Source organism: Scomber scombrus, chromosome 1 (genome assembly GCF_963691925.1).
Source record: "Scomber scombrus chromosome 1, fScoSco1.1, whole genome shotgun sequence".
In the NCBI taxonomy this organism is placed as follows: Eukaryota; Metazoa; Chordata; class Actinopteri; order Scombriformes; family Scombridae; genus Scomber; species Scomber scombrus.
In genome coordinates this window covers 11,651,842-11,796,020 of record NC_084970.1, presented here as the reverse complement: position 1 = coordinate 11,796,020, position 144,179 = coordinate 11,651,842, and the positions used below count along the sequence as shown (strand labels likewise).

The following is a 144,179-nucleotide window of genomic DNA, read 5'->3' as shown; positions in this document are numbered from 1 at the left end:
TGCTCGTGTGGGAATGTTGGGTTTCTTTAAAATTAAAACATGAACAGTATGGTTTAGAACCTGCTCTATGTGTAAAGTGCCTTGAGATGAATTTGTTGTGATTTGGCGCTATACAAATAAAGATTGATTGATTGATTGATTGATTGATTGATTGATTGATTGATTGATTGATTGATTGATTGAATATAATATACTAATCATAATAAAATCAGTCTGTACTGAGCTAAAGTATCCATTATCTAAATCTACAAAACCCTACCTAAATGTACACAGCAACTCCTGAGTTACAGAGTAGTAAGAGAGTACAGAGTAGTGGGGCTACCTTCCTTAAGGTCCGTCTAACTCTTAGGATACATTTTAAATGCAATAAAAATCTGTTTATTTAATCATGCAAATAGTGTAAATAGCTTTTCTTGTGGTGTTGGCAGCATGTATTCAAACTGCAAATACAAATGTATTAATTATTTAAGAAGAAACTACTTTTTTTTTTAATTACTAAAAATGTGAAACAATAAATATGATAAAGTTGACTGCACACAGACATACTATACAAGCAGAAATCACACCGCACATAGTACATGAAAAAAAGCACTTATGCCCTAATTGTCCTTCAGCTTTGCACTTATCATTAAGACTGCACTGTAATGTGGGACTTGTGGCTTAGTCCTATTCAAGCAGGTGTGACTTGTTAAAATGTGATCATCTCTAAGAGTGTCTGTTTTCAGAAGCACACAGAACATGTAAGAAGATACCTAAGATGTGATGAATTTTTATATAATCTTTGCATTAAGACGCTTGTAGATAATATCGCCTTGTACTATGGACTTAATGAAAAACACCATTAAAGGGGTTCAGAGCTGCATAGCTGAGCATTATTTGGGTGTGTGCTAGAACAAACAAAAGATTTTCCTGCTTAACTTAATATGATGGAAAAATAAGGAACCAACTAGCCTTGCATTAATCAATCTGAGGGTGTTTTCACATCTGCCTTGTTTCGTCTGATATGAATCGAACTCTAGTGCATTTTCCCCCATTGGTGCGGTTTGTTTGGGCAGGTGTGAAAGCAACAATTGCACTTGGGTGCGGACCAAAACAACTGGACTAAAGCTGTTTAGAAATGAACCCTGGTAGGGTTTGTTTGTGGAATGAATGATCCGATCCATCTGCAGGAAATATTGTGCATTTTGGACTAAACCAGCTCTTGTAGCCAGCTGCCCTATGCATTATGCCGGGGTGAGGAAGAGCTTTGTATTGTAAACATGAACTGAGGGTTGACCTCGAGCTACGATGAAATACGTTGCCTTCTCCTCGTCAGCCAACTGAAGGCAGCACATCTTCACATAATGCGAACCAATACATTGTTTGAGAGACGTTGCCTTGAAGTGCATGCAAATGTCTCATTTTGTTTACATCATATATATTAGTATATGGCCCAAGTGATGACTACAACTATACAGATATGCCAATTCTGTCAGTCCATTTTGGAAAGATACCTTGCAGGACCAAACCAAACTGACTCAAAGGCAAAATACAACAAGTAGCAACTCATCCGCTGATTTGGGCCAAAGCAAACTGCTCAAGACATGGAATGTGATATTGAAACTTCATATATTTTACAGTACACTGTAAACACACACTCATGCCTTCATGGGGGATGATAGAACGCGTTGACTGTATAGACAATTATGAAGGGTAATGCCAGAGTTTCAAATTGAGGGCCATGTTATAATAAATTGAGCTAAACATAGCTGACAAGAAAAAACTATTGAGTTATTTGATGAATTTAGACATCCTTTTAACTCCTGACCTTTCCTGGCAGGGAAAAGTACTGGCTTTATAAGATATACACCTGCTTTAATTCCAAACAAATCACAAAATGCTGTTTGTGTTCATGAAGATCCCACAGAACTTCTAATGAGATGAGAGAGTGCTGCTTCTTTAAGACAGTTTCAAATCGATGCTCAGACAATAATTCAGTTCCAGCTCTTCTCTGCAGTCGAGGGGCTGCATAAGGAAATCATGGTAAGATAGATGGTCCATTTTACTGAGATCATTGCTTTTCCTATTGATTGCCCAATGCAGGTCTAGCCTGAGTCCAGACATGGTGCTGAAGAGTTATATACATAGCAGCAGAGGAACATAACATGCACTCACTGCCCCGAGCTCTCCCACACAAACAGATGTTGATATAATGGGTGGTTTCAACTAAGTGAGCTGATGGGTCAGAGATGCAATTCAACTGAACTAATTCCCATTAAGATTGCCTAGCTACTCTTTACTACTTACTCAGGAGCTAGTTAGCAATCTGTCTTATTTTCTGTTTATTTTTCTTTGTTAGACAGCATCCATGTTTTTCTCTTCACAACCACAATACAGATGGCAACCTTTTTTGCTGTGATAATCAGTACACAAGCTATGCAAATGGTACGAGGCACGGCCTTCTCTGGACACTGTCTCATACAGGAGTGTTTGCTTTTGTTGTCCTTTTTTGTTCTGTCTGGAGGAAACTTTCTGCTACAGTGCCCACACAGTATTGAGTAAGCATCTGGAATGAGTCATAGCCCCTCTAATGGAAATCCATTTAGCTTGGTCTGAAGTATAAGACTGCGCAGGGAAGCATATCGTCACGCTGAACTGAACCCCGGGCTATCTTTCAGCACAGGCAGAACAAGCAAGTAACATTCAAGGTAAAAGCCATCCTAAACAATCAACAAAAAAAAGGTATTATTTGGTCATCTTGAGACCAAACATAGAGGAAGAGTAGATGTGTCTGCAGCTGATGCAGCTTGATTAGACAACTTTTTAGTTTTTACAGCTCTCTCACTTCATACCAATATGACATAGAACGTTTGAAGGAACTAATTATGTATTCTTTAAAAGGCACCTAGTCTTGTGTGATTGAAAACTGGGGGAAAATATCCAAAGTGTCCTCACTGAAAGACTTATCTGATTTGAATGAAAAGACCCATGAAGGCTGCAGAATATGGAGCAAAATGCAGATGCATGGATCATTAATATTTACATATACTTCAAGCCAGGGAGAATTGGATTTTGAGGCTGGCCTTTTAGTGTAATGTATGCCTTCTGGCTCTTGATTGTGATGTCGCTGCAGCCTGAGAGGCAAACTGCAAATACATTTGAAGTGAATCTTTTAATGGAGACATGAAAGAGGGCCTGTGAAGGTCAGTCACTCAGTGGTGCTGCAAGCAATTGTGTTCTCCTAAAAATGTTTGGGTTACTCGAAATTAAATAAGACTGGTTTCGCTTTCAAAGTGGTATTGAGTGCCTTGTGCAGTCTTCTCTTTTACCAGTGAAAATATGAAGCTTAATGTTTTCCCTGAGCCAGATGATCATAAACATTGCTGCTGGTGGATAAAAGCAGTGAATCACTAAAATGTCTTTTCAGGAATAAAAAAAGCACTGCATCTCATAAGATTGAACCCTTTTCATGATTTCAGTAACCTAGATTCATTAAACTGTTTCTGCAACATATAAAAACAAGTAAAACACCAAAATGGAAGTTACACGGTCATGCACATTATTTCCTGGTTATCTTGATGCTCAGTGTTTTCCAATGGAAGAGGTCTTAGCGTCCATATTAAAATGACACACGTGCTGAATGAGTAATGAGATCCATCACTTTTTTGTCTTTTTGCTCGTTCCCTTTTTCAAGTTTTACCATTTGTCTTTCTGTGTGTGTGTGTGTGTGTGTGTGTGTGTGTGTGTGTGTGTGTGTGTCCAAAAGATTTTGATTCATTTACAATTCTGCGCCTCATCACCGGCTCCAATTTATTTTCAAGTCCTTCAAGGTAAATCTGCCACTGACTGGTGATGAGCATTGACATACTCCCTTCCAAGGACACACCCAGAGACAATTAGGTAGATGAAAAACACAGACAGGACTATTAGACCACCAATTTGAACTATGTTCATTTTTCTTCATTCAATTCAAACATAATGTGGTTATTTAGAAAACACCATAACCTCAGACCTAAATTCCAAAATGTTATTTGCTCTTAGTGCGTAATGAATGAATGCCATGTTGTGTTCCAACAACAACAAGATGTGAGCTGTGGAGGTTTTTATGGCAGTATAATAACAGTGTCTGTGGGGATGACACCTGTCTTATTGCTCTCCAGATGCTCTGCTCTAACATCAGGTCATTCAGAGTCACAGTGGGATTGCGTCTTCAGCCCATGATTGTGCCATGTCTTTCAAAGCCAGACGTCATTACTGCAGCTCTGTGCCTGTGTTCTCAATTTACTCTAACAAGGCTCACACAGACCACTGTACAAGTGTTGCTTGTCTGTTAATATCAGGAAGCACCTGCTGTCTGTAAAAGCCTCTGGTTTGGTTCCCTTACTACTGCACTGTTTAATGCATCTTCAGGACACTGGCCGGAGAAGCTGGCAACAGATTACATTAATTAAATGAAACTGAAAAGGAGATAACTACAGGCTCTTGCAATTAGTTAACTACTAATGAGACACCATACTGTAGCTGTTTCCTTACTGCAAGCAATGCTCAATGAGGTGAGAAAGCATTTGATTGCAAGATAATGAATATAATTTACATGTAGGCTATATCATATTAGACAGTTAAAATAATGTTTGACTACAGCCAGGAAACAATTATTCTCTCCTTTATGCTCATTATTGTTAGATGGATCCAACATTGGTGGTTTAGGATTTTGAGCTTCTTTTAACACAGTTCACTTCACTTTCTTGACTGGAGTTTGATGAAAAGATTGATATAGTAGCTGGAGCCAGTAGCTGGCTAGCTTAGCTTAGCACTAAGATTTGGAAAAAGTAATTAGCAGCTAACCTGATTCTGTGCAATGCTAACACAGCAAATTGTTCTATTTTTACACTTTTTATATACATTAAACAAACAGGATATAACATATTGATTTGTGAGTCTGTATTCTGAGAGCAAATATGCCCATCTCTCAAAATGTCAAACTATTACTTCACATTTACATTTATTTCTTTGGCAGACACTTTTGTCCAAAGGGACGTACACATAAATTACAATCCAAGACACTATAGACCAAGAGGAAGCCTTCAAGATTAAGTGCATCAGCAACACTCCTGCCTCCTGCCTGAAAAAAGTGCCACAAGCCTGGCTTGTTCTTTTGAGAAAGAACAAGAGAAGGATCAAGCAATAGAGAAAGCGCATATAAGTACTCTCGGAAGAAGTGGGTATCCAAGCAATTTTTGCAGAAAGAAAGGGATTCTGCTGATCAAATCAAGTTTGGTAACATTCACCACAAAGGGACCACACAGGAGGAGAATTAGAACTGAGATTTCCTGCCTCACAGTGACAATAGTCTTTGTTCATTTGCAGATCTTAGTGGACAAGAAGGCACATGTAAGGGTTGTAGGTGGGTGCTGTGCAAATGGCCACTCTGTGGGCAAGCTTTAGTGACTTGAACTTGTGAGCAGCAACAGGAAATTCAATCTGAATCTGGGGTTACACTTGAGCATGGTATGTTACCGATGGGAGGCAACGCAGAGAAAGTCAAGCTCTGATGGACGCAGCCGTTATGCTGCAGGCTATCAGTCAACTCCTGCTGGTTCTGAATGCAGGCCACCATGTGCTTTGCTCTGGCCCAGGATGAGAGGAGGGATGAAAAGTCAGCTATTTCTTGCTGTCTCAGTGTGGGCGCTAGCACGTTAATCACAGAGATGCACAGTCTCTTTCCTCCGGGCCGAGAGCCTTGTCAGTCTCCTCACTGTGTTGCGTCTGAGGAGCACGACAGGCTGGACAAACCAACTGGCTGAAACTGGATAATGAGGCCTGCTCCTCTTGAGCAAAGAGGCCAATCGGCCAAACTCACACATAAACAAAAATAAAAACTGCTGCAATAATAGGCAATTAGCCTTCTGTTTACGAAATACTGAGTTCTCGTTTTCCTCCTTCTTACTACATTCTGGCCTTTTCATCCGGGTTTGCAATCATCCTCACACAGATAAGTGGTGTGGTTTGTTTGGTTTATTTATAGTTGTTGTGGTTGCTCAATGAACTGAATATGCAAGTCCACTTTTTTAAAGATGGCTGCTGTTGATCTTTAAGAGAACACATTTGCATGTGATTCAGAAATGCCATCATGAACATAAAAAGGCAAGAAAAGAGCTGGATAGGAATGGAAGACACTATGAATAACATGGTTTGAGTGATTTCTAATATCCATAACTATCCAGGCTGCAACATGATCGACCACACACTCAATAGAGGGCAGGTCATCTTTCCATCTACTTGCTCTCCTGTTCCTCATAAGAACTGATAGGCATTGATTCTGCTATTTATCACAGTGCTAACGTCTATGAGAGCATTTTACTGTAACAATTTCTGATGAGAGAATATGAGCCGTTCATATCATAGGGTATCCTGTCAATACCACTCTTACCACTTAAACAGATGACCTTATTAGTCATTCATTCAACCTTGAAGGAAATAAGCCACATAGATAAGAGCAGGAATGAGTGTTATAACGGAGCACCGACTGCTGATGTTACAAGAGGACAGAGTCACAGTACTTGAATGCCACCAGTGAGTTACAAGAGTGCTCCAGTACCATCTAGTGGTGGCTTCTAGGACACACAACCATTACAATACAAAGCCTATGAAACTTCCAACATGTTGCAGAGAAAGATGAAATCTATTATTACAAATACTAGGCATGCAAATCTGCTTACCACACTCGCTCTGCACCACTTTTCTCAGCCACTACAAGGTTCTATAAATCACCGCTCCCCAAAACATTAACTCCAAGTTTAGCCCATCCACTGCCCTCTGACTGAACTGCACAAGCTGTAACTCTTGTTTTGCATGTGTAATATGTTTCCACTTACCTGTGATGTCGCTGAACTAATTGAATTGAATTAAATTAAATTAAATCTAATATTAAGCCACAGTCCACACTTTTGATTTCAGTTATTGTACTTGAAATGCAAACCTGGGCGTTGGATGATTATCCAATAGTGGTTAGTATAATTTTAACAATGTAGGCTCCAATATGTAGTTTTTGTCAAAAAGGGTGAAAGTCAGTGTGTTTAATATAAATTGCACCTTTATAGATAAAACGTCACAAAGTGCTTCACAACAAAGGCCAAAAGTAAGACATAAAATACTACCTCTCTTTCAAACATCACGATTGCCTGAATCTTTTTGCCATGAACTCCATGTACTGGAAGGCACAAGAAATATATTACCTGCAAGGCCAAGATGCATTTGGAGTAGGGTGTAGCTCTGGTTCTAAGGTGGGTTGTTGATTGTAGCTAAAGTTGGTGTTCTTTCCCAGTCTATCAATATTATCAAGTATTCCTGTGTACTGGTATATACAACTTCATCCAATACCAGGCAGATTTTGCATAGGTTCCACATAGCAAATATTGTACTTTCACATTGGCTTTTGACAGGTTTTATTAAAATGAACAGCATGGAGATATTTCATAAAATTCTTTATTCATAAACTTGATGCAAGTTTACAAATTACTTTACATGGTCAAAATCACCCTTGCAATGGAAAAAAAGAAACCAAACCAAAAGCATGCTAACAGTGCATAACTTTATAACCCGGCCACCGCAGTTAATGAAGCAAGGAACCCAGAATCAGGCTAGTTCAGACCTCAGATCAATATGGCGCTTGCCAAAGCAGAAAAGGTTTTTGTTAGTCAGACAACTTGTGTTGATTTAAGAGAAGCTGTTATTCAGTGCACAAACATCTTGGGTACACTGTTATTCAATAATGTCAGGTTAAAGATATAGGCTCACAATTGTTCTGATGGCACACAAATCTAAACTGCTACTTTTTATTGGGAAACCTGGCATCTTCAAAGGTAATCCGAACATGTAGTACATGTGTCTCCTATAATATCTGACCTGTTTCAATAAGCAACGCACATGGAAAATTGACCGTGTGCTCTGAAAGGAAACCACTAGTTGAGTAAACAATTAATGCAAAAAATGGATACATCTAATCTTTTAACCACCCCAACCAACCACACTTTGCCTTCAGTAGCTTAGGGAAAAACACCCATTGATATATTGACATGCAAAATACAGCAATATCAAAGAAACAGGGTTGACATGTTCTTAACCCCTCATAAAGCACAGGATGATATGAAGGTGGGATCAAATCCCTGCTCCCGATATCTGATCATTCCAAAAACTTTCTTGGTAATTATTTATCAACCTTAATGGTACTCAGAAAATCTTAATCAAGTGTGTGCAATACGACAGCAAAACACACTGCAAAGCCTATTGGTGAGACGAGGGCATCATTTTTAAATGGCACCCCGAAAAATGATTGACACATTCAATCTCGCACTTTATGACGATATTCTGAAGCAATCCTTCGCAAAGTCAAGTGAGCAGTATGTATTCCTGAGTTTGCTTCTCCAGAGAATGCAGGGGTGAGCTCGACAATGTGACCAGAATGAAGTGATTAGTACTTTACCAATGGCATCACAACAGCTAACAACCATGCCAATGATCCGTAAGTCATGTTAAAGTTTTACTTGTGGTAAAACATGAAGGGAGTGTGACTCTTGTCATATCCTTAACAAATGTCAGACATGTGCTGGACATGAAACAAGCTGTTTTGTACCCATCTCTACCTGTTTAGAAGATATTGGTAATGTGACTGAGGTTAGTATTACTGAGAAAATTCTAAATGAACGCAAAAATGAGGAATGGCTGTATGAATTAGCATAACTAAGCTTTCTATGCTGGTTTTCAGGACAATATACTTAAAACAATGCAAATAACCACACAATAGAACACCCACAACAAACGTGTAACTGCATTAATTGGAATGCTCCACACAGTTTTCTGCATATTATTCACATTACATCAAAGATTCGGCGCGTGAGGGGTACAGCAGTGCTGAGAGTGGTTATGAATAGTAACCAGAGAGGTGGTAATGGGAAGAGCTGGGTCCTTCCTGTAGCAAATCTGAACAAATATTTATCAAACCTGAACAAATATTCTGGAAATGGAACAGACTCCAGTCGATCTTCCCAGGTGCGAAGCCAGTAGGTATGTGGTCGAGACTATTGCTGTGAATTTGAAACTCTGGCTGCTTTTTTAAACAGCCATGAGGTCAAGGAAAAGTCAGAAGGTAAAGGTCACTTTTTTTTCCCCAGACTATTACGACTGCAGGATTGGCAAAGTGGTCAGGATGTGAACCAGCTACAAGAACTAAGCAGATGATTACACTGTTAAGACTACTTTTCTTCAGTACAACAAAAGTCCACAAGACTGTGTCTTCACTGCATAGCCTTACTGAGGTTCATCCGGTTTGAGTGATTAGATATGAATAGCCGAACCTCTGGGAATGCCAGAAACAGTTGCGTCTACGCCATAATTGTTACGGCCATTTTAGTTAAGAGGTGCCATCAAATAAGGGGAATGGTACTGTCATTGTTGCCAATAACACAAGGATTACAAATCAATATATAAAAAAATGAACAAAACCGCAGTAGTCATTAAGCTTACATAAGAACATGGTGTACTTTTGTTTCCTTCTGCAAGAGTACCCATGAAGCAACTCTTTCTTATTCTAAATGGGTCTTGAGAAGTTGCAGTTGCCCCTGCTGTTAATAGTCAAGGGTATATACTAATACAGTCTCTGCCCAGCCAAAGACCCAGACAAGGTTACATTATAAACAATTAAATCCTTTTGCAGAAATACAAATTTACATGTTTACATGTGGAGTTAAAATCAACTACATTACAGTGTGAGCCAATCCCAACACACCCCTACTTTGCCTGGTCATGTTCCTTTTGTTTCCAGCCTCGCCACACACTAATCCTCCCCTTGCAGGGAGTGGTCCAGTAGCTGGTTGTGATGATGATGATGATGACAGTGGTCTCCAACTTTGGAGCTAAGAAGGATGCTGTTCATTATTATGGGCTGTCCCACCCAGGTCTGCAAAGGTCTCTTTATCTTCCTCCCAACCTCAGGGCTTGAAGCTTTAAAATATATGAGGTTTGAAAGCGAGCTAGCCTCAGAAGCATGTTATTCCAGAGGAGGGATCTTGGCATTACAAAGATAATACATGAGCACAATATTACAGAGGCTGTCCATGGAGAGACAGGTGGTGGTGGTGGTTCCTCCCACCACCCAGCATTTATATCTCCGTTCCAGCCACCACTGCATCATATCCGGGAATGTCGCATGCCATTCTCAGATCCAGTATGTGGCCACACAGGCAGTGTGCAGCGCCGGGAGCGTCAGACTGCCACTGCTTGAGGATAAAATCATGCTGCACCTTTCAACTTACAGCCAGTAAGTAACCTTGGCATGCTCGCTGCCAAAACCAAATGGGGACTTTGCAGAACGTTCGAGTCCACTGTTCTCCTGGAGTATGGGATGAATGTCGCAATGGTAAAATGAGATTGTTTCAGACAATAGATGTACAGAGAGATAAATATCTGAAGAGAGGAAAACCTTGCGAGCAGCTGATGGGCTTGGATGTAAATTTCAGGTGTGTGTGTGTGTGTGTGTTCATGTGCTAGTTTGTGGGTGGTCACTGAGGAATTTGGTTTGGAGTTCAAACTCTCATGTAGAGAACAAAATGGTTTGTACGATTAAAAAAAAAAGAAAAAAGAAAAAAAAGAATTGGTCGCAAGGAAAAGGGAAAAACAAAAATCTAAGACATATGGTCCCAGTGCAGGAAAGGCAAGAGTCTGTTTTAGCCATCCTCCTTTGGGGGTGTGTACCAGCCTTGAGGAAAAAGCACAACAACAGAAAATGACGATACATTAGGAAAAAAAGAAAACAATACACTGTTGCCAAACTCATCACCAACAGTATTGCAGGCAGTTACATATTCATACATTCACATGCACAATACTCTTTAGTGTAGGGGTGGGTAGAAATATCGATTCATCAATGCATTGCAATATATTTTTTCCCAATTCAATATCGATTCATTAAATCCTCTGAATCGATTCAAGCCCCTGGCCAGTGGGGGCGCAGTGAGCAACACCTTTGTGTGATTAGCGTTGTACTCGACCAAACAACAACATGGCAACCGAAGCAAACTTGTTGACGGAATACAGTCTACGTGACGGAGTCAATAAATGAATGGGGATTAACGGAGAAAGTACCAGCAATTGTCACCGACAATGCCGCCAACATCAGACATCCCAACTCTCCGGGAGTCTCCCGCATATTGATAGCGGCTCCCTGACGCCCGCAAATGAGACGTAATCTCCCGGAATCTGGAGTAAACGAGCAAGAGTGCGCACTAGAGACTGACTGCGTGTGTGAGTGTATGTGTGACTATAAATGCAGCGTGTGTGAGAGCAAAGCGTCCTCCTTATAGTGATTGCCCCCCCCAAAAAAAAAAAAGTTATTTCACAATTGCCAAGAGAAAAGAAATATAATTTAAGTTTACATGCACTTAACTTCAGTGTTAATACAGTATTGCCATATTTGTTTATTTTTGTACTCCGTTTTCAATATTATTGTGCTAATGCTTTATTTTCAGATGTTTTATTGCTCATAAATGTTATGAGTTATACCATGGCTGTTCATATGGGCATGAAAATAAATAATTATTTTAAAATTACCAACAGGTACTTTAATGAATTATTTGTGTATTTCTACTTATTACTGAATCGATATCGAAGCATTTAAATTAGGGATGCACCGAAAATTCGACCACCGGAAATATTCGTCCGAAAATGGCCCAAAAGCGCATTTTCGGTTTTCGGCCGAAATACTTTTATCACCGAAACAACACGGCCGAAACAGCTAACTAAAGAGATCAGCTCCTCTGATGCATCTGTAGCAGACGTTATTCCTTTAATTGCAGCACTAAAGTGTAGTACACTCTTAGAGTCTGTGAGCACACGTTTCACTGAGATCTAGTTGTATCCTCTGCACTTCATTGCGACTGTACTTGATCCGCGTTATAAAGATCATTACTTGGATGTGGGATTAAAGCAGCGCGCACGAGAAATGATCCGGGCCGCGATGGATGCAGAGAACCCGCTTAGAGACGGAGAAGCGCACAGCACAGTAGAAGGTGTGTGTGTTTGTGTGACTATAAATGCAGCGCGTGTGAGAGTAAAGCGTGCTTATAGCTCTGTGTTGCTGCTTATTAGACCGATACCGATTGCACCCCTCCACCAAGTGTAACACTAAGTGTTATTTTTAACTTAATTTAATTTTATATTGTGCATTGTTGTATTGTCATTGCTAAATAAATATTTTCATACTTTTGTAATTGATTTATTCTTTGAATTGCAATGCCTTTATTTTAGTGAGGTTAGTACGCAGTCATAGCCATAAATGCAATGGTACTAATAATTGGCATAATAATTTCTTTCGGTGTTGCGGTTTTCGGCCTTGGTTTCCTCATTTTCGGTTTTCGGTTTCGGCCAAGAATTTTCCTTTCGGTGCATCCCTAATTTAAATCAATATCGAATTTAATCGATATCGAATTGGGACCTAAAGAATCGAAATCGAATCGTGAGATTCTTAACAATACCCAGCCCTACTTTATTGATTGCAGTAAAACATCTTGTCATTGTGAATTGGTTTTAGTGATTATTGATAGAGACTTCCCCATTGACTGTTATAGATAGGGGTTTGATACATTGCTCATGTAAACACAAGGGTTGCATTACAACTTAAATTGAAAAGACAGGATTGGAACCTGGATTTAATCCTAAAATCTGACCCCTTTAATACAATTAATGGTTTCTGATACTGTTTGGTAGTGCTGTATTAGTCATGTCGCAAACAGCAATAGAGTGGGCCAATACTTTAAATCATGATCAGTTGACAGAAAACGCAATTGTCACATGAATTACTCAAAGTGAAGCTCTCATTTTTATATTCTTTTTATGTTTGATACAATTAAATATAGCTCAATAGAGTAGCCCAATTTACATACTCTCACCTGCACTTAAATGTAGTGTTGGCTGTTGTTCCACCTATTACATGCTTACACCAAATAGTTGTCCAAACTATTATTTAGCACATATACCTTCCATAATCGAACAAACACTTAAAAACACTAGCTGGTGTGCTTCTGTTGTGTTGGTAAAATATTTGACCTTCAGTGTAAACTATGATACATGTGAGGAATTAAATTGTGTTGTCAGTAACAAACAATAAACAGTTGTGGTGACTGCACAAGTGTGGATTTAGATCGGCTGGTGTGAAATCAGAAGTAATTGAGTGCAATAGTGACTACATACATGTAAATGTTATCCGTGTTTGGTACAAACACACCAGTGTAAGCACTCATTTCCCTGCGCTTTGATGCATGGGAGGGATTTGGTTTCAGTAAACAAGGTCAGAATTACACTCTGTATGAAACTTGAGACAAAAACACTCACCGTTCTTTTCGTGGATCTGAACCAGGGATTTGTAGGACTGCTGTGCTCTGGCAAGATTGTACTGGTTCTGCATTCAAAGATGAAAATCAAGTCAACTTTAGAGTGTGCACTGCGTTTATGATGACAGTACAGAACAGGAAAAAGCACTGACAGCTGTTTTCTACAAGCAAAAAAAAAAAAGCTTATCGCACAATCTCCCATTTCAAAAAGAGAACTGTCTGTATGGTGCAGTTCAATGAACACACAGTCTCCCCTTGTTTGGTTATTCCTACCAGGTGGCTTTGACACACACACACGCCTGGTTATTATAACCAGTCACATAAGACCTGGCTCTGCACCTGCACTTCAGCACACATCACTGCTAAACAACAGAACTACAAAAGACATTATGAAAATAGTGATATACTTTTCATACTTCATAACTTAATGTCACAACTTCCATTCTACAATCATATGTATTTATGGATCTTTACAATTACAAACAATGCTAACAGTATTTACAGTAAGAAACTGCAGAAATACTATAATGACCATACAGTAACTATGGATATTGAAGAAACCCCTTTTAAAGTGTTACACCCCATTCACCCTAGATCAGTCAGACTATCTTTAAGTTGTATAAGGGATAATGCTCTTCATGGCGGTTGTTTTCCAGTACTGAAAGACCTTTCATACAACTGTCAGTAAGTGGATGCAACATCTCACTCAACCTTTACATGCTGTCATTGAAAAACGTGCACTCGCAAAACAAGCTAGGGTGAAAACTATTCTAATTTTAGGATAGAAGGGTTAAAAGATCAAATTATAGGGAAAATAACTTCGCATATTCATTATAATGCGAACATTATGCAATAAGAGCTTAAAAATAAACAGTGCTCCATTTGCCCTTGATCCCCAAAGAGAAAAACTATTTCAGTAACTTTTGTTAAAGGCATCCAGTCGGCTTAAAATAGCTCCTACAATGAAATGACGCAGAGATTTAAATGTAAGGAAAAAACATGTACTTTTTCCAAATAATCTTGATCAAATTTGCCTGTTACACTTGACTACTATCTGAGAGGGGAAAGGAAAAAGAGAAAAGGATGAAATGAAACAGTGATATCAACCTATTACAGGACATTTCCTGACTTGAAATGAACCTTTGCTGCTGCTTCCTCACTTACTTTATTGGCTCCAAACTGCACTCTGGCTTTTCCTTTGACTAAAGTGGCATTGATCTGCATGATGACAGACTCAATGGAATAGGCACTGCTCCAACCCTGCAATCAGGAAGCACAGTGTCAATAAGAGTAAACAGATGTAAGTACAATGCATTGAAACACATAAAGCAATGCAAATTGACTTTCATTTTATTTTGAAAAAAATACATTTGACATACCTGTTTGGTGAGAAGTTCCATGCACAGGGCGCCTCCTCCGAGAACGTAACTAAAGCAAAGATAAAATAAATGAGCAGAGGAAGCTTTTTCAGAACAGCGAAAGAAAGCCCTCTTCCTGTTTGTATGTCTGCACTTTTTAATCCCCCCCGGTTTTAATCCTATAAACTCTGCTTCAACTTGAAAACGGACTATGGGGATGGAAGAAACTATTAAGTGTGCATGCTAAAGGAACTCACCCTCCAGAAAGCACAGGCGAAACTACCCGGACAAACGGTGGATCAAAGGGGAAATTATCCTGTAGACACAACCGGCAAAAATTGTTCATTTAAAGACTTCAAAGACTCCTGAATGCTTAAATATTTAATTTTCAATAAGTCAGTTTTACTCACTTTATATGAGAAGTTTAGTAAAATGTAATCCATTCCTTCCTTTTCCTTTAAGACTTGTAAATCACTGTGTAAGGGGCTATCTGGATCCACTCTGTTGGCATTAAATTATGTTCGTAAGTCAGTGTTTACGCTGACACAGAAAAAACAAAACAAAAAACATGATTTTTTTCGTGGATCTAAGGTACTTACGTCCTTAGTTTGACGTGCCATTCATACAGGCTGTCGTTAACAAGCTCGACTGAATAGATACCTGCAAGAGAAATAGATTAAATAATAGTCTTTAGACATCTCTCATTGCAAGACCTAGTAACAACTGTAATAATTGAATCTCCCTTTTCATTCTATAAACTAAACAGTAATGTAATTTAACAGGTACCTCCAGTCTCATACCACTGTCAGCTAATTCTGCATCAGTTCTTTTGTTGAAAATTTATCAAAATGGTTGGTATATCTGCATAATAAGACTTCAAAATGGGTTTCTGCCTACCGCATAAAAATTTGGTATTCATATTTCAAAGAACACATTTTTCTTTGCCTATAGCCATTACTAAAGCACACGAGTTGTTTGCAAATAACAGTGAGCGTGGGGTTGACCTCATACAAACAAGATGTAAAAGGGACTTTTTGAATTCTAATACTCATATGCTTTGCTCAATACATCATACCTCTTGTGTTGCAATGTTTATATTTACCAATACACATCTATCATATTAAGAGAATATAACGGATGGTGACTGTTTGTAGGTCTGGATCTGTGTAGTTTTCTTTTTTGCGATTTTTCTTTTCATTCACATCTGCTCCAAAGTACAGACCTCTGTGTGGTGAGCATTACCTGTCTTGTAACTCTGAGACCTGTAGATCTCTCTAAGCTCCTTCATCAGGCGATCAGAGGCTTGCACTGAACCAGACACTGCTCCCTGCAATAATAATAACAATAATAATAATAATAATAATAATCATTAAACAAAAAAAATAAATAACAGGTGTAACAATGCAGACAAAGAACACCATGAGGGTAAACCTGTCATCTGTACTCAATGCAGGCCAACATCAAAGAGAAAGCACTATCCTGCAAGATGTCACTATTTATTTCTCTATAACCCTTGAGACTATTTCACCAATCTACAAAATATTATATATATATGTATATATACACACACAAAATAAGTGCATGAAAAGCTTGGATCATTGGCTCCTTAGTTAGGACTTAACTGTATTTTTGATACATTGCAGATACAAGGACAGGCACATAGTTGAGCCACTGAACAGAATGATGAGCAAGCTGAGAGCCAGAACAAAAACAAATAATTGCATACGTTTATGCTGCCTTGAAAGGCAAACACTGAAATAAACCTGTACATTTGCTGTATATACTTATAGTTAATAAGCAGGTCACATTCCCCACTGTCAGATAAATTAATGACATATCTTATAACTGCCTTATTTTTCAGCTTTTATTCTTCTAAAACGTTCCCATTTGTCATTCAATTATTTAAGCGGATGCCCTAAAAAGAACTGACAAAACAATTAGCATACATATATTTTATATACAGACATCAATCAAAAATGGTATCTACCACAAAGGACATACATTCAAGTGGTCCTGCCTCTGGTTCTTTCGTATCTTCTCCAAGATGGCCAGATTCTCCTTCTCGATGCCATCATCCTCTGATTTTTTCCCATCGACAGGCTCCTCCTCTTTCATTTCATAGTGGTCCAGATCCTCTATGTCCTGGGTTATATTTGATATGTCAGGCATTCTTACAGCACAGTATACTTTACTAAATGTATCATGACAGCATGCAATTTGAACAGCGTTGCTCTTAAGAACATGTCTGACAATGATGGGAGGAAAATACAGCAGTATTGTCAATAGGGATTTTGGGGGGGGGGGGGGGGGGGGTTTGATTCTGAGGTGGATCTCCATGCAGACGTGGAAGACTCCACTACGAGAACAGTGCAGCCCCCAGTAGTCTATCTTATCATTCATCTTCAAAAAAGGCAGCAGTTGCGGGTATTTTTTGATTCTATGATAATAAATAATTTTAGCTTTTGAGGGAAATCTTTACGTTACTTAATGTTGTTAATTAATTGTTAATGTTCTTAGACCAACTGTGAGGTGAGGAAAATAACTCGGTGCTCACTCTGTTTCACCTCAAACACCCTGCACCTGCTCAGTGTCTTGTACAGCGATGTGTTTCCCTGGAGCTAACAGTGCAGCAGAGAGGCTGCTCTCCACTGCTGCAGACATGATGTTAATAATAACACAGTGGAGCACTCCACCTCCCCTCATTTTGTTATTCTCATAAGACTGTAAGACGTTTTAGACTTAATTAATTAATGCAATTACCTCTTTAAAATAAAAAGGCTGCGGTCAATTTATCTTAATTGCCAGTTATGTTTCATATTTTATTTCAGTGGCGTGAGGACACCTTTGGCACACAGTATACTGGAGCAAGATATCATCATCATCCAGATCATTCGATGGATAATCAGTTTTGAATCGAGAATCAATTCTAAATCAAATCAGACACTAAGGAATCAGAATCAAATCATGAGATTCCTAAAGATTCCCATTCATAATCTGCACCACGCACCTAGCACAGTATGTCAGGGTTTTTTTTATATAATAACTTACCTCTCCCATCTCCTCCTCCTCCTCTTCTTCGGATGTGACCTCTTCTGTTCCATGCTACACACACACAAGCACCATAAGACAAGACAATAAGTCAAACTGCATACAGTGAACAAAGTAGTGTGCAAGAGACTCAATGAGCTGGCTTGTTCTTCTATGTCAGAAGAGCAGTGTGCACTGACTGCGACCACAGGACGAGTCTACTGATAAACTTGGAGAACATCATCTCAGTTATAATATAAACATGCAGTGCATAATCCTTAATTAATTAATTATTTCTAGCCAGTGTCCTGGTGTATCATACTATACCAGGCCATTGGGAGGTACAGTACGGTACTTGATAAGAGCAAACTAAGGAAGCCTTGCCTTTCGGTCTTGTGCCACAGGTCCTGCAGGGAGGGGCTGATCCAGCATCTCCACATCGGGATGTTGAGGAAGGTTGTACAGCCGGCAAAGGTCACAGATGAGCTTCTTCAACTGCTGCAAAAGCTAGTAAAGATAAACCACAAAAAGGAGGTTAAAGAAAGTGGGATAAATCGTTCAAGATTGCAAACAGTTACACAACACCACCACACAGCAGACATGTAAACATCTGGCAAATAGCTACTGGTGACAATACTATTATTCATGAGTTTGTGAGGCAAAGAAAAATGACGTTTACATCATTCACCAAGCAGTGTGTTGAAATGTATTTTAACTACTATCATGGGATACTGTAAATCTATCAGAGAAGCAATGTATTTAGGCTAATTACTTAAATAAGACTAAACATTTTTACACAATGTATTATTGTAAATAAATAAAAGAAGACTACACAGTCATTAGGCTGCCAGTGTGCCAGTATGTTCGGTTCGGTTTTTGCAAATTTAGTGCAATTCAAATATAGCATGCCACGAAAACATCAGTGCAACAGTAAAAAACTGATCTTATCTATCAACAGGAAGGCATAGCCTTTCTCTTACACAACAGTGTATTTTTATATAAATGCAGACTGTAGTGTAGAAGTTATGGATAATTTCCTTCTGTCCAAAAAACCTGACAACAACCCTATAAAAAGCTTATTTTGTGTCCTACAAACAGAGTATGCAGCATGGATAAGTAGGCTAACTAAGCAGTCATTACATACATAGTAGGGATGGGCATTTCAAGCAAAACTACTGATCAATATTCACTGGAAACTATTCAACCATTCTTTGAAGATCCCCACCACCCCTCCAACACATGCTCACACACACACACAGAGGGAGAGAGAGAGACCCAAACACCATTTTCACAGCCATCTTTTTATTTTGATATCATGTTCTTTAGTGATGCAATGCGTGTCTCAATGAGCAAGAATCTACTACAGAATCCAATTAAACTGTTAAACCCCCCAAACCCTTTAAAACACAGAGTATAATGAAGTGTGCCACTTCTTTCCCCATAAAACACACAGATAGAAATTGATCATTTCTCTCCGACAGGACAGGTTATTGGCAATCAGCCTGTCATACTCCAACTCAGTATGTTTAAAGCAGCATGGTCCTGACTCTTCAGGTCTAAGAAAAGCTAACAAAATCCTATATGCCAACAGCAAAGCCAAATAAGGGAAAATTATTATTTCTAGTACTTCTCACATAACAACATATCAGTGTTAATAGAGCTCAAAAGGTGCTTGTGAAAGTTTATCTTTTCTATCAATATCTCATCAAACTGGTGAAAATTTGTGCTGACCCCAACTAAGCCATAGTGATACTGACTGTTTCTAAACATGTCTAAATTCTGAACATACCTGAGTGACAGCAATGTTCAACTCCATATTTTAATTTTTTTAAATGAGCATTTCCACATGGTCGGAATGAAGATGGGAGCGCTGTCTGTTAACAGTAAGTCCTGCTATGGAAAACACCCTCTCTGGTGACATTGACGTTGCAGGCACAAATAAGTATGCCCTTCTTAATTTCGCCAGTTGTGGATATTTATTTGCGTTGGTTTTCCACCAGTCCATGGGATCGATGAGGAAGGGTGGGCACTTGTCCTGGCAGCACTGGTTTAGTTCAGCAGTTATTTCCATGTTGTAATCCTCGGCAAACAGGACTGCGATGGCAGACACAGCATCATTTTGTGGTTTTTGGCCAACAGCTCGGTTTCATCTGATTCAACTGTGACCATCTCTTCCATGCCCTCGGGCCTGCTCAAGAGGAGATTGCACACCTCTGCCTTCACAGCGAGTTTAACTTCATCAGTTGTTAACCTCAGGTGTTTGTGCCTCAGAAGGATGCAATGTATGCAACCTTGCAAGCCTTGCTGACATCTGCAGGTGCAAGTCGTCGCTCCAGTGAAGCAGACATGGTGTGCTTGAATTGAGACACTTTGGGTAACCCTCTTTGGAATTCTTTGAGGTTTTTTTTTGACAGAAGAGCTGCTTCAATGGGGTAAACCGTGGAGATGGATACTCCAGTTTCTCCACACAATGCAGTACAAGCACATTTCAGTGAGAGAAGCACTGGTATGAGCTCTTCCATAAAACCTGCAGCTATCATCAGTAAATTCAAGGGTTCATGCATCTAATAGTTTGGTGAACGCTCTTTCTGACGTGACTGCAGATACTGACCATCTTTGCTCAAGCAACGGCTGGAGCACATCATGAGTAGAATTTCATTGCGTTCAGCAGTGATTTGTGCTCAGACAAGCTCTGAAGTTGTTGCTTTTGTTTCAGTGCTTCTGTTGCGGTTGTATTGTGACGGAAATAAGAAACCAGGAAACTGACAGATGCAACCACATGGTTTATCTGTTGAAGCCTGAATCCATCGTTTATTCATGACATGTTCTGGCGATTACTTGGAGTGAATGTGCAAAACAAGGCTGAGAGTCACATTCCAGGCGTTCAGTGTTGGCTAGCATCATCTTGGTTATCATGTATGGTTGCTGTGGCTTTTCTGTTTAGAGAATAGTGTTCAGTAGCAGTGGAAAGCACATTTGCCAGGTTTTATACAACTCCAGCATTACTTTGGTCTGCAGAACAGCACCCTATATTTCCCAGCTGAATATGTAATGACAGGTGACTATTACATATGATTTAGTTATAAGTGATGTCCATGAATACGTTGTCAGAGACAGTTTTTCAAACTCACCAACGGACTGCACAGCTCACTTGCATTATTTTCATATTGTTTCTCCAGTTTTGCAGTTATATATTTTCATGTTGGGACTGTAAACTCAAGGTTTAAAAATGCCATCACCCTTTGAAAACCCTTCCCTTCAACAAAGCTGATTGGAAGCATTTCTTTAACTATCAACTTTGAGATGAGGGCTGTTGTTTGCTCTACACGTCTACTGTCAAACTTACTTTGTCTAACAATATAGCTAGCTATCGATTGTGGTTCTGTGAATGGCCACCCACCTTTTTCTGGCTGCTTTGCTCTCAAATGGCCGTGCATAGTTATAGACCTGTGATATGCTAAGATTACCTGGCAGTTTGCACCACACCTCATTTTAGTTTATTTTTCAAAGGAGTTCTACATAGAACTTGTTGTAGTCTTTGCATGTTTGTGCATTAGCATCTAGCCCATCTCATAGCGCTTTAGCAAATGCTGTATTGCCCTTGTGCGGAAAAGAATGAACGTGTGAAAACTGAATGCATTTTATCTGCGACTGGTTGTAACTAATGTTGATACCAGACTCTGGTTAGAAAGAAGGGAAAATATTGTTTAAGACAATAGTCACATTAAGTATTCGATTTTTATAAGTTGTTGAGCATCCCTGATAAAAGATCAGCTTGTCACATTTAGTCCCCAAAGACTATCCCGATAATCTAAAGACGCAGCCATATAAGAACAGAGTCCCACACATTTCTGTAGCATATGCAAAATGTTTGTGTTTGAAAGGCCATACTGTAAGAAAACTTAAATAAGGCCCTATTTTGGTAAACCTTGGGAATATGACAATGAAATGGCAAAAACTCATTGTCAGTGAACACTCTCAAACAAGTCTGACATTGCAAAAAAACCTGCAAAACAACATTAAAAGGACAAAAAAATGAATGGTGGATAATTAATATCCAATTCTAAGTGCACTTAGTATTTAAGCATTTAACATCTAAATAAGAGCCAGTATAATCAGTCAAAGCCAAAAATAAAGCAGCAGTTACAAAAGATTATTTAGCACCACAATTATCAGCCTCCTTCTGACACAGCAGGTTGACATGATGTCACAATAATGCAAAGAAAATGCTCCTGCTGTGAGGCAGCCTGGTCAATACTTGTTAAGCCATGCAATGCAGTTAAGTCTCTTTTCACCCAGTCATGTGTCAAATACCACACACGTGCCATGAAAGCGTTTTGAGTGAGGCTATATCAAATCTGTTATGATATCTGAGGATCATTTTTGAAACTTCTCTGGGTATTAAAACGGTATGTCAACTTGTAACTAACTGCTCTTACCTTATAATTAAAAGATGATCCAGTGACAAAGTACATATCTTTGGGCAAAATGTTGGATGACAGGCTTTGAGTTCATCCTTTTACAATGCATCATAAAACTGTCAGCAGATTCTCACTACCTGTACAGAAATCCTGTGTTTCAGTGACATAAAGGTGAAACAAGTGAATCACGATCATTACCAGGGTGCTGCCTTTTCTCACATCTTCCAAACGCTCCAGTACTTGTGTTAGGCTTGGGTCATCAGAGTCCACAAACCATATAGGCGGCGTAGATGGATACGACTCCTAAACACAGTTTAACACAACAGAAACAAGACAGTTAGCTTACAGCAATGCGTGTGACCTAGCTTATGTGCCTGTGTGTCGCAGGGTTTAACACGGTGTCTGTAAATAACTTATCATTTAGGTTGACGACATTAGCATTCAGAGTACAGTGTTAGCTAACAGCTAGGGTTTCTTATCAATAGTTTGTAATGTAGGACTGTCATACCAGCAAAACCTGCAACCTATGCTGCGTAGCTCCAATTCACACTGGCTAATGAAACTACGCAAAAACCCGTTCCGCATAGCATCAGATTATTGCACAGTTGTGGAGGTAGCCTGCTACCTGATTTAGCAAGTTAAACAGCTAACTTTAGCTCGCTAACGAACAACACGGGACGCGTATAAATCCCGGCGCTTGTATTTATGTCCACTTACCGTTATGTTACAGTGGATAATTAACAGCTTTTCCCCAGTTACATTAAACTGGCAGCTCAGCTCATCTGGCTTCCAGTCAATGATCCGGAATCGTTCGTGGTTTGGATCAAAAATGGACTCCAAAAACTTCAGTTCGGCCTTCAGCCCCGACACCGACATCTTCCACGCATCTCCGGCCGGGCCGCTGGGGAGGGGGAGAAGTCGGGACTTAGCTTTTAGCTAGCTAAAGCCACAACGCAAATCTCACAACTAAATCTGTTTTTTTAAAAGTGTCTAAGTGGCGTTGGGGTGCCCCGTTGGATAGAGCTGGACACCCAGTGTCAGCTATCAAACTGCGCCCGGTCACCGTTTTGGCGCAACCTGACAGACTTGCCGATGAAGTAGCTTACGTTAGCTAGCTTGCAGTTAGCGTTTGAAACAGCGTTAGCAGGGCGATGCTAGCCCGCTGTTGTTGTCTTTCCGTCTATTGTTGTTGTCTGCCTATGATAACAACATGTTAACGCTCTCACTGTGTCCCGTGGCCGTCTCCGCTCAGTCCCATCGGACAGCCCTTTGTTACCTGCTTAACTGGGAAACACACATATATAAATTCCCAGGATCTTAACTTATATCCCGATGAAGGGAAAGTGTTTTTCATCCCGGTGCTCAACTGTAGCTGGCCTCTTGTGGGGTTTAAAGATGGCGTTCTGCAATCTCCCTGTTCCCGCAGAGTCCCAGCATTCAGCGCGTCCTCACTGTATCTGAAGAGCAGAGAGGAAAAAGTTCACCACAGTGGATACATTGAGTTAATCAAACCTCTGTCTGTGTGGGGGACACACAGACTTCTATGAAATTTATTTTTAATTGAGGTAAAAGATCAGACTACAGTCAAATCTGAAGCACAGCACTTTGATTGATGGGTCCCTCTGTTTAATTTTTGCTCTGATGCCACCAAAGATGGGTTGAAATTATTTAGATTGCGTTGCCACTGAAATAATGATTGAGGTAGTGTCAGTCAGAGAGTTGGATTGATTTGTACTTGTAAGTCAGTATATTAGCTTTCTACTAACATCAACATCATCAAACAGACACATTTTATGTTTACAAGTTTGAATAAGGCTACTTAAAATTGTAATACTCATTTGTGACGTAACTGTTCTCTGTTTATCTTAACAGGCTTGTCATACAAAGGTGTCTGTCATTAGATCTTCAACTGAAAAATATCAGGTGCAACAGTGGTTAGTTAAACCCCACTAATAGCCTCTTAGGTATACATGGTACATTGTATAGCTAAACCTGTCAAGGTTTTAATTGTAATTCTCACACATTTGTAAGGGAACAAAATCAAGATTGCTCAGGTCCCAGTGCAGTAAGATGGTAAAAATAAACAAGAAGCAACACACATTAAAATTGCCCAAATATTGATATCATAATATAATGTAATAATCGTTATGCAAATTATTTCATTCCTTCAGCCATAAGGCTGTTAAATGCTCAAAATGCATAACAAGCATAACCCACTAATCTTGGTTCTTTGAATCTCGCTTTTCACTGTGTGTCACTGGTTGGTGCTGATGTTGTGAGGATGATGATGCTGTTAAGATGCTTGATTGTGGATGACAGCTGCTGTATGTATTGTTGTCTTTAACTATATCTTATTCTATGTATTATGAATGGGCTGACTGTAGAAATAAATTGCCTTTTTGGGACTAATAAAGTATTCTGATTCTGATTCTAATAATAAATACTATATTAACTAAAAGTATAAATCTTTTTAAATTAATGTGACTGTTCTTATTGGTTGGGGTTGAGGGGACTAGTGAGTTTGGTAGAACATTTAAATATTAGCAAGGAAAAAGGATCATGTCTAGGGATAGCCCTGTTATAGAGGAATGACATGCATCAACTGCCCCGGGGTCGCAGAGCTTCAGGGGACTCAAGAGCCCCAGGTTGACTGTGCATCAGTTGTGTTTCGGTAATTTGATTTCTTGCAAATTTGTTTGGGAATTTGCACCACAAAATTACAATACCAGCTGGGTTCTGCACAAGCACATAATCTTGTGACCCAATCTTGTAGATGTACTCTGTGTCAAAATCTTGTTTGAACACTTTAATTAAATTTGTACAGACTAATTGAAATACAAAACACTTGGGCCAGGTAGTGTTCAAATATAGGAGATCTTACTTACCTTTTGCAAAATATATGTGCTCTCTGCTTGATATGAACTTGTAGGTAACAGGGGCCAAACTGCAGATTTTGGCCTGGAGCCACCAAACTGTTCAGCCATGATAATCACAATTTTTTTTCTTTCATTAATAAAAGGAAAAAGCCAATTACCTATTACAGTCAGCATATTCTATGTGTATGTATGCATATGTGTGTATTTGTCAAATAAATTATTAAATAGCAGATTAATATGTTTCTTTCAGTGTTTCGTCTAACTTTCTGCAATATAAATTAATTTAAATGTAAAATATCACATCTTAATTATCAATAATAATAGTACAATAGTATAGTAAAACTATGAAATGATGTGGCTGCTCACCTCCAGCCCAGCAGCCATTTTTACACTGTCTTATTCACACTGGGTTATAAAAAAATCTACTCCTCTCATAAGAAGGTAGCAAAGAAGGTGCTTTTTTGTATTGGAAATAAATAATCTCTGTAGTAGTACTTGGTGCCCAGTAGGGGGTAGTATTGCCTTGATGTTTGAACAGTAAACACTCAACCCTTATGAATACTGGCTGTGCTCTTAAGTAACTTGTGGTGACTGTATTTCGGGCTGCAATAATATCCATTTTGTTCATATTATATGTTCATATACATTTATAAAATGTTGGTGTGCAGGATGTTGGCATTGTGTCGTTTTTTTTCAATTTTTGCCCGGTTTGGAAAATCCTTCACAATTTTCACACAATGCGCCAACTGTACTTGATTTTGCTCATTTCTCACTCAGCCCGCCCCCCTGGCCCCTTTTAGCAAGGTTTGGGAAAATCCCCATTTTTGACTTTTTCGACACTACGACCCTGTCGTTTTTTTCAATGTTTGCCCTGTTTGGAAAATCCTTCACAACTTTCACACAATGCCACAACTCTGCTTGATTTTTTTCTTTCTCTCTCAGCCCGCCCCCCTGGCCCCTTTTAGCAAGGTTTGGGACAATCGCCCACCCTTCCCCATTTTTGACTTTTCGACACTACTGTCGTTTTTTTCAATTTTTGCCCACTTTGGAAAATCCTTCACAATTTTCACATAACGGCCCAACTGTGCTTGATTTTGCTCCTTACTCACTCAGCCCGCCCCCCTGGCCCCTTTTAGAAAGCTTTGGGAAAATCCCCATTTTTGACTTTTTCGACACTACCAGCCCTGTCGTTTTTTTTAAATTTTCCCCACTTTGGAAAATCCTTCACAATTTTCACATAACGCCCCCCACTGTGCTTGATTTTGCTCCTTTCTCACTCAGCCCGCCCCTGGCCCCTTTTAGCAAGGTTTGGGACAATCGCCCACCCTTCCCCATTTTTGACTTTTTCGACACCTGTCGTTTTTTTCAATTTTTGCCCGTTTTGGAAAATCCTTCACAATTTCCACATAACGCCCTAACTGTGCTTGATTTGGCTCCTTTCTCACTCAGCCCGCCCCCCTGTTAAAATGTTTGATGCTGTTTTTGCCTTTCACCTTAACGTTGACCTGCCGGTTCTACTCATTATTAAAAAAACACACAAAGATGCACAATTTAAGTTAGTATAACTTTTTCATTTTCTTGCACCATGGTTGGTGCGTTTTGTCATTTTGTTGTATTTTACAACATTGTTAAATGTTTTGTTGATGAAAATTTAAATAATTCTTAGTGTGTGTTTCTTCACATCACATTCCATTAGATACACTATAGTGACCCTACAATTGATCAATTTTCATACTGTCCTATATGAAGGACTGTACAGCTCTAAGGTCAGAATTTGAATTTGATTTAGTGTTGGCGAGAGACATGAGACTTGATTTGGACTTGCAAAAAATGACTTGTGAACACCTCTGGAGTTGCACAGTTGGTATACACATGCAAGAGAACGAAAAGGTGTGCGTTATCGAATGTAGTGGGCCGGTCTGGTCCAAAATGCCCATAAAAGCACCCTCATATGAATGCGTCAAACATGGGTCTGCCCTAAGCCACACTGCTGCCAATTCTTATGTCAGCATCTATGTATGACAAATACTAATATTCATTGTGCAGAATATCGCAACTGTGTGCAATAAACTCTGACAGTCTACCTGAACTCACTGTGTGTGTGCAGTGAGGTCAGGGGCTTTGCTAATGTAATGGTTCCCCGGGAAAGGTCATGGTTCCAGTCTAGCACACATTGTAATTCATTTTTGGGGGGTTTTGGGTAGCAAGAGTGGAGGTGGTGGTGTAAAATCAACAAGGGTTGATCACAAAGTGTGGCTAACCTTTCTTTTTCTGAGCCCACACTTTGTGTTTCAGTTTGGTTACTTATGCACGTCTGTAGTAATCAGTGTGTGAATTAGGAGCAGTGGTTTTCTCTATTTGTGTGTGTACATGTATGTGTGTGTGGGTATAGTGGTGGTGGTGGGGGGGGGGGGGGGGGGGTTGTTACAAGTAATTACATTCAGAAGTCAGGGTATAGGGCATAGTAATTTATGATTTATTTAATTTGAATAGGTCACAAAGGTTTGACAAATTATGCAGGGAAATGATTTCCATTCAAATTAATATTGCAGCCTACCTCCAGATGTGAAGATAGACTGGTTGAATAGGATGCAAAACTAAGGAAACACAATTCACTGTCATGAGTCATGAGCAACAAAAGACATGAAAGTGGTCTACTGCAGCTTTTATTAATGCACCACATGAGCTGAAAGTAATAATGAGCTTAGTAAAATCACTTCCTAATAAAAAAAAAACCCTTCACTCATTTTAACAAGGCTATCTCTGTATATGACTCATATTACAAGGTTTAGTTATAAGACTGATAGACCTGATCATTGAGTGTGAAGAAAAAGGTTTGTTGTAGAAGAGTGTTTTAAAGGTTACTTGCAGTCCTTAAACCTGGGTGCCTCACTTCATTTGGCTGCCAGGTTGATGTTGAAGCTGCTGACCCGTGGTGCAGGTCGACGTTCCACTAGCAGGTTAAAGCAATAGTATCCATTCTTGTTGGTGTGCAATTACTCTGCATAGATTGCTTATTTGGGATATTGTGTTTAGGGAATGTCCTTTACATGTGTCTTCGGCTAGAATGTCATGTTGTAGAGGATAGCAGTTGTATAACATCCTGACAAAAGCAATTAACCCACCACGCCCAATGTGTTGCATCTTCCCACAACTGACAGCCGCTGAGAGGTTGACTACACTCTTAGACAGATTCATTACAGTGGCATTTCTGCTTTTCCTAAATCTTGACAAGTAATTAATGAAATGTTTTTGCATGAATATTTCTGCTTGGAAAACCATTAACATATTTCATGATGTGTCCTACCGCAAGAGAAAAGATATTGTATATGCTTCTTTATTGATTGCACCTACGGTATTACATCCATTTCACCCATGAAGAGGACATGCAAATGAAGGAGAGGTGATGGACAACTGAGAAATGGATTGTAGACCTCAATGCGAGAATTGTGTTCAATATATTCTAGGCTGAGTGTATATAAAACATTTTTGGCAGAGTATATCTTCGGGGATGCCACAAATGCATATGCAAAATTGTCAAGGGTCAGAGAAAGACTAAAACAAATGTCTTTGGTTGAATCCTGATTGTCTTCTCAGACTTGCTTTATGATAGAGCAGCTGACATGTAGTTTGTCACAGCGTGCCTGTGTATGCACTAATAAAGAGGCAGATTGCTGTTGTCCTCAGTGATTTATCCTGCTCTTCTGTCCTCCATCTGCACCAGACGAAAAGTTAATTAAAACCCTGTCTTGTCTCCTCATTCCATTCCAGACAGTGCAAGCAAATCATCTCACACCATTTACAACCTTTTATTATTTCGTTATGAACAACAGCTTGTAGGCACCGCACGCTTTTTTTTTTCAGCTTGACCTTAGACCTCAGCACAAGATGTAAATGCAAAACTTTCCATCTCATTTAAATAATCCCTTAACTGATCAAATTAAGTGATTGAGTGATTTATTAAGAGGTATAACTTTCCCAATTAAGCCTTTAAATGCCTGGAATGTCTAAGGAATAAAGAATCATGTACAGCATAGGTGAAACTGGATCAACTGAATCCCATAACCCTTTTTGTCCAATAGCTGTTTATAGACAAGTATGTGATGGACAGTTCAGCTCATTAGCCCACTATAACGTGTTTTTATCAACAGTATTAGATTAGATTTAGATTATAAAAACTTTATTAATCCCCTAGAGGGGAAACTCATTTGCCACCAAGCAGCTCATACATACAACAATACGGACAATACAATCAAGTAAATACATACATAAAACACATTTGAAACATGATCTACAGCATTGGCTCAGAACAACAACTAAAAGTGTTCCTTAAAAAAATCTGACTGCTGCTGGAACAAAAGACATTCTAAAACGTTCAGTAGAACACTGAGGCATCACAAGTTGCTCACTGAAGGAGCTTTTTAGGCTGTTAAAGACTTCATGTAAAGGATGGCCTTAAGGGGGTAAAACTGTTTTTAATTTGGACCTCGTTCTCTTTTCAATAATGACTTCAAGTGAGTCTGGGTTAATGCCAATCACAGAGCCAGCTTTTTTGATCAGCTTGTTAATTCGGTTTTTGTCATCAACACAGATGCTATTAGTTCAAACTGTTCAAAGTTTGTTTCTGCGGAAAAAATAGCTGTATCTAAGCCACTGTGATGTTAAGCCAAGGATTCGGAGGTGTTTAGATGTTGAGCTTTGGATAGCTAAAGCCATTACTCAACCGCCTCTGCTGCTGATTCACCACATACAGAGGGGCTGTTTGTCAGAGGAGACAGCACCATTCCCACCAAGGAGGAGTAATATTCAATTTTTTTTCTGGGGAACAGTGACCATACGAGCAGAGACAGAGAGGAAGGTTAACATCCAGGACATGCAGGTCTCATAGTGAGTGCAACATACTATATATCTTTGCATCATCCACACAACGGACAGAGATGGTAGTTCAATTACATAAACTCTTTAACTCACACCAAGTGCTAGAAAGCAGCTGTTATAGGCTTCATATAATACGAGGCCCTTTCTGCAAATTAAACATTGATTCACATGAGCGTAACTCAAACACAGAACATTTAGAAACTGCTGTTAAACCTGATATTTATTTAGACTGTTTTTCTCCAGTTGACTGTACTGAATTAACTTCACTGGTTAATTCATCCAAACCATCCGGGGGGCAGACACCCTCTCTATGTTTAAAAGTAGGCGTAAAAATCTCTCCGTCTCAACCCCAACTGGTCAAGGAAGGCTGCCCGTTTCTGCCTGAAGTTTCTGCCCGTTAATAGGGAGTTTTCCTTGCCACTGTCGCCAAGTGCTTTCTCATGTGGGAATGTTGGGTCTCTTTAAATTAAATTAAAGAGTACGGTCTAGACCTACTCTATGTGTACAGTGCCTTGAGATTACTTTTTGTTGTGATTTGGCACTATATAAATAAAGACTGATTGATTGATTGATTGATGTTTGGCTTTCAAATGTTTATGCTGCAAGGGGTAATACAGTATAAGTTCAATGTACCATAATGTGAGACCTAGATTAAGGGAACTACACTGGCCCCATTTTTGCTCCAATTATTTACTAAATGTTAATGATTTGATTGGAATTTGTCGTTCGGGTAGCAGATATTTTGAACTCTGGGAAAAGGAAAAAACCAACAGAAATCACTAGTATTTTATAACTATGTTACTTTGCAATAATACATGTATATCATCATGTAAAAACATGACGAAAAAAATATAGCATTTTTGTATTTGAGGTATTATAGTATATTACTGTATACAAATGGCTTTTGTACACTTCCCACACCAGTGTCTTCCAAACCATAATTACATTAAAAAGGCACTTGTCAATTCCATGGGTCTTAGTCAGCTTAAGTGTTTCTCCAATGAGCCTACAGAGGGCCATTACTCTCAAATAGTACTGAATAAAGAGTAAATGTCACCTTGAACTGCAGTGGTATCACCACAAGTGTCTAAGCAGTCTCTTTATATCATCAGTTACAAAGTTAACAGCTGTAGATGAGGTCAGGTTTAAAGGAGAAATGTACAAGTACACTTTGTATACAAAAGCATACATGAAAATGAAGAATGGAAAGAGATATATCACCAAGTTTAGCTGATCATTATCAAGTTTACAACAGAGTATGTGTGTGAACTTACTTTGGGGTGAGGAAGAACCATAAGAGAACATAAGAGAAACAGCATCTACAACACAATCAACATTAAAATTGCAAACACATCATTAACATCATTATGCTGCGTGTCAGTTTTATAGGTTGAGATTAGGACAGTGTGATGTTTATACCTTGCACTTTCCACAGTAAGGTGCCCAAGCCTAGATACACATTCATATATACTGTAGAGTTGAGGGGTGGGGAAGATGCAGGTTAAAGAAGGAATTCATTGTGATAGAAATATTACAGCATGAAAGAACACAAAGAGAAATTGTTCGATGGTAGCCCTCATATTTTGTAAAGTCATGTATTTTTCATAAGTCTCACTGTAATGGATAAATGGACTGTATTGGGCCAATCTAATTGGATAAAGGTTATCTGTGGAGCATCACTGTTCGGTGAGATCTGTTGTTCCTCATGTGGTCTAACCAAGTAAACTGCTGCCTAATCACATTCAAGCCAAAGTCTATTTACTTCCTGGGGCACTGCTGTTCTGGCAAGAGACGAAATGGGCTGGTGGAAGGGCCTCGTAAATGAGCACACCATTGTCAATCTATCTGTCCTAATGCTAATACAGTTTACAGGGCCAGTGAGAGACCCTGACAGGCTGACAATGGGGGAAGGAGGGCTAGCTTAAACCAATTAGCTAAGAGGACAAATATCATCTAAATCATACTCTGCCTGGCCCTGGGCAACGGGCCTGAAAATGGAAGGCACATGCAGGCAGAAAGTAGCACGTACTAAATCCCAGCCAGAGTTATGATTGAGGTTCTGACAGTTAAGCGTACACTTACTGTATCAACTAGTTCAGAACTGAGCAGACACCAAAAGTCAGATCTGAGAGCATACTTCAATAAAATCACTAGCTTCATCAATCAACACAATGTTCATTTATGCTACATTAGCAGAAAGGGCACCTCCACTTTTAAACCTTCTGACATTGTGAAACTAAGGCAGAAGTTTAAACTTTCCTCTGGATCACTCTTAAAGGCCCAGCATGCTTTAAACCATATGCTTGTTGAGTCATCTAACATCTAGAGGATCTAATTTCCTCTTCCAATGGCAAAATTACAGGAGTTACATCCTGCAATTTTTGGCCAAGTGTGCAGAGGTGTGAAAGTACACTGGGTTTTCTCTCATGTTCTCTTTTCATTATTTTGTCATGGCTACTGGTTGTCCAGTTGGTTGGCTGCTGAATGTGAAGGTCTTATTTAATATGGACCTGTCAGAGGACACATTAGAGAGAAAGAATCTAGTGCAGCACTATATGCAACACTGCCTTTGAGTACATATTGTACATCCTAGTTTGTCTGAAACATGCTAATGCCTTTGCATCATGATTAATTGAAACTCAAAACAGCTCATCTTGGGCTTGTTTGTGGGTTTAAGTCAGGCTCTTCTATGTTATTATCTGGCTTTTTTTGCTTGTATTTCCCAGGGTTTGGTTTGAACACAAGCCACCTAGGTCAAGATGCACCTGCATCAGCTGCTGTTAACTATTGTGTTCATGCTTTAGTGTTCTGTCATCAGCTGCTTGACTACTAGTTTACTAGTATTATCCAGTCATATTCATATAAATCTTTATAATCTGACACTTCTCAAATGCTTCTTTGCTGATGCCTTCTCCTCGGGCCAATGCTGTTTGCTGCTACAACTGCTTCCATGATCCTATAGGATCAAATGTTATGTTTGTGTTGAGGGGTGGCTAGTTCTCCAAGCAGAGAGCATGTTACTATTTTTTGAGAGCTCCCTCAAAGCGAAAAGTTATCTTAACTATATAACAGTTTTCTATAAAAAGGTAATTTTTGAGACTCTGACTGAGCTTAAAGACCGTATAAAGTGAATTCAGCTATTTTCTTCTAAACACATTAAATAGGTCATAAATGTATTTCTCATAAATGTGTAAAAAGCATTTCGACCATTTAGATTTGAATTGTGGAGCTAGGCTTCATAAACTGTGTTTCAAAATTTCTGTGTTCAGGATTCAGTGGGCGGGTCTGAAAATCACAGCCGCGTTAGCATACCCACCCCTGCTGCTGTAGCAGTATAAATACATACAGTCGCGTCCGCCATCGTCAGCCATCTTGGACAGCTACTTACGGCAACACCACTGACTACCCGATGTAAGTCCGACCAAGTGGCCAATGTGAGTCGTGCATGCGCAGTATTCATTAGTTTTTGTGAATATAAACTTTATTAATATATCCTGATCTGAGTTAACGGCTGATGTGACTGGGACTTTTTCTCTTTTTACTTAGACTCTACATATTGACAGCTCTACACTCCCTCTGCTGGAGCCCTGCAGTAACTTCGGACACCGGGGGTTTTTTATTAATTGATGATAATGTCCGGTTTTCCTTCTGTGTGTGTATATATGTGTGTAAATGTGTGTGCCCCCCCTCCCCTGGTTGTCGTTGTTTGGGTTAGCGTGTGTGACGTAATCCCCGAGAGGCTGCCCTGTGGGCAGATCTCCAAAACTAACAACAAGAAAGCAGCAGACACCGGCGGTGCAGTTGAAGCGTTCAAGATGCCGAAGCGCAAATGCACGTTCACAGCTGAACTACGAAAAAAACTCCCAGTTTACCGACCCGGTCGGGACATACGGGAGGCTGAGTGCACCGTGTGCAAAGCTGGTACATATGTGTCTGTGTCCAATAAAGGTGCCGGGGACCTAACAGCTCATATGGACACAGAGAAACATAAAAAGGCAGTGCGAGGTGAGAGTAGTTCAGCAAAGTTGACTGAGTTCTTTGTGAAACCCGGAAAAACAGAGGATGCTGTAAATGCAGCGGAGGGTGCATTGGCATTTCATACTGTGAAACACCACCACGGCTACAGGTTTTTCTAATACAGAAGAGGTATTATTTAGAACATTATTTCATATTATTTATTTATTTGTCCACTAAGACTTAAAAGCTATTTTACAAGTTGATTTTTGTAACACAGAAGAGACATTATTTCTATCATTATTTTATTCCAGAGATTTTACGTTTATTTTACATATATATATATATATATTGTTTTTAATTTATTTATTTATTTTTTTTACAATTGAGGCATAATAAAGAAAGTTCAGTAACCTCTGAGAAGCCTATCTGAATTTCTGTCTTTGAGAGATATTATGTGTGACTCACATCGGGTAGCGACTCACATCGGGTAATGACACACACTACTACTACTACAGTCTACAGTTAGTCAGTTAGCCGAGCTAGCCGCAGAAAGCTCTCAGACGTAGCGACCATGTTTCGGGTAGAGGTGGTGACTTTGATTGACAGGTGACAATTGGTAGGGGGCGGGGTTTCAGCGAACTCGGCGGGCACGCCCACAGTGTTTGGGAGCAGAGACAGAGGCTGATTTTTACACAACTTTGAAGCCTAATTTCATATATTTAGCAATTTTTTTAATCATTCAAATTTGGCAGGGTGGTTAACAACACACTTTTCTGTGGTATGTCAGACTCAGAACACATATTTATTCTTACTTTACATGGACTTTAAGTTAGCTAACTATGCCAACAAATCCTGCTTTGTGAGACAGGCTGCTGGATCCTTTCTTTTATGTCAGAGTTGTGACTTGAGACAATCTGGTAAGTTTCTGCACCTGTCTAACTATCTACCTGCTTGTGTTGATGTGTGTTTTGAGGGTGTGGAGAACAGGGAGGGATATGATATAATGAGAAAAGGTGAGGACATATGGTCGCTGTGCTGAGAAGCTGTGTGTGGCAGATAACATTTTCCACTGATGAATCTGATCACAGTGGAGACTGCAAGAAGGAGAGGGTCTCAAGGGGAGCAACATACCATCTGGACACATACACCTTTAATTGTGGACCAGTCAGTGACCTCTCTGTAGAGCTCGCCAGGGCAACAGTCAGAGAGATTAGATGAAGTCAAACCTGACAAGACACACTTCTCAAACTGTTCAAATTACGTTTACGTTAAGTAGAGCAGATAAAATATTTTTTGAAAAACAAAACAAGGCATTTTTGCTAATGATGTAGACTATCTAGATAACAGCCTGTACTGATCTCTTCGAAAAACGTAATGTCTCAGAGTGTGTTTACATCCTGTAAGTTCACTGTAGAAAACAGTGTTTACATAGGTTCTTATAATCCTGAGGCCATGAAAAACTTGTCTTTGGATGTCCTTCACATCAGCTACATTGTAAATGAACAGGGACATAATTTATTTTAAGTCCAGGTTAAGTTATGCAATTCTAGGATCATAACACACATCTAATCAAGTGATTGAACAGTAACTTAACCTCGCTCTCCACTATGGCCAAGGAACGGCTCCTTCATATCACATAACATGATCACTAGGGTAGGGATAAAAATTCGTCAGTTATATTTTATAGGAGGAAGATTTTTTATTTAAGGAATCATTTAGCTTTCTTTCAAAGAAAGATTAGAACAATTAAATGAAATTAAGCAATTAAATATCACTTAAAATGGAAAAATCACCTACATTAGATGTCTCAAATGTCGGATCAACACTCAAGGACTTAAGATGTAAGATTTCTCTTCTCTCTATCTAGCTCAACATGACTGTTCATGTTCACTGTTGGATTTTCATTAGATTCAAGCAAAGCCTTTTTGCATTGATTGAATGGATAGTTGGTTATGAAATTATCCAATATTTACTTGTTACTGAATACCCGAACAGTCAGTGCATACATTATTTTGTACTGACAACCTGTACATCCCATTGCACTGTTGACAAAAATGTCATCACCCAATAATTCAGGATCACAGTTCTGCTGCCATATGCAAGACACACGCAAATAGAAATTACCTATGTCGGTACACTTTACAGCAGCTCCACCAGTAACAAACTACTGTATCCTCTTTGGGCTGAGGGCATTTGCTTTCAGCTAATTGATGGATGGTTGGATTTCTATGTGGAAAATGCATCTTCACATCCAATCTGTTTCACTTACTTTGGAGTAACCACCAGCCACGCTGCCGGTGGTTAGTTGATTATCTCTGCCCTGCATCATTAGCAGCCAGTCCAGACAGACACGAAGCAATCAGTCACTTCACCATCTGAACCCAGCCTCTCAGGATGAGATCTCTGCTATGATGAGGGTCTCTGTGGTCTCTTGGGTACCACTGATGACAGAGAGGCTTCATCCTCTCCATCCCTCTCCCTGGAGAGTTGGTTTGATGGTAACACAGACACTGAATTGAATCACAGAGACATAATCCTAGCCAAATGTAGAGATGTCATTAACCCAAGATATCCACTGAGCAACGGCTAAAAGGATATAGTTGCGTCATGAAAGCTGAAGTCACATACAGGTCAGTAACATCAATCATACAACTGTTCATACTATAATGAAGTTTCCAGTTACTCTGTATTACTTCAATTGTCTGTTTCTGTGTCTTTGCTGTTTTAAAGTGCTCTTATGATCCCATTAATGGATTCATATGGACTTCATACCAAAAGTCTATGTACGAGTTTTGAAAAGAAAATTCATCACAGACCATTAGCTCTATAGCTAAGAGTAATAACCAACAATAACATGTTTCAGCTGTTTGTCATGTATAAAAATCAATCTCTTTTTTCAAAAACCTGCTGGTAAAATTCATATCATATTTGTTTTTTTCCAACTATGTCAAAATAATAAGTAACACAAGTTTTCCCCCTCATCCAACACTGGGCTCAATTGTGTGCTCCTAAAGATGCATCCTCCCAGTGGGACCACCCTCATAGTGGTGTATTACCCATCTCACACTCCTGCAGACCCAGGCGGGTCATTTCCATGTCCAGCATTGATAGGCATTGATAGAATATGCTCAGCTTTGACCCTATTATGAGTCCCAGGAGAGGGCTTCAGCTTCCAAGGTCCAATAACATCAGAGTTGCACTGTCAGTCCCACTCCATCATAGTTATGTCTGGCCAGGACCAACGTCTCCTGTTCTTCCTGTTCAACACAAATGAGTTCAGGGTACTGAATGTAACAATATCTTAAATATTGCATTATGATTTTTTTCATGCTGGGAAATTAACGGCAGACAGAACAAGTTTTATTTCCAAAATTAACAGAGTAAACAACATGATATTGAGCAAAGACAAACATCTTCTGTGATGGACTAATGTGTACATTTGAAGAATTGGGTAATGCTTTGTTATGATCAACCAGAAATGCCAAGAAGCTATGTAATGACTTCCAATTCTTGTATATTTAGAAGTTTTATTTATCTTGTTTGTGAAGAATTCTTTGCAGTTCACATGCCTTGTCCAACATTTACATCTAAAATACAAACCATCAATTTTAAACATCTGCTTCCCTGTCTTTCTGCCACTGACAGGTAAAATAAAACACTAGAAAATTATCATTGCACCACACTGACTTACATACTGCACATGTATATAAGTAATACTTTCCACCACAGCGGTGTGTAAATCATGCAGCAGATTTACCTGTATTTTATAATCATGACACAAAGAAGCCAGAAAAAAGACTGTGACTGTACATCAGAAAAACTGGGTGTGCCACGTCTGATTTTCTCTACAACACAGAATAGGCTAGACTGATGTGAACCTCCACCAAATTACAACCATCGATGACTCCCCATGCAGGCTTGCCTATAACAGACTCATAACACAGTATAAAAAGTGCTTTAGTCATTTTACAGTTCATTATTTGATTGTTATTTGTGACGGCCTCATGGCCTCTAACCTAAATTGATTGGTTGTCTGGGATTTGGGGAGTGGCTCATCAGGAGAGATGGTCAGCACCTGGATTGGTGTGGATGCCCCTTTTTATAAATAGAGCTCTGGGCATTTACTCTCTCTCTCCTGTTTGAGTTGCTGGTTTTTTTTTGAGCTTTGGTTATTTATATTCTTTATATTTCACATTTATACACATTCACACACACCCATACATTACAAACATTACTGATGAACTGACATACATAGTTATTTTAGTTTAATTCAATAAATGTATGTTTTTCTAGTTTAAAGTCATGTGTGGTCTCCATCTTTTGTCCTACCTCTGAGCCAGGTTGTGACATATTTTAAACGTCTCAGTGCAATCATTCTCTACGTAGACTTATCAAATAAAACAAAACAAACTACAATAGAATAAATAACAACTAGGTAAGACTAGACTCTACACAGCATTCCCCCATATAATATTTACATGAAACTTAATTGGGACATAGCTTACCTGTGCATGTTCACAGCTAAAAGGGCAAGGCAGCATGGCTTAGTTTTAAATGATTAAATTATTTCATTACACTCCAAAGTCTCTGTAAGTTCCGTTTCAAAGGCCAACAAAAAGAGGCTATTTAGTCTTTCTGTGAGGATGGTTACTGCTGGATTTTATCATGTTGACTGTTGAGAACAGGCGCTCCACAAAACAGCTTGTAACAGGCAATGTGATCAAAACACCAAGTAAACTGTTCATGTTGGCGGTTTCTTTATTACACGAGTCTAAGACTTTAATAAGGAACGGTATGAGTGAACCCCATTCACCTTTTGTTTGATCAGTTGTACAAATACTGTTAATTCAGGCCCTTCCACTCAAAGCCCATAATGCTTGCATGGAGCCTGTAGTATTTCCATCTGGCTAAATGAGTCTGATGCAGGCAGCAGTGAGGCAGCAGCCTTCATTATTATGTAGGAGTTATGTTGCAGAAGATGTCTGTCAAGAATCGAAATCCACAATGAATGCAAATCCATGTCACTCCTAATAGGTGCACATCTGCCCACTTTAGAGATCACATGTGAATCACCAAACCTGGAAGGTGATTTCCTGTTATGAGCGCCCAAACATCCCAGTTCTGCACATCATGTTTCTTCATGCAATTGTAATGGATATAAAAATGTGCACTAAAAGAAACAATGGTTGAGACAACAGTATATGGACTCTAATTTTCTTTCTTTGATGTTTTGAGAAAATTTACTTGAATAATATTTTAAAATGTTCTTTATTTCTCCAGGTTTAATTATCAGGTGTTTAAGTTATCTGTTATCCATTATTTCAGTAGAGAGATGTGATTTGAAGACAGCAACATCGTGTCCTGCTTCATTTCTTTCTATTTCCCCTTTCAGGGGCATAACATTTTGGAGGCACCACTGGGATTTTGTATGTCCAAATCAAATATGTATTTCAAAAAGAATATGTGAAATAGTCAAAAAATATATATAAATAAAAAGTAAATGAATTTTTTAAATAATTTTGACAAAAAAGGGTTCCAGAGAACTATCTTATAGTAAGGAACATGAATTCTCCTTAACTGCATTCCATTCCCAGCAATGAAATCAACATTTTGTTGTTTGTTCCATGCATACAGTTTCCTCCATTTGAAGGAGTGGGGATGGTGGTGCCAGCTCAGTCACGTTCATAGGCTGAGTTGGCAGCTCAGTCACGTTCACAGGCTGAGGTGGTGCTAGCTCAGTCACGTTCACAGGCTGAGGTGGTGCCAGCTCAGTCACGTTCACAGGCTGAGGTGCACATCTGGGTTCCTCCTCGGTAGGGGGCTCTGGAACACTATCTGTTGTTACAGTTGGCTCAGGCTCGCATGTAATGCACATCACATTCTGCTCAGTCAGGGGGTTTCCTTGTAGTCTTCAGTCTGTTTTGGCACAGACATGGAGGCAGTTTCTTCCTTAAAATAGAAGTCTGCAACTTTTTTACTCTGTTTTTTCACCACTACCTTGCATTTTGAAGGCGATGCAATGTAGATCTGCAGATCCTTTTGGGCCACTCCTGAGGAGTTTGGTTTGATTGCAGCTCTTCCTCTGAGGAACTAACCTCCACATCTCCCTGTGGATATTTTTTGTATTTTTGACGCCAGACTATCAATTCCCCTGATGATGGTGAAGAGCTTGATTCAGGATCATCATTGAGGACAGGTTCTTCCTCTTCTGAGGAATCATTGAAGCTTGTCTCCGAGGATTCATACCTGTCTGCATCCCGTCGAGAGGCAGCCATTTCAAGAGCTTTGATTCTCATTTTACAAACTTCGTATCATGTCAATTTATCTGGTAGAGCGACATAGAATCGCTGGGTCATGGCTCTGGCCACATGCTTTCTCTCTTTCTGAGAGGTGTTGGTTGGCTTGAGTGGAGACGCTGCTGCGGATTTTGTTGAAGCTTATTGCTCCCTTCATGCCAGCATCCACCCATGCCAGGTTGAGGAGGCCCATAGGCTTTTGAATTTGTTTTCCACTTTTTGTGTGGAAAACATGTTTAATGTCTTCACCCTGCTGACAACACTTGCCCTCACACAGATAGGGCAGCCAACAATATTCCTCCTTGTTGAGGTTTAGTGCAGCTTCACCAAATGCCTGTACTGTTTTCTGGTCATCCACCAGAATGTTGTATCTTCTGTCCTTATTCCATCGCTCACAATTGATGACATTCTCCTTGTTCATATTGATGAACACCACAGCCCTTTGTCCAGTGAGGATGGTTAGGTAGCCCATAATGTAACCAATGAGCTTGTCATGGTCATTACGCTCATTTCCACTGCAGGCTATGGATTCAAACAGTTCAGGAATCCTTTTCCTGGTGACCATCATGAATGTAGTTTCCTTCTTTGCAGTAAGCTGATCGCCTGTCTTATGCCGCAACACCTTCTGCCGGTGGGTGACTACTCTACGTTGAAGTTTGGATTCCCCTTGAGAATACATCACCATAAAGGAGGCTAGTTCGAAAATCAGCTGTTTGCTCAGCTGGCAAAGAACTGTGGCATTGCAGACTCAAGGACGACACCTTATCATCCAGAAGGTTACGGTCAAGTTGAGCATTTTAATAGAGCGCTCCTGCAGATGCTGAAAACGCTCACAGAGAGGGAGAAAGCTAACTGGAAGGAGTCATTAAACAAGCTCATCTATTCATACAACTGTACAAGAAATGACGTCACAGGGTTTTCCCCCTTCTACTTGTTGTTTGTGAGAGCTCCACAACTTCCCATTGACTTACTATTCCGGCTAACACCAGAGACTGGAACCTCAGACCACCAGCAATACATGAGAAAATGGAAGAATGGGATGCAGGAAGCATATGAGATTACCAGAGAGAATGCACAGAAATCTGCAGATAGAGGAAAAAGGAATTATGACAACAAAGTCAGGAGCTCTGTGTTGGAAGAGAGTGACTGCGTCCTTGTCAGAAACATGACTCCCAGGGGTTGAACAGGCAAGCTCCGCAGTCACTGGGAAGACTGTATCTACAAAGTTGTGCGTCAGGTAAACAAAGACCTTCCAATCTATGAAATTGTGCCTGAGCAAGGGAAAAGGAGAGACAGCAGAATCCTGCACTGGAATCTTCTGCTTCCATGTAACCACTTACCATTAGAGATCCCACTCAAAGTTGTTAAACAGCCAAAGAAAAAGAGCATCAGTAAAGGCAAAGAAGGCAGTACAGCACAATCCGAAAGTAGCAGTGACGATGAAGATGACCGGTATTGCTACTTGCCAGTACAACAGCCACCAGCTCGGCTGATGAAAACAAAGACCCAACTGAGACAGAATCTGTTAATGATGGTGTGAACTCTGAGTCCAGGGAGGAACCAGGGCCACAGAGGGATGAGAATCAAAGTGAATCACACTTGCTGGATCAAAGCTGCACACCAAATCAGGTGGAAACTGTCTTTCCAGATGAGGTTGCTGTAGAGGACAGCACACCAGCACTCTCATCACCTGGTCCAAGTGAAAACTACAATGAGGCTCTGCAGACTCCCAGAAGGCCGAGGAGAGAGAGACGGGCACCAAGAGTCTTCACCTACAATGAACTGGGTAAACCAGTTTGTTACAGCAACGGGCCACCAGCTCATCCTTCATCTTTGCACCAGCCTCTGTCTCATGGACGTGAAGCAGCAGGGACTCAGTGGAGGAAAACTGCCGTTTCTCCACCACCAACCAGTGCTCTTACATGGGTACTGACCACAGGGCACCCACATAGGTATTCCATAGACTGTTTAAAACAGAGAATATACTCATACATTTCATAGACTCTTCAGAACAGCAAACACACTCATTCTCACTATTTCATGAACTGTTTCTAAAACAGCGAACACATGTTCACATAATTCATGGACTCGTTTGAGAAAGCTGAAAACACTCATTCACACATCTCATGGATTCTTGAAAATGAAGACTCTGGAAAAACAGAGCATATTCACACACTTCCACTAATTCAGAACAGAGCACATTCATAGACTTCATGGACTGTTGAGAACAGTGAATGTTCATGCACAAACATTTGAGATGCAGAAATTCATTGATGAAAAAAAAAGAGAAAAAAGTGTCAATGTTATGGACTGTCAAGGTACTCATGTGTTACAGCATATTAAGTCTGTTTGAATGCAACTCGTACAAACGAAGATCAGACGACTGTTATTATGGGTGTTTCCAAATCTTTGATCTTTTGGTTAGTGAGTGTTCAAATGCTAATAGAGGTTAAAATGCTTGACTAGGGATGAACACTTATTTCGCTATGAGTAGCCATAGTATATCTTTGGTGCAAGATGTCGGGACGACATCTGTTTTGAAGGGGAATGTGTAATGGATATAAAAATGTACACTAAAAGAAACAATGGTTGAGACAACAGTTAAAATGCACTCTAATTTTCTTTCTTTGATGTTTTGAGAAAATACACTTGAATAATATTTTAAAATGTTCTTTATTTCTCTAGGTTTAATTATCAGGTGTTTGAGTTATCTGTAATCCATTATTTCAGTAGAGAGATGTGATTTGATTGATTGCTCTGGTCTTCCGGGTTCTGCCTGTAGGGGGCGTGTTGCTGACGGCTCGTTCATTACAGTTTGAACCTCAAGCCAGCAACTGTGGCTGTGTCTCAATTCAGGGGCTGCATCCTTGTAAGGACGCATTTTAAGGGCGGTTATGTCACAGCGCTGTGCCAAGGCCTGTCCCAATTCGAAGACTTCTCAAACGAATGCTCAAACGCAGCCTCAAAATGCGTCCTTGTTTTCCCTGTTTTTGAGGATGCATCGCTACTATCCTTAGCGGCCTTATATATCCCAAGATCCTTTGCGCGCCGCTGTTCAGTCCCATAGATATCTATAGAACATGACGTTCCATATATATCTATGTGCAGTCCCGCGAAAAGAACAATGGTTGTTATTGTCAATAAATGTTTATGTTTTTATATGGTATTGCTATAAAATAAAAAATATTGTTAATTGTTACACGTTGTCTTTTCCATTTAGTATTTACAATTTAAGTACAATTTATAACAGGATTAGCAAACGTCATTAAGTGCTACTGTTCAGGAACAACAAGGAATTTAATATTTTTTCTAATATTTTCTTTTATTAGCAAAGGATGAAACTTAACTCTACAAGGGTTAGCCCAGTGGACAGTGGAGACCAGACCCCCAAACACCCTGAATACCAGCCCAGATGATGTCCCACTGACCACAGAACACACCAGGGTATTTATTGTGGCATCCCATCCAGCCCAGCAGCACTGCCAGGGACTCCTGCTCAGCCTATTACATTATTTTTTTCATTTTTTATTTTATTGATTTGTTATTATTTATTTTTTATTATTGTAAATCATTTTGAATTTTAGTAGTGTTGTATTTAATAATACATATTTTGTTAATAGTTTGTTCATAATTGTACATAATTTTCTAATAATAATCTGTAAATAGTTATTTCTGATGTATTTTTTTTTAAATAGTTAAATGTTAAGACTGCCCCCTTGTAAAGTTAAGTTTCATCCTTTGCTAATAAAAGAAAATATTAAATCCCTTGTTGTTCCTGAACAGTAGCACTTTATGCCGTTTGCTAATCCTGTTATAAATTGTACTTAAGTTGTAAATACTAAATGGAAAAGACAACGTACAATGACAACAAGCAACAAAGACAACAATTAACAATATTTTTTATTTTATAACAATACCATATAAAAACATAAACATTTATTAACAATAACAACCATTGTTCTTTTCGCGGGACTGCACATAGATATATATGGAACACATGTGCTATAGATATCTATGGGACTGAACAGCGGCGCGCAAAGGATCTTGGGATATATAAGGCCGCTAAGGATAGTAGCGATGCATCCTCAAAAACAGGGAAAACAAGGACGCATTTTGAGGCTGCGTTTGAGCATTCGTTTGAGGAGTCTTCGAATTGGGACAGGCCTTGGCGCGGCGCTGTGACGTAACCGCCCTTAAAATGCGTCCTTACAAGGATGCAGCCCCTGAATTGAGACACAGCTATTGATTGTGTCCTGCTTTATTTATTTCTATTTCCCCTTTCAGGTGATATGAGGAAAATGATTTTAAATAATGTTTAACTGAGTATACATGTTTCTATGTTACAATGAACACACTGCTGATAAAATATCTGTGTCGAGAGTCACTTTAGTGAGTGAATTCGGTCAGTATAAACCATACACTGTATATAAACAACATGAAAATGTTTTTTTTTTAGCATGCTTGCTAGTTTGAGTCACGTAGACGGCGTCATAGAGACGTGCTCAGCGTCGTTCAGTTAGAAAGCTGGTTTTGTCTTCATTTTATAACGTATGAATAAAATAACAGTGTGAATATGTTTCAGTTTAAAGAATATTGTATTTGTTAAATGTGCAAATGCTTCGTTAATATGTGTGACAAAGTTAAAGCGAGAGCAAAGTGTATGTATCTTTCTAATTGTGTAGTAGGGACAGTACACATTTTGAGTTGTAGTTTATTCAAGAGGAAGTATATGTATTTTCTTTAATTTTAGCTCTTAAAAGATACAGTGCATATTTTCTATTGTGCATTTTGAAAGTGAGGTAAATATTTGGTTGTTTTGAGTTTGATGAACATGTAATGTGTGTATTGGGTTATGCATTACAGTTTGAACCTGTAGCCAGCAACATCGTGTCCTGCTTCATTTCTTTCTATTTCCCCTTTCAGGGGCATAACACAATCAGTCACTGAAATAGATGGGGACTGTAAGCCTTTTGTCGCAAAACCAGTGGAGCTGAGCAACTTAGAAAATGCCACAAGAAGAAAGATTAATCTCTTGTTCTGAATTTGTTGTAACTCGGTGTCTGTTTTGATCTGGCCAAAGCCTTTTGCAAATTCACTCAGTGTTTTTAATATGATGTCATATAAAGTCAAATATTGACTTACAGACTCATTTTGAACTCATCTTGAGCTGGTGTGCTCCATCTGTGAAACACAAAAGCTCAAGACAGGTTCTGTTGCGGTGAAGCTGTTTTTAAATGTGTAGATATCGTGGCTCCAGACATGAAATGTTGCAGTAAATTAAAAATATCAAAAAAAGTGGCCATAGTAGGAGACACTTTTGAAACTGTTGAATGCACAACTTTCAAATGGTGTTAGTGCCAATGTACATACATGCATGAGGGAAATATGTGCAGTGCACCAGTTTTCCTACCTGACATGGGCTTAACAGAGTTTAACAGCAAGCTAGCAGCTACAGTATATTCTAGCATTAGCTGCAGATGTTGCATTGTTTACTATTTACAATGCTAGTCACCCATGATGCTCGCTGGAGCTTACAGGTCAACAGCTACTTGTGCATGTATCAACTTTTACAGATTTCATTTCTAGACAGGCTCTGCATGATGGTGGATGTTGTTTTTGACCAAAATAATTTAGAATTTATTTTAAAGTTTCAAACAAAACGTTTTATTCAGGCTAAAATGAAAAATTCATTCTGCATATGATTTTGGGGGGTGATATCTACCTCTAGCCCAGTAACAGGCACCTCAGTCTTTTCTCTCAAGGTGTCAGACATTTTCTCTTGCCGTAATTTCCTCTTTAACTCACAATGTGTGAGGGCATTGACGGCAAAGATTTTCAATCATTTGGATTTTATGATGCAGTCACAGTTCCTCAGACAGCTGAGGTTATACAGATGACCTGGGTATTCTTGAGCAGCACTGTTCCTATCTACCTATTCTGAGTGTTTACTTTGTCCTTTGTCCTTGCATTTGTTTTGTTACTGACATCTAACTTGTGCCCAAAGAAGCAGAAAGAAAAGATTTACAGATAGAAACAGTTTGCATGGCTTTGCTTTGATCGGGCTCTTGTCTAGGAGCTATTAGACACACTTTTCTAAGCACATTAAGATCTCATCTAGGGCAGAAAGAATTGATTCCAGTCAGCTGTGATTGTGGGAACGCTTGTCAGTAAATAGTGCCTATGTAAAAGACCTCACAGTGACAAATGGGATCAATTTTACAGTTCTGTTAACGCATACACAGACTTTTAGATGTACATTGAGATCTATAACCTTGTGGCTATTTCTTTTTTCTCCGTTTTTTAGTATTTGTCTTCACAGCACCATTCAAAAAGATGTAATTTCTTTCAATATAAAACCAAGCAAAGTATGACATCTCTTTATTACAGTTACAGGTCTCTCAGCCCTCTCAGTTTCTAATCTCTGACATACAATTTTGTAAACCAGCCTTTCAACTTCCAATCCACTTCAGTGAAGGCTTTGATGGTTAAAACGACCAGACAAGCTCGCCGGCTGGGGTCATTAAAAGGCCACCCCTAAATCAAGCTTCTGGGCGGAGGATGAAATCAGAGATGGCCCAGACCAATTGATCCTTTCGGGATTTGTTGGGTCTGCACCTCAAGACAGGTATGGTTTAATACCCAACCCTGAGCAGTAAAAAATGACACTGCAGAGTACATTCAGAATCAGGAGGTCACTTTAAGCCCTGCTCTATCTGCTGGTGTAAAACCATTTATCTAGTCTACTGGCTACTTGGACATTGCACAGCGATTGTGAAGCAAAGTTGCCTAATTTCATCCCCCCTAACATAAAGCCAATCCTTTTAGAAGTTAGAGTGCAACTGCACTGCCCTCTGAATCGTACCATATTAAAATGTTTTGCTTAATAAGAATCAATAAACAAAAGTGATTGCTTTTGTAAATTTATATATTTATTTTTGTGGTCAGTGCATAATAAATGTGTGTGGTCACACATATAGTGCTAGGTCATCAGTGGTTCGGGCTGAAATCAGATGCCTGCCCGTGGCCACTGAGCATCCATAGATATCACTTAAGTGTTGATAAGAGTATGTTTATAGAGTAAATATTTAAATGTTAACATCCCTTTTAGGTATGTATTAAAACTCAAATCTAGGGCAACTGATATAAAGAATGATATTTCATTCTTTTCACTAAAAATGTATTAAAAAATGGGGGGGGGGGGGGGGGGGATCCCAAAACAACAACAACAACAAAAACATATTACCCAACCAACAATGGTTTAACAATGTTAAACTGAGAAAATCTGACAATACACAAAGCAAAACAAGTAGTTTGTTCATCATTGCTGAACTAAGAAATTCACTGGCTAAAATTAACTACTTGTCAGTCATGTTTGTTTTCATACAAGTCTTAAAGGACCAGTGTGTAAAATTTAGTGGATTCTAGCAGAACAGACTTGGCAGATATGAAACATAACATCCCTAAGTATGTTTTAATTAGTGTATATCCTATGACAATAAGAATTGTTGTGTTTTTGTTACCTTACAATGAGCCTTTTATATACATAAAAGGGAGTGGGTCCTCTTCCACGGAAGCCGCCATGTTGCACTGCCATGTTTTCTAGCTCAGAATAGACTAACCAAACACTGGCTCTAGAGGGCCTTTTGCATTTTACATGAGTTTCACAGCCACCGTAGGTTCTCTTACAGGCTTGAAGGGGAGGGTGAGGAGAGGGGGATTGTTTGGTTACAATCTACAACCTCACCATTAAATACCACTAAAACTTAAACACTGCTCCTTTAACTAAAAATAACTGTTCTGAACTTCTGTGTGCAAAATTCTGTATGTCTTGCATGTTAAATATTGGTAATATGCTGCTTAGTTTTGCAGTGTATGTTACAATCAGAGTAATGTTTTTTGAACATTTGAATGATAGTTTGGGTGGTTATGCCCACAGGAGACCTCAAGATTAATTTCATACCTATACAGTATGTTCATGCACACACAGCTGCTCCAAGTCCTACCACACGCAGAGACCAAAACATGTCAGTTGTACCCATAGATTATCATAATGCTACAACATCCTGCATGAACCAATGGGTTGAGATGGGTTGATTCCCCCTGCAAGCAATGGGCGGTGGGTAATCGATAACTTCACATGAGGCGGAGACTCTCTGGTACAGGAGCCAAGCACTCCAGGTAATGAAGTGTCTGCTTGATATATCTCCCTCACAGAGTGGGATTGCACTGGTGCAACATGGTACTGCAACAGCAGCAAATATTTGATTAGCCATTTCTCTTCTATCAAGCTGGTACAGTGGAAAACCTCTCACACACGTACAGTAAATGTCTGTCGACATATCAACATGTCCACTGTCAACCTGTCATGAGGCTTCTGCTGGCTGCTCACATCTCGTACCATTGCAGTGCTATTGCTATGATGCCAGGATTCTGTTTGAGTACAATATCATTTTCTAACCCCTTCTAATTTATAAATATCAGCTGTATGCTTGCATGCTTGTCAGTAAGGAGGTTTGTTACTTACTTACTATTTTTTGTTTAATTTGTTTTGGTAAATCTTTCAGTGAGACGTTTTCATAAAGCATTTCTTTGCTGTTTTAACTATTGAATGCTTCTCTTCTGTGTTATAGTATGGGCAAATATGTAAATAAATATGGCTTTTAGAGCTTTTCTTTATTTTTCTGCCTTAATCTCTAATGGGGCTTTTCCATTATACAGTTCTAGCACTACTCGGCTCTACTCGACTCGACTCTACTTGGTTTTGGTACCAATCACATTGTTTTCTATTACTTCACAGTACCTCCTCAACGGTGATGGTGTACTTGCTGCAGCCATGTATGCTTACTTGTGTGAAACAAATTGCTGTAACGCTGTTGCCGGTATTAAAAGATGCCGGGTTTGATTCTTGTGTCGGATGTTGCGCTCATGACTCTTCCAGTGACGACACTCTCTGACCAATCACTGGCCGGCAGTCTGTTGACGTCACATTTTAGACAAGCACCAGGTACCAGGTACCTAAAGGAAACAACAGAAAGTAGATACAGTAATATTTGCAAGGCAATGTTGCTATCATTTTTTTTATTAAAGCACATTTTTAACACAAGTTTTAATTCAATATTTTTTCATAGAAATGAACAAGCTACAATAGAAAAATACAGCTGAGATATTTTACCAGAAGTCGTGCGTGCTAATGTGGCCTGTATAGTGACTGAGTAGTGCTAGAACTGTATAATGGAAAAGCCCCATAAATATGTGACACCAGGCTAACTGGCTTGTCTAACTGATTGAGTCAGACAAGATAGACAGACAGACAGACAGACAGACAGACAGACAGACAGACAGACAGACAGACAGACAGACAGACAGACAGACAGACAGACAGACAGACAGACAGACAGACAGACAGACAGACACACTTACTTTATTAATATGAAAGGGAAATTAAACAAGCAATGAAAAGAGCTGAGCTGTTTCCGGGATTACTGTTTTCTGTTGTTTTTACTGACAGTCCAGACAGGCTTCCCACTCAAGTGAATTTGATTTAAATGATTTAGGGATGTGAGCAATGTTAATAACATAGAGCACCTTACATGCAAGCCAAAACAGCAGGGTCCCTGCAGAAATGCAAGCACACCAGCCCAGACATGTAGATAATACACCCATTAAAATGATATATGCTGTGGCCCTTGAGTTTCTAATTGGCTGCTTTTCATAATCATAAATTAAGATTTGAATTCACTGCTTCACTTAAGACTGTCAAAAAAGATATTTACAAAATGTGAACTTATTGTCTTGTTTTTGACATAATCAAATAATACAATATAATATATAAAAATGGTATGCTTGCTTCACATAATTAGTTATCTTTCATGAATTTTTCCTGGTACATTTTACTGCTGCAATGACCCAATCACATGTGTATCATGTCCTACTTTACCTTTTCTTTGTTATTGTCACAGCATGTATGGACATAATATGCTCAAGGTACATCGTAGATTCAAGCAGAAAATGTCTTAAACAAGCCTAAATTAAATCATATATGAAATAATTTCTCATGTTTTTAAAAAAGATGTGCCAAAAGCTGTCCCACCATATAAGTACATTCGTATGGTAGTGAATGTTGTGTGACAAAGTTGCTCTTTTTGTGGCACTTTAAAATGTTGCGCCGCCTTGATGAAAAAGGAACGCTCGCACTTCATGAGTCACAAAGGCGAGAGAATTTTTCCCAAGTGCCTTGTCACTGGGGTTAATAAAAGAGAGTCACCAATATCTCGCCTGGATTCTCTCAAATAGTTTGTGTGCCTGCTTACCATAAGATGCAATGTGTGTGAATATATATGATCATTCAGAAGACATTACCAGGATTGGTATAGTAGACCAGGATTGGTTAGTAAAAATATGAAAATCTCTTTGCAGCATCACATGTATCAAAATGATCAAATGTGCATGTTTAAACTTATATTGTGCATGTTTGACCAAGTAAACCTGTTCTTATAAAATTTCTTGTTTGACATTTATACTGTTACATAGTCTTGCAATCTGAGCCAGTGAGTGGTTAGTAATAGCCATTAAACAAATTCAGCCTTTCTGAGGTTACAAACAAAGAAACTAGAATGGTGCCAAAGACCGGTGACAAGACCTCTGCAAACCCCCTTTTGGAATAAATAATTAATTTATCCATCTATCCATTGATACATTAGGGATGGGATCCAATTAGTGATGGGTTCATTGGCTTTATTCCAAAGTCCAAACAACCTTCTCCCTCTCCAATCAGGAATTATATTGTTGATATTGCGTATTTCACAGAATGTGTCCCTATAAATTGTCATCACTGTGTAATATGATGAAGTGGGCGGCCATTAAGAAAATTAACTGGCTCATGCTTTATTTCTGAGGAGTCATGTTTCACAACTCATGACTGTACTGCAGTTCATTGCATATTCAGAGTATACTGTCAAGTTTGCTGCTTAGGATCAAATCTCAGATTGACTGAATCGTTTTAAAAGCACGAGAGGTGTCATCGTATTTCAAGCATTTGTCACAATTTTGGTGGTGATAATGAAAAGGGAGTGTCATGGAAAATACCGTGCTGTGTGCTAAAATTTGTGCTGAACATTCAAGCATTGGGGAACACTGAAGGACAGATGGCAGTCCACAGTCTGTGCAGTTTTAGTTTCTTTTCTTTCCTACAGAAGCACATGCATGGTCGTACTCAATTTGGAGTCCCAATTTAGCTACAACAATTTTCTGTTACAATAAGAGCATCCATGTTTAAGCTTATTTACTACAGATGTAAATTTTACATTGCTTCCAAACATGCTGTAGTGACTTAGTTTAAAAAAAAAAAATGCTAATTCAAAGTTACATTACTGCATCAGCAAGTTACTTTCAGTGGCAACATCCATTGCCAATGCAGAAAGTAATTTGATCTTCATATAGTGCTGTGAAATATAAGGTCATGGGTCAGGGTTACAGATGGCTTTTTGGCATTTGCCTTTTGCATTGACAATTATATTACTGTAGCCATGGGGACAATCTTTTCTTCTACATTTCTACTAAAAACATATTTTGATAATAGAACATATTTTCACATAAACTTATTTATTATATTTTTTAAAAGACCAAAAACGCAAAAACACTACAGCTGTTTAACAAAGAGACTCTACATCAAATTGTTGTTGCTGTCTGTATCTGATTTAAAAGTGCAAAGTGCAATGTTGCTTTGAATGTGTAATTTTCTATGAAATCATTTGTTTTCAGCATAAACAATACCTCAGACAGATGAGCAATTTTGCAAACAAATTACTTAACTGTGCAGTCAATGGCTCCATCCCCTTTACTTGACAAAAACAAGTAAGGGTCAAAACCTAATCAGCCACTATTGATCAGGTCTCAATAATGCAGAATTTAAGTCTTCGGAGTTCAAATTTATAACTCTGGGCGGGTGCTTGGGGGTGCTCTTCATGCCTGATACAGATTCTTTACTGGCCAGTATAATGAGGCTTTAAGCAGCACAGTGACTATAAATCTGCTACACTAAGATTGCACTGCTCCTGGTCTGACTGGACTTTGCCTCACAACCGTAAATCTCACATGCAGGATTGGAGAATAATTTATTATCCTCTCTTGAGCACATTCACCAAAGCAGTGTGAAGTCAGCAAATGTTCACAAGTCACTAAGATTGTAAACTAATTTTTGGTGGGAAGAGATTCATCTGCGCTCACATGCTGAAATGTGACTATGTGCTCAGTACTTTCAGACTGTTAAAAATGATCAAATATGATTTTTCAAAACGATGATTTCCACAGCGTGTTAAATGCTTCAGCTATTGTGACTTAACCATTTATTCAAGTGTTAGGAAGATTTTACAATAATTTATATAGTGTGGGGGTCAAATCAGAGAAATAAACAGCAGCAGTACTAAATTAATTGACTTTACCCAAGGGTCATACACCTAAATAGTAGTAGTAGTCTACTTCCCTCTATGATTCAGGCGTGCGCTGAAAAGAGCCAAATATGTCACTCAAAAAGTATGTCAAGAAATGAATAAAACCTCATCTCCCTTTCCATTTGAAAAACACAGTGTAGCATCTTCAGTGGCACATAGCCTATAGCATATGAAACCTACAAACCTAACCTAGAACAGATGCTGAGCTGGTGTAAAGTTGCAGTCGCCGATCAGAGACGTGGCGAGGACCTGCAGGACCTGTGAGGGACGGAGACAGCAGAGCGTCTGTATGGCCAGGCTGCTGCGTGTTGGCGGAGCGCGAAAACTGCTTGAAGAGACTCAGTGAATTAGATGGGGCGGATTTTTGTAAAGTAACACAACAGATCTCGCTATTCGGTGAGTGACTTTGTTTTTCAGGCGTGTTCCCAGACCAAGAGCGCATAGTGTCCGGCATGTCCAAGAAGAGTAGCGCTGAGCAGCGCAGCTTTGAGGCTTTTCCACTGAAAGCTCCAGCGGACCAGATGGTGACGAAAAAATGACTCGGGCTCTCTCCATCCTCGCTTACTTTTTCTCTTTGGTTCACTGTAAGTGTGTCTATATTTTCACTATGTGGCTTATTAATGTAGGTTATTCTAGCAAGTGCTTCTGCCTATGTGCCAGCTCCAAATGTATTTGGGTTAAGGTGCCCCTGAGCTGTATTTTTCTATTCTCTTTCATTGTCCCAAACTTGCATCACAGCTTTTGATTCTGAGTGCAGCCTTCACTACAGGCACTGAATTTATGAGCATTAACAACAGAAAGTAGATACAGCAATATGTTCAAGTCAATGTTGCTATAATTTTTTGTGATTAAAACGTATTTTAATACGTTTTTATTCAACATGTTCTTATAGAAATTAACTAACTACAATAGAAAAATACATTTGCAAATTCAGCTGAGATATTTATATATATATATATATAAATATATATATATATATATATATATATATATATATATATATATATATATATAATTATCTCTCATATATATATATATATATATATATATAAATATCTCAGCTCTCATATATATATATATATATATATATATATATATATATATATATATATATATATATATATATATATATATATATATATATATATATATATATATAAATATCTCAGCTCTCATATATATATAAATATCTCAGCTGAATTTGCAAATGTATTTTTATATATATTTATATATATATAATATATATATTAGGAAGGTATTTGGAATGCAGTTGCAGCTTTCTAACTTTTGTGACAAACATTACCTGCTTCTTATCTTCTTCAACATCACAATTTCACATGACCACCTTGGGGTTATTTGTTGAGATGAATTAGAATCGTAGTTAATAGTGAAGTTTATTTCAGGACTAAAAAATACAGTGACAATTCTCTTGGAAGTGCTTTGCCAGTAAATTATGATTTGACACAACATACAGTGGGTAAAAAGATTCACATGGTCACAAAGACAAGGCCTATACTTGCATCAATTCAGGGAAGAAAGAACAAGGAGAGGACAAAGTAGAAATACAGAAAGATGAAAAAGTCATCTCAAAGCAGATTATCATAATTCATCAACTCTACAACGGCTGACTCCAGCGTTGTATTAACACGCCCGACCTCACTGTAAATCAACGTAATGTCAACACAGCACATATGAGACACCGTTTATTTTACACCATAAACCTACAAACACACACGCACGCACGCGCACACACACGCGCACACACACACACACACATGTCAGTTCTTTTTTGCCAGTGGCTTGTTTGACTCTGATCTCCAAGGGCTTTGACAACACACCATCTGGTACAGAGTGCTGCAGAGGTCCTACTGTGTTTGGATGGGACCTCAGCCAAATGACTGACAAAGGCACAGTCGCTGCAGCATGCACTGACCCACAGGGCAGACTGTGGATATGCCACACCCTGCAAAACTCCAGGAGTCTGTGGCCTGATAATGACGCTCACAGTTTGATACTGAACAAGAAGCGTTACAAAGCTTAGAAATGAGCTCTGAAGTTGGAGTCTAACATCACTGTTACTTTTTGTGCACCATGTCACCATACAGCTTCAAAAAAGGCATGTTCTGGGCATATCAGTAAAAGTCTCCCCTGCATGAGTAGACCAAGTTGACTCAGCTACTACTGCTGTGACCGTATTAATAACCAGCTGCATGGAGTAATGGAAGAGGTGCTATATGATCCCATCCCCATTTTGCTCCAGATGAGAAGTGCCGATCATCAGTTTCAATCAGGCCTGTCCTCATCCCTGACATGGGCTTCATTTATCAGGGATGGGGGGAAGGTGGGGGAGTTTAAGTGTTGGTATTGATAGCTTAGTCTCATTTGACAAAACCAGCGGTTTAGCTTAAGGCAAAGAAGATACAAAAGCAGAATTATTAACATGCTGCGGAAATGTCTGCCCTCATCTGAAATGTAATTACATATTTGGACATGACTTTGGGGTGTTCATAACATTTTAATATGATTTGCTCAACACAGCCATCCTTGGCTTTCCTAATTGACAGCTCCTGTCTCCCCTGAGACCTTGAAAAGTTATATTAGCAGTTTGTCTGCAGTACTATCTTCATACAGACTACAGAGAGAGGATGTGCAAAAGACAGAGCTAGCTAGACAGTTTTATTCATGTCTTTTTCAAAGCAAAGTGGGTATACTTTGTCAACAGTGAGTTAGTTGTGCAGGGTAATGAACCAACCAACCAACCAATACTTTGAAGTAGCAGATTGATCCCCTGACCTTTCACCTAGCACAATTATCAGATCAAAAAATTAGTGTGTCCAATTCTTGGTTTGGTTTATGGCCAAACAGATGTAAAACTAATGACATACCTATCAACTTAAGCTGTGCTTTACCTATAATGATAATTAACCACATGTTACCATACTAATTAGCTATAAGATGAAATGGTAGATCTAAACATTGTTCCTGGTGGAAATCAGCTTGTTAGCGTTGCATTTTGGCATGCTGATGTAGCATACATCTCAAAACATTGCCGTACTAAGGATAGCCTCACAACTGTAAGTCTTGTTTCCATCAGATGAGCTAATTAGGTCCATCTACATGGTGTACCAGGTCTGAATGGTCAGAATAATCATAATGGTAGACAAAAGAGATCCAAGATTCAAGAGACATTCAAGACGTTTTATTGTCACATGCACAGCAACACAGCAGATAGCAACACTGAAGACAGTGGAATTTGACTCCTTCAGGTTCTAGTTCCAGTTCAAGTGTACAATACAACAGAGATAAAGGGAAAATAAGAGAGGCATTTAAAACATATACACTTATACATTATATTGCAGATAGGTGTGCAGGTGCAATATTCCACATAGATGGTAAATATATAAGTGAAGTAATCTGGGTTGTAAGGAAACTTGTTAGGAAAGTGCACCGTTCACTCAGTGAATCACTCAGTGATTTTGGATGTATATGTTCTATGCATTATAATGAATATTACACAAAACTCTGTCTTCAGGTAGCAGCTGTGCTGACTCAGAGGAGCGTCTCATGAACTTCTTGCTGGGAAAGGATCGCTATAATCCACTGATCCGCCCAGCTGTCAACAGGACCGCGAGAGTCACTGTGAAGCTGCAAGTGTCTCTGGCACAGCTCATCAGTGTGGTAAAGCACCAAATACTCCTGACCACCAGGAGGATGTGTGTGCATTTATTTATGTGTGTGCATCTGTTAGTGTATGTGAGAATATGTGCTGGAAAGACATAGAGTGAGACGGACAAAGAAAGACAATGAGAGTGGATGATGGAAAGGACAGAGCGAGATCCACAAAGCTTTGAGAAAGCAGTTAATTACAAACCAGCCTTTGCTGAAAGGCCATAGCTCTAAATGGATGGATGAAGTAAGGGACATATCTGGTCAGCTGTGAACACCGCCCCTGTCATGTCCAGATTGAAACTTCAGCACATTGGATTAAAAGGGGCCATAAAGCTGTTTTAGCCACAGTGATAGAGGCTCTCCTCTGATTTACAGTGGAAGCTCTTCCCTGCTGCAGACTAAGGCAGCACAGCTCATTCACAGCCTCGCTTTATGAGTTGATTGTACCCCTTGGAGTAATTGGCATTTGGTATCACTTTACTATAAGTGTATATCATGGCAGTGTGATGACAGTGCCATAAACAAACATGTTAACAAGCAATCTGAGAGGAGCGTTTAAATGTGCTTATTTTTGACCACTTTCCAAATGAGATGCCAGATCAGTCTGTCCTCAATTTTTCGTTATATGTGTGTGTGTGTGTGTGTGTGTGTGTGTGTGTGTGTGTGTGTGTGTGTGCTGATGTTGACATAATCTAAACAAGATGATAATTAATTCTATGTACTGACACATTTCTGTCACCTTCCTGACTATTTATAACTGAAACAGATATATTATCTATATTATACAGTATTTTGTATTTCTGAATGGGACTCATTTTTAAGTGAAATCCTCCACTCTTTTTCATTTCCAGAATGAAAGAGAACAGATCATGACCACAAATGTCTGGCTCACTCAGGTAAGTTTGATGAAGAGTCAGCCAGTCGATGTCTAGTTAAATGCCCTTCCCCCTGAACTTGAATTAAACCGTATCCATTCTTCCTTTCTCAATGTGGAACAAACTGCTGCTTTAATTCTGCTCTAAACATATTTCACTGATAATGAAGCATGTTATTGGATATGAGTTAGTCTTGAGGAAATTTGTGGAAGTCAGGACTCAGACTTGATGGTCTTTGTGTCTCTTCAGCACTGGGTGGATTACAGGTTATCATGGGACCCTGCAAAGTATGAAGGTATTGACAAGCTGCGTATTCCCTCCAGACACATCTGGCTCCCGGATATTGTCCTGTACAACAAGTAAGTACAACTAAAATGTCATAGTGTTGTTTCTCTGTTTATAGACAATGTTTGTATTAATAACACTAGGAGTCTACAGCATATTAGAAGCTCTGTGAGACTGCTAATATGCTGTAGACTATACTTTGGCCCAGCTGTGCTTTGAAGTAAATGCTATCACAGTGACAATGTTAACATGCTGAGGTTATATCTACATTTGCTTATTGGCACCAAACACAAAGCTCAGATGATGCTGATGGGAACAGAATTTTGCAGGTAGCTAGTCATAAACCAAAGTGTTGGGCACATCGAAGTTTTGACCTGATGAATATCTATAGCCAGTTTTTTGGCAATCCATCCTGTAGTTGTCAAGATAGTTTTGACAGAGAACCCTTAAATGTCAACTTTGTGGTGACCCGGAAAAGTCAAGGGATCACCAAAGTCATTAGGATACATTGTGTTATAAACCATGAATGAACCATGAACTATATGCCAAAGTATTTCATAGTTATCAAGCTATTTCAGTGAATAACTGAACACTTTGACCTGCTGATGGTGCTAGAGGAAAGTCAGGAGTCATTCATCAAAGTCATATGTATGTATGTAGTAAAATGTATGCTCTGGGGACCCTGACCTTGGTAGTGCATTTCACATCAATCCATTAAATAGTTGAGATGTTTCAGGTTGGGCCGAAATGGTGGACCAACATTGCCATCCCTAGATCCATGCAGCCAATGAGACTTAAAAACCAAAATAGAAGATTATTCATGTAAAGAATTTAAAGAATTAGTCATTTCTATATTATACAACAGTCTAACTGATATTTTTGAATATAACTTAAATCACCATGAAATAAAACAGTATATAAAGTATAAAAGTGACGTGATCAGTTTTCTCTCAATCTTTACCCTGTCTTGGCTAATCTTAACTATGTTTCCCAACTGGTTCTATGAATCCTCACCAAACGTTATATATGATGGGGGTTTCAGTCTTTGCTTTGGTTTTTGCTTTTGGTTTTGATATTGATTGAACCATCCTTGTCTGTCTGAAATACCCAACAGGAATAGTTTTCCCCTATCTGCACTATGATTGCAGCATTGATAACACAAACCTCAGAGATTGATTCAGAGGCTCTCTTAACTTTTCACTTTCTCCTCCTCTTCTCATAGCGCTGATGGAACCTATGAGGTAACAGTTTTCACCAATGCCATTGTCCTTTCCAATGGCAGCATCAACTGGCTCCCTCCGGCCATCTATAAAAGCGCCTGTAAGATCGAGGTCAAGCATTTTCCCTTTGACCAGCAGAACTGCACCCTCAAGTTCCGCTCTTGGACGTATGACCACACAGAGATCGACCTTATCTTGAAGTCAGAAGTGGCCAGCATGGATGATTTTACCCCCAGTGGTGAGTGGGATATCTTGGCGCTGCCTGGTAGACGGACTGTCAACCCCCTGGATCCCACCTATGTGGACCTCACATATGACTTTATCATCAAGAGGAAGCCCCTCTTTTACACCATCAACCTGATCATCCCCTGTGTGTTGATCACCTCTCTGGCCATTCTGGTCTTCTACTTGCCTTCAGACTGTGGGGAGAAAATGACCCTCTGCATCTCTGTCCTCTTGGCCCTCACTGTGTTCCTGCTTTTGATCTCAAAGATTGTTCCTCCCACATCACTGGATGTACCCCTGATTGGCAAGTACCTGATGTTCACCATGGTGCTGGTAACATTCTCCATCATCACCAGCGTGTGCGTGCTCAACGTGCACCATCGGTCTCCCAGCACTCACACCATGCCTTCGTGGGTCAAGTTGATATTTCTTGTTAAACTGCCCGCCTTACTCTTAATGAGACGTCCTCACAATAACTCTGCACACCAGAGGCTACGTCAACAGCGGTGCCTACGGGCTAGAAGATCCATTTTGGGACTGGGTTACCCGGTTGCAAGCAAAACAGGTATAACTATATCATCTTCTGGCTTGCTGTCCTCCGACTCTGCCTTCTTCACCCCAGGGCACAAAAATGTAGCTCCTCCACTGGGCAACAGCAACCCCAGCAGGAAAGGGGACTTATGTTCCACCGATTACCTTCCAAGTGGTTTTGCTTCCACCCAGGACCTCCAGCAGAAAAGCAACTCAGATTGGGCTGCTGATGTCCAGGAGGCAGTGAATGGGGTTCGCTTTGTGGCTGAGCACATGATGGGAGATGATGATGATCAGAGTGTATGTATTACTGTTTTAATCCAAACTTTTATTGACTCTATATGGTTCTATGAAAATATTTCTAAAAGATTTCTCATGCCTTCCTAAGAGTTGGATTAAAATATCTACACCATTCCAAATGGTGTGCTTAATGTATGGCACAGGAGCTGGTGAGTTTAGCTTAGCATATAGATGGGAAGCAGGAGGAAACGGCTAGCCTGACTCCATCAAAAATGTAAAATCGGGCTACCAGCGCCTCTAAAGCTTATTTAGAGGCGCTCTTGTTTGTTAAATTTATTCTTGTGTATTATTGTAAAATCAAGGATTGATAGCTTTATGGGATTGCTTTAACTAATGAAATTAATTTAGCAGAATATTAAATTAGGGTAATGTAAGAGTCGAATGGTTTTGCCATCAAAGCTCAAGCTAATTATCTATTTGCACATTTTTGGGGAATCAGGCTCCAATGACATTGCCATCCTCTATCTATTCTTCATCATTATTCTTCATATATTCTGATCTCAACAGACTGGATCAAAGATGTTTGTATTGGCATGATAGCATTTACTATTATGTGACCCCTGTAGGGGCAGCAAGGAATACCACTAACCTTAAGTGGTGGCTGTGACCCAGCAAATTGAGGGCAGACCTCGGGTAATCAATCGCTTTTTGTGACAAATCAATAAAAAGGTGTGTGTGTGGGGGGGGGGGGGGGGGGGGGGGGGCGACTCATGACTCATTTCAAAAACTACCATGGCCAGCATTGAAAATGAGGTGAAAGGGTCAATAGCTATTTCATTGTAGATCCCAGCATTATGGAGACAGTTTCTTATAAGGCTATAACTTAACTTTGTTCCTGTATAATACAAATATTACCTAGTCAGCATACCATACTACATCCTAAGAATAAGGTTATGTATTCTAAGTAATATTGGTTTCATGCCATCAGAGAACATCAAGGCAAACCATAAATGGAATCACAGTAAAAGTTGCAATTAATTCCAGTTCCAGTTCAGTTGCTGTATACTACAAGACATCTAAAACACCATAACACTAAAACACATGGGCAGATAGATTTTTGTGATGTGTTTAAAATATGTATATATTAGGGTTTTATTATTATGTTTAGATCTGAGAACTCATTCACTCACTCTCTGCCCCCGAGTGGCTGCATGGAGGCATCACACTGAAAACACACTAAGTCAGTATTATTCCTCCCACCACCTTGTAATACAATGGGTTTAATATGATAAATACCTGTGTATGATATGTTGTGACACATCTGTCAAACAAGCACACTGAATAATTCAGACTTGATTTCTGTAAATTTGCAGGTAATAGAGGACTGGAAGTATGTGGCCATGGTGGTGGATCGTATGTTCCTGTGGATCTTTGTGATAGTGTGTGTGGTGGGCACCCTTGGCCTGTTTCTTCAGCCTCTCTTCCAAAATCAGATTATTCCCAACCAGCAGCCCATCTCCGAGGTCCCTCGCATCTGATGAGAAACGAGGATTAGTGCGCACGTTTAGACTCTTCATTAGCAATTGAACTGTTAGGGTAATTATCAAACAATAGATGAAGGCCAGTAGTAGTTGCAGCATATTTTTGGTGTTTGACTAAAGCTTCTAGTACCGTATTGGTGGGGTCCAAGAGCACCGACACGAATGTCATGTGTGCCAAAATTCACCATTTCACCTTAGTGGGTTAAACCAAACCATAAAAAGTAATCCAAGTACCAACCAAGTACCCCACAACAATACAACTTTCTTTATCTCCCAATGTTTTGACAAAATGGTACACCTGCAAGACACCTTATGTGAAAGACAATTGTTCTACATATCCACAAAATGAAGTAGCAGAACTGGACTGAATATTGTTCCTCTGCAGTGAAGTATACAAACATGATACTTGCTTATCATGACAAGCCTAATTTGACAGAGATGAGGGACGTTTGTCTGCTGTCAGATTTTGTTTGACTCCTTATTTGTAGTTAGGTTATATTACCATGTCATTGAAGTGTGATGTGTGATTAAATAATGAATACATGTATTGGAAGGTCAATCTGTGTCTTCTTTCAATTTTATTAAACATATTAAATCCCCAATAAAGTCTCAAACTTGTCAGGATCTTGCCAAAGTGCTCAGTTAATATATGTTGCTGGTGGTAAAGTTTGCCCTCAGAGCCTATGCATTTGCTGAAAATCTGCCAATTAGCACATTTCATCACATAGATAAGGCAAGGATAAATGTGGGAATATGTGACCAGGCAAAAAAATATGTTGATGCAACAAAACTGTTGAAAATGGAGCTGATCTTGTCTTGAGGCCCAGTGCTCACTGCACAGGTTTCAGATCTTCGCTGAAGAGAAAATGAAACTCATATGTATCAGAAATTGACCACACATACCTTTATACTAGAGTTCATTTCTGTTAGGTTCTTATTTGTAGAGACATACAAGTGCACCCACACACATATAAACTGAGATTCACAAAGTGCACAAATACAGGCTGAACCTTTACCCCCACACACACACACAAACCCACACACACATTTACCGCTCAATAAACAGTGCTGAGTGGGCTTGTTACAGATTCTGCAGACTGTTGGTTCTTTTGTAAGACCTTTATTTAAATCAAGAGATAGCCATCAGCATCTATGTTAATACTGTCCTTGCTCTTTGTTTTAATGTCCGTTCACAGTTTTCAAGATCATTCTTTGCTTTTTCATCCACCTGTTATTATGTTATCATTAGGAGAGAAAGTGCAGTGCCACAGCAAATCCATCAATCATTGATCATCTGTTTCAAATCAAACAAATCTGGAGGAGTCTTCATCCAACACTCAATGCAAGGTCCTATTAATCACAAACCTTATGTCAGCATACTTATGTCATTAGTCTTTAATCTGGAGGAGTCTTCATTCAACACTCAATGCAAGGTCCTATTAATCATTAATCACAAACCTTATGTCAGCAGCCTTTTGTCATTAATTCCAATAAGAGATGCATGGAAGCTGAAGCTGAAGCTACAGTACCAGTTCTCTTTTCAAAATCCAGAAATGTATATATGTTTTCAACAAGAATGCACTATATGAAGGATATGAATCCAACAATGTTCCATAAATGTGAGGATTATTTCAAAATGCAATATGTTTAATTCCATTACAGATTAAACAATAACATCTGAATTAAAACAATAACAACAACAAAATAAACATCTAACAGATTAATAATCCTTAAATTAAAATTACAGGAGAACTTTACCAGCGTGAGGGTGTTTGTCACTGAAGTCATATTAAATGACCTGAGCCTTAGCTGAAGTCTTTTATGTGTAGGTGTTCAAACAACATAAGTTTTCATTGTAACCTCGCTGGGACAAAAATGTCAATTCAAAATTTATTTTTAGTCTTATGTGATGTAATTCTTTATTGATCCCCATGGGGCAATTCTCTTTTTACTTGCCCCAATTGAGTGAGTTAAAAGTGGGTAAAACACCAAGCCACATTAATGGTTATGGCTATTATTAATTTGTATATCATTTAAAGGCACTTCAGCATAGCACATGTCAACTTAAACCTTCATCCAGCTGAGGGACAGCACTGTCAAACCAATGGGTCAACTGAAACTACTCCTAACTGACAACGGACTCTTTAGTGGCAGATATTTTGAATTACCAAAGCAGGAAAGGCACAGCAGTAAATAATAACATTAACAACATCTTGATTCCATAAATTGTCCCAGTAAACCATATTGGTGAGTGAGCATGCACAGTGCCAGAGCCCTAGAACTCACCTAAATGAAAAGCAGCAATCACTAATGTTATAAATTCCTGATTTTTCTGCTTTGACAAGTCAAATGCTTTTATATGTCTTCCTTGAAAAGGATCTACAAGGGTAAAAAGGAAGACCACAATCAAATACAAAGCTGTATCAGAGGTGGAATTATAAGTAGTAAATGACATACCAGTACTTTTGAAAAAAAAAGAAGAAAATAACAAAAAACATTGTATTCTTAAATAATCAATAAAGAATTAAATAAAGAAATATTCTGTTGTGTTCCCAAACTACCTCTGAGGGCCACCAAAACCCTCACCCAGTGACAGACAATACTGATCTTGTTTGATTAATTGACAGCTATTATTATCTTCTTGCACAAGACTCAGATTTGGACACTCACCCTCCTCAATTCCCCCACTTTAAGAAAACTGAAAAAAGGGAAGAAACAAAAACTATTCGAAAGATGTATACGTTTTAGCCAATTGTGTAACCATACTTGTTTCCCAGACTTAAAGAGAAAACGTTGGAGATGATGTAGAACCTAAAAGAACTGTCCAAAAAACTGCCCCCCCCCCCTTGTTTTATCAGATTAGGTCACTTTAGGTTGCACATTTTTTTGCAGTGCAGTAAGCATCCTGCCAGTGACTGGCTGTGTGTTTCAGTGTGGCTCTGCCTCCCTCTCTCTGCTCTCTGGGCTCTTGGCAGCTGCAGACGTGCTTTCACTCTTCCCCCTTTCTCCGCCTGTCTGCTTCGCAGAGCGCTACTGCCTCTGACCCTGGATTAATATCACGATTGCCAGGTGAAACAGGATGAAAGCCAATTTTTGCTCTCTTTTGCACACCTGTTCCTTCTTTCTGTTTCTTCTGCGGGGTGAGTAACAGGGTACTTCATTAATAGAAAATGTTGTTAATTGTTGCTTTACATAAACATGTTAATAATGTTGCCTCAATTAAAGACAAAAATGAACATTTTAAACAAAGAAATTAAGACAATATTTTTAAAGTAATCCCCTGCATGAATAAAATATGTTTATGTCAAATCTTTATATAATGCAGATATTGTGGGGAATCAAAATGATGACTAAACATGGCCATGTTTAATGTGAGGGGATGGATGTAGGCTATTGTATTGTTGGCTATATTTTGCTGCCAGTATTCTCCACAGGGAAACATTTTAAAATATACCGCATGATAACTTGAATGTAACACACACACACACACACACACACACACACACACACACACACACACACACACACACACACACACACACACACACACACACACACACACACACACACACACACACACACACACACACACAAACACACAAAGAGTTAATCTTTCCAATCACTGAAACAAGAGAAATCATTGTTTCCCTAGAATAGTGAGAACTAACAAACATGATCATCTGGCAGTTATTCATCCTGAAAACAAGCTGTTATTAACCATGTGCAGTGACAAGTTCATGTGTGACCCTCTGCTCTGATGCAGGAGGCATATGTTCAGAAGCAGAGCACAACCTCTTCGTTGAAATATTCTCCAAGTACAACCAGTACATACGGCCTGTGGAAAATGTGTCCGATCCAGTCATTGTACAGTTTGAGGTGTCCATGTCTCAGCTGGTCAAAGTGGTAAGTATAGCCTACAAATATTTTTTATTCACAGTTTCTGAGACTGAGTGCTTAAGTCTATCTAAAGGTTCCTGTAGTGGTTAAACATGTACCATTCAATGAGCTGTCATGACTTGAGAGTATAAGCAGGAGGCAACATAAAGAAATATTTGCCTGTAAATGTGTGGACTCTTGACTAAGTTTTGAGAGGGGGAGGATTGTTGCACCATGTGAGACACCTGGGATATTCTCTACCAGTGCACAGTTACCCTGAGGAGGGATCTAGGTGAAAAGAGGGTCAGCATGGCTGTTAGTCTGGTCAGGACAAGATAGGATATGTCAGCTGTCTGAGCACCTTTCAGTTTAGGCAACCTCTATCACTCAATCGCTGCCACTTCCGATGAGCACCACTGGATTTAATGGCAGGTTTTACTGGAGCTTGTTGTGTGTAGACTGGTTGGGTAGACACATGGCTCCCTTGCTTGACTCAGACAGGTCTAGAGTAGATAGCAATATTTAAACAAAAAAGGAGCAGAATGGAGAGCGTGGGTATACTTTGGATATACTGCAATGTGTCACATCAATCCCTGAAGACATTTTATCAATATCATGTTTGTTACAGTTTTAAATCAGTCGAATTGATATACGTCATAGTATGAAAATGCTTTAGAGCCAAGGCTACAAGATTTGTTACAGTCTGAATGGATAATGTGTTGTCTGACACCTTGCAATCAGTTTTCCTCTGAATTAGAAAGCTTTATATTTTTTCCTCATTAGAGCTAGATAAATATTGAAGAGCTGTCTGAATGCAGAGATGACAAAGAGATATCCTTATCCTTAATACAGTTGATCTATCAGGCTGCTGAGATCACAGCGCTGATGAATGGCTATAATTCTCTTTTCACACCTGGTCCACCTCCCTTAATGTTGGTCAGCCTACACCAATTACAGCAGGGCCATATGAGCTCATTTAGACCGTCAATAGCTCATCTGCTTGGCTGTCTCATCCATCAAGTTACAATCAGGCATCGTACCACAGGCAGTGTGTGCTGACTGAAGGGGTAACAGAGGGTTCCTTAAACAAACAGTTTGACATTTTGGAAATATGCTTATTCCCTTTCATGTCATGAGTTAGATGAAAAGATTAATACCAGTCTCATATCTGTACGGAAAAAAAGAAATTCCTGCCAAAAGCTAGCTCAGTCTAAAATAAAAGCTAAAAACAGGGATGAACATATATCTTGGCTCTATCCCAAACTAACCAAACCTCCCAATCCCAAACCTCCAAAACTAACTTATTAACATGCTATATACACAACACATTGTGGTTTTACAGGGGGTTTATACTGGATTATTTCTTGCCAATAAATTATAGGCTAGCTGTCTTTGTGCTAAACTAAGCTGATTGCTGGTTGTAGCTTCATATTTACCGTGCAAGCATCAGGGTGGCATCAAGCTTCTAATCAAACTCAAGAAAGTGAACGTGTGTATTTTTTTCAAAACGTAGATTTACTCTTTTGAATGTCTGTTCAGAAGATTCAGTAATAGTGAGTTGGTGCTTATAATGCATTTTATAATTCTAAAAATCAAATGTACAGGCTTTAATGGCACTCCCTTTTGAAAAAAAGACACTAAATTGTAAATGAATCTCCATTTGATCTGAAACAGAACATGCTTCCTTTCTGTCTCTGCACTCTGCTTGATTTGGTAATAAGGTGCAGGATGTGCGTCTTATCAAAGCTCTCAAAGTACTATAAAAAGTGAACGCTGGCTTACCAGGAACACCGAGTGGAGGCACGCTTGTGCTAACATTTGTTAACTAACACGGCAGGTATCGTTATCAAGTACGTTTAAATTTACTTAGTCTGGTCTATTGCCAATCATTGCCAGCCTGACAGTGAACTGTCAGTCAACGCCCACATTGCAGACATCAAAGCTACTATTCATCTTTATATCTTATTACCGACCAACAATTTCCAAAATGACCACAGCACACCAATCAGAGAGATTGAGACTATATATTGACTTTGTATTATATGAGAGAAAATGCATTTAGAATGGGAATCTATTGGATCCAGGGATTTTTTTGGAGCCAGTGACAGGTGGTGTTGCACTTTAACAGACTTCCGCCTTGGCTTCAGTTACAAGCTGGGGTTGTGGCTGCTTGTGTAGAACCTCAGAGCTCTCCTGGATATTAAACGGTGGCATGAACGGTTCATGTTATGTACTGGGTCATGAGATTGGTTCATTCACGGTCTAAGTCACACACAAACCTGACCGCCACAGTTTTTTCTCCCCCGCCCACCCTTGTCTCCCTGTCCCAGCTTTCTCACTCGGCTGTTAGAATAAAAGTTAAGGCTATGCTGCGAGCTCCTCCCAAAGCATCATCCCCTCCTGGCTCCAGCTGTCATGTGTGTTATGCTTCAGGCATGGAGGACTCAGGTGTGCCTCTCTGAATCCTCTTGTCTGGGATATGCAGAGGTCTGACCCTGCAGGGAGCACACAAACAATCCTCAGTGGTAAACTGGATGATCACCTGTGACAGTGTTCTTACAGTTTTAACATAAAAAAAAATGTAAACATTCATGTGTTTTTTCTTTTCTTAAAATGTTTTCATTAAGGATCAATTCTGCTCTCTTGCCAGGATGAACTCAATCAGATCATGGAGACGAATCTGTGGCTGAGACATGTAAGTTTATGGTGCATGACTGTTCAAATGGACCTTGAGCAAGGGGATCAAGTATGGATCTAGCCTTCTATCATACATGACTCTTTGGGACCAGACCGACAGGTTGAATTATTCATGGGAGGAAGCTTTTTAAACACATGGATCCTTGTAGTCTCTTAAAAAACGTTCAATAAATCAAACGCATCAATTGAAAATTAATTAAATTTTTTCAATTTAAATCAAAATCATCTGGCAGTGGTCTGATATTGATCATTCTTTTAACACAGAAACCTTATCCTTATCTTTTGCAGTACACTAAACAAACCTGGATTAAGAAACCTTAATCTTATTTCAGAATTGTACGGAACAAGTCTACAGCGAAAATAAAACAAGTGTCTATACTGTCTGTTGATTGATGGTTTTGTCATTTAGTTGGTCCTACGTGGTTCCTCTGCTGCCATGATGCGTAGTGCATTGAACCATTTTGAATCAAATGAGGCAGAGCAGGTCTCCAGGTCCCATATTACAAGTGCTAGAGCCATGTTGATGGTAAAGGGTTGACTTGTAATTGGTCTTCAATGCTGTGAGCTGAAGCACTGTTTCACTTGTTTTAATGTCATCTAGTATTCTGGAGTCTCTTTAAGCATTGTAAACACATCAAGGAGAGACCCCCATACCACCCAAATCCTAAAATACACCTTAGTCACATCAAGATACTGTTTCTTAATTAATTGAAATTTTTAAAGCTCTCCAAGGTTGCTTTACTATTGTTGCTTTATGGGTCTCACGAGGACACTGAAGCAAAAACAGTGGCAAAAAGGTAATTCTTGCTCTTATATCCGAACTATTAACAACACACTTATTTTGTTTAAACCACTTGGCTTAAAATAATTAATTTGCCACAATAATGCTCAAGTGTATTAATGAAACTTGCTACTGGGTCATTTTGCTCAGTGTGTCATGAGAAAAGATGGTAAACTTAAACTTACTGCGGGCAGCTTGTTATGGTATCAACTGCTGCTTGGGTCATTTTTATCTTGCATGTATTTACATTTGATTAGGATTATTTTTATGACTTAAAAAACTAATGAGCTGTCAAATTCAGGTCAAAGATTTAAATTAACCAACTAGATTTTTTTAAACTGCTTTCAGTTTAAATTTTGATGAAAATGAGAGCACAGATTCAACAACACTTACAACACAGTACATAAGAAAGGCATTAATTTGGTTTCAGTTTTACCAATACAGGTGGACGATACAGTAGGGTTTCAAACTGACTGCTCCTATTTTTTAACATAAAGTCTGACACTGGATATCCATAAATAGAAAGCATACTTAAAAATCATGCCATGTTATATAAATATATCTTTTTTTGGTTTTCATTATTCATTACTTTAGATATGTTAAAAATGCTGAAGAATTGCAGTCTTTTTTGTGTTTTTAATGTAAATGAATCATCCTGTTTTGTCTTTCAGATCTGGAATGATTACAAACTCAGATGGAATCCAAAAGATTTTGGAGGAGTCGAGTTCATTCGAGTGCCATCCAGCAGGATATGGAAGCCAGACATTGTGCTGTACAACAAGTGAGCATAACAACAAATTAAAAACCTGGCTCAATCACTTCATTGATTGTTGCATTTATGATGAAAGATTGCTGCACAATAACAAGCCATATCAGTCTCCACTGGTCTGCTAATTTTGCATGGGCCATTTGATTTGTTTTGCACAATAGTAGGAACGTTAAAGGGTGCAATTTGCTGAGAAAACAAAAGACATCTTTTTTCTTATTAACATGACATGACACAACAGTCATTTGTTTATATTCCCCAATTTAATCCTGCTTCCTTTGTCTCTTTCATCATCTCATTATTTCTATTTCTTTCTCTACAGTGCAGTTGGAGATTTCCAGGTCGATGACAAGACAAAGGCCCTGCTTCGTTACAATGGTGACGTTACCTGGATCCCTCCTGCCATCTTCAAAAGCTCCTGCAAGATTGATGTCACCTACTTCCCCTTCGACTACCAAAACTGCACCATGAAGTTCGGTTCTTGGACCTATGACAAGGCTAAGATTGATCTGGTGCTGATTGGTTCAACCATAAATCTCAAGGACTTCTGGGAGACTGGCGAGTGGATCATCATCGATGCCCCTGGTTACAAGCATGACATCAAATACAACTGCTGTGAGGAGATCTACACAGATATTACCTACTCTTTGTACATCCGCCGTCTGCCTCTTTTCTACACCATCAACATGATCATCCCATGCCTCCTCATCTCCTTCCTTACCGTGCTCGTCTTCTACCTGCCGTCTGATTGCGGTGAGAAAGTCACTCTGTGTATCTCTGTCCTGCTGTCTTTAACTGTCTTCCTCCTTGTCATAACAGAGACCATTCCCTCCACCTCACTAGTCATCCCTCTGATTGGGGAGTACCTGCTCTTCACCATGATCTTTGTCACTCTCTCCATTGTCATCACTGTTTTTGTGTTGAATGTCCACTACCGCACACCAAAGACGCACACGATGCCCTGCTGGGTGCGGCGTGTGTTCCTAGGGCTGTTGCCCAGGGTAATGTTCATGACCAGGCCAGAGCGAGACCCCGAGAAGGTGACAGTGGCTGACAGTGTTTCGATGATGCATTCGAGGCCCTGTGCCATTCATTCCTCAGGTTCTCTGCAAAAACAGAATAAACCTCAGGCCCTTGCTTCCAGTGTGGTGTCCAGCCTGACGAACCGCCAGCGGCTTTTCAACAACGCAGAGCTCTCCAATCTCAATAATTTAAGCAGAGAGACAGCCAAAGGTGCCGGCTCTGGGTTCCTGTGCCGTGAGGGTCGTTGCAACTGCTGCTGGCACCAGAGATCCAGCAAACTGCCTGCAGACTCTGGGGGAGGCAGTGGAGGACTGGGCAGTCTTGGGGCCTTGACTGGAGGCAGTGCTGTTGGGGCTGGAGGTGAGAGTCAGTGCTCCAGTTCTGAGTCTCTGGATGTAGGAATAACGTCTCTGTTGCCGCTCTCCCCTGAGGTCAGGGAGGCTATCGAGAGTGTCAAATACATCGCAGAGAACATGAGACTGCAGAATGAAGCAAAGGAGGTAAGTGCTCAAAATCGTAAAAGAATTTATGAAGGGCGTGGAGAAAGTACTATTGTTAAACCCTTACATGGAGTGCACTTTCAAGGAAACTGTGATAATGTCACAACATCTCTGCCATGGCATTAAAATGTTTTCACTTTGATCCATTCACAGGTTCAGGATGACTGGAAGTATGTTGCCATGGTTATCGACAGGATCTTCCTCTGGGTATTTGTCCTTGTGTGTATCCTGGGAACAGCTGGCCTCTTCCTGCAGCCTCTATTACTTGGGGAGGACATTTGAATCAGTTTGACAAAACAAATATTTTAGACGATTGATCTGCATAGCATTCGTTGCAATCTCGCCATGGCTCAGAGAGAAAATACAGGGTGGATCCAAACTGTCTGGTAAATGTTGATTCAAAGGGTTCAGTGTTTGTTTGTTTTTTTCAGAGCCATATGTTTTGTTTTTGTTTGTTTGCCAGAATTTTTAAGAACTCTCAAATGTTGAAGACATTGCTAAAGTGGAATGGAAAGACAATTGTAATTAGTTATTTCACCATGTAAGAAATAGTTTTGCAGTATGACAACACCCAAACAATTACATCAGACAGAGTGCTGGTGCCCTAAAACAGGATACCAGGTAATATCTGAAAAATTAAAGAACTGTCATTGCTGTGTTTTATGAGTAAATAATTGGTACAGTAATGCATTTGTATGATAATTTGAATTCATAAAAGTAATCCTACTTTCAGAAAAGTATGTACATACATTCACATAGTCAAGTAGTTGATCTACCATCCATTCACATAGGCAAGTCATTGATCTACCATCCAGTCCCAGAACAAGAAAATCTTCTTTTTCTTATTCTTTAGAATATTAAGTACTGCTGAGGGCCATGCCCCAAGTAAAAACGTGTTTAAGGAGTCAAACTGTTTGGCATAGATTTCCATGCATCACAACCAAAAAAGGATGTTGATGACAATGTTCAAAGAGTGACATCATGTGGTAAAGCTATGCTACTACAGATGATAAAATGGCTTTCTTACAGTTTTAAAGGGATATGTCAACCATTTTGTCATAATCTGCATTCGCAGTTGTAAAATTATATTTAAAATAGTGCACATTTGATTTTATTTAAATGGCTCAAATGCTTAAAGAGAGCTGCTGTTTGATTTTGAAACCATTACCTCCTGAGCAGTGCTGAGACTTTATCATTTGGATTTTAGTTGTGAAGGACATTGACATTTTCCCAAAAGTATATGATGTGCAAAGAGACTGTAAATACCAATTCAAGACCAGTCTTACTCATGTATCTGTGAAAATAAATATCCCAAACGTGTGTAAAGGTGTAAGATGGAGCTCTTACTGTATGTCAGGTGGTGGTTTCTGTGACTGGAAACAGAGGCTCTGTGATGTAGATGTTATTTCAAGGAGGCCACCGAGGCTCTGTTATTACTCTGTTTCATGTCTTCTGTGCCCCCATGGAGCTAACTTATTGGATCACAATCAATACAGAAACCAAGTGATGAAGGACATTATTGGCTTCCTCTCTTTTCTTCATCTAACCATTCTTCCTGGCCAAAATAAAGTTTTTCTAAAAGATCAAATTCTCACATGTACTCATGAATTCATATATGGTGCCACTGATTGCCTTTTGTTTTTTGTACTAGTGGTTTTGTTATGTTTTTCAGCCACTGCTGAAATGCATAACGTGAGATTCATACCGTATGTGACAGAGACTATGTGCTAAAAGGCTCTTAAGCATTTCAGGGACTAATTGTCAGTATGTCACTGATTCTTATTTTACGTACAGCTAAAAATCAGAGCAGATGGCAAGCTATGTCATTACAAGGAAATCCAACCCATATTAATTTAATGCTGGCAGGGAAGCATATACACATACTGTATTAGCTTGCTGTCACATCTGATAAGAAACCTCTGGCTAATGAATTAGATTAAAGCTCACTCAGAGCTCGTGCAGCTGACCTGCAGGTGATCTCCCAAACAGATTCTGTATGATGAACATACAAAACTAATGAGCTTCTAAAGGTATCAGTGAGTCTTTTTCTAGGTGTCTTTTTGAGAGGCTATGTGCTGCAAAGACCGACTATGAATAATAAAATAAAATCAGAAAAATGTCCACAGAAGCTAATGTTGAATATTACTAAGAAGTAACAGCACTTACTTGCCAACAATTGCTCAGTTAAAGCATGCATGAACTGTTGTTCTTTTCTTAACTTGTGATGTTTAATTATAATGTTCAGTTGTCATAAGCCACAAGGTCAATCACAGGATGTAGTTTATTATAGTTTCTCTTATGGTATACACTTTCAGCTTTCTGTAGACATACAGGGTTTAACAAGGTATGCTGTGGCGACATGGGTTTCACACAGCAGCTTGCAATCATGAATATAGTCGCCGTTCTTCTGTGTGAGTAACATCTTTAACTACTTGATTGTTTGCATTTACTAAGTAAACCTTTGTATGCGAGTTAAAGAAGATGTAATTTATTTTATTTATTTATTATTTTTATTTTTTCTTTCTTCAAGGTGCTCTGGCATATCAAGTCATGAGCCAAAATGATGGTGAGCTTTCATTCCTCAATACCACGACATGTTTTGAATTGTATCATTTATTAATACAGTGTCTGCCTCTCCAACAAATTCATTTTGCAGATATCTTTCCTGCAAGGATCTTGGCCCAACAGAAAATGTTAAGTGAGAACAGTGACCTTTATTTAACCTGCAGCACATTTGGTACCAAGAAAAACAGTTCTGTTTTTCTTTATTTGTGTAAGGATGGTCATGCAATTAAGAATATGGCCCAGAAGGAAAGTCAAAATGATTTGACCTTCATCATAAAAAATGTTGGTACTCAGCATAGTGGAAATTACAGCTGTGTTTTCTCCAAAGCGGATCACCCACTTTCTGAAGTAGCCAAAACAGGAATCAATACCTTAGAGATTCTTGTTATAGGTAAGGCAAGTTTAATTCCTATGACAGCATAATGTCAGTGTCACCTCTTTCTTCTAATTGTCTCCCTTTTGCAGCCAATTTTCTCCCTGCAGATATTTCAATGTCTGGACCATCCACTGTCAGTGAGGGAGATAATGTTGAATTCAGATGCACTGTTTCTGACATCTTACAAACATTTGATAAATGTCAGTTCATCCACTCTTACTTGAAAAAGAATGAGACTGTCCTCCAAGTGCAAATATTTAATATCACACGGATGGAGGTGACTTTCCCCATTGGCGGTGCAGTCATGAGGGATTCGGGGCATTACACCTGTGTGGTGCTGCCATCTAAGTGCCTCCAAGAGAACGAGACAATACTGTATGGAAATAATGCAGTGTTCCTAGAAGTCAGAGGTGAGGATGGCATCTAGAAAAAAGTTATTTTTTTACTTTAAGTTTTTCTGTTTGGGCCAGATCCCTAATTCAGTGCCTTGATTTCAGTGAGTTATTTTACAATGGTAATGCATATATATATTTTATAAAACACAACAATTGTCATTATGCTGAGGCTGACACGGCTGTTTGCTTTCCAGAAAGTTTGGTCGTCCGAGTGACTTTCTTATGTGGATTTGTGATCCAGATGTTATTACTGGTTGGGTGTCTGTGTTGGAACAAACAAAGTTGCGTAATCAAAGGTGAATCAAATGGTGAATAACTCAATTTCAGAGTTAATATTGTATACAGCAAAAGTTCATCTTGGTTCTCCTTTTCAAATATTATTGACTGACAAAAAAAGTTCTTAGTATTTTAATTTCTTTCTACTATTGGGTTTCTTTCTATTTCAGAACGGCATTCAACTTTGTGCAATCCATGGTGAGTTGTGATAAACTGTGGTTGATGCTTTCACCTTACAAACTGAAATATATAATATATTCCATCCTGGTTGTTGAACATGCACAGTGTTTATAGTTAACTGTAATAAACTACAAAGTGAATCTGCAGCTGACACTGTCAAACAAACAATACTGATATGATAAAAGGGCTTACCTATTCCTTGAACTGTATTTCCTTACAGTGAAGACAGTCAACAGGCAAATCTAGATGTAGTTGAGAGACAGGAGGAAAGGACAGAGGAACAGGATCTGGAAGGACAATATGGTATGTTGAAAATGAAATTACAGTAAAGACATAATCATCTATACAGACTGAAAATTGTATCTAGTTGAGTTTTGTCCTGTTTCTCAGAATCTAAAAAGAAATTAAAATGTAAAAAAATCACACACATCTCCTAATGTTAAGTGGATCTCATTTATTATAATGTTTCATAACCCACCTTTCCAAAGCATCTCCTCTTATTCACCCCTGCTTCATCATGAAAATTGGTCAATTGATCAACTGTAGCTTTTACCTTGACTAAAACGGTATTTGTGATATTTTGTTAATTGTTTTCATCATTATGTGTTTTGTGGTTATCACCAAAGCACTATGGGGTTAGGGGTGGGGAGCAGTGCGGGAGGTGGGTAACCCCGTTTGTTTGTTATTAGACTTTCTCATTTATACATTTTACAATATATGCATTTTCAGATTCATTAGAAGACTCTTTCAGCATGGACAATGAAGAGGGGTAAGAATATTAATCATTTACAGTCAAAAGTATTGTTTTTAAGCACATTGAAACAACATAAGAAATAATAAAGAGGATGAAATAATAAACCTGTCTTTTGATACTGAAAATTATTATTATTATTGTTGTTGTTGTTGTTGTTGTTATTATTATTATTATTATTATTATTATTATTATTATTATTATTATTATTATTACTCTTTGACAACATTTTCTTAGCAGGTCTCAGAATAGTCTGGCTGTTGTGGAGCCCACTTATGAGAGCTGTGAGCCAGTGTACGATGAAGCAGGTAACTGATGGCCTCCATAACATGTCATTACATAAGTTTAGCTACTTGTACTATTACAGATGTTTTTCCTTTTTTAAATTTCTTTTTGAAGTTCATAAAGATGACCTTAATTTCTAACAATCAGATAAGAATGATATTCAGTGACATAATCATATGTGTGCCAACTGAGAAACTAAAGATACTGTAACATGTAGATTTATAATTACAATGTAAGAGTTGTGGGTATGAAAGCATGTTGTTTTGTTGTATGTTTTCTTTATTTTATTGTCGTATGAAGGAAGGTCAATAGAAACAATGCTCAATAACAAAACAATATGGACAGTTAATGTGATAAGTAAATTAACAAAAACAAACTAAACTTATCAGCTTAGAAGCCATTACACAGTTGACATTGTCTTGTCACTACACATTGAGGTTTTTCTTTCTGTTAGTAAGGAAAGTGTATCTTACAGGAAAGCCACATCTTCACTTCTGACTCAGCTAATTCTGTTATGGAAAGCGGTAGACTGAACAAAAAGAATCGAGGGAGCTTAGAATAGATGCATGCATGTCTAAATCACAATAATGTTCTGTGTACTTTCCAACCACAGATGATGAACCTGCAAGAGCAGTGCCTTTGTACACCATGTCCCTCAAAAAGAAAAGACACAAGATCTCTAAACACACAGAATAAGGGGAACACCTGCTGAAGTTGGACCACCGTTAAGTCCATCCATGTCTCTTTCATAGTAAAGCAATGTTTATGTTTAGAATGAATATAATCTTGCCGTTTTGTGGAAGTATGGTGGCCAAGTTCCTCTTGAACCTGCTGTTGCCTCTCAGTTATTCAGGAGGTATTTTACTGGGCAAATTAGTTGCAACCAAGGCACCAAAACATTGAATGAAAAGAGTGGGTGTATACTATTTTGTACAATCAGTGCTTTATAGAATATTTTGCTTTTTAAAGTGTTAATGTTGTAATTTTGCTGACTGAAGAGATTTTATTCTGTTTTAAACAATACAACGTCTCCTCCTCTCACATGTAATTACATTACATTTGTTCTCTGTTTTTGTCATCTGTAAAATGTGTGCTGACAGAAATGCATTTTAGGTGCTTTTAAATGTAATAAAACAATTCTGTTATTGCGAAACTTTCTTCAAAGAGTGAATTTGCTGTGAATAAAGTACATTTTTTCGTTTTAATTCTTGTGTTGATATGTTTCAGCTCATACGGGGAAAGATTTCAAAAAAGGAGATGGCACACAGATAATTAAAATAAAAACAGTCAATCATGAACATAGTGCACTGCAGGGCAACAGCTTGCCCAAGCTCGGTGAGAGTGTGTGTAGGCTAGATGGAAACACATATCAATATTTAACTATAATTAATTTTAACGGTGTATCACATGTATGAATGTTTTACATCAATGTTTTAACTGTATTAACAACCCATATCACTGTTGTGTTTTTATTTTCAAGGAGATAACATGAGATTACCATCCATGTTTTGTAGTTGTCGTATGAGTCCAATCAAAGAGTTCAATGACACAGTGTGAAAAGAGAATCTCTCCATCAGTAATAATGACTTGATGTTTTCAGCTGATTAGCAAGGCGTAGGATTGGGTAATATCCAGCCAGTACTGTATGGTCCCTATCGATACACCCGCTGTCCGTAGTGTTTAGGCAATGATTACGGTACACAAAGGGTTAACAGTCGGTCTCTGTTAGAAGTCCCGTCTCTAACGTAAATATCGCTCTCCGATTGGCTCTGGCGGTTTCCCGCGAACGTACATGTGATTGGCCGTCCCCGCTGTCACTCCATCGGCTTGTAAATGCTACCTGCTGCAACCTGCTAGTTGACCAGGACAGGAGCGACAGGAGGCCACAATGCATATATCTTTTTTATTTTTTTTGGTACACATATTTTATTGATGTATAGGAAACATTACAAAGCGACAATAGAACAATACAAACAGAAGCTGGAGGAGATGAAGGAGAGGCTGGAAATTCACAGGTGAGGTTAAATAATGATGAATATGTTAGTCATGAGATTCAGCATTGTGTCAAATGTTAGTGTGATGATGACCTGAATAACAATATATTACTAGTAAATACAGAATGCATATTCTCTTTAGATATTCAGATATGCATTATAAACATGTCAATTAGGCCTACTGATGTTTGATTTATTGATTTTTTATTATGATTGCAAATGCAAAAAACCATCAACTTTCAGGAGTGCTGCCTTGGAGCATTTTTATGTCCCCACCAATGTCCAAATCAAACCTACTCCCTTGTAATAGCAACCAATCAAGAACAGCATCCAATATATTAGCCAGTGCTCCTTTCCTGCTCTCTCTCATTATTGCTGCTCTCCTGTGGGAAATACAACAGAGAAGGCAAGGAAAAGACTAGAGGTTATCTGCTATCTTTTTTGATACTACCACTGATGGACGCCCAGTGCTGTTCTGTTCACATTGGTTACTTATCTCACATGTTTCATTCATTCATTCATTCATTTTACCTGTGATTTTCTAGTCTGAACACGGTAACAGTGAGGCCACCTTGGAGGAAAATATATCCTCACAATTCTTGATTCCCCTGGCCATTCATCTTTACACAACAGCTTTATACAATGAGTGACAGCAACCTGTGCTGAAAGCAAACTTGCCTGCTAAACCTGACTCTAAAATGCGTCATAGAAGCCTCACTTGCCCTTTCTTGGAAGAAGTTGGCACAGAGATATCTGCAGGTGTTTCATGGAATCACAGAAGTGTTTAATCAACAAGAATCAAATGCAACATAATTCATATCATGACAGAAAATGTAATTCACATATCCTCCCTTTCCTGTTACTTGAACAAAACCACTAAACAACAATGATTACATTTAATATTTGTGTGTAAAGAGAAACACCATGAACAGTGTCTTATCACTTTTTATTTGTTTTCTTGTTGTTTGCAATACATACAAATCTGAGGAATACAAAAGGGAGAAAAAAAATCACTACCACAGTAGCCAAGAAAGTCAGGACCACATCTACAGAGTAGAAGGAGTACCAGGGAAGTCTGTAGGACTCTGTTCTCAGGTGAGCTGCTCCTTTGTGTCTCATGACGAACTCTATCCAGAAGAGGGCGTTATCCATCGGCTTCATTGGCTGATCTCTGTGCAGCATGGAGAGTCTTTGCATGTTAGTCCTGTAGGAGGGCTCATTCAGTACTTCCTGTATGGCGTTTAGGAAGTTGTTGTCTTTGGCCGCTGTATTAATGGTTAGAATCTTAGCTGCTCCCCTGTCTTTCAGACGCAGCAGGTTGTCATATTGGTCAAAAAACACAGGTATGCCCACAACTGGCACTCTGTGATAAATTGCTTCTTGGAGTCCATTTGTTCCTCCGTGAGCCACAAATAGTTTAGTCTTGGGATGTCCTAACAGGTCATTCTGTGGCATCCAGTCCACTACAAGAGTGTTGTTGCCCAGAGCAGCTGGTCTGTCACCTTTATGCCTCCAGATGACTTTCTGAGGTAATGTGGCAAAAGCTGCAGCTATTTTGTTTGTTATGTCAGCAGGAAGTTCACTCACGAAAGTTCCCAGAGACATTATGATGACTCCATGTTCCCCTGAACTCTGGACAAACTCCTCCAAGTGTTGAGGCAGAGGTTTTCCAGGTTTACACTGGAAACCTCCTATATAAATAACATTAGGCATGGTGGGACGTGGAAACTCAAACACAAAATCCACTCTCATGAGCCACAGATCTGCTCCCTGTAATAGGTCACTATATCTGACTTGTTGGCCAAAGAACTCATCACAGACAGCTTGATACTGAGGGTGGATTAGAAATATATCCTGAGCTTGCCAAATGACGTAGAAAATAAGATTTTTGACTCTTTGTATGAAATTCATTTTGTCTGTCAGTCCTGTGCCAATCAATGGGATGTAAGATAAAGGAGAAGGTGCAATGGCCATATGTCCCTCCCCGCTAGTTATCCACCGCACATTATAGACTAGAGGTAGCTTAAGAGCGTGAGACAGCATTATTCCTGCACCCCATGCTGGGTCAGTAAACACCATGTCATATTTACTCTCCTTTAGATTTTTCATTAAGTCATAATCTTTAAACATGTTAGTTGCCATTTTACAAATTATTCTATGCATGTTAAACATTGCAGTAAACATTTCTAGCTGCAAACTTGCAAAGTTTAAAACAGAACTCTCCCCCCGCTCTATATCAATGATCTTTTTCAGGATAGGGTTAATAAAGTCATGATTAAAGGCTTCGCTGACAGGAACTGTGATTGTATTGTAATGCGGAGAGTCATCCCTGATGTACCAGCTTTTATTGGTGCGTACTACATCAACGGAGTGTCCTCGAGCGTGGAGAGCTTTGATCATGATGTCCATGTTTACCCAGTGGCTTCCTTCTAAAGGAACAATCAAAATCTTGCCTCCATGACAAATTCTCCATGATAAGAACAGGATGGTTAATAAGAAAATAAATTCTTTTGAATTTCTGTGCAGGAGCATCTCTAACCTGAAAGGAAAAAAAACAAAGACATACACAAATAATTCCAGAACACATTAAATGCCATCAATGCCTCAACAAAAGCAAACTCAATAATAGATTGATCTGTAACATACCTGTTTTACATTTAGTAGCTCCAGGCATGCATATGGGTGAAGTTCTCCCTAGATGTTGGTGTGAAACATCTTAAGTACCAGCGAATGCATAACTACAAATTCCAGGAAATCTTACATAAGTGGATTATGGATAAGCTCTTATTAGGGCTTTTCTTTCAGGAATGGAGAACAACGTAGTCTCTTTGTTGAGCCATGAGCAGAAATGTATCACAGCTACTTTTTTGTACTTCTTTGAGTAAATTCTTAAAAATCTATCTAGCATGCATCCTCAAGTGGTTCATATTTGTAGGCAACAACTCAGATTTTCAAAGGTGTGTTCACCAAGAAGATGTAAATTATTTGGGAACGACCCAAGGTGGTCTAAATAATATTATATGTGTACTTTAATGGTTTTTTATAATATTAGAAGTCACAGGTCGTACATGTCTTACACCAAGATGTTTATGTTTCATTTTTTCTTCTCTCTTCCTCATTCAGTCTGTATCTCAGAGTCAAACACCAGTCAAACAACATACAATTAACTTTCTACTGGCAAGAAAAAGAATTCAAACAGCACATTTGTGGTGCTAATTTGAAATTCTTCACTTAAATGAGTAGTGCAGCATGTACGTGATTTATTTGATTTATTCCCCAGATTCTGTGGCGGATATTGCATGTCCATTGGGACATTTCCCAACATTTTGAATCATGCACAACCTTTTTGCGTGGATCCTCTCTCCCTTGGTCTATCTTTATAATCTCTGTCTGGTTCAATAAAAAAGACAAAATAACATGATTTACACTGCTTGCCCATGCTCATTTAATTTTGTGCGCATCATCTTTATTTACAACCTTTACATTTGGTGTAACTGGAACTGGAATGTCACAGATTTAATCACTTCAGCCACTGACGTGTCCATGCTTGTGTGTGCCTTCATTGTGTTGCTCAGCTGTAATGTAAAGACATGGCCATGCAGAGGCAGTGTAAGCTCAACTCAAAGCTGAGCTGCTCAGCTGCAATAAAACAGGATGTTCCTATGGTCTCAACAAGTATCTGCTTTATTGCATCTTAGGTATCAGCATGCAAATTATGCAAACATGATCTGTGCTTTAAAGTTGTTTTAGGACTTTTTTTAAAAACAAAAAACCCCAAAGAACTTCTGATTGAGATATGGCACATTTGCCCTTTGTGCTAAGGCTAAAAACATCCTAGACCGACATTATGTACTAATCTGTATGCAAGACCATTTTACAGCCCACACAAAGAATGCAGGATTAGTCTTCTGATTGAAAAGAAGTACTGCCTGAGAGATTCAAGTCCTGGCAATAAAGCCTAATTTCCTTCCCATGCACAGTCAAGCAGAGTTTAAAGACAAACTGTAAAATCTGTTGTGGAGTGTCTGACCTTCATGCACTATATGGATTGTGATCATGGAATTGTTGGCCCTCAAAGAGATGCAGGTCTTTTTAAACATTTTATTAGAAACAATATTTAGTTTTATTCTTTCTCCTTATCAAGTTTCACATATTTCACTTACAAGGATGTTCTCCAGAAACTTACATAACTTCCAGGTTGCTGCTGATTCCAGGATAAGTAAATAGAGATTTGTGAAACTGGAATTATAAAAGCAGACACTAAAGTTAGGAAATGTACACACAGAGAAGCAAATAAAATGAGCATTAAAAACAAAACTCATGAGAAATGCCTTTTCTTCAAACATCAGTCAAACATCAAGATATGTTAACATATTTCACTGTGCCATGTAACCTGCATAATGCTCTAAAAGCCAGTGGTGAGACATTCATCTTAAATGTTCATGTTAGGACTTATTTTTGTCTTTTTGTATCTATCTCTACCAAACTCAATGATACATCTCCACTCTATGATGCCAGCTAATACAGCCAAATGGATTTACTGATTTTCATTCATGTGTGAAATGAAGGCAAACAAATGCAGCGAATATCACTGAATGTGGAATTATTTTCAATTATACAGCAGTCATTTTATTTCATATTGTATAAAGTAGACCAAAGGAGTTCTCCACATATGTCTAAACTCAGAAACAGAATCTCTTTTTTTTTTAGAAAACTGTCTCTGTGAGATGTACCCCGCAAACAATGTCTGGCACAGCTGTGGATAACCAGAGCAGGACCGTAGCTGTTAATGTGCTTTGCCTCTAGTTGTGGCTTCTTGAATAGTGGTATTTAGAGGGTGCTTCCAGTGTGGTTAGGGACGATGATGCTGGCCCATTTGTAAATAACTGGGATAAAGAGGAGAGCCGAGCCCAGGATTGACACCAACAGGAAGGCCCACAGAAACATTCGATCCAGAACCTGGGCTACAAACTTCCAGTCCTGTACCACCTGTGCCAAAAAAGAAGGACATGTCATCTTTGTTATCACTTTTTGTTTTGTTTTAATCCAGGAAAAAGGTTGGAGCCAAAAATTACTGTTTCTACCACTATTAGCCATTTTTATAATTCCCTGGATGAATAAATACATAAAATCTAACAAACTCACCTCTCTGACCTCATTTTCTTTAACCACATGCATGGTTATGTAGCGGATAGAATCCAAAGCTGCTTGTAGGTTATGTCGAGTGTAGTGGAGAGGGGTGAACTCAGGTGAGTCCTTCCTCAAACCCAGTCCGACCGCTCCTCCTGTTCTGGCCAATCCAGCTGCGGCGTAGCGGTCCACATGGCTGCGCATGCACAGCAGCTTCGGCAGTCGATGCAGGAAAATCTTCTTCACCCACGGTGCCATGCCATGATGTGTAGAAGAAGAGCGGTGGTGGATGTTGATAGCAAAGACAGTAATGATGATGGAGAGTGTGACGAAGATCATGGTGAAGACCAGGTACTCCCCAATGAGAGGGATAACCTTAGAGGAGGAGGGGATGATCTCCTCTATGACCAGGAGGAAGACGGTGAGCGAAACCAGCACTGAGGTACAGAGAGAGATCTTCTCACCACCGTTGGAGGGCAGATAGAAGACAAGGATGGTGAGAAAGGACAGGCCAATGCAAGGGATGATGAGGAAGAGGGTGTAGAAAAGAGGCAACCTCCGGATGATAAAGGAGTAGGTGATGGTAGGATAGGTGGAGCTGCTGTCTGTCCTCAGACCACGGCTGCCTGTGGCCTTCACTATCTCCCATTCACCATTGTCAAAATAGTCCTGCTTGTCCACGTGGAACTCCTCGAGAATGATGTCGACCTTTTAAATAAAGAGAAGAAATCTCATGACTGTCACTGCTCATAACTGACACTGGTACAATATGCACACATTGTGGAAGACACACTAACCTGGGAGCCATCATAGGTCCAAGAGCCAAACTTCATTGAGCAGTTCTGGAGGTCAAAGGGGAAGAAGGTGACATCAATGGTGCAGGCTGATTTGTAATTAGCTGGCGGTGTCCATGATATTGTTCCATCATACTTAACAACAGCCTTGGTGACAGTACCCTCAAAACGTCCATCTGCACTGTTAGAAGAAAACAAAACATTTATTTATTTACAAGAAAAAAGCTTTGACTGTGATAACTGATTGCTAGATTAGCTTTTCTGAAACAACCACTCCTAACTTTTTCTTTAAAGTTCACGACTGAACTAAAATAAGTAGTGGTTGGTCCTCTGAAATCATTTGAGGACTTTGAAATATACACTTCTTCTTTCTTATCATGTAAATCATCATGCAAACATGGAAAATATAAGAATGTCTGAATCTATGTGAGCTCTTTCTGTACATGTTACATACTTATCATACAGCACAACGTCAGGAAGCCAGATCCTGTCAGAGGGGACTCGTATAGTCGTGATGCCCAGATAGTCATGCGGGTTCCATCTGAGTTTCATATCATTCCACTCCTAAATTAAAAAAAAAAGTTAAGTCACTATAAAGAAATAATTCTACTCATAGAAGCTTTAAATTGATTGTCTTCTTTCTATGCCATAATATTTTCAAGTATACAGCACATGCTCAAGGTAAGTAAATGGTAATGGAATAAATAGGAAGGTAAGCCAGTTTATTGTAAAAGCTTAAGCTCAATATTCTTTTTTAACAACAAAGGTAACCGCCAAATGCAGGAGAAAGGATCCAATTATAAAATCTGACATTCTTACCACTTTGCAAATGACATCTATGATAGATAGACATCATCACTGTGGCCACTGCCTCCCCTTTTTGCATGATGTAATCCATCACTGTGAAAAGGGGCAACTGACCTGAATGGCAGAGGCTGGTCTGTGGGGATAATTCATAAGATGCATGACAGACAGGACACTCCAGACCATGAATAAGGCTTGACAGGAGCCACAGTGGGGAGGAGGTGATTAGAGGAGGCAGGTGCGTGGGCTCAGGGCTCATACAGATAAGAACTGTCAGTGAAATGCCACCACACCAGATTACAAAGGGGGTATGGGGAGGCTGACTGTGTCTAACTGTCATGTAAGCCAGAGGTTGTTTTTTTTCCCATGGCCAAAAAGTATCACCAGTAATGCTTCTTTAACAGCTCTACCTGCATGTTGTGTTTACTGCTGGGACAGTAAAGAAAATGCAATGCTACCCTTGTGTTAGTTACTGTACCTGTATACATTAGCTCTACTTGCCTGTTTCATCCACACATTGGTTGTCATTTGCTGGTTTTTTTCATCCTATAATGATGAAACAACAACATGAAACAACAACAACAACAACAACAACAACCAAAGTTTAGATTTTAATTCAAAAATTGGCTATAACATTTTTTATAAAGCCGCAATTTAATGTCTTTAAGTGTTAAGTTTAGGAAGATATAAACCTCAGTGACACAAATTGATGAAATGAAATGTATAAACACTCTCTTTGTTTTTTCACTGAGGGCTCAATGTTGCTCAAGTCGATTGTATTTGTTTCCTTGAAGTAAAGTCTAAAGTCTTTTGTCTTTAACCTTTGGATCGCTACAACACCTATACATATCCAATATAAAATAATAAAATGATATCACATTTAAGAAACACCTTTGTTTTTCAAATACAATACAGTGTTATATTAATCATAAATGTGATAATCTCACCACATCAACTAGCTGGGAGATGGCCAGTCCAAACTTCACACAGATAGTTTGGTTTAGGTATTCCACTGGACGAACCCATTTCTGGTAGTTTCCAAAGAGGTATTTGAACAGCTTGTCCTCTGCTTTTGCATAGGATGAGAGTTTTGGAATCCCTAAAAGGTGTGAAAAGACAATAATGTTAAGTATCTTTTTTCTTTTTCTTTTTTTTTTCTTTCAAAGTCAAAAGCAAGTATTTTCTGAACTTTGGAATCATGATGGCACTAGAGGGATTATTTTCAATAATCTCAAAATGTGTACATGTATTTGTGGACTGTTCTAAACTAATTGGCGTTACTTGGTTTGGCCAACACAAAAATATTAAACCGCAACAATGTCTATTATTTATTACATGTAATGGTAAAAAAAAAACTGTTAAATTAAGCCAATTTCTCTGACACAGTATCAACAACAATTACATATTTAAAATTTGACAATAGCACTTGTCACAGGACAGGACTCAAAAAAGCAGTAATATCTATCCAGTCATCTTACATTAACATTACACGCAAGTACATGATAACTGTAACTGTAATCATTCCATACAACAGTGCCACAGTCAAACTGCTGTATTGTTTTTCTGAAGCAGAGCTCCACTGCAAGATATCATTCACATTTTGAATTACCTTTTTTATCCTCCTGCTCTTTAAATCACCCAACAACATGTTTATAAACTCAATTTATGGATGGAGAATGTGCTCTGAAATATACCACAAGAATGACCACAAATGCGTGGTGTTAGCCTCTTAGCGTGTGGATCGATAAAGACAAGGCTGCAACACCCTCAATCAATAACTGTGTTATCAGCTAATTCATCATATTTTCAGCCTCTTCCCAAACTGTAATGTCCATCCTGCTTCGCTGAAAAGCATGAATCCTGCCATATAAGGCCAGAAATGTACTCATATTAAAAGATATAGTTCTATCAGTTTGAGAAATTACAATGTAATGAAATGATCTGTACACCTAAAACTGAGTGTAATAAATATTTCAAGTGAATTCATTCCTTCATTTTCAAGGAGAATCAAGTCAAGGATTGCCTGTAGCCTGCCAGGTGCTGTTGGCAGCTAGACAAAAAAATCAAATCAGTACTGTAAATAAAGTAAACAGTGAAAATTTACCTGCTACCATAAAGATAATGATGATTACAGTGAGACATTGCCAATACCAGCAAAATAATCAAAACATTAATAATATTATCAGAGAAACCTGTAAAATCTATAGCCGATAATAACAGAATGTAAGACTCATACAAATAGTATTGTGGTTACTCAGTGCAGAGATAAGAAAACTATGCTATGTAGTACCTGTCCAGTCATTTTACATGAATCAAAAACATGCACTGACTAGTAGTCATGGCATGAATTATTGGCATATACTATTACAGGCAGCAACTATAATGGACTTGTCATTTAATACAACAGTGCTACTGCCTGATTCACTGTCAAACTGCTGCATTGTTTAGTTGAAGCAGCGCTCCACTGCTGTACAGACTAAAAAATATTGATCACATTTTGAATTGATGACTACTGTCTTTCCTGAGTCGTCCAGACTTTGTGTTGGTGATTCTCTGTCATGTACAGTAGCAGAAAACCAGTCTATTATTATGTAATCTTGTATTATTATTATTGTTGAGATTATTGTGGGTTTTCGGAGAAAGTGTAACTGTTTATTTCAGTTGTAGATGTTTTTTGCTGCTATATACAATTGTGTAAAAGCTGTATAGACTGTTTCTGCAGTATTTTGAGCTAAATTATAACAATTTCCGTTCAGCTGGAATCCTTAATACCAACACCTGAAAAACTGAAACATTTGATATGAGAAGGCAAATATCCACACTGACATAACAACTTTTTGTTTGCACAACTGACTCTAATATGGCAAGCTCTCCTCACTCTTAACTTTCCGACCACTTGCCAATTATTCTCTCCCGGTCTCTGCAGTTCGTCTTCGACTAAGCCATCTGTCACACTGAATCTATTACATTCTGCCATGGTAAATTGATGAGGTATTTCCCACTTACGCAATGAGTGGCACAGGTGGCAACAGCACAGCAACGGCAGCAGCAGCAGCAGTGCGAGAGAGGTGGCTGCCCCTCCTGCTCTCAGCATCATATCAGAGGTGGCACCGCATCAACACAGCTGGTCCCTCGGGCATCGCAGAGCTGGAAGATAAATATTAAAAACTGTGGTGATGCTTCTGTTTACACTGGGCAAATATTGGTGCAGTCAGAGTGTGACATGAATCATGCTTTAGGTTGTGGGTAACATTGCAAGGCAGCCACCTCGTCTTACTCCCCTTTGCTGCATGCAATTCCATTTATGCATTTCAGTGAATAGACAAACATTAAAGAAAAAAAATCATCCTTGTGTCATTCATGCCAAACAACAAACTGTATTTGAATGGCTAACACACATTTACTATAGATTTACTATAGAGAACAAGCCAAGAATGCACTCTTCTCCCACCTTGCTAAACCTGGATGCAAATGCTGCACAAACCTGCTCAGAGTCTCTGCCATTAACACACAATCCAGAGAAGCGGTGGTGGTGGTGGAGGTGCAGGCAGTCTTGACGACAGCGACGGTGCTACTCTAGTGCTCCTCCATTCCATGCAGGTTCTTTCTCTTGCCTCGTACAGATGCTGCTTCACTCTCTGCTGCCTCCAATTGTGCACAGGCTCATCTCCCTTCTCCTCTCCTCCACCCCCTCTTCCTTCAGAAAGCCCGCCCTGTTTCTCCCACCCCCCATATCCCATCTCCTAGCATTCTTGTGGTCACTAATCATAGAGAGGGATAGTCAGCCACTCTGTGCAGCCACATCACTCCCTATCAACAGCATCATGAAATGAAATGACAGGGGCAGCTCTGCCACTGATATTTATGCTTTGTATTGCCTTAAGTTTTCAGGTTCTTACAGTGTCTGTTGTCCACAGCCAAATGTGATGTCTTGTACCTATGTTTGTATCTGTCTCTCTGAATGTGTGCATTTGTGTGTGCTCTCATGGTGACAGCAAATTGTGGGATCCAGAGATGCAATAGGGTATCGGATGAAAAGAAAATCAATACCTGGCTAATGTAGAAAAAAATTCAATTTGTAAAGCCAGATTTCTGTATATTTAGCTTAGATTATCATCTTATGTTTTGGCTGTATTTGTTTTCTTTGTAAAATACTGAAAACTAAAAAGCTTGCCTTCACATATGGCTTATTTATTAAGATGTTTTATTTATCTGATCTCAAATAAGTGGACACTAGTCCAACACTAGGGGTGGGGAAACAAATCAATACAGCATAGTATCGTGATATTTTGCGTGGCAATACTGTATCAATACACAGACACCAAGTCAGCAGAGATGACAGTCAGCGTTTTCCTTTGGGGAAATGATTTGTAGTTGAAAAAAGGTAATGAATTGCAATATATTGCAGTATATTAATAATGAAATGTCTTGAAGGATTTCTTAACAGGACTGCTGCTGTTAAGAAATTAAAGATCACTGCATGACAATTTGCTCCTGAAATAACCTTGGGGAAACCAGCTTCAGAGGCTGTGGGAAAAAACATTTTTGTTGCCTCAATATGACAAGTTCCCTTTTCAATACTGCATGGATGAAACAATGTGAAATTGTTTACCGACTGTATGTCTTCGAAAATGGATATGGGCCAATACGCTTAAAAATATCAGAATTTGCTATTAGACTGTTGAAAGAAGTTTTTGCTGTGAAACGAAAAACCTTGTGAAGTGTGTTTGTATCTGAGTGTATGGGCTTCTTCCCACATGTCCCTCTCTAAATTTTTAAGGAGGGACTGTTGCCACTATGTAGCACCAGAACAAGCACAGATGACACTCTCCTCCACCTCCACTTCCCATTACGCCCTAATGATAGAGTTAGATTTATATATCCATTAGTGCTCTTTTTTATGTTCTTACAATGGGTGCAACTTCAGAATGAGATTATTTAAACCACACCATACACCACCAAAAGATCAACCCCATACACCTACTTAGAGAGGTTGGATACATAATACAGATTATTCAGTGTATTAATTATATGCTAATTATTTTAATATCATACATGCAATAATATAAACTATACATTTACCTTTGTCTTGGGAGTGATCTAATACTCATAAGTATTTGATCCACATATGGAATTCTAATAATTGTGTAATTCTAATTTCTGTTTGTCAATAATGATCACATTTTGTAGTTGTTACAAAATAAAAGCTAAAAACATACTGTGGATCACAGTCTGTCAACAAGAAGGATCCACATAACCTACTGTAATGCTTCCAGCTCAGGGTCACTGACAATTTAGGCTGTGCTCTCAAGTAGTCAGTACAGAAACTACACTGGAACTAGCAGCTATTAACTATTTAAATCACATTTTGTGTGTTGTTGATTGTTGTATTATTCATAACCAAGCGACACAATGATAGTAAGCAGATACAATCATCCTCTTGTCATCTTGTGTTAGCTTGGCATAATGAAAAAATGATTCTGGTGAGATCAACAGACAAATAGCCTGAGTGACAATGAATGAACTCAAGAACACTCACGCAGATTGTTAAATCTGAGGTAATATAAATGATTAACTGTGACTTTAAGTTTGTACGCTCTGGTCCTATCAATCAGTAACCTCCTTGTTGCTGCACACACGTATGGTGCGTTTCTGTTGTACTCAGACGTCAAAATTTCTGGGGGCAGAGTCAGAAATCCCAATCTCAGTAACACAGAAGCAGCACGAAACAGTTGACTACCGCCTTGACTTGATTTCTCCGTGTGGACAAACCCAACAGCAGCACAGTAGGTGGAAAGACAACGTGTTAACAATGTTTTGTGATAGATATGTGTTGTGTTATGTTAACAGTATTTTTATGCTAACTTTGTAGTTCTGTCAGTGGAAAAGTGGCACGCTTTGGTTGTTTATGCCTCCACATTGTGTAAAACGTTACATTTGTAGGTTTTGTCTTTGGACGATAATCAATACTCGTTAACATATGGAGTTTATTCCCTATCTTAATTCAAGAGCATATTAAATGGATTTGAGAGCAGTATTTATTGATTTCATGCTCAGATTTTGTGATATTTTCTCTCAAAACTCTGCTCTCGCGCTCAAATTTGCTCTGCGCATGCACGCACTGTGTCCTCGCACTCGGTTACAACGCTGCTCGCGCAGATTTCCTGCGCTCACACTCAGGTTCTTCCTCTCGCACTCAGGGAGTTTGTTTTATTAACATTTCCGTAATATACAAAAAAACTCTCGATAGGAAAATATGTGCATTCTTTTTACAATACAAAGATATCTCCATTATAAATAAAATCTACAAGGCTATAGAAATAAAAGGATATAATAAAAAATATATAAAAAGAAAAGAAAATACAAGGCACTTCATATCATTAAAAAAACAAAACCTTCAAAAAACCAAATATTTCTTTGCAGTTTCACTCAATTTACAAATTGGCTTGAATACATTTAACAACTTCAAAGAAGAAAAATATTTATTTAGTTCGTTTTAAAACCAAACTATTGAGGGGGGTTTATTTTTCCATTTGCTTGAATGTATGATATTTACCCAAAACTATAATAATAGTGACCAGTTCTGAAAATTCTTTGGTAAGATTATCTTTACATAAAAGAATCTGATGTTTATCAAATGGTGTGATATTTTCTATTTTATTACCTATCCATTCAAAAACATCCTGAGAAAACACATTTATTACAGCACCGGAGGTCAGGAGTGGATAAACCCGGTTGAAAGAGTGCCCGCCCGTATGCGACGCTCCTTGAAGAGCAGCGAACGCACCCGTTTACAGTTTTGATCCAGAAAAAATCCGAGAGCAGGGCAGAGATCCGCGAGCACAAACTCCCTGAGTGCGAGAGGAAGAACTCGAGTGTGAGCGCAGGAAATCTGCGCGAGCAGCGTTGTAACCGAGTGCGAGGACACAGTGCGAGCATGCGCAGAGCAAATTTGAGCGCGAGAGCAGAGTTTTGAGAGAAAATATCACAAAATCTGAGCATGAAATCAATAAATACTGCTCTCAAATCCATTTAATATGCTCTTGAATTAAGATAGGGAATACACTCCATATTAACACGTCCTTTTTGAACGTCTTATAGGGATAATTAGGATTTTTTTTAGTTTTGCAGTGGGGTTATATGAGGTTGCTACTCACCTTTGTTGGTGTAATACTTGCTGTAATTGTGTCAATATCATGGGTGTAGTTAGTAGCCAGAGATAATGGTGCATTCCCATTGTACTCAGAAGTCAGTATTTCAGAGTTCCCAATCGGAACTAGGACGCGCCCTGAAGTCGGATTCACATTAAGTAAAATGTTACATTTGCACATCTTTAGACGACTATCAATTCTCCATTAATACGTCATTTTTGGGTATTTTCTGTCATATTAAGATGTACAAATTTGGCGTATTAATGCAAACGCCAAACTAGACGTATTGGTCCAATCCACATTCCATGTATGCCTTACTTCTTTTTTCATTGTAATGAGAAAATGTCTTCTATTAATGAGAAAATGCATTTCATTGTTATGAAATACCCTTCCCGCTTAGAGTTTTCTAATTACAGTTGGTGCTGAACACATTCTATAGGCTTTCAGAAACATGTTGTAATGATACATTTATTGCCTCATAAGAGACAGAGTGGACAGTTTCCTATCAGTGTCTGATGTTGATAACAACCCCATCTAGGTTGCATAAGAGCAGTAGTTCATTGGGCTATGTGTTTGAAAGAAAGTAAAACTCAATGACATGCAGTGTCAGGCTAATATTTTAAACACCTTTCTCTTCATCTTCTTGTTTTTCTCTATACATTTAACACTTTGATGCAAAGTGTGGGCCTATATTTTAGAAATGAAACTAGCATTTCAGCAATGATCCTATTAAGAGAGTTATAATTGAGAGTGTCCAGCAAAGACAACTTCAGCTGCAGCCTAACTGTCACAATGTTGTAATGACAAAGTTGAAAGTGAGAATAAGGTTCGTAAGACATGGTCAGAGCACATCTTTTATCATGATATTTTTCACTGTAGTATATTGATTTTCCATCATATTCATTTCAGATGCGGCTCATCTGCTGCTGCGTTGCTTTGCTGCTGCTCATGTTCATACCCAATCCGTGTCAAGGAGGCAACATCTTGGTCTTTCCTGCTGAGGGCAGCCACTGGATAAACATGGATATTCTAATCCAAGCTTTGCACTCCAAAGGACACAATATAACCATCGTGCGTTCCAGTAAAAGCTGGTACATCAAGGATAAGTCTTCTTATTACAATACCTTCACAGTTCAAGTTGAGAGGAGCTTAGATCAAACATTTATTTCAAAACTGGTATCTGACGTCCTAAAATTTGAAAGGGGGGCGCTTCCTTTGACGAGTTTTCTCCACACGAGTGTAGGAATGATTGGCACATTTGTTGACGCTCACAAATTGGTGGGTGAATATGTATCTGCAATGTTAGATGATCAAGAATTGATGAGAAACATGAAGGATAGCAAGTTTGATCTTGTACTCACTGACCCCTGCTGGGGTGGTGGAGTCATATTAGCCAAATATTTGAACCTTCCTTTGGTTTATAATGTTCGCTGGCTAATAGCTGGAGAAGGTCATTTTTCTATTGCTCCTTCACCTCTGTCATATATTCCTATTACAGGATCTGGTTACACTGATAAGATGATGTTTTTGGAGAGAGTTAAAAACATGGTTATGTATCTAATAACCCAAATGCGACATACTATAGTGATTAAGCAGGTATACCAGAAAATGTGTGACAAATATCTTGGGCCAGATAATGACTATCATCAGTTAAATATTGACGCGGATCTGTGGCTCATGAGAGTGGATTTTGTATTTGAATATCCTCGTCCCACCATGCCTAATATTATCTATATGGGAGGGTTCCAGTGTAAACCTGCAAAACATCTGCCTCAACACCTGGAGGAGTTTGTCCAGAGTTCAGGGGAACATGGAGTCATCATAATGTCTCTGGGGACTTTTGTAAATGATCTTCCTGCGGACCTAGCAAACAACATAGCTGCAGCTTTTGCCACATTACCTCAGAAAGTTATCTGGAGTTATAAAGGTGACAGACCAGCTGCTCTGGGCAACAACACTATAGTAGTTGACTGGATGCCACAGAATGACCTTTTAGGACATCCCAAAACTAAACTTTTTGTGGCTCATGGAGGAACAAATGGTGTTCAAGAAGCAATTTATCATGGAGTGCCAGTTGTGGGCATACCACTGTTGTTTGACCAATATGACAACCTGCTGCGTCTGAAAGACAGGGGAGCAGCTAAGATTCTATCCATTAGCACAGTGGACAAAGACAACAACTTCCTGAATGCCATACAGGAAGTACTGAATGAGCCCTCCTACAGGATTAACATGCAGAGACTCTCCAGGCTGCACAGAGATCAGCCAATGAAGCCACTCGATACTGCCATCTTTTGGATAGAGTTTGTCATGAGACACAAAGGAGCAGCTCACTTGAAAGCACAGTCCTACAGACTGCCCTGGTATTCCTACCACTCTGTAGATGTGTTTTTGTTCATGGCTGTAGCTATGCTTCTTGTTCTTTCAACAATTTTTATCTTGATTAGGTGTCTATACACTGCAATGTGCAAACAAAAAGTGAAAAGCGAGTAATCATTCAAAGGGTATATTTTGTTCAATATCAAGTTTGGTTTTACTCATTTTGAGACAGTCCACCGGCTGTCAACTCAATATTCATTTTACTCTTTTGCAGCAGTTGACCCAAGCATATTGACAATTTTTAACAGTTCTCTAGCCACAGGCACAGTTCCATCTTGTTTTTAACATGCCATAGTTCAACCACTCCTTAAGGAGCCTGGTCTTGGCCCTGCTATTCTGAATAATTTAATTCTGTCATTTTTAAACCAAAACAATATTTTCGAAAAGTTCTAGTCAGGGTTCTGCAAACGCCACAGTGCAGTGAAAGCTCTCCTAAAAGTGACAAATGACCTCCTCTATGCTGCAGATGCAAGAAAATTCTGTTTTTATTCTCTTTGAAGATTTTCTTTGATCTAAGTGCAGATTTTGACATTGCTGACAACAAGATTCGCCAGGATTGCCTGACACGTTGGGCTGGCATCTCAGGGCCTGCCCGTGACTGGTTCCACTCCTACATCTAAAACAGACAATATACCGTTTCCATTGGCAGCTCAACAACCACACCAGCAAATATTTCACGTGGGGTTCCGCAGGGCTGCGTTTTAGGCCCAATTTTTTCAGTCTTTACATGCTTGCATTAGAAAGAATTACACAAAGTCACAACATCTCTTTTCACTCCTATACAGATGATTCTCAGTTCTCCCTCCCCCTTAATTCACGCAAACAGGCCGATATAACCCAACTGCATAACTGTCTCCATGACATCAAAGACTGGCTGGCTCACAACTTTCTTCAGTTAAACAAGGACAAGACAGACATCATACTCTTTGGCCCCCAGACCACGTTCCAAAAAACTGGGTGTTATATTCAACAGTGAACTAAACTTCTATAAACAGGTAAATCGTCCCCTACATATATTTCAGAACTTCTCACCCCTTATGTAATTCCCTCGAAGCACAGGCAAACACAAGTGGCTTTCTCATAATTGCTTTATTTGTAGCGTTCTTTCCAAATTCACTGAAAACTACAGACACACACACACAGTATAAAGGCAGAGTCAGCAAAAATAAAAGCATGCACAGCATGTGGAAAACAGCTCATCAAAATAAAACAAAGACAAAACAAAAACTGAAGTTTGTTGGGTGCGTGCTGCAAACAAGGGAATTATCTTTGGTCCTTGGAGGGTGCTTAAAACATTTTACAACCACTTAAATAGGTTGATACTTAGCATTTATCTTAGCTGGAGCACATGTGGATCTTTACCTGCTCTTTTCCCCCTTTCACACACACCATAACAGCGCAGCTGGACTTCAAAATAAAAGTTATGTCTGATAGCCCTCTCAAAATAATACAAAAACAACAAATATAACTGAAATATATTCTAAATGACAATCATGAAATTACAAATTACAAATCATGGACAACAGTTATACTTTACAACACCAACAGACCCCTCAGATCCTCCCACCTCATTATGTTGGCATTGTCCCTTTCATGGAAAAAAAGTCTGGGGACGCAGCTTTTTCTGTAGCGGCCTCTCTGCTCTGGAACAGCCTGCCAGAGGCCATTAGACAGGCTGAGTCTGTTGACACTTTTAAAAAGCATCTAAAGACTCTCTTTTATTCTCTGGCTTTTAATGGTGTTTAATGTGTTTTATTTCTTATCTGATTTTCTGGGGTTTTAAATCTGGGCTTAAATTTTGTTGTATTTAAATGTTGATCCTTTCATGTTTGTATATGCGTCTGCTTTTGTGAAGCACTTTGGTGCAAAGTCTATTTGCTTTTTAATGTGCTACATAAAATAAACCTGAAACTTGAAAAAAATATTTGCTTAGCTGTCAACTAATGGAACATTTTCATGACTTCTAAGCAATGGCATTATTTATTAAATCACATTTTGTGTGTTGTTGCTTGTTGTATTATTCATTACCAAGCGACGCAATGATAGGTAGCAGATACAATCATCCTCTTGTCATCTTGTGTTTGCTTGGCATAATGAAACTATGATTCTGGTGAGATCAACAGACAAATATCCTGGGTGACAATGAATTAATTCAAGAATACAATTCACTGGCCAAAACGATATAGACACTTAAGCATTCATTTTGAGGTCGTTAAATCTGAGCTAATATGAATGATTAACTGTTACTTTAAGTTTCATTACTTCAACATGCAAATTGTGCTTTGGTCCTATCAATCGTGGTGCGTTCCAGTTTTGCTCGGAAGTCGGTAACCTCCATATCGCTGCACATAACTCCCAAAAGAAGTGGGCGTAGTTTAATCTAAACTGGTTAGGAAAAACGAGAAAACGCTCCCAGGACACTAGTGTGCAGCTGCAGCTCCTGTGTGCTGTGTGGACTCGTCAGTAACACACAAGCAGCACGAAACAGATGACTACCGCCTTGACTTGATTTCCCCATGTGGACAAACCCAACAGCAGCACAGTAGGTGGAAAGACAACGTGTTAACAATGTTTTGTGATAGATATGTGTTATGTTAATGGAATTTTTATGCTAATTTTGTAGTTCAGTCAGTGGAAAAGTGGCACGCTTTGGTTGTTTATGCCTCCACATTGTGTAAAACGTTACATTTGTAGGTTTTGTCTTAGGACGATAATCAATACTCGTTAACACGTCCTTTTTGAACGTCTTATAGGGATAATTAGGATTACTTTTTTTGCAGTGGGGTTATATGAGGTTGCTACTCACCTTTGTTAGTGTAATACTTGCTGTAATTGTGTCAATATCATGGGTGTAGTAGCCAGAGATAATGGTGCGTTCCCATTGTACTCAGAAGTCAGTATTTCAGAGTTCCCAATCTGAAATTTTAACTAGGACGCGCCCTGAAGTCGGATTTCCGACTCGGAAAGTCGGACGAACCTCTTCAGCCCCGACCTCAAAATTCAAGCTGATAGGGGGACCCGTGCATCAAGAATGTGAAAGTAGTTATATCTTGTTTATGCTGTTTTTTGTGTCTCAGTCGATCACACGGCACTGTCCAACGTCCAAGTCCCATCCACTTTTTAAAAATCATTAGGTAAGACTCGCTGGTAGGTTAGTTAACTGTTAAAACATTACGATATATACATAAACACCTTTATTGTCGAGTTGTTAGTGCTCATAGCCTACCTTTAAGTCACAAAGTCACTGGTTGGAGATGAGCCAGTGGGCACCATGCCAGCACATGGCAAGTAGCCTATGATACTGTTTACATTTTTTCAACCACAATATAAAAATGCAGAGGTTAATAGTGTCACCGTAATAGGCTACATTATTTCTTAAAGCCCAATTCAATCAATATTATTTCTTAACCTCAGTTCATACAAGGTAGGATGAGTGGGCATTGTTTTCCCTATTGCAATGATTGTGTGAAAAGTGTCTCCTCAGATACTGATGAGGTGGCAGCATCTAATTTTAAACTTTTAAAATGGACGTGTTGACAGGATATTTTCTGTCATCTTCAGACGTACACATTTGACGTATTAATGCAAACACCGAGCTAGCTGTATTGGTCCAATCCACAGTCCATATATGTCTCACGTGTTTTTCATTATGATGAGAAAACATATTCTTTTAAACTTTGCCGAAAAAAGTTTCTCAATATAAGAAAACATCTTAACTTGAGAAAATGCATTTCATTGTTATGAAATACCCTTCTCGTTTTCTCATTACATTATTATTATTACACATCCTATGGGCTTTCAGAAACCCGTCTGTATACGTCCATTTCCTCTTTCTCCAATGTGAGACAGAGCGGACAGTTTCCTTTCAGAGTGTCTGACGTTGATAGCAACCATATCTAGGTTGCTTAAGAGCAGTATTTCATTACGTGTTGAAAAAAGTTGAAAGAAAGTAAAACTTTAAACTCAACAGCAACACTGCTGTTCTCATGGCATGCAGTGTCAGGCTAACATTTTAAACACCTTTCTCTTCATCTTCTTGTTTTTCTCTATACATTTAACACTTTGATGCAAAGTGTGGGCCTATATTTTAGAAATGAAACTAGCATTTCAGCAATGATCCTATTAAGAGAGTTATACTTGAGAGTGTCCAGCATCTAACTTCAGCTGCAGCCTAACTGTCACAATGTTGTAATGACAAAGTTGAAAAAATAAGTGAGAGTAAGGTTCGTCAGACATGGTCAGAGCACATCTTCTATCATGATATTTTTCACTGTAGTATATTGATTTTCCATCATATTCATTTCAGATGAGGCTCATCTGCTGCTGCGTTGCTTTGCTGCTGCTCATCTTCATACCCAATCCGTGTCAAGGAGGCAATATCTTGGTCTTTCCTATTGAAGGCAGCCACTGGATAAACATGGATATTCTAATCCAAGCTTTGCACTCCAAAGGACACAATATAACCATCGTGCGTTCCAGTAAAAGCTGGTACATCAAGGATAAGTCTTCTTATTACAATGCCTTCACAGTTCAAGTTGAGAGGAGCTTAGATCAAACATTTATTTCAAAACTGGTATCTGACGTCATTAAATTTGATAGGGGGGCGCTTCCTTTGACGAGTTTTCTCCACACGAGTGTAGGAATGATTGGCACATTTGTTGACGCTCACAAATTGGTGGGTGAATATGTATCTGCAATGTTAGATGATCAAGAATTGATGAGAAACATGAAGGATAGCAAGTTTGATCTTGTACTCACTGACCCCTGCTGGGGTGGTGGAGTCATATTAGCCAAATATTTGAACCTTCCTTTGGTTTATAATGTTCGCTGGCTAATAGCTGGAGAAGGTCATTTTTCTATTGCTCCTTCACCTCTGTCATATATTCCTATTACAGGATCTGGTTACACTGATAAGATGATGTTTTTGGAGAGAGTTAAAAACATGGTTATGTATCTAATAACCCAAATGCAACATACTATAGTGATTAAGCAGGTATACCAGAAAATATGTGACAAATATCTTGGGCCAGATAATGACTATCATCAGTTAAATATTGACGCGGATCTGTGGCTCATGAGAGTGGATTTTGTATTTGAATATCCTCGTCCCACCATGCCTAATATTATCTATATGGGAGGGTTCCAGTGTAAACCTGCAAAACATCTGCCTCAACACCTGGAGGAGTTTGTCCAGAGTTCAGGGGAACATGGAGTCATCATAATGTCTCTGGGGACTTTTGTAAATGATCTTCCTGCGGACCTAGCAAACAACATAGCTGCAGCTTTTGCCACATTACCTCAGAAAGTTATCTGGAGTTATAAAGGTGACAGACCAGCTGCTCTGGGCAACAACACTATAGTAGTTGACTGGATGCCACAGAATGACCTTTTAGGACATCCCAAAACTAAACTTTTTGTGGCTCATGGAGGAACAAATGGTGTTCAAGAAGCAATTTATCATGGAGTGCCAGTTGTGGGCATACCACTGTTTTTTGACCAATATGACAACCTGCTGCGTCTGAAAGACAGGGGAGCAGCTAAGATTCTATCCATTAGCACAGTGGACAAAGACAACAACTTCCTGAATGCCATACAGGAAGTACTGAATGAGCCCTCCTACAGGATTAACATGCAGAGACTCTCCAGGCTGCACAGAGATCAGCCAATGAAGCCACTCGATACCGCCATCTTTTGGATAGAGTTTGTCATGAGACACAAAGGAGCAGCTCACTTGAAAGCACAGTCCTACAGACTGCCCTGGTATTCCTACCACTCTGTAGATGTGTTTTTGTTCATGGCTGTAGCTATGCTTCTTGTTCTTTCAACAATTTTTATCTTGATTAGGTGTCTATACACTGCAATGTGCAAACATAAAGTGAAATGCGATTAATCCTTCAAAGGATATACATTGTTCAATATTAAATTGGGCTTTACTCATTTTGAGATTAAAACCTTTGCTTAGCTGTCAATCAATGGAACATTTTGATGATCACTAAGCAATGGCATTATTTTTTAAAGGCAATATTTTATAGTTATTTTAATATTCATTTGTTTTATTATGTGGATGAACTACATGGTTGTTGTTATCTTCAATCTGCTTTAAGTAGGACACTTTATAAATAAAACACTAGAAAGAATATCTTAATTGAGTGATACTTTATTAGTCCCAGTAGGGTAATTTATGCTGTCTTTATGACCCCTGTTCAAGGGTAATTGCAAGATTGCTTCCAATACCCAGTGTTTAAGACAGGAACACAGGAATTGTCCCAGATAAGCCCACGCTCTGTAATTTTTCCTTACTTACTTGAGCAAACTGTATTAAAATCTGCTTTTTAATGTACCTCTATGAAAAGTAAATGAAAGAAATTTGTGTCTGATTGGTCCCAAATTTATTTTGCAGCATGACAATGACCCCGAACATACAACTAGCATCATAAAGATGTTCTCTGTTTGACCCTTGTTCATAAAAAACTGTGTTTAGTGACAGGAAGGAGGAGTTCTGCAACAGATACTGATCTCAACATCATTGAGTCAGTCTGGAATTACATAAAGAGACAGAAGCAACTGAGGCACCTAAATCCACAGAAGAACTGTGGCAGGTTCTCCCAAGATGCTTGGAACATATCTCATAAGAATAAACACAGTGAAGAAACTTTTCATGCAGATTACTGTGGAGTTTTGCCTCATTACACTTCACTTGAAGGAGTGTTTCTCAAACTTTTTCACATCAAGGACTCCTTAACTGACACAAATTAGACCAAGGATCCCCATTTGATAAGATTTTGTCGCAGGGTCCACCTTCTGATAGGATTTTTGCTTTTAGATATTTTATTATAGTGAGTGCATGAAACCCATAACCAACATTTTATACATTGTTATTTTGTAACTTGTGGATTATATTATAGTGAAAATAAATCATTTTCCTTTTTATTGGGGACCCCCTAAAACCCCCTTCAGCACTCCTGGAGGTCTCCGGACACCACTTGCCGTTGCAGAGTTGAAGGTAGTAAGCTCAGCAGAAGTGCTGTCATGGTGAGATAAATGTTGCAACAACATTTTAAAAAGGGAAGTGGCTTTCTAGTTCAACTAATTTCATCTCGGCTGTTCACCGTGCCGTCTGCAAAGCCAAGACGGTTTAACTGTAAGATGGCTATTTAGAATAGTCTGTCACAAGTGAGCTTGTAATGACAGTTTTATTATATGGAGCATAAAGACTGCTATATTGAAAACCTGAAAAGTAAATTTCTCAGGCCCGTTTATGGACTTTTGGAAGATGGCCTTTGTAGTTGAATCAGTCATTTAACCAAATCAATGTCCAAGATTCATAATTCAAAATTGTAGAATTATGAAATGTGTTCTTTTTGCTGTATTATTTCTGAGTGAGTTTGAATATGTGTAATGTATAATGTAATGTATAATGCATGCTGATTGATTATTGACATATCTGTCATTATAGTTTCAGTTTCACACCAAAGGCACACTTAATATTCCAGTTTTAAAAAATGGTGTTAAAAAGTTTTAAAAAATATACTGTTTGTGGTGTTAAATTTAGGATCTAATGTTATTAATTGGGTAAAACTTGTAGCTTTAATAAATAATGATAGACATTGTTATTGTGTTTCAAAGACTATGGTGCTCTGCCTGTGTTAAAGGTAAAAATATGCAGCACACCTTTTTTACACCCACCCACACACACCCCATTATAAAGTAAATCTTTATTGTTGACATTGTCATTCAGGCATAATGCATGACCAAGAATGAGCTTCCATTTTAGTCACCAGAATGTCATGTTGCAACTGTGCTGAGGGTGGGACAAAAGAAACCAGGAAATGTTTTATAGTGCCAACAGTTTGACTACGGCTTTGTATGACCTACTTCGTTTTGGTCTTAACCATCTGCTGAGGGGATTGTTGATTTGAGTGCCAGGAAAGTTTTCACAGTAAGCTTGAAATTTATATATTGTGTTTTTGCTACATGAGCAAGTAAGTTTACAAGTGAGTAATCTCTGTTGAGAGAGCTGTTAACTGCTGTTTAATACTGAAAGGGAAACATTTGTTAGCTAACTTTTTCCAAGTACCAAGCTTTTGTTACCAGGATAGAGATTTTATTGAACCAAATCCATTGTGAAAGGATTAGACATTTGATCAATATAAATATCGGTGCATAGGATTTGTTACACAGGGTTTGTGTGTTTTCATACAGGGAAGCTCCTGGATATTTCTCTTATGCATAATGAACACAGATATGGTTATACAAACACCATTGCTCGGGGAGATTGCATGCAGAGTGCTTGGCATTAAATAGCATTCTAATTTCCTGAAAGAGGCCGCATGTGCTTTATCCACATGAGGGCCATTGGGCCAAGGAACATGTTTGTAGCTCTCTGTTTTGGGCAGTCTACACTCGGAACACCATCCATGATATATGTGCACATGTGTCGAATCTATTAGTGACACCTATCTGCTCTTTGTTCTTTTTCTTTTCCATTTCAGGCAGCTCCATTTGACAAGATTTGAAGATGTTTTTTTCATTGGCCTCTATCATCTCTCTTTTGGCTGTCATTATGCCAGCTGCCTACAGCGGGAAAGTTCTGGTATTTCCGCATGACGGCAGCCACTGGGTTAACATGAGGGTACTTGTTGAGGAGCTGCATTCAAAGGGGCACAGTATGACGGTAATTCGCGCTGCAGACAGCTGGTACATCAGTGAAACCTCTCCACTCTACAGTACTGTCACAGTGGGCATTTCTGGTGGTGGAAATGAGGATTTTTTCCGTCTCTTTGTCTCTGAAGTTCTTAAAATTAAACGAAGCAAGGGGTCTGCGTGGGCCCGTTTTGCTTTAGATATGGAGTTAAAAGACAAGTTCTTTGAATTACACAGGAAAATATGTGAAGTAGTCATGTACATGTTTGAAAATGAAGAGTTAATGAAGTCCTTTAAAGATGCCAAGTATGATACGGTTTTGACAGATCCTGCTAATGGAGGAGGAGTAATGCTGGCTCACTATCTTGGATTGCCATTAGTTTTCAATGCTCGATGGACTGTTCATGGCGAAGCCCATTTTGCAATTGCACCTTCTCCACTTTCCTATGTCCCACTTCCACCTTCTGAATTAACAGATCAAATGACATTCTTTGAGAGGGTCAAAAACATGATTTTTTACACCATGAGGATGCATCTGTATAAACAGATAGTTGGGCCACATTATTCTGCACTGTCCACTCGATACTTTGGTCCAGATGTAGACTACTTCTCAATGTTTCAGGCAGCAGATTTGTGGCTCATGAGAGTGGACTTTGTGTTTGAGTTTCCTCGTCCCACCATGCCCAATGTTATCTATATGGGAGGGTTCCAGTGTAAACCTGCAAAACCTCTGCCTCAACACTTGGAGGAGTTTGTCCAGAGTTCAGGGGAACATGGAGTCATTATCATGTCTCTGGGAACTTTAATTGCAGAGCTTCCACATGACTTAGTTGATGAGATAGCTGATGCTTTTGCCACATTACCCCAGAAAGTCATCTGGAGGTACAAAGGTGACAGACCAGCCACTCTGGGCAACAACACTCTTGTAGTTGACTGGATGCCACAGAATGACCTCTTAGGACATCCCAAGATGAAGCTATTTGTAAGTCATGGAGGAACAAATGGAATCTATGAGGCTATATATCATGGTATTCCAATTGTAGGCATTCCCGTTGTGTTCGATCAAGCTGACAACCTCTCTAGACTGAAAGCAAAGGGTGTGGCAAAGGTTTTGGATGTTTCTGAATTGGATAGAAACATATTTCAGACTACCATTCAAGAAGTCCTGGATGAGCCCTCCTACAGGATGAACATGCAGAGACTCTCCAGGCTGCACAGAGATCAGCCAATGAAGCCACTCGATAACGCCATCTTCTGGATAGAGTTTGTCATGAGACACAAAGGAGCAGCTCACTTGAGAACCGAGTCCTATAGATTGCCATGGTATTCATACCACTCTGTAGATGTCATATTATTTTTAGTTTCAGTTGCTCTTCTTATTTTGTTCACTTTTGCTGGGTTAGCACTTTCATGCTTTAGACTGTGTTTGAAAAGAAAAGTGAAATCTGAGTAACCAAAAGACATGCTTCATTGTTCATTTTCATATTGGTTAATATGTTGCTATATTACAGTTGTAAAATGTAATTAGTGTACAAAAAATAAATGCAGATTTTTTATTTGTAGATATCTCTTCTTTTTTTTTTTAACTTGTGTTTTGTGTTTACTGCAAGTTTCCTACAAGAAAAATATGTACTGGAAAAAATGAGATGACTACCAGTCTTAACTGCTAACTTGCAAGAGTGAAATGTGTTTGATTATTTTGTCATTTGTCAACCCTTGCTTTTGGATGTAACCAAATGAAGATCAGAATTATCTCAGCAAACTACCAGAAGATACACATTTCAACTCTGCTATACACTTATTATATGCTATACTTTTACAATATACTGCATTATCCTGAAAACAAGTTGTTAAAACAAGGATCCTGAAATATTCAAGAGACTGACAATAAAACATTAAAACCGAGTTGGAGGAGAAGATGGGAGAAAAATAATGAACTTCTACTTCTATTAAAGTGCCTTGAAATAGTTTAAAAATGGATCTCAATGAGAGTTTGTTGACACCTTTATCAGCTAGAATGAGATGTTATTCCATTACAGTATTTTCTTAGGCTGTTACAGAGGAATATCAGCTACTTAAAAACATATCATTTTCAAGAAGACAACACAACAAAGTGGCCAGGTTACACCGGAACATTATTATATCACCATGATCAATAAAGGGTCCCCAGACCTTAAGAAACTTGGGGTAGGAATTAGACAAGGTGTACCAAATTTCTTGAACATATAGACAGGAAACCAGCCATTTTTTTAAAGCAGGGAGGGGAGACAGACTTCCACTCTCTCAGGATAACCCTTTTTGCAATGACCATACCAAACATGAGGGCTTGTTGTAATGTAGAAGGAAGAGTCAAAGAAAAATCAGAACAACCCAATATTAAAAAAGGTCATCAGGGATTAACTGTCTGTTGTATATGTCACTATACAGTTTAAAAATGTCATACCAAAAGCTAGTAAGTTTTGGGCAAGACCAAAAGAGATGGCCTAGGGTCCCATCACCCGACTTACACTTATCACAGGTAGCAGAGACAGAGGGAAAGATTCTATTCAGCTTGGTCTTGGAAAAGTGAAACCGATGGATGACTTTAAACTAAATGAGTTGGAGTCTCGCATTAACAGCACATCCATAACTTGTCCGAAATCACTACAACAGTGACCTTAATCCATGCCTCTTTAATGTAGAGAGAGGAGGTTGGCAAAGAGAAAAGATAGACTAACTGTGAAATTAAATGCTTGGCAGTCGGTACTTTAGTCATAACGTCATAAAAGTAATATTGTTGTCGATCATGTCAAGTAGTTGTTGCTTTTTTATTAGGAGACTGAATAATGGAATTGCAATAAAATTTACAAATTTAAACTGAAACTTAAAATTTTATGTAACTAAACACTTGTAAACACAGGAGAATTCTCCTGTGTTTACAAGCCATTCAGTTTGGTTACCGATATTTGCCTAGAGATAAACACCATGGACTATATTTTCTCCCCTTTGAACTTTCTTATCACAAGTGTTAAAGAATATGGCATTGCTGTACTAAAGTCCACCTCAAACTTGAACATGGAAGGACTAACACAGGTTTTGCTCTCTGGCAAAGGAAAAAATACTGAAAAAGAAAAACATTGCCAAAGAAGGTCATTTTAAAAATCTTTTGCCAATAGAAAGGATTTCGTTTTTTTTAATTAGAAATTGTGCATATTTTTAGACGCTGATATTTACTAGACATGCAATAATGTTACGCATCCTCTTGTTGCTCCAGTGGTTTAGATAATCTCAGGTGTAAAGGTTGCTTTCTGGTTAGCACTCACTGTAAATGTTAAACTACTGCAGCAGGTTACACACACTAAAGCAAAATTATTAAAAGCTTAAAATGTAAACAAATATGAAACTTTCTCAAATCACTGATATAAACAGAATTCTATTTTAAGTACATTTATTTTCATAATAACAAAGCTACTTTTATTTACAATTATGTTTTTGATAAGATTTAATATTCTTTCCTCCCAATTTAAGATTACAAATGCACCAGTCCTGGTTTGGATAACTCTCTGAATGCTCTGCCCAAGTGTAATTTATGGTGGGAAAGTGCTTGTTTATCCAGTGGACGGGAGCCACTGGGTGAACATGAAAGTCATTATTGATGAACTACATTCAAGGGGCCACCAAGTTTCTGTTGTGTGAGGATCAGAACGCTGGTACGTCAGGGAAAACTCCCCATTTTATACTTCAGTTACACTCAATACTGAGTCTGGATTTGATGAAGACTTTATATCTACATATGTGGCCCAGTTGTTTGAAATCCAGATGGAGGGAAAGTCTGCCTGGACACGTTTTAAACTGGAAGTCCTCTGAGATGCATGAGAAAACATGCACAATGCTTGAGATGCTTTTTGAAGACAAGCATTTGATACAGTCTCTACAGGATGCAAAATATGACCTTGTCTTGACAGACCCTGCTATGCCAGGGGGTGTTATACTTGCCCACTATCTTAAGTTGCCTCTTGTTTTCAATGTGAGATGGACTAGTTAGGGTGAAGGCCATTTTTCAATTGCACCCTCTCCCCTCTTAAGTTCCAACGTCAAGAATCGAAGGAATAGAAGCAGGGAAGATAATTGATGTTTTTACAATGAATGAAGACATCTTTTTCACTCTCCTTAGTTTTAGGTGTGCTGATTATTCTCAGTACTTTTACTGCTTTTATAAAGTGTCTATGCTCTAAACTGTGTCTGAGAACAAAAAATAAATGTGACTAACAAAAAAAATTATAGCAATTATCTATCTATTTAATCTATATATATGCTTGCATATGATAGTTATTTGTATTGTGATTATTGGGATAATAGAAATAAACTTAAATGAGTTGCAAAAACATAGTTTGATTCTAGTAAAAAAAACTAAAACATGTAAAACATGTCATTTAGTGCTTTATAATTCTTAGTTTTATTGACAGGGAACAACAAATATGCTTAAGTCTGGTTATATTTGACTCACTACATTCTTACATTATTGTTATTTCACAAAACCAGTGCACTGGACAAACAAACTGCAATAGCTTTAACAGCAACTTATTTTTCTTTTTAAGTTGGCAAATACATACAACACATATATATATATATATACATAGACTACACTAAGCCCTTTGCACTATAACTTTTTATATCTGTGGGATTTTACTGACTCAGTCTTTCCTTGTTATGCAATACATACAAGTGCATTAATCTCATTGCTAATGAGAAGCCTCTTTCATTCAAGTGTGACAGTCTGACTTGAATTGTTCATTTTAGATGTAAAACTACTTTAAATCATTTGATTAACATACATATTTACTGCCTTACACAATATGTTAAATGTTGAAATTCTAGAAATGACTTTTACTGCATGTACATAAGCATTTTGAAAATAAAGATGTTTGAGTGATTTTGAATACTTTTCAATGATACTGTTTCTTTGAAATCTTTTGATGTTTCTTATGCTTCTCTAACCTTCCTCTCATGATGAGAGAGTTGTAAATGTTCCTGTGGAGGGAAGCCACAGGCTGAACATGAATGTCCTAATTCATGTACTCTTAGATACAATAAGACAGACCCACAGAGGCTGGAGTATCACTGAGGGGTTGATTGGCGATTCAAAATATTGTATACATAGAAGGGAGAGAACCCAGTGATGAACTTTGGAAGTATGACTATCAACCAATATGGGATGCAGGTATACTATTGGCTCAAAATATACCTCATAAAAAAGTTACTGTTAGTATATTATGTAAGAACCTTTCCTTTTAAGTAAGAAAGAAAGAAGTGGCTGAGGACTGCCAGACAGTGCAAGTCTTCAGAAATTACAGATTTCCTTTAACGCAGTATCTGTGGCTTCAGAGGTTTGCCTTTGTGTTTGAGTTCCTTTGTCATTCAGCTCCTAAAGTTTGTCAATACTTAAGCAAGTGAAATGCCTGTATTAAAAAAGTGGCATATATTTGACAGTACTTGACATATTACCTAATAAAACAATTAGGGTGATAGATCGGCTACTCTGGTCAAGAACAGCTTGAAAAAGAAATAAAGTAGTTCAAAATTCAACTGAGTCCAAGTTGTAGGTCTACATTTGCCTGTTGATGAATATGACACCCTGCTATGTTTAAAAGTGAAAGGAGCGGAGTGGATAAAGGAAAGAACCTCCTCAAGGCCAGACAGAAAGTCCTGCACAAGCCCCCCTATAGGATGAACATGCAGGGTCTGTCCCAATTTTTACACTTAATGGGCTTAACTGGCATTTGGGAACTAAACTGTAAGCATTGGTTTTGCTAACCCTAACCCTAACCCTAACCCTGCACAGACTCTATGGGCTGCAGAGCCAGTGAACAATAGTCCACAGATCTTTGTATTCTTCTGTAGATACCATGCTGTTTGTAGCCTGGGTTAAACAGATTTCCTGCCTCACCTTCTTAGCCAAGGGCCCACATTTCAGCTGAGTTAATGTATTGAATGTTTGACTTTTAATATAAAAGCCCACTAGAAGCAGAAAAGATATTCCAAATGTTACCATACAGTTTTTAATGTCTTAACAACATTATATGTTGTTGAAATTATTATATTTTGTCCGACAGTATATAGTGGGATTTGTAAAATGTGCTTGCTAGAAAGATGTTACAAAAATTAGTTTCACACTGTGAGACAAACTTAAATTCAAATAACTGAGGATTGCGGAAACTAACATGCTAGTATGACATGACCGTACAAAATCCCTGAGGGTTTTTACTTAAATAAATAAATTATTTTATTACAAAACAATAAAAAAAACACATACTGCAAATACTGTTATAGAATCCATCCTACTTTTTGCTGATTGCAGCCATGATACAAATCATCATGTACATGGTTTTATATCTCTAGCTGTCAAACAGATGAATCATAAGAATTATCAGTTCAGTCTGATCATCATGGTTATGTAGGCTTACACATGACGGATGTCCAACCATACATAAATCTGGAGACATTTGCTACTCAGGAGGGGGGAAAAAATATTTAAAGTGAAATTACTCTTTGGTAAAATATTTTCACTATTGGAACACGCAATTCAAACGATAGATTGAGTAATCTAATATTAGTTAGGTCAATATTAGTTGCCTGGTGGATCCTGTCACCAGTAGTATTTCCATATGTGTCAATGTAGCTTATACAAAAGGTACAAAAAATGTCCAGGTGAACAATGAAACAAAATGTTCATGGTATAAAATGTTTAAACTAAGTGTCTCACATGTGCTGGCTGATAATTTAAAACTGAAAAAAATTCACCAAATGTGACGAAGTAAAATATCACTTTAAAGACAGGTGTGAACTACTTTGTCACTGCACTGAAGTATCAGATGAATACAGGCACAACACTGGGTACATATTCACTGATAATACAGCAAAAATAACAGGTACATTATTTTCAGTTATATTCATATTCATGGCAGCATCATTCAAGACACATGTCAATCTTTTTAGAGGGGAAAATACTTTCAAACGGCACTTATTGACAATTGTTACGTATACTCATAGTAAAGTCTGTTCAGGGTATTTAAAAAGTGTCCATGCCAGCAGGGCAGGTGTGGTGGGCGGTGTAATCCTCTCATGATGTCCTGGTCCGTAGAGAGCTCATCCTGAGCACAGTCAGCTCAGCTACATCTGCATCCTGCATCTCCACCTCTTGTTGGCAGCTTTCTCTGATTACATACACTACGAGACCCATACAGATGAAAATGAGGAGGACTATGCCTATAACCTGGGGTGCAAAGGAGTAGAGCAATGCTGTTTTAGTAATTTTAATAGAAAAGATGGGAATTGTATTTAAAGTCTATTAACAATGCTATATTTATGCATATGTCTACATAGATTCTCTACAGTGTGGTGTTAGCACTCCACTCATCCTACATAATCTTCTATACACTATAAATCATTCTACTCACCTGAGAAAAAACAAAGAGCTGCTGTGAGCGGAGCATTAGTTCTTGTGGGCTGACATCTCCCTCACTAATTGGCTCACACCACTTCTGCGGAGCAGCCTTGTCAACTAGTACAAATCTACCCTCCCAGTCTGTCATAGCACAAGCAAAGTATTGGCCATCGAGGAACAACAAAATCAGCCACACGATAGCAGGAACGAAGCTGGAAAGGGAAACAGTTTTCCTGCACCACGTATCACATCTGCATCCTTGAATGATCAGCATCAAGGTGAAGGCCATGACGGCAGGAATGATGAAGAATGCTGATGAAAACACTCCATTCCATGTAGGATTGCAAGGACACTCAAACTCCAGCTCCACCAGCTTCTCTAGTCCCATGAGGATAAAGCCAAAAGCCACATTTGATACCAGAGGACTGTTGCTAAGTTCATTTTTCAGCCTGGTAAGCCATTGTTGTCTACTTTCCATACTAGATTGACCGAAAATGAAGACAGTCGTTGTAAAAAGCCCAAATGAGGGTCCACCGTTGTGAACACATTGGACACAGCTAAGTGATGCGTAATTAACGCATCCAGGGGTAAGTTTTCCCCTCGGGCAAAATGCCACACTTCCACTCTGATTGGTTTTGAACAAAGGAGGGTGTGCCGTCTGCTCTGACATTTCTCTAGCTGATTGGTCTGTGTGAGGTTTCAGGTGGGGTTACATTTTAAATGTGGTATCCCATGGACAAACTGGAGGGAGGGCTGTAAAGTGGAGGGAAGTTTGTTCTGCAGTAGAGTACAGGCTGGCCCTTTGCAATATTCCAGCAAGAAAAAACAAAAACAAAAAAAGCCTGCTCCAGGCATTTGTCAAAGAGCAAGCCTTAGTTATAGGCTCACATTTACACTAAAACTAAACAAAAGGGTAAAATGTTACAATTAAAAACATATTTAACTAAAGAAAGGCCTCTTAATTTACATCAGAAAAATGTAGGTCTAGTTGTAAATGCAACAAATGCTCAGGTGTTTTGGATTAAGTTTTCTCAATTGCCTGCAATCCAAAAATTAGCTGCATACTGGCTCTTTTTCAGTTTACCATAACTGACCACATGAGGTCGCCCATGCAACAGCACAGATTAGGGATTGAGCGGATTACAGGAGGCCATGTTACATTTTCAAGGGGATGTGGTACATACAGTTTGAGAACATGCATGCCGCTGATGTGATGACATAATTTCTAAATGACCTCAGTGAGTTCAAAAGCATCACCATAATCTCCTCACATTAAAACCTGACAAGAGAGAGTATTTAGGCGCTGTGAAATAGGCTTGAAAAGATGTGACTGGTGAAAACAGCGACTGGGATGCTTTCATTTAATCTCTTGCAAGTTTTTCAAATGTAAAATCGTGCGTATAAGATTATTTGTCGTTTGCTCTGCTTAGTTCGTGACACATCTGTCTTGTCCAGTGGTGATGGTAGACAACAGATACATTAATATTGCAAAAGACCTTGAACAGAGTGGTCATAGTAGGCAATCATATAGCTACTACTGGTTCATTAGATACTGTAAGAACACGATCAACATCCTCCAAATGCCAGTTGATGAAAAAGGCATGTAATAAAAATGAAGCCTATCCACGGGCAAGGAAACGGAGCCTGTGTAGTCACAGAATAACTGTCTGAGGTCCCAAACAACATTTAATGACATACGTGTTATATACAGTAGGCAATATGTGCAGCCTATGTGAGTCTGTGCCGCGGTCATGAGCGCATAGGGTACGCGCAGTTTGTCGTTGCTGCCGCTGGTGTCCTACCAGCATCTGCTCCTCTTTTTGAAATTAAAAATAGACCGCTACTGAGAACAGACTGGTGTTTCGGCTACATCACTTCCCGTCGGGAGTAATTTGTGTGTTACTTTCTTTTTAATCACCGAACCGTGACCGTGCGTGCGCAAATGCGCATCGGTCTGCGCATCTTTGAATCTTCGGAACTACACTGTGGACAATCTCCCTGACATCCCAAGACCCCTCCTCCGCAATCCGACTAGGTTTCTTCACCGCCTATGGCCACACATCGGCATCCCTGAGCCGCTGGCCTCGTCCCGGACCTTTCGCTCATTGCAGTCCTCTGAAGGTCTCTGAATCAGGGCGACTTTTTATTTAATTTTTTTTTGCAAATATTTTTGAAATCATCCTCGGCTGATCATTTTTGAAAGAACCCGGTGCTATGCAGGGCCCATCTCTCTAGAGCTTGTGATCAATACACGATCTCTCCTCCCACATTCGTCCGACCGAGACCCTTGTACTCTCTCATCGAGCCCCGACGATGCATCCTAACGCAGTGCTGGCGGTGGTCCTTGTGGGGAACTTGATGCTGCCTTTCATCACGGCTCAAAACGGTAAGATGCCAGATGTGTCAATGGCATTATTGTGCACAGCGCATTGAGGGAAAGTGACTTGACTTGTGTGGGGACGCCCGAGCAAAATGTTGCTGAAGAGGATTGTGTGTGTCTCCGTCAAAAGCACTACTATCGTTTCATGCATCTCGACATCAAGGCCAGAGTTAGACAACCAACAAATATGATTCCATCACTGACTAGACAATTTGTCTTCAATGTAACCAACTCTAAACACAGAAACTGCAAGACAACTGGGGATGATATTGTGACATTTTTGTTGCAAGGTTACTTATTTTCAACTGAGTGTAGTGTGTCTGTGTGTTAGAGGACAAATCAGATATTTTGTTCCAAATTTCCTTTAAAATAGGCAATGAAAGCTGGGGGCAAAACTGAGCTTTGCACCTTCGTGGAATTAGTTGTGAGTATTTGCATACAGTGTAGTAGCCTCTGGCTGCCAGTGTACAGTTTGTTTAGTCTAAGACGATTGGGTGACAGAGTGTCACTCAAGCAAGACCAACCCGCTCTGCATGTTGAGGAACTCACCTGTTATCAACACCAAATACAGGTTTTAAGACTCCCCTAGTGTGTTGTAATGTAAACACCAGGCCCTCCTGTATCACAGTTGCTGGGCCTGTGCCTCTCTTCGATTGACACAACTAATTCACTATTGTTGCCTACCACATTTCCTTTGATGCAAGTTTAAGGGGACCTTTCTTTAATGCTCAGTTGGTTCAGTCTTAAGCAATTGCAAAACGTAATTCTTACACAAGCAACATCCTTATTTCTTTATCTGATTATTTGGCATGTTGGAGCACCAGATGTTTCCTTTATCCAAGTATTCAAAAATGAAAGGAAAGATTAAGAGCTGCAAATGATATTAGTATTTTGAATAGCAAATTTCAAAAGTTCCCTATTAATCATTATAAAACCGATGTGGTTTGGTTTAAGTTAATGTCAGTAACGTGTTGTTGGGTGTTCCAGGCTGTCCTCCTCTGACACAGAATGTCTTGACTTCAAATTCTGTTGAATCACATCACCCAGAGGGGTGATGTGATTCAACACAAATCAACAGCCACAAATCAACAGCCAGTCATGAAATGAAAGTGGAATCTTTTGAATGTTTTTTTATTTTTTTATTGCAAAAGAAACTCAATAGGTTCCTTTAAAATCCTGACATGATTATAAAGAAGTTGGCACTTTAATATGCAACTGGAATCAATCAGTTTCAATTTTTGTTCATAATATAATCATTACATATACTTACATCATTTAAGAAGCATGCTCTCCCCAAAGGTCAAGGCCTCTGGGTTGAAAAATCAATGTCACTGACATGATCTAATCCCCCTTTAGAGAAAAATAGGGGAGAAAATGACTTTGCGTACTTATAATTTTAGTGCTGAATGTCCGCCTTGTCTCTCCAGTGGGATAATCGGACACCCACTATGCCAGACTTAATAAGTATATTATGATGATAGGATGAGGAGGTTGTGATAGACCTCAATCAAGCACTGTCCTACCTTTGAGGGATTTATTTTTTCAAATATCTGAAATGAAAAATGTTCAAAATGACTTATGTCTAAACAACAAGACCATTTTACATGATCACATAAGCTACATCTTCAGCTTACGAGTAGACAAAAACTACCACAGCAGTTACATAACAAAATATTATCCCTTGGATTACTTTCTTTTTTCTTTGTTAATTTCTCCGAGGTGCTTGAAGCGTGTGCGAACACACAGTGAGGCGTTTTCTGATCTTGCTATCTGGAAAATCAAATATTCAATAATCCCTCTATTGTTTGATAAAGCTCAAGCAAAGGCATTCCAAACACTTCCTGTGGTCTTTGTCCAGTGTTAGTGCCCACTCACTGGGGCCCCGTTCACACCACAGAAAAACACACATGCACGCACGCACGCACGCACGCACGCACGCACGCACGCAATCACTCACTCACTCACTCACTCACTCACTCACTCACTCACTCACTCTCACACACACACACACACACACACACACACACACACACACACACACACACACACACACACACACACACACACACACACACACACACACACAACCAGGGGTGAGTAGGAGACAGACTGGTACCACACAGTCACTACATGTGTTTGTGATTCATCTTTTTTTATGTAGAAATTCTAAACTCACAGCTAATCTCCAGACGCATCTCATGCTCAGTAAATAGACCTACATTAATTACAAGTTTGATCATAGTTGTAATAGGCTACAGTAAGTGTTATTTTGATATTTGGTCACATTGCATGCATCCAAAAGCCATTTCATTTCTCTCTCACAGTTCAGATTAAGGGTAATCAGTGCATGACTTCTTATGCAATGCTAGATTTTCCAGTGATAGTAGAGTTCAGGCAGTGACGTGGGGAGAATAATAATTATAAGTGCATGAGATGTAATCACTGCATCTGGGAAGCAGAGGGAATTCACACCATTATTATTTTCTCATGTTCAGGGAAAAGTATGCCTACTATAGGTGGCCGGTTTCTGCGACAGATATTTGGAGGACTGTAAATAGCATCCGTCCATTCTGCCTCGTTTCTATTTTTACCACCGCGACACAGCACAGAGAACTGTGGCTTTAAGGTCCTTTTGTGAAAGTGAATCCATTAACTCTTAATGGACGGCCTCCTTGTGCACAGCTGCACAGCCTTCTAAAGACTTGCTAGGTGGCTGTGAACTATTTAAACTGATGTGAGATGATGTGATCTTTATGCAAAGAAAATAAAGACTGTTGAGCAGGTGGCTGGGGCTGACCCGAGGAAGCGCTTTTCTGTCTTACATAATTTCCCCCTACGAACCATGTAGCCTGCTCCAAGTGCTGACACTGTTGTTATATTATCACTGTCTGTGTGAATAATAGATAGATTGTTTATTAGCCACACAACCAATTCTGGTGGAATTTGTAGCAGCAGACAATTAATATTATCATGACAAAATACAGGGATACAGTCAACATATAATCATTGAAACATAATACAATGTATGTAAGTAATGCATGTCAATAGTATGGGAGGAGGGGGCTTGAAGAGGAGTTCAGAGTCCTGATATCTAAGAGAAATAGCTGTTTATGAAGCATTTAGTCTTAGTGAGCAGTGACCTGTAGCGCCTCCCTGAGGGAAGGACTGGAAGAGGTGATGAGCAGGACGTGAGGGGTCAGAGATGATCGTCTTTGCTCTTTTTACAGTTCAGTGACTATGTCGAGATTCAGCCGAGGGAAATGGGTTGCCTATGATTTTGGATGCCTTGTTGACAATCTGCTGTAGCATAATGACCTCATATTATTACTTGCATGTTAGGAATTAACTATTTATATTGTTCGTGTTGATGTAACTGATTAGAGCATCTAGGTATGCTGTTGTTTAGGACTGAGCGCAAAGAACAAAGACATGATGTAGTGAAAGCTGTGCCCACATGCACTACAATGTGTATGGCAAGTACAGTATACAGTTTTGTGCCAATATGTGTCCCTCTAGTTCTTTATGCCACTTATACCAATAAATATTATCAACAGAAGCCAACTCTGCATTTTGAAATCAGCAAACCATTCAATAAATAGCACCATGTATACAATGCAGCAACTTGTCCATTATCATGTTTCCTTCTATGCTCTGGACAATGGTACATTTGTGAGTCTGGAAAATATGCTGTCGGACTCAAGCCAGCTCTTACACTGAGTCATGCTTGCCTACTGTGAAATCTGATATGGACTGCACTGATTAGGAGCAGCATCACACAGTATAAAGCACACTGCAGTCATATACTGTACTGATACACAACTGTAAAGAGGAGGGATGATTTAAAAAAAAAAGAAAGAAAAAGTGATATGTTCAGGAAAGGCTTTTGTTGCGCTCACATTTTGTTTTTTTCAGCACCGCCCCCGCTTCACATTCACACACTTAACACACGTTCACAGCTGGAAGCTCCCCAATTTAGCCTCAGCCCTGAACTACTGGCTCTTCTGCAGGAACAACTCAGGTTAAGCATGGTGCACAAGGGCAGCTCAGAGACAATACTCAAAAATGTTACTTTCATTTATACCTGGTCACATTTTTCCCATCAGCCTGGGCATTTTAACTAGTGACATTGCAGACACAAGCCTGTTTTTCATACCTACAGTAGGAGCTCATGCCAGCCGAAGCTAAGAAATAATATGCAGGAGATCTGGGAATAGCATTTATCACTCTTGCAGAAATCAATTAGCAGTCGAACAGACTCTTCTGGAGGTGAGGATGTTCTAATTTAAGAATTATCGTGTTATTTCAATAATGGTAATCAGTGTCCCCTGACATATATATCTAAGTGCTGCTTGGGTTATTAGATCAAATCATTTGAATTCCCTTGTTTTGACCTCTGAAAGAGAAGTAGGAAGTGTTCGCTGGTTGTGATTAGAGGATGGGATTAGAGCAATTCTACCCAGCACAGAGGTTATTGGGATTTAAATCTCAAACTGTTGCCTCTCTTTTGTGATCTGAATGACTGACTCAAGTATTATTATCACTGAAATGGAAATGGTCGTCCCAATGCCTGCTTTTCTGGGAATTCAGCCTTGTAAACAACACCAATGTTTTATCACAGTGACATTAGATAAGGTATATCAGTGATGTGATACTGTGAGTGAGGAAAACTACAACCACTCTGTCATCAGTGTGTTCAGGGCCTTGTATACACAATCACAGCCTATTTGACAGGTCTTCTTACTGCAGACGTTACTACCTACCATTTACTAATCACCCACCTTCCATGCATCTATGTTATTACACTCATTTTAGCATGGCTGAATATTTACTTCATAATGCAGTTGCAAATTAATTCTTGGTTAGATTTCCCAAAAATACAGCTTGTGAATGCAATCTTGTTTTCACCAGCTAACTCTTAAACCTGGTCTGTGTGTGCTTAAACAAGAAAGACTGTAAAACAGTTTTGGTTATGTCCTATGTCAAATACATTACTAATTTCAAATGGGATGATTTTTATACTTAACTGAAACGAATAGAATGGATGTTTAGAAGGTAGGAAATTCATCTAAAAACATTTTTTTTTTTAAAAACATGTAAAAATGGTAGAATCTAAAGAAATGGTTAGCAGCAAGGTAAAGCACAGGGGATTTGCAGTTAATGTGCTGTTACATGAACACCAACAATATGGCCCTTTAGTTGTTCAACTTTTTGACAGATCAAAGAGGATATCAAGATTTAAGATTTAGACAGTTTGAAAAAGTTACTACCCTCAGGGAGATAAAAAAAAGTAGAGAGAGTGAAGGAAACAACAAAAACAAAACATGTCCATACGGTTACCCCCGTATCGTGACAAATTGTCAGGATGCTACAGTATGGCTGATCTCTGACACTCACACAGGTGCTCTCAGTTGTGTTCTCATTTCAGTCTTCTGACTGTGTAGGTGTCTGCACGCTGTGCATGACTGACGACACTCTGACTCACCCCATTTCTTTCTTTCTTGTGGCTCCTGTTTGGGCAGGACAAGTTACACCTTTATGATTTGAAGTCAGTGGAGATTGGTGAGCCTGACAACAGTCCCAGGGTAGATCCACCAAACTTTCACCCAAAAGGAGCCCTCAACCAGCCAGAATATCTGAAAACACCTGTTTGGCTATGATTGGCCTCTACCTGCATGTGACAAAGAAAAACAACCAATTTCCTCATCTAAAAAAAAAGAAACTGAAATATAAACAATTGTCCCAAGTACAATTTATGGTTCCATACAAATGACCTGAAAATATCTGCCATTGTACCATACAGGTACAACACAGATGCACCCATACCTACTAACTCTAATAAAAGGCAAATGGAGTGCATTTATATAGCGCCTTACTAGTATTCCGACCACTCAAAGTGCTTTACACTGCATGTCAACATTCACCCATTCACACACACATTCATATATTGACAGCAAAGGCTGCCATGCAAGGTGCCGACCTGCTTTATCAGGGTATTTAATCTGATACTCATTCGCACACTGCGACGGCACTGCCTTCAGGACCAATTTGGGGTTCAATATCTTGCCGAAGGACACTTCGACAGGTGGACTGGAGCAGAACAAACTATCAATCTTCCGATTAGTGGATGACCCGCTCTACCTCCTGAGCCACAAAAACACACACTGCCTAGCACGTAACCAGTTCAGTTGCCCTAGGGGGTTTCCTACTCGCTGCTTTCTCTGTCCGTGTTGTGGGACTGTGGTCGGGGATCCAGGTTGTAGGCAGGCTGCTGACTCACTCACAGGATGCATGGTGGTTGTGTGTGACTTGCTGTCAGTCCTCAGGGGAGATCTCTCTTCTCTACCTACATCGGTATAGTATGTAGGTTGTAATGACTGTGACTTATACACAGGCTCAGAAAAAGCTTATCACAGAAAACTACAGGTTATTTTGCAGTACTATTGTGGACATGTCACACAGGAGTAAAATGAGCTGAAGCGTGTTTGTCAAATGTTGCACCATGGAGGACTTCATTATTGTGCGTTGAATCATTTCTGTTAAACCATCCACTCATAAATGTTTGTCCTCCTCGGTTAGATTCCATACAAACCCCTGTAGCAACTACACCTCTGCACGCATTAAATTGTAGATCTTATAATCTTCTTTTGCAAATCCAGCATTTTGAGATGCAACAACCCCCTCATTATGACCAGTGGACAACCAACCACCACATCAATGTCTACTTGGTTAGTATTATAGTTTGTGTTCATTATTTAAAGCGATATTTTCACTTAATATAACTTAAAGTGAACCTTCCAGTCTACATGTTTTTAGTGGTTCATGTAGTGACCACCAGCATTCAGGATTTATCCTAGCTGTAAATATGTAAAATATATTTCCTATGGCAACTTATGACTTGTTATATCCTGTTTTGAAGTGTACATGTGTAACTGCGTGCTAACACTGCCAGTGATGATGGTCATGTGTGTAGTCTCTTGCAGCCAGTGGCGCAGCTGTAGCTTGCGGGCACTGCTGTCCATTTTGTGAATGTTGAGGCATTATATAAACTACAGATAGTTGTAGGAGTGTTAATTTGTAGTAAAATGCATAGAAAGTTATTTTGATTGTTAATTATATATGGAGATTTGTCAATTAATTGATTAGTCAAATGGTAAATAGAGCACACTTATATAGCACCTTTCTAGTCTTCCGACCACTCAAAGCTCTTTACACAACATGCCGACATTCACCCATTCCCACACACATTCATACACTGATGGCAGGGGCTACCATACCATGCTTGTCAGGAGGAATCCAATCATTCACGCACATTATAACACATCGATAGAAATGTAGGTATCTTGCCCAAGGACACATAGAAATGCGTACTGGAGGAGAAGGGGATTGAACTGCCGATCTTGTGATTAGTGGTCAACCTGCTCTACCTTCTGAGCCACAGCCGCCCAAGTGACATATAGTTCAGTGACATAAAATATATTGTTATATTCCAAGCAAACATGTGAGAGGTTGCTGCTTGTATGTGATTATAAATTTATTGTCTTTGCATTTGGACTTTCTGACAAAACAATCAGTTTGAAGACATCATTTTAGTTGCTGTAGAATTGGAGACTGTCCTCAGAAAAACAGTACAATAGGTCATAATGTCAGTCGCACAAAAATGACATTTAATTTTGTCTGGGTGACAGATGCCATTTAGCTTTTGTAGTAATAATGACCCAGAGCAATGGCGCAACTGAGATGATGTCTATACAAGTTAACACATTTCCTCATTTGGGGGAGGTGGGTCAGGTGGGACAGTATAACCCCACACTGGTCTTTGCCACAGGACACTTGTTTGTTTTATAGCATCATCACATCAGAAATCATTATTTTCAAAATAGATTTAGAATGATTTGGAAAGCACAGATTAATGATGTCCTGTGCCAGAGAAAAAAAGCTCCTGTGTCATTCTGGAGTGCAAGGTCAAACAATGTATTTGGTCATTTCATTTGCAGGACTTGTTGTGAAATTCTGAAGCACATTTTTTTCTTTTACATTTTACTGATATTTTAAATTTAACAATAAACGATGAATAGAAAAATAAAAAAAAACAATTAATAAATAATTCATTGAGTCATGTTTGTTTCAGCCCTAAAAACCTACATCATTTTCCATTCCTTTTTCTTTCTACCGATATCCATGTAAGATAAAATGGCAGCAAGACGTACCTACTAAACATAACGAAGTAAAGATGTGATCATTATCTCTTTTTTCTTCTTTTTTTGCATTTGTTAATAACACTCAATGGAACTAAAGTCAACTCATCTGCCCTTATGTTGATAGACGTGTTGACAGCATTCCTGCTCATTTGCAGAAAGAATTCTGAACTCTGTTCATTTTTCTTCTGTCACAAAGTTGCTGAGATCTGTCCATCATCCGTAGCTCCATTCTTAGTCACTTATTTCTCAGCACAGCTTTGAAATGAATGAGTGCTGGCTGCTTTTTGTTTTGTTTTCACTGCCAGTGTAAGCACCTAGTTTAAACAACACACAAATTGGTCTGCTCATTGGTCGAGTGTTCTGTAGTTTGTTCTGTGTGTCTTCCTCCACTGAGACTCCCGCAGCCTGAATTTAAATCAGGCTCAGGTCTTCTCTTCCTTTTTCTGATTTAATTTGCCATCACCTTGGAGGACAATTTACTTTTTTTTTTTAAAGCTGATCTTTTACTGTGATTATAAGCACGTATGCATTGTTGACAGTAGTTATCTATGTGCCAAGCCAGTTTACTGCCATACCCATAATCATACTAAAGGATGCCACAGTAAATGTTCAGTCAAACTGAAATATTGCTTTAACAGTGTAGGAGGATAGGCTTGGATTCACCCTCTGGGATTATGTGGTGAGCTTCATGGGCCCAGATGTTTCTAGAGAAAAGAAACAAATGCTAATTACTCTGCATATCTCTAGGCATTATGCATTGAAACACGAGTTATAAGCACCTAATATCCTCAGACACATCTCCTAGCAGGAAGACTGCATTTTTTTTTCTTTTTACTAAATTCTCTTCACTATTTCTCTGACCTATCAACCAATGTATTTTCATGTGGCTGGGAGTCATGGACTGGTGTTGGGCAACAGACTTGTTTCCATGGTGCTACTGTAACTAAAATCTATGTATTGTTTTTGTGTGGGGATTTTTTTGGTTGTACTACAGCCTGTTTGAGTCCATTGTACAGATCACAGTGCTTTGCAAACACTGTGCATTAAACAATTTTTTTATATAAACCATGGAAAACCTTTTAAATGGTATTTATGTTCACCTGGCAGTTAAACTTTCACTAAAATGATTTAAATGTAACTGGCTTTATTGTGGGGGTGAGATGAATACTGTAGCAGTGTACACTCCTTCCTCAGGCTTCTACAGGCTTATCTGTTCATGTACTTATGATACATTACTTTGAGCAGGGCAGACAGATCAAGGAGGGCCTGTAAGCTGTTGTATTTAGACACAACACATAGTCTAACATTCAAGAGACTACAGGATCTTTGTTCCCATTTCCTCTTCAACAATTCAGGCCAGAATTAAGGCAGTGTTTTTTTTCTGATTTATTTAAGCACATCTGGCTTACAGCTGACAGGCTGCAGGGGCGGCAGAGAACAGTGTCTGTGGTCCAGGTGATTTGTCATTAGATGAGGTTCATTAGGGCTGGCAGTGTATTCTTGGGCTAACTACTGATGTGGAACAGGAGCATAAATCAGGCACAGACACAGGATGGTACATTCAGAGTTGTGATTATAATGCATATTGATCCTATTTTATTGTGAATTCCACTTCATTTCAGAAATGAAATGTGTTTCCTATTCCACACAGCAGTGAGGTAGTCCACAGATGTGAGAAAAATGGGGTTTATTTGTCTAACAATCAGTGGCCTAAGTGCCAGTGGCATTATGTATTAGGAATGTACAGTGCATGTTCAGATGTACATGTGTTACTTATGTAAAGTGAATTTGGTTTAAAAGCAAAAATCAACTGTTTAGGATTTCAAAATGTCATTTCAGTCTTTTATTGTTCACAGAGAAGCTGGTTGAGTGATCCTTTTCTACTGTGACAGTAAGTCAATTTTGAAAACCTGCTTTTAAAGTCCTGCTCATCCAAAATGAAAGCTGGTTGACCTAATTTCTGGCGTCACCAGCAAGAGCTGATATGGATTAAGATAGATTAGGGTTATACATACATACATATACTTAGATCTATTTGAGACCATTTCCCTGAAAATTGTAGGGAAAAAAGAACCATGAGAACTGGGATCTATATATGAATGTATTGATTATTGTGGAAGTGAAATAAATACATTTGCATGATGAAAATACAGAACACAGACTATTAGAAGTCTTGTCTGAAAAACAACTCAGTATGTTTTAATAATAAATACAATTTCAGGGTTATTTAATTTGCTACAAATTTGCTACTTTTTGCTTCACCAAAAAGACTTTGACTGCCAGTTATATAAGAAACCAGTGGTACACGAAGACCCTGGGTTCAAATCTGTGTCAGGCCAACAGGTGACTCTAAATTGCCTGTAGGTGTGAATGTGAGTGTGAATTTGTGTGTTAGCCCTGTAACAGACTGGCTTTGTGTCCAGGATGAACCCTGCCTCTCACCCAACGTGTGTTAGGAACAGGCTTCAGCACCCTGCACTGCTGATGGAAACAGGAAATTGTTGTACCATATCAAAAAATGTACGACAAAATCATACATATACAATCTCATACAATAGTATTTACAAATTGTGCGAGTTTCACGGTAGAGAAAACTGTAGGAACATCCACATTCATTAATTTAAAACCTTTTTTTTGATCGGAGCACCATTTCCTGTGTTTTAAACTGTGCCGGGAAGAGACACAGAAACACTTTTATCAGTTTCTCGTCTGACATAGTGTTGCGATACAGGTATCTAATTCTCTGCTTGTTGAAGTCACAGACAATGACATACTGATAAATGCATATTCTAATAATTTAACTGGAGAGTTCAAGTCAAACGACACCAACTCTTTAATTGTAAGAGCAGATGGAGCAGGACAGGTGTTATTTAGCCTATATCCTTCATAGCATTGTCCTCAGATGAACTGGGGACACAGTGGGCGGTCTGCAAAGCATTGTTTAAACGGTTTATTCAGGTGATTCACCCAACCATCACAGGGGTTAACCGTTAGATGAATGAGACCAAACTGATCTAATATGGTTGTCTCTGGTAACAGCGTTGAAGATATCTTGGTCAGTTCACTATGAAATCTCACAACGGACTACACTGGTTTTCTCACTAAATTACTAGAAAGATAATTTTGTCCCACCAAAATGAAACTATAATTTGAGGCATTACGCACAAAAGAGTTTTAACATAAAATTTGTTTCACTGAAGTTATAATACTGCAGCTTAAAGAACAGAAAAAGTTAACTTAAGAAATCACGTGATGTGAAAGAAAAGTATGGAAAATGAAAAATGCCTCTTCTAGGAGATACAAAGAGGACAAAAACCCTAGTGTGGAGACTGAGAGGCTATTTCCTTCTGGCATTGTGTTGTAGTGGTGGTACAAAATTTCCCAACTATAGTTTATCACAGAGAGTTCATTGTCAGACCATTTTAATCTGCATTGTGACTAAAATATGAAGGTTACAAGATGACCCATCACATACTTTAACACTGAATCAAATTTTTGATTCAGTGATTCACAGAAATTCAAGCCAAGACTTGCTTTAATTTATGAGGAAGGCTCGACTTGAATCAGACATCTGGTGAATGTCCTTATTTGAAGTCACACCAGAGTGAAAAACAAAAAGGGAAATGTGTGTGTGTGTGTGTATTAAGAATAGGGTTAGAAAGAGAAAAAGAGAATATGGGCTAGATGGGATTTTCTCGGCTCCTTAAAAACGGATTAGATTAAATTGTGGTAAAACTGTCTTTTTTCATTTTTCTGAAGAAAAGTCCTTTTATCAAGTATTTTTTAAATTTGAGGAGTTGATGAAGAATATGAATAGGTTGATCTGTGTCATAAATCTCACTTGGAATTTATCCCATACGGTTGAGGGAGTCTCTGGAGCTAGAATGGAGGAAGATTGTCCTGTGAAGGGACAAAATAACATTTTAACGTAGAGAGGACTCTCACTTTACCATTGAAAGAATTTCATACCCAACGTAAATATACATTCAAGTCCTTGAGGTTACAGGTTATCGTTGACTGGGCTCAGAACCTTCTTCGGGCTTTCATAGATTTCACATTTGCAGAAGAGAAGGAAGGTGCTGGCTCTCCTACAAAACAAATGAATTTCCAAGCCGCTTTTTATTCAACACTAACAAACACATGGCACACTTGCGAGAAGTTTTTATTTCAATGAGGTCAAGTAGGAGTGGTGCCACTGATTGTTGCAACACAGTATGTTGGGGTTGGGTGATTGTTCACCTACTTGAAAAGGCTCTGATAAACAAACCGTTTGGAAACTGGCAGAGACTGATTAAACTCCAGAAGAATACTTAATAGTTCTTTTCCTTCATCATATATTCACTGAAAATTTTGTGAAATTTTAAGGAAAGATGTCAGGATGGATGTCAGGATGGAAACATGTACTGCTTTCAGTGTATTGTAATTAATGTTTACACCGTTTCTTCAAGCATTAGCTCATGAAAGGTTAAGTATGAGAGAGAAAGAGACACAAGACACCAGCCCTACTTACTACGATGAACATGGGACTGGTTGACTATGACTTTGTCTGACTTATCTTTTCATTTTTCACCTATCAATGATTTGAGGCTTGCTTCTTTTTCTTTTCATTTGCCTTTAATCACCCTCTCTTTTGTTTGTATGTACTATGATCCCACTTAATTTGCTTCTCTATCCCTCTTCTACCGTTTCCTTCCCTGCAATCCTGATACACTTTTCCTCTCCAGCTGGGTTTGTGAAGTCGCCAATGTCTGAGACTAAGCTTACGGGGGACACCTTTGAGCTGTACTGCGACGTGGTGGGTAACCCCACTCCAGAGATCCAGTGGTGGTATGCCGAGATCAACCGAGCCGACTCCTTCAAGCAGCTGTGGGACGGAGCCCGCAAGCGCCGGGTATCTATCAACACGGCTTACGGTGCCAATGGGGTTAGTGTGCTTGGCATCACTCGCCTCACACTGGAGGACTCTGGGACCTATGAGTGCCGGGCCAGCAACGACCCCAAGCGCAATGACCTCCGACAAAACCCTGCCATCACCTGGATCCGTGCTCAGGCCACCATTTCGGTGCTACAGAGTGAGTGGTCTATGTCCTGTAGTACCTAGATGGTGAATGAACTACTAATGCCCTGTCCTAATCACTCTTACCTGTAAAACCTCTCAAGAGCCCTCCCTCCCCAGCGGTCACTGGCCAGGCAAAAATAAAACAAACACCAACCATGTTATTCTTTTTATTTAAAAAAAAAAAAAGTTTTAATATAAAAATATTCTGTCTGAATCCCTTGTGCCAGTGTTGCATTTGTATTTTAATTCCATTATTTTAAAATTTGGATTAATTATTTGGTTTGATAAATATTTATTTTCTACTGAACTCAGAAACTCCCTGTCTCTCCCAAAATCACTTAAGCCCCTTGTTATAAATAACCACAAACCCAGGAACTTTACTCGGCCTCTATCTGCATTTCCCTCTTTCCTTCTACACCAAACCTTTGCTGTCTCATGTGTCCTTTTGCAATATTCTGATTATCTTTTTCTCTGTATCCTAGTTTTACCCAATCCCTATTCCTGGGTTTATTTGTGATAGTCTCTAGTGTTGCATGGATTGTTTTATTTACTTCAAAGCCCTGCCTGCTAAATGCAGCTTTTGATTTGGCTTTCTCACTCTGGGCAAAGTGTAAATGCGACTGTAAGAAGACACAAGGAAGGATCCCATGAGGTGTAAAAGAGTGAGTCCTGCTGTCAACTCGTTGGTGATAAAAGCAATAATTTATTACTTTCAAATTTGTGTGTGGTAATCCAATAAAGGATAAGACCACATGAGGGCCCTGAGTGTCTCATTTCTCTTTCAGATGAGACACAGATTTGTCTTACTTAAAACAATCTGTGGACTTTCCTGTGCATTGTGTAACCTTGTGCCTTCTCAGCCATTAAGCGTGTGACTGTGAATCAGTAATGACATTATATCCTTTAACCCTCTGCTCTGTGCACACAAACATTCAAACAAAGTGAAATTCAACTGGACCCTTCTAATCTGTGCATGCTTCAGTGCGCTGCCCACTGGAGCACAGCGTTATGTGGAATGTTAGTCATAGTGAAGCTCTCGGAGAAGCTTAGAGGAGTCTGATCCTTGATGGCTCTTCAGATTGGACTGACAAATTTTGATGTCTGTGTGAGCGCAATTTAAATAGGTGTGGGCGCTGATGCAATTTAAACTTAAAAGAAGTGCAATGGACAGCGACAGTTGACGTATTTACTTGTTTCCTACTTTTCTTTAAAAAAAATCAAACGTGCAATTCAAATCCTTACTCAATATATTCTGTCATTACTGAGGAGTAAATGTTCTTTGCATATACATGTAATATTTAAGTTATTACATGTATATAACAGGCTATACATCGTAGCCCATATATAGTTTGTAGCTGGGGGAACATGCTGAAGTCTGAATGCCTTGCTGGCCTTCTAGTTTTGCTTAATTTAGTTTGTGAATTGCTCCAAATCAATATACCCTAAATCAGTGTATATATGCAATAATTCATTTCCATTATAAAGGTTTGTAATAACTACTCTTTTTGACATTTGGATTTACAAGTAATTTCAGTTTTAATGTTGAATTTTCCAAAAAACATGCATGCATGGATTAAATCTACCAGAGATCTTTTTAACATGTGCTTTCTACGTGTTTAAAGTGATGCTCAGTCTTTCTTTTGAGTTTGAAACCATCAAAAAGTTTACAGTTTTCTTAATAAAAGAATAGTACTATTTTCGAAAAAATAGGCTTATTCGCTTTCTTTCCAAGAGTTAGATGAGAAGTGATACCACTCTCATGTTTGTACAGTAAATATGAAGGAGTTAGCTTAGCATACAGACTGTAAACAGTGGGAAACAGGTAGCCTGGCTCTGTCCAAAGAGTACAAATGTGCACCTAAAGCTCTAATTGCCCTAGAGTATCTCGTTTGTTTGATCTGTATAAAAACTGAAGTGTGAAAAAGACATGTTTTGGTTTTCAAGGGAATATTTCAGTCTATTTCTTGGCTAACAGTTGTGATTTCCTATAGCCAGGCTAGCTGTTTCCACCTATTTTCAGTAACTTTGCAATGCTAAGCTGGCTGGCTGCCCGCTGTTAACTTCATATTTATCATATATCTATGTACATATATATAAAACTTGTCACATGTCACTTTTCAAGTCTACAAGTGATACATTTTTCATACTATAACGCATACACACATTTTGTGTGGAGTGTCACTTTAACTGTTTACAGTGATCTCTGTGGATTTTGAGAGTAAAGACATGTTTGTGTGACTTTGCTTTTTTGTTATGTTAGTATGGAACTACTACTTTTTGCTTTGCAAAGTAATACAAATATGTGTTATTCTAATGGACATGAGTATGTGTTGGAAAATGCATATCCTTATAAAGTATATGTGGTATAAATCATTTAGCTCAACCACGCGCTCAGGAGGCCCACAGTTTCTGGCTCTTATTGAAGTATAATTTGGAACAATGTCATAATTAGAGACCTATTTACAGTGACATAATACTGCAAGTCTTACCAAGTTGTTGCCAAGTTTAATTGATTTCATATGATGTCATAAATTACTAGCTGATGTAAAGGAGAAAAAAATATAGGAAATAATTTAAAAAGTAGGATCCCTCATTATGTAATTTTTATCAGTTAATGGGATACAATGTCAGTCTAAATGCACCATTATTAGATTGTATTATTAGTGTATCAGCAAGAGGAAAGGGGGGTATCTGGCTTCCATACATCTTTTAGAGCAACATTTTATATCTGGTTACATTCTGATATGGAGATATATTATCCAGCAGTTACCATATTTTAAGTTGTGACAAGGTGTCCTACAAACAACCTTCTGGTTAAATTGCCTGTGGACCACTGTGCCGTGTTTGCTAAATATTAATTTATGTACCTCATGTTGTGTGTGTACGCATGTCTCGAAGATACTATTAATAGTACATGTGGTTGTGCTTGTTGGGGTAGAGAGAGATGTACAGGGGGAGGGGAGACATATCCCCTTAGCAAGTGAATATACAGAACTGCAGAAAGAAGGTGCCATGACTGCTAATAGAAGTCACTTGCCAATATTCTAAGTGACCCTTCTTACCCTTTCCTCCCTTTTGCCTTGCTAGTGGCCTTGAAGCAGCAGCAACCAGTAGTAGGATTATGATGCTGCTCCTCTTTGCTCCTCCCCTCGGGGGCTCCATCGTTGCCATGGTTGGCCCGCCCTAGTGGAGGAGATGGAGGAGGAGGAAGGGCAGGAGGCTTCCTGCTTACTACTACTCATGGCAAAGCAAAGCTCGGTCTGAGATAACACTGCTTCCCTGAATGTCCTTGAGAACTGGACCCTGGTATTGCGTAGTAATTTAGAGGGTGAAGCAATTTAGGCAACCATCCAGCAGTAATGTCAAATTTTAATGGTATGCTCGATGTTATATTCTCCCAAATATGTCTCATTTTACCTCAATATTCTGATGACATTTACATGCAAGCTTCTGTTACAATGAAACACTTACTTTATCAGCTATATCATATTCTGACAGATGTTCTTCTGCAGACTGTGTGACAGCAGTATTCAGATGTTTTTTTTCCATAAATACAATGCTATAACTGAGGAATGTAATATTTGATTATCTTTGATTGTCTGTGTTTGTCTAAAACACAGATATTTTGGTAGTGGTTACTTTAGTACTCCTAATATGGATGAAGCATTAATATGTATTATTTAATCAGTCATTTTAAGCACTCCAATTCTCAGCTTCGTCCAAAAATATCACTCAATTATTCTGTTATAACACTATAAACACAACTGGTTGACACAAGGTATTCCAGCTGTTTGATCTTCTTATGTCTTTTGGTTGTTTGTTGCGTGCGCTTTTGTCTTCACTTTATAGACACCCACCTACACAGATCGTATAAAAACAGCATACAGCCTACAGCTACTACAGCATGGGAGGAAGCATTAAAACAGCATTGAGCCCCAGTTCTGTGAAAAGGTTTGACTGTCTCTGTTTTCCAGAACCAAAGATCAATGCCTCTGGTCCGATCATCCTGTCAGCGGACAGCTATGGCACACCCGTTACCCTTCTATGTAACCTCACCACTGCCCACACTCCCCACAAAGAAAGCTTCTGGATGAAGAATGGACAGGAGATCTCTAATACAAGAACAGAGCACAGGAACACATCTTACAGGTGACAAACAGCTTAGGAGAGAGGACAATGCAGACAATAAGTGCTCCCAGTGACTGAAAGTGAAATACGTGTCTATAATTTATCTTAATGCTTCATGCAAAATAGAAGTGGCTATGCAAGCAAAAAGCACAGCTGAGGTAATGTTGCATAGTCATATATCTGACTCAACAGAGGGCGTCTAGCAGGATTCTTGTCAGAAAATAATGGTGAACTTGACATTGTTAGGACAAAGGGAGTACACTGATTGGGTTTCAGTTTGAAATGAGAGTCATGTTCCCATTTTCAGAAATGGTAACCAAAGGTTTGTTTCTCTGCTAGGCTTACTAACTATAGATACTTGCTTGAAAGTGGATCAGACCACAGACCAGTGTTGCAAACGTTCTTATTCTCAGTGGTAAATGTGTATGCTAGCCGAGACATTTTCTATAGATGTGGAGGAAACCAGAAGTCAATGAACTATGAACACCTATTTATTTCAAGTAGTATACCAAACCTGTCATTTTGCTCTTGTAGCTGACAAAATACTATCTATTTCTCTACGTAGTTCATGATGCAACATTCAACAAATGTATGTATGTATATATATATATATGTGACACATTTTATTATTTTATTATTCTACTTTTTCTAGCAAACTACTATAAATATCAGTGCATTGTACTGTATCTCATAAGTACAAGTGCATGGTTCAGATGATTTTTTGCTTTAAGTAAAGTGTGATACACTGAAACAAGCACAAATGATTCAGAGCGTATTAGGAACACTGCTGAATTTGGTACCCTATTTAAAATATCTCAGGACTGCTGCTGATTAAGATCAATACTGAGGCATTTTTCTGACATTCTCATCCATTGAATTTTCAAAAAATGATGCAACATATCATAATATGCCTTAAACCAATACCTGTGCATCTAACAAGAAATGAAAAATGATATCATAGCCTCAAGTACCAACTAGTCGTTAGTTCCTGCTGTCATACACTATAACCACTGGAGCACAAAGCTACTGTCGCCCCTGTAGACATACCACAGACTCTCCCTAGCCACAAGATAAGACCAATTGGTCACTTCCTTGTCACATTACATCAGTGATACTCTGAAGAATACAGCTAAAATGCCTGTAGTGCCCTTCCCCGCAAAATGCAGAGCTGCTGTTCTGTAATATAACAGCATAATGCCAACATTTTGTCTCTCATGGGCTCAGAGGTCCTCTAGGCCCTCACTGCTATAGTCCCAACTAATTACTGGAGTTAAGCTTAAAATTAGTGGACTTTATTTACTTGACTACTTACAATGCATGTGACAAGTAAGTTAAGGTTATGGAATAAGTTGGTGTTTTGTGTTTTGTTGCAGAATCAATAAACCACGGGCAGATGATTCTGGGGAATACAAGTGTGTTTACACATTTGACTACGCACCAAATGCTAATGCTACAATTGAAGTAAAAGGTAAGATTGCTCTGTGACATGAAACAACTGAACTTTTGTCTTCTGATCAAAAAATGTTAATGTACAACACGGAACTCATTAGATTGTGTAAAACTCCTGGCTTTAATTTGAGTTTTTACCATGTCATCTGCGGTTTTCCAAAGGTGTCATAGACAAGTTAATCATCTAAAGCTGAGTGCAGAGAGTCCTTGATGACAAAGATGTTTGAATTAATCCGGTGCAGTGGTGATGACAAGGAGCATTCCTAAGGCTGTTGTCACTCTTGGCTTTCACTGAGATTGCAGTCTGGCAAAAATGGACAGGCATTGCACATGTTCACAAAACATGAAAACACAAGACTATTGAGGCATCCTTACACACTTACATAAAAATTGAATTAAACTAATGATTTCAAGTCTGTAGATTATTACATTTTTCCATGGTATAGAACTCAAATTGTAATTAAAGACTTCAGTAATGAAATTCAACGTGAACAGTCTCTGTAATGGCTATAAAGCTAACCAAAGACCTAATGTGTTGGTTTCATACAAGCTGACAGCGAAGCCATCAACTTGAATAAGGAATCCTCTCTGAGAAAGGGCAAGTGAAACCCTGTTCAAGAGAAGCTTGCCCGTGTGTAGTGTGTAAGCCAATTTGCTGTGGCATGGCTATGGTGCATACTCAACATGCCGTGCCTCCTATTCCGCGGCTGTCTTAAAGCGCTGCCTGATTGCGTAACATGGGTGATGACCGTGTGTGTTCTGCTTTCACTGGATTGTGAGATGACGGGACTCATCGCCATTCAAACTGAAGCGTTCTAGCCATCACCAGACTGCAGGCCTATGACTGCTGAGGCTTGCTATCTGTCCTCTGGAGAAAAACTAAACTGATGATGCATGATTTTGTCCTTTAATAATTGAACTACATTTAAAAAAAAAAAAAAAAAAGATATTTAAATAACAATGTTTTTACTTGAAGAGTAGGAATCTTTGCAGGATCTAAACAAAGCATTAAATGCTCTTGTGATTTTCTAGAGGTGTTTGAGATCTTTTATGACCCAGGTAGCAAGCCCACTGTTATGCTAGCCAGCTTTGCACTGCGCTTCTGGCAGCAGTTCACTGAGATCCCTCGCCTACAGTGTCCTTGGCACACTCATTCTTGCAGGACTCAGCTCAGAGGCAACAGATGGAGGGTTCTGTGATGTTGTAGGATTAAGGCTCTGAATCCGGTCCCAGCCATCTCTGTGGCAGGAGGGGACTTTATTGTCTGTGATACTAAGCTTACCACGGATACATATTTGGTACCTTATATTTCTCAAACTGCAGTTAATTTCAAGCACATGTCTCTATGAAATTTTGCATATTGATAATATAACATCATCCTTAAAAAAATCAGTCTAAATTTGTATAATTTTTTTAAAAATCCTCACAATAACAAAATTAAGCTACTTCTACACTTCAGTAAAATGCGGGAAGCGACTAATAAAGGATATGATTTAATGGTTCTTTAACATCTGATGTCACCTTAATCAGCTTTTTTCTCTTCTTTCTGACAGCTTTGACCTTGATCCTCCTCACACATTGCTCTCACATTTATTCAGCGTCACATTACCTCTGTCTAGCACAAACAGATTAATAATCGCAGGAGTATGAAATGGAGGTTTCTGCCCGTTTTAGCACCACTCTGAGGGTTGTCTCTGCGCTGTCAGTCACTGACATAATGCAGCCAGGATAAGGCACAAATGAGCTTGGCCACTCCCCCTGCTAAGGGAGCACGTGTGAGCCATAATTAGAGTGGAGTGATGTCACCAAAGAGCTCAGACCTCTCCTGCTCTATTATCCATGTGCAGCTGAAAAATGCTCACTCCAGGCCTCTACCTTATCCTGCTTAATTGCATGGAAGGAATTATTGTAATTTTGAGGATTAGTGGAAAAGCAGGAACAGTTATCTTCCTGATGCTGTGCTGAGTTAAATGGAGAGTCTGCATCTCACCTCTGTTCCATTGATGGAGCAGTTTGACTTGGCATCTGTTGCAGCGTTTTATCCCATATGCCTACATTTATTTAATTCATAATCTTTGTGTTGCATTTTCATCCTCAGTGCATTCATTAATCAGAGCCAATTTACACCGTTTTCCTTTGGCTCAATGTCTCTTTTATGGAATTCACTTTGGAAATATTATGAATGAGAACATCTGGAGACTTTCATATCATACTGATCTCCCTCTTCCATGACTTCATTATGAATTGTGCTGAAATGTTTTACTTTTTTGTTTCCAGAGTGACATTCCCCATTGCAGGTGTTGGGTAGAGGGGGTATTGGTGCTCACAAAATAAATTCACATCCAAAACTGCACTTTTTATCAAGAGCCGTATGAAAATGTATTTCATCTATCTTTCTGATAAAATGAGAAGTCATCCTGGGCTATTATGTGTATATTTTAAGATAAACTGATATGTACTTCTTAAAAATAGTAATATCTTCCACCACAAGAAAACAACAAAACAAAAAAAACACAATAGAAACATAATACCAGTTTATTTTAGGGTTGTTATTTTGTAAGCATTCAGCAAATACAGCCCCCCATGAGCTTTTGACAGCAAGTGTGTCAATGACTCATGGGAGCTGTAGTTTTGACAGCTAAAAAAAATTGTGATGTCTTAAAATGATTGGGTGTTAAAACTGTATTACCAATTACACTAGTAAAAAATCCATCCATCTTCTTTCCGCTTATCCGGGGTCGGGTCGCGGGGGCAGCAGCCTAAGCAGGGAAACCCAGACTTCCCTCTCCCCAGCCACTTCGTCCAGCTCTTCCCGGGGGATCCCGAGGCGTTCCCAGGCCAGCCGAGAGACATAGTCTCTCCAGCGTGTCCTGGGTCTTCCCCGGGGTCTCCTACCGGTGGGACGTGCCCTGAACACCTCACCCGGGAGGCGTCCGGGAGGCATCCTAACTAGATGCCCGAGCCACCTCATCTGGCTCTTCTCAACGCGGAGGAGCAGCGGGTCTACTCCGAGCTCCTCCCGGATGGCCGAGCTTCTCACCCTATCTCTAAGGGAGAGCCCAGCCACCCTACGGAGGAAGCTCATTTCGGCCGCTTGTACCCGCGATCTCGTTCTTTCGGTCACTACCCAAAGCTCATGACCATAGGTGAGGGTAGGAACGAAGATCGACTGGTTCACCACGACGGATCTGTGCAGAGCCCGCATTACTGCAGACGCCGCACCGATCCGCCTGTCGATCTCCCGCTCCATCCTTCCCTCACTCGTGAACAAGATCCCGAGGTACTTGAACTCCTCCACTTGGGGCAGGATCTCATCTCCGACCCGAAGGGTGCACTCCACCCTTTTCCGGCTGAGGACCATGGACTCGGATTTGGAGGTGCTGATTCTCATCCCGGCCGCTTCACACTCGGCGGCGAACCGATCCAGTGAGAGTTGGAGGTCACGGTCTGATGAAGCCAACAGGACCACATCATCTGCAAAAAGCAGTGACCCAATCCTGAGGTCACCAAACCGGAACCCCTCAACGCCCTGGCTGCGCCTAGAAATCCTGTCCATAAAAATTATGAACAGGATCGGTGACAAAGGGCAGCCCTGGCGGAGTCCAACCCCCACCGGAAACGAGTCCGACTTACTACCAGCTATGCGGACCAAGCTCTGACACCGGTTGTACAGGGAACGGACGGCCTGTATCAGGGGGTCCGATACCCCGTACTCCCGGAGAACCCCCCACAGGACCCCCCGAGGGACACGGTCGAATGCCTTTTCCAAGTCCACAAAGCACATGTGGACTGGTTGGGCAAACTCCCATGCACCCTCAAGGATCCTGCAGAGGGTGTAGAGCTGGTCCACAGTTCCACGACCCGGACGAAAACCACATTGCTCCTCCTGAATCCGAGGTTCGACTATCCGACGGACCCTCCTCTCCAGTACCCCCGAATAGACCTTACCAGGGAGGCTGAGGAGTGTGATCCCCCTATAGTTGGAACACACCCTCCGGTCCCCCTTCTTAAAAAGAGGGACCACCACCCCAGTTTGCCAATCCAGAGGCACTGCCCCCGATGTCCACGCGATGTTGCAGAGTCGTGTCAACCATGACAGCCCCACAACATCCAGGGCCTTGAGGAACTCCGGGCGGATCTCATCCACCCCCGGGGCCTTGCCACCGAGGAGCTTCTTGACCACCTCGGCGACCTCAGCCCCAGAGATAGGAGAGCCCACACCCGGGTCCCCAGGCCCTGCTTCCTTACCGGAAGGCGTGTCGGTGGGATTGAGGAGGTCTTCGAAGTATTCCTTCCACCGATCCACGACGTCCCGAGTCGAGGTCAGCAGGGCACCGTCACCCCCATACACAGTATTGACGGTGCACTGCTTCCCCCTCCTGAGACGCCGGATGGTGGTCCAGAACCTCTTCGAAGCCGTCCGGAAGTCGTTCTCCATGGCCTCACCGAACTCCTCCCATGTCCGGGTTTTTGCCTCAGCGACCGCCGCAGCCGCCCCCCGCTTGGCCTGCCGGTACCTGCCTGCTGCCTCCGGAGTCCCACAGGCCAAAAAGGCCCTATAGGACTCCTTCTTCAGCGTGACGGCATCCCTCACCGCCGGTGTCCACCAGCGGGTTCGGGTATTGCCGCCACGACAGGCACCGACCACCTTGCGGCCACAGGACCGGTCGGCCGCCTTGACAATGGAGGCGCGGAACATGGCCCACTCGGACTCAATGTCCCTCGCCTCCCCCGGTACATGGTCAAAGTTCTCCCGGAGGTGGGAATTGAAGCTCTCTCTGACAGGAGACTCTGCCAGACGTTCCCAGCAGACCCTCACAATGCGTTTAGGTCTGCCAGGTCTGACCGGCATCCTCCCCCACCATCGGAGCCAACTCACCACCAGGTGGTGATCAGTTGACAGCTCCGCCCCTCTCTTTGCCCGAGTGTCCAAGACATGCGGCCGCAAGTCCGACGACACGACTACAAAGTCAATCATCGAACTGCGGCCTAGGGTGTCCTGGTGCCAAGTGCACATATGGACACCCTTATGCTTGAACATGGTGTTTGTTATGGACAATCTGTGACGAGCACAGAAGTCCAATAACAAAACACCGCTCGGGTTCAGATTGGGGGGGCCGTTCCTCCCAATCACACCCTTCCAGGTCTCACTGTCGCTGCCAACGTGAGCGTTGAAGTCCCCCAGCAGAATGATGGAATCCCCAGAGGGAGCACTTTCCAGCACCCCCTCCAAGGAGTCCAGAAAGGGTGGATACTCTGAACTGCTGTTTGGGCCATAGGCACAAACAACAGTCAGGATCCGTCCCCCCACCCGTAGGCGGAGGGAGGCTACCCTTTCATCCACTGGGGTAAACTCCAACATACAGGCGCCAAGCCGAGGGGCAATAAGTATTGCCACCCCTGCCCGGCGCCTTTCACCAATGGCAACTCCAGAGTGGACGAGAGTCCAACCCCTCTCGAGAAGACTGGTTCCAGAGCCCTTGCTATGCGTCGAGGTGAGGCCGACTATGTCTAGTTGGAACTTCTCAACCTCGCGCACCAGCTCAGGCTCCTTCCCCGCCAGAGAGGTGACATTCCACGTCCCTAGAGCTAGCTTCTGCAGCCGAGGATCGGACCGCCAAGGTCCCCGCCTTCGGCTGCTGCCCAGCTCACACTGCACCCGACCCCTTTGGCCCCTCCTACGGGTGGTGAGCCCACGGGAAGGGGGTCCCACGTTGCCTCTTCGGGCTGTGCCCGGCCGGGCCCCATGGGTGCAGGCCCGGCCACCAGGCGCTCGCCATCGAGCCCCCTCCCCAGGCCTGGCTCCAGGGGGGGGCCCCGGTGACCCGCGTCCGGGCAGGGGAAACGAGGTTCCATTTAAATTAATCATCATAAGGGGTTTTTGTGAGCTACGCTTTGTCTGGTCCCTCCCCCCGGACCTGTTTGCCTTGGGTGACCCTACCAGGGGCATAAAGCCCCCGACAACGGAGCTCCTGGGGTCATTGGGACACTCAAACCCCTCCACCACGATAAGGTAGTAGCTCAGGGAGGGGGAGTAGCTCAGGGAGCTACTTAGTAAAAAATTGGATTCTTTTTTTTGGGCTGATTTAAAAAACCCTAAAAGAAGAAAAATAGTCCAGAAACATAATACAACACAAATTCAATAACTTGCGTGAGATACTGAATGAAGTCATGTGACTTAAACTAAATGATGCAATGTGATGTGTAATGTATTTTTTTTTGAAAGTATCACTGCTTCAGTGAATCAACCCAGCTATGGAGAATCTTAATTGCATCCTTTTCTCTTACACAGACAGCTAATCATGCTTTCCTTACTCATGCCATCTGGTAGGAGTTAAAACGTTCCTTTGGATGTCTCATTTCTGCCAACTTAGCTGCAACTGATCAATTTTATTTATTTATTTTACCTTTTCAGCAAAACCTCATATCACTGGCCACAAGCGAAGTGAAAATAAAAACGAGGGGGAAAATGCAATGCTTTACTGCAAGTCTGTTGGTTACCCACATCCCACCTGGACATGGCATATAGTGGATGGAACATCCTACAAGGTATATGTATATACTGCATTTATAAATATAGTATAAAATACAAGAGAAAAAGACAGATTTAGATGTTGAATAGATTGACAAGAGAGATGGCATGTGTACAGTGTCTATTCCCCAAATTAAACATTTTTACCCCCCCCCCCCTCCACACACACATTTTAATTAACTTTGAGATATTATCATTGTGTTCCAGGATATTGACAACTCCACTGGACGCTTCTTCATCACTAATAGAGACAACTACACCGAGCTCAACATAATAAACCTGGAGAGAGAGAACGATCCGGGAAAATACGAATGCAATGCCACTAATGTGATTGGGACCACTGTTGAGATCACTATCCTACGGGTGCGAAGCAATCTTGCACCGCTTTGGCCATTCCTGGGTGTGCTAGCAGAAATTATAATCCTAGTAGTCATCATCGTTGTGTATGAGAAACGCAAGAGGCCAGATGACATTATTGATGGTAAGAAAACTTTCACTTTGTTACTCGCAGTATGCTGTAATAAACCATGAAAGTAGTTTTATGTTTGAATTACAGTACACCACTTCCAAACAATGGTGATATTCAGTGTGTTTGGTCTGGAGTCTGATCGTTGCTTTAAAAACATTACACTATTTTTAATACATTACTGTAAGTACATGTAGTATACAAACTGTACTGACACTACTAAGAAGTAAAGCTAATGAATAATTATGGTTGGTTTGCTTTTAAGTGTCAGATTAGAAATTTCAGCAACTACAAATAGTGTCCAGTCATTTCTTTTTCCAGAAGGACTGGATCCAACATTACGGTCAAATGTCATGATGAGAGGAGCTTGCCAGATCTGTAGTGGCCAACTGACTATCAAAGGACTTGCCTCCTTGGCTCTTGAGTGGTGTGGCAAAAGGAGAAAGGAAGGACATTGTCACATATAAGTCACACATTGCACATATTAGATGCATGCAAACATGACCTTTACAGATTCACATTAGGTTAACAACAGGGGTCCCACAGCTAACCTTTCCAAGAGTTGGCTCTTTGTGTTTCGTGCTAATGGCAATGGTAACAGCACATTTGTTTCCATAATGATAGCAGAATAAGAATGCATATAAACATGTGGGTTTAGCAGCATGTATAGCTACGTGCTGGTAAACCCACATATCAGTCCCAATATATAACTGAATTGGTTACTATTCTTTTCCTCCTTCTTTCCAAATGGCAACATAATCTAAATGGGTGGTAAGTGAGAGATTCTGCATGGTTCCAGAGATTTTTTTTCCTGTCAATTTCTATGTTTTTACGAGCCTACAGTCCATCCAAACACATGGCCTTTTTTTCCTTTTGCTTATGAGATTAACATTGATTAAGTTAACGTTTATACCAATTACGGTGAAATGAAAATGTATCTCTATTCATTTCACTGCTATTCGACCGAATCCATATAATGCAACTTCTTTTCATTTTATAGTTTAGGCATGGATTCAAGAGCCATAATCCTAAACCATATTAAAAGCCCAAGCAAGATTCTTTTTACCACATAAATCACAACTATATTTACAGATATAAAGAAGTTCGAGTTATAGATTAAAAAAAAGGTTTAGTATTTCTCAACTGATCCTAATAGAAAATTCTGGCCTGTGTCATTATGTTTGCAGTCCTAATGCCACAGCTCAAACTCATCACTAGAATAAGACAAGTTTTAGCAAAAAGGTAGCAAATATATACAACTGATGGACATTCCACAATTTCAATATCAATTCAATTGAACTTTCACATATTCAAATCCAAACCCCCAACTTACATCCATTTAGTTACTGCATTTCACAATTATTAGGTTAACTGTGTATTATATAAATACTGTATGAGTATAATTTGATTTTATTATGAGATGAATATATTGTATATTGCATATGTTGCAGTATACGTGTTCAAATGATAGGAAATTAGTGGAAGATATGTATTTTGTATATTTCCCAACTTGGCATATGCAAGTAGCAAAATAATTTGAGCATTCCTACATCACACACACTGAGCTATGATCCGAAAGGTGCATTGTAGACAGGCAGGCATACACTAGCTTGCCCTACACCATTAAAGCTGTAAAACGCCCATAATTCAGTCTCTTATACTGACAGACTCACCCTGTACTAAAAAAGCTTCAGGGCCCAGTGGTGGCCAGTTGAGGTTACATGTAGGCATCAGCGGTTTGGGGCTGAACATTATGCCTAAATGTCAAAGCCACATCTAAGGGACAAAGAAATACTACACATAAAAACAGAATATAAACAATAATAAATCAATCAATATGGGAAAGATAATTAATTACATAAAGTATTAATTTCTGAAGAATGTCCAATTATTTTGTTCATTCTGTCATAGTGTTATTAGTTCATGCGTTTCTTTTTTATTTTGAAATCTGCTAAATATAGTAGCCCATGAGCGAGATCAGCCTTTGCATTTAACAAAAGAAATGGCCCATGCTTCAGGAGGCAGACAAAATCACGCGGTAAGAATGTGACAAGATGAAAATGTCTAGAAAGCCCAAAGGCATCTCCAGTCACCAAAGGTTCTGTCTGACCTTTACTCATGTGGTTTTGTCTTCTTTTTATTTTGGAATCAAACGTTAACACACTATACTAAAACCACAACAGCCTCCCCACTAATATGAATCACTTCAGCTGGGCAACAGCTGTACAATACAGTGCACAGTAATACAGACCAAAGAACGCTTCAGGGTACATCCTGCTTTTCATCCACTTTGTCCAAACATGTATTATTTACTCAGTAAAATGTGTAAGGAATATGAAGTAGATAAACTTGTTTTAGATGTCAATGTCTTAAACTGTTCACATGTAATGCTGTTTCTCCCATACGCCACCTGCGCTCCAGACAATCAGACTGTAAGGTTTAGGCTGACAGACTTAAATATATTCATAATTTAATGGGCTCCTAAATTAACAGATGTTTCAAATAATTAAGTATGAAGTATTATATGTACCAGAATCCATTTCTTAAATTAAAAAAATGTCATTAATTTTTAACCATTATTTAATGTTGAATTGATTGCTTTATTGAAGTTGTTCAGACACTATGGTGGTTAACAACATGTATTATGATCTGTTATTATCTATAATTGAATATATAAATTATATTGGTTTTATTCAAGATACATTAGTTAATCATATGACAATGTTGGTTTGTAAAAACTGTTAATTATTAAAAAATGATATAAAAAATAGAAACAAAACAAAGAAGCATACAGAGAAAAAATGCTTTACTACAATACTTATTTAAAATACAAACACACGCAGCTCAAGTACGCTCTATGCATGGCCTCTAGTTTGGTTTCATCTACCGGAAAAATGAAGCGATTAAGGTGGATTATATTTGCCATTCAAATCAGCAATGAGGACTCCCAGCTCACGATGCAGTCTCTCTAAATCTCCTTTTAGTATCCCGTATTCCCGGAGGTTTTGGCCCCTGTCTGCGCGCATTATGAATTCTGTTCTCTTGATGGCTTAGCTGTGTTTGAACACTTTTATACTCCACAACCAAGAGCTCTGAGGCAGAGGCTGACATTTCTATCCTGTGTTTCAAAACCAGTTGCTAAAATCCCAGATTTTGCTGTGTGATAATTTCGCTAAATAGCAGCTCACTTTATGAAACAACAGATATTTTAAGCTGGCACTTACAGTTTGATGTTACAGTGTGACAACCAATGTGATTGAATTGAATTACTGATTAGATTATCGATGTTCAAGTACTAGTCTCACACAGTAAACATCTGTCATTTGTGTGTTACATGTGCTTGCAAAGCCATTATGGTAAACATAGCCTTTGTGGTGTATACATATGAGGTGTGAAAACAGTGGGACATGCTGACAGATGTTCCTTCTCCAAGTGATCACAGAATCATGTTTTTTTGTCTTACATTATAACTACCATAATCTGCTCCATATTAATGCCATGGAATGCTGCTAATGCTGCTTATCTCAGACATGTAACTGCATGAAAATATCTCACTGTGATGGCAACTGACACATTTTCATCTGTATGCCAAACACCAACCACCTTGTCAACCCCAAGGCTGTGGGTTTCCAAACTAACTTGTCACTCAGTGCAGCAATATTCACTATTATCACCAGTTCCTCTTCTTTTAGTGTTTCGTAATGTTAGATCATGTATGTTATTTATTGCACTGCTGTCTTGTGAGAAACTATGACAATTTATGTGCGAGGAAATCATTGTTCAAAAATGTGTTTTTCAGGAATTTCATGTTGCTATTCTTAATTGAAATTAGTATTGAATGCAACAAAATATTAACCACTGTGTTCTGCAGGGAATTGGTAAAATCACTAGATGCTGAAAGACCCATGTTTTTATGCCAAATCAGTCACAATATCACACCCGTGTGCTAGACCCTTTGAAAATCACTATAAAATTGCTGAGTGTAATTAAGAGATGGTTTAACGTGAGCCATATGTACTGCTGCTACACATATGCTCAGTCTGAAATGAACAGAAACCCCATGAGATTCAGATGGCATATGAGGTTAAGTTTAGAATGTTTGGCAATAAAGTGTTCAATACATTTCAGTACTTCTACAAATATGTCACTGCTGACCATTTTCTCATGCTTGCAGTTGATATTTTTCTGAATGGGATTTTGCCACTTCCCAAGCATCCTTTAGTGCCCAAAACATTTGTTAATGAGAAAAAAAATAAGCTACAAAACGCAGTATCCTTGTCACTCCTGTGTGTGCTTAATGTTTTCCTTCTGAGTCTGTTTATTAGACACAGAGTTTGTGCATACAATGCTGTTCAGCAGCTGACTCACATGATGTCAGAGCTTCCCACCAGTGCACATGACTGTGCCACACCACGATTCAAAGCAATCTGTTCTCTCACAGAACAATAACATTTAGAGGATCTTATAACCCATTTCTAGTAAATTTCAAGTTTCTGGAACATATACACATAATTAGCAAAACAATACATACTAATTGCAGTAAAGACGAGGTATTTTCCTTTTACCTTCATCTTCCATTTGACTTCTGTGTTCTTTTTTCCCCCCTCTGTCCTCTCCTCGCATCAAAGATGATGAACCAGTTGGACCAATGTAAGTACATAAATATTCTCAAAACTACAAATACAATATAATTCATATTGAAATACTGTAATTTGAGTTACTATACATGTAGGTCACTAAATCATAACTGCTTCTTTCCTAGGAAAACAAATTCAACAAACAACCACAAGGACAAAAACATTCGCCAGAGGAATACAAAATAAGCAATTTACTCAAGTAAGTCTGTTGTAAGGGGTGGGGGCTAAATATAGAACTCACTGCAAGGATTATCCATAGTCACGCCTTCTCTTGATTTTTCCTTCACAGATGAGATGTCTAAACTGCAGTTTTGGCTACATGAAGGCATCAGAGGCAGGCACAAGCTCCAGGCAGGCACAAAAAAAAGCACATCTTGTCTCATTTTACGAGAAACAATATCAGCATAACACTGGCACAAAAAGAACATAATGGCTGTCTTAAGCATGCCTTATTCAGTCTTACGTGGAGATTTCAGGATGACGAATAATGACGAAAACCCGCACAAAAGGTGCACACATTTTTAATGTGCTGTTGATGTCTCCTTTATTAATTTTATCATGGTCCTCAGATGAGGTGATCCCTTTTGTATTACATATCATGTACAATGCATGCAAGATAATTACGCAATAGGATACTCAGAATAGACATCTTCTGTTGTTATCCCTGGTGTGGCTTTTTTTGCATCCAAAACTACCTTTTTTATTGAGTCATCCTTATCATTCATATATATATGTAGTGCCAGTCAGAAGTTTGGGACACACATACTCGTTCACTGACTGTGTCCAAACTTTTGACTGCTTTATTTATTAATATATATATCTATATATAACTATATATAGATATATCTATTCTTGAAATTTGTACAGCATATCATTGTAATTAAAATATGTTTGATTTTGTGACAAGAAGTCCAATTTTAACAGAACTTTTATTGTGAGGCAAGGGCTTCAATGACTGGCAGTATTTACATCTAATTGAGAGTGATTACAGAAAATGACTAATGTGTGTTTAACTATCTAAACAAAAATATGTGTATTATTTTTATCTTATTTTGAGAGTAACTTAGGTGTCTTGTATATGTTACAGTATGAGTGTTCAAATGATAGGAAATATGTGAAAGAAATATTTTTTTTATATTTCCCAATTTCATTAATTGATTTTTATTTTCTATTTTTTCTCTCTTTAACTGTATAGCATGGCTATAATCCTATGCAATATGTATTCTTAGATATATGGAGGGCAGTTTGTTTTACTCAGTGAAGCTTTAATATTGTGGGATCACTTGAAAGCTGGCATAGCAAAATTCACTGCTGTAGCTGCATGACTCCTCT

General features: G+C 39.3%; 10 protein-coding genes across 12 annotated transcripts; 7 read left to right on the top strand and 3 right to left on the bottom strand.

Annotated features, from left to right (window-relative positions):
* Positions 1-7,448: 7,448 nt before the first annotated feature.
* Positions 7,449-23,576, bottom strand: LOC133981731 (ubiquitin-conjugating enzyme E2 Q2-like). Its single transcript, XM_062420576.1, has 13 exons — positions 22,885-23,576; positions 22,366-22,470; positions 18,131-18,253; positions 17,768-17,821; positions 16,721-16,861; positions 15,962-16,046; positions 15,319-15,379; positions 15,130-15,220; positions 14,977-15,035; positions 14,741-14,789; positions 14,526-14,621; positions 13,363-13,429; positions 7,449-10,732 (listed from the first exon to the last, which is right to left on the bottom strand). Exons 1-13 carry the CDS (start codon positions 23,041-23,043, stop codon positions 10,701-10,703), a joined length of 1,122 nt encoding a protein of 373 aa, XP_062276560.1. The 5' UTR covers positions 23,044-23,576; the 3' UTR covers positions 7,449-10,700.
* A 29,561-nt stretch (positions 23,577-53,137) lies between these two features.
* On the top strand, positions 53,138-61,206 carry chrnb4 (cholinergic receptor, nicotinic, beta 4 (neuronal)). Its single transcript, XM_062441992.1, has 6 exons — positions 53,138-53,207; positions 56,156-56,301; positions 57,144-57,188; positions 57,417-57,526; positions 58,675-59,728; positions 61,042-61,206. The coding sequence occupies exons 1-6, from the start codon at positions 53,159-53,161 to the stop codon at positions 61,204-61,206; spliced, it is 1,569 nt and encodes a 522-aa protein (XP_062297976.1). The 5' UTR covers positions 53,138-53,158.
* Positions 61,207-64,136: 2,930 nt separating this feature from the next.
* chrna3 (cholinergic receptor, nicotinic, alpha 3) lies at positions 64,137-72,429 on the top strand. Its single transcript, XM_062420551.1, has 6 exons — positions 64,137-64,349; positions 64,973-65,112; positions 67,736-67,780; positions 69,235-69,344; positions 69,652-70,852; positions 71,006-72,429. Exons 1-6 carry the CDS (start codon positions 64,289-64,291, stop codon positions 71,132-71,134), a joined length of 1,686 nt encoding a protein of 561 aa, XP_062276535.1. The 5' UTR covers positions 64,137-64,288; the 3' UTR covers positions 71,135-72,429.
* A 1,389-nt stretch (positions 72,430-73,818) lies between these two features.
* Positions 73,819-76,707, top strand: LOC133981725 (uncharacterized). Its single transcript, XM_062420564.1, has 7 exons — positions 73,819-74,203; positions 74,383-74,496; positions 74,635-74,662; positions 74,865-74,947; positions 75,374-75,413; positions 75,636-75,703; positions 76,294-76,707. The coding sequence occupies exons 1-7, from the start codon at positions 73,840-73,842 to the stop codon at positions 76,374-76,376; spliced, it is 780 nt and encodes a 259-aa protein (XP_062276548.1). The 5' UTR covers positions 73,819-73,839; the 3' UTR covers positions 76,377-76,707.
* Positions 76,708-78,613: 1,906 nt separating this feature from the next.
* LOC133979594 (UDP-glucuronosyltransferase 2B17-like) lies at positions 78,614-80,098 on the bottom strand. The gene has a single exon (XM_062418145.1). It carries the CDS (start codon positions 80,081-80,083, stop codon positions 78,614-78,616), a length of 1,470 nt encoding a protein of 489 aa, XP_062274129.1. The 5' UTR covers positions 80,084-80,098.
* Positions 80,099-82,504: 2,406 nt separating this feature from the next.
* Positions 82,505-87,499, bottom strand: chrna5 (cholinergic receptor, nicotinic, alpha 5). Its single transcript, XM_062420415.1, has 7 exons — positions 87,409-87,499; positions 85,350-85,501; positions 84,904-84,948; positions 84,053-84,162; positions 83,602-83,779; positions 82,820-83,512; positions 82,505-82,663 (listed from the first exon to the last, which is right to left on the bottom strand). The coding sequence occupies exons 1-7, from the start codon at positions 87,497-87,499 to the stop codon at positions 82,505-82,507; spliced, it is 1,428 nt and encodes a 475-aa protein (XP_062276399.1).
* Positions 87,500-90,084: 2,585 nt separating this feature from the next.
* On the top strand, positions 90,085-94,050 carry LOC133981595 (UDP-glucuronosyltransferase 2C1-like). The gene is made up of 2 exons (XM_062420373.1): positions 90,085-90,188; positions 92,463-94,050. The coding sequence occupies exon 2, from the start codon at positions 92,463-92,465 to the stop codon at positions 94,044-94,046; it is 1,584 nt and encodes a 527-aa protein (XP_062276357.1). The 5' UTR covers positions 90,085-90,188; the 3' UTR covers positions 94,047-94,050.
* LOC133981603 (UDP-glucuronosyltransferase 2C1-like) lies at positions 90,097-100,325 on the top strand. Of its 2 annotated transcripts, none has more exons than XM_062420390.1 (2): positions 90,097-90,188; positions 98,239-100,325. In XM_062420390.1, exon 2 carries the CDS (start codon positions 98,239-98,241, stop codon positions 99,820-99,822), a length of 1,584 nt encoding a protein of 527 aa, XP_062276374.1. In that variant the 5' UTR covers positions 90,097-90,188; the 3' UTR covers positions 99,823-100,325. The 2 variants fall into 2 exon arrangements, with proteins under 2 accessions (XP_062276374.1, XP_062276366.1); XM_062420382.1 differs by lacking the exon at positions 90,097-90,188 and adding an exon at positions 96,384-96,474 and having other exon boundaries at positions 98,239-100,158.
* A 1,491-nt stretch (positions 100,326-101,816) lies between these two features.
* On the top strand, positions 101,817-104,137 carry LOC133981617 (UDP-glucuronosyltransferase 2A2-like). Its single transcript, XM_062420403.1, has 2 exons — positions 101,817-101,871; positions 102,425-104,137. The coding sequence occupies exon 2, from the start codon at positions 102,451-102,453 to the stop codon at positions 104,026-104,028; it is 1,578 nt and encodes a 525-aa protein (XP_062276387.1). The 5' UTR covers positions 101,817-101,871; positions 102,425-102,450; the 3' UTR covers positions 104,029-104,137.
* A 7,932-nt stretch (positions 104,138-112,069) lies between these two features.
* nptnb (neuroplastin b) lies at positions 112,070-143,782 on the top strand. Of its 2 annotated transcripts, XM_062420352.1 has the most exons (9): positions 112,070-112,384; positions 125,301-125,648; positions 129,610-129,784; positions 131,137-131,231; positions 137,628-137,761; positions 137,952-138,225; positions 142,839-142,860; positions 142,973-143,046; positions 143,137-143,782. In XM_062420352.1, the coding sequence occupies exons 1-8, from the start codon at positions 112,312-112,314 to the stop codon at positions 143,031-143,033; spliced, it is 1,182 nt and encodes a 393-aa protein (XP_062276336.1). In that variant the 5' UTR covers positions 112,070-112,311; the 3' UTR covers positions 143,034-143,046; positions 143,137-143,782. The 2 variants fall into 2 exon arrangements, with proteins under 2 accessions (XP_062276336.1, XP_062276344.1); XM_062420360.1 differs by lacking the exon at positions 125,301-125,648.
* The last annotated feature ends 397 nt before the right edge of the window (positions 143,783-144,179 follow it).

Excerpts from the sequence above, each read along its gene's own strand:
- nptnb (XM_062420352.1), top strand. The coding sequence starts at position 112,312 with ATGCATCCTAACGCAGTGCTGGCGGTGGTCCTTGTGGGGAACTTGATG. Across the intron at positions 129,785-131,136 it reads CACAGGAACACATCTTACAG|AATCAATAAACCACGGGCAG; the intron begins GTGACAAACAGC and ends GTTTTGTTGCAG. Across the intron at positions 137,762-137,951 it reads TGGATGGAACATCCTACAAG|GATATTGACAACTCCACTGG; the intron begins GTATATGTATAT and ends ATTGTGTTCCAG.
- chrnb4 (XM_062441992.1), top strand. The coding sequence starts at position 53,159 with ATGACTCGGGCTCTCTCCATCCTCGCTTACTTTTTCTCTTTGGTTCAC. Across the intron at positions 53,208-56,155 it reads CTTTTTCTCTTTGGTTCACT|GTAGCAGCTGTGCTGACTCA; the intron begins GTAAGTGTGTCT and ends CTCTGTCTTCAG. Across the intron at positions 57,527-58,674 it reads GATATTGTCCTGTACAACAA|CGCTGATGGAACCTATGAGG; the intron begins GTAAGTACAACT and ends CTCTTCTCATAG.
- chrna5 (XM_062420415.1), bottom strand. The coding sequence starts at position 87,499 with ATGATGCTGAGAGCAGGAGGGGCAGCCACCTCTCTCGCACTGCTGCTG. Across the intron at positions 84,949-85,349 it reads TCTCCCAGCTAGTTGATGTG|GATGAAAAAAACCAGCAAAT; the intron begins GTGAGATTATCA and ends TCATCATTATAG. Across the intron at positions 84,163-84,903 it reads CCAATGTGTGGATGAAACAG|GAGTGGAATGATATGAAACT; the intron begins GCAAGTAGAGCT and ends TTTTTAATTTAG.
- chrna3 (XM_062420551.1), top strand. The coding sequence starts at position 64,289 with ATGAAAGCCAATTTTTGCTCTCTTTTGCACACCTGTTCCTTCTTTCTG. Across the intron at positions 64,350-64,972 it reads CTTTCTGTTTCTTCTGCGGG|GAGGCATATGTTCAGAAGCA; the intron begins GTGAGTAACAGG and ends GCTCTGATGCAG. Across the intron at positions 69,345-69,651 it reads GACATTGTGCTGTACAACAA|TGCAGTTGGAGATTTCCAGG; the intron begins GTGAGCATAACA and ends CTTTCTCTACAG.
- LOC133981595 (XM_062420373.1), top strand. The coding sequence starts at position 92,463 with ATGCGGCTCATCTGCTGCTGCGTTGCTTTGCTGCTGCTCATGTTCATA.
- LOC133979594 (XM_062418145.1), bottom strand. The coding sequence starts at position 80,083 with ATGGACATCATGATCAAAGCTCTCCACGCTCGAGGACACTCCGTTGAT.
- LOC133981731 (XM_062420576.1), bottom strand. The coding sequence starts at position 23,043 with ATGTCGGTGTCGGGGCTGAAGGCCGAACTGAAGTTTTTGGAGTCCATT. Across the intron at positions 15,221-15,318 it reads TGGCACGTCAAACTAAGGAC|AGTGGATCCAGATAGCCCCT; the intron begins GTAAGTACCTTA and ends TAATGCCAACAG. Across the intron at positions 10,733-13,362 it reads TCAGATCCACGAAAAGAACG|GCTGGTACACACCCCCAAAG; the intron begins GTGAGTGTTTTT and ends TTTTTCCTCAAG.
- LOC133981603 (XM_062420390.1), top strand. The coding sequence starts at position 98,239 with ATGAGGCTCATCTGCTGCTGCGTTGCTTTGCTGCTGCTCATCTTCATA.
- LOC133981617 (XM_062420403.1), top strand. The coding sequence starts at position 102,451 with ATGTTTTTTTCATTGGCCTCTATCATCTCTCTTTTGGCTGTCATTATG.
- LOC133981725 (XM_062420564.1), top strand. The coding sequence starts at position 73,840 with ATGTCAGTGTCACCTCTTTCTTCTAATTGTCTCCCTTTTGCAGCCAAT. Across the intron at positions 74,948-75,373 it reads GGATCTGGAAGGACAATATG|ATTCATTAGAAGACTCTTTC; the intron begins GTATGTTGAAAA and ends ATGCATTTTCAG. Across the intron at positions 75,414-75,635 it reads AGCATGGACAATGAAGAGGG|GTCTCAGAATAGTCTGGCTG; the intron begins GTAAGAATATTA and ends TTTTCTTAGCAG.